Source organism: Emydura macquarii, unplaced genomic scaffold (assembly GCF_026122565.2).
Source record: "Emydura macquarii macquarii isolate MOO-44397 ecotype Brisbane River unplaced genomic scaffold, CSIRO-AGI_Emac_v2 contig_2680, whole genome shotgun sequence".
In the NCBI taxonomy this organism is placed as follows: domain Eukaryota; kingdom Metazoa; phylum Chordata; order Testudines; family Chelidae; genus Emydura; species Emydura macquarii.
This window is the reverse complement of record NW_027132817.1, coordinates 4,284,823-4,429,001: the sequence shown is the minus strand read 5'-3', so window position 1 is coordinate 4,429,001 and position 144,179 is coordinate 4,284,823. Positions and strand designations below refer to the sequence as shown.

The 144,179-nt window shown below is 42.2% G+C and overlaps 1 long non-coding RNA gene across 1 annotated transcript; it reads right to left on the bottom strand.

The window, feature by feature from the left end:
- Nucleotides 1–120,021: 120,021 nt before the first annotated feature.
- Nucleotides 120,022–123,656, bottom strand: LOC137164586 (uncharacterized). The gene is made up of 3 exons (XR_010923133.1): nt 123,531–123,656; nt 121,552–121,643; nt 120,022–120,257 (listed from the first exon to the last, which is right to left on the bottom strand). It is a non-coding gene; the product is annotated as an uncharacterized lncRNA (long non-coding RNA).
- Nucleotides 123,657–144,179: the final 20,523 nt, after the last annotated feature.

Sequence of the window (144,179 nt, the reverse complement as noted above, 5' to 3'; positions counted from 1 at the left end):
CTTGCAAGAGTTTGAGGGGGATGAACGTCCAATATTACGTATTAGTAGGAAACTATTCCCAGAAAGAAAGCACGATCAGTCATAGAAAAAGAGGCAATAGCTGTGTGATGGGCTGTGGACTCCTTACGCTACTACCTATTAAAAAACCTCTTTTAATTAATTATGAACCACACACGTTCTGATGGCTGAACACAATGAAGACCACCAACACTCAGCTAATGCGTTGGCATTTGTCACTACAATTATATAGGTTCCAAGTCCACCACCAAGTTAGAAAAGTTCACTGGAATGCTTTTTTCACCCTGTGACGAGGTAACTCCCACACCCCAAGGTTAACACCATGCCTCAATCCTGATTCCTGGCTCCTACCTCACTCCTGCCTTTGCTCTTGTTTCCACCATGCTCCTTCTCTGTGCCTGATCCTTGCCTCTCCTACAGTTCCTGCCCCCCATGTCTTCCAACCATTAGTTGCCAGTCCTGGCTGTGACCCCAACCTCTGATTTCTGACTCTGACTCTCCTCTGGTTCCTCAGCTTCAATCGCTGGCTCTGACTTTGGCAATCAGCATTTGACTTTGGTACTGACCCTTGACTTCATTCCCCAGCCTGGATGCCTGCTCTGCCCACTAGACTTGACTCCTGCTCTGACTACTAGGTCAGGCTGCCTACATCCCAGTCCATAACAGTAGGCCCTGCTGCCACACACATGAAAAGTGTACATAAAATCACACTACAGAACTTTCACTGCAGGGTCCACCCAGAGACTTAGTGCATAGCAGGCTTGTGGCTTGCCACACATTAAGTCACCATGTAGACAAACTCTGAATCTCTCCTATTGAAGCTGTTCCATTTTGTACAAATACTTAAATACCTATTGATGCAGGACCTGGAACCCAAGTGTCCTCCCCACCCCACAGAATGAGGGTCCTACTACCCTCTATACATTCATTTTCATGTGCTGTCTATGGCCCAATGACTAAAATCAAAATGAGATATTTTGGAAGTGTTAAAATGGTTCATTTGGACATTTCTGAAATGTTTTCTTTTTTCATTTTTATCAAAGCAGTATGCTAAAATCAGCATGAATGTGAAAGGGTTTCAGTCAACTTGAATCTGCATTTTTTGGCAAAAGAAGCTTCATCCAAAAAAGATTTCACCCAACTCTCACCATGCCATACCTACGGTTATGCTCACTGTGGTTTAGCATAGGTAATTCACCTACCTAATCTTTAAGGGCAGACATAGCAATGTCATACTACAGATAACCAACATTCATTGTTCAGCCATAGCTTCAGCTGTGAGTCCAATCTGCAGGTAACATATTAGTCAAGTTGCAGAAGTTCAGTTATGGTGTTATTGGTGAAAGTCCCTTAATCTATTTTATGCCTTTATACTAACACCTTTAATTCCAAATGCTCCTCAAATCATTCACGAATTTAGATTTACAAAGTATGGGGCAAATCTCGCTGTCTTCACTCAATCTGTAGTATGGTTTAATTCCCATTGACTCCCTCAGACTCTCAGCCCCTCAGTGGAAGATTTATCAAACTAAAGACTGAGCAATTTGACTGCAGAATTTGTCCCTATACATAGGAATCTCCATCAATCTCCATATAAATTAAGTCACTTCTGGTGTAGATCATCACCATTACTTAGTGCAAAAAACAACTTTACACACAGCTATGGACAGGAAATGAAAATACCAGGCTAGCTCTTCAGCTCCTCTGCAGGCTGATGGCACAAAGAGGCCATTAAACTGGATTAAATAAAATAGAAGCAATCCCTGGGTGGCAAGAGGAGGACAGACAGACATACTCTGTGAAATTGGAAATTTGGGCAGAAAACAGGGACTTACAGCCCATCTCTCACAAAAGATATCATGGGGTAGTTAACGGTCGAAAGTGGTCACAATCTTAATTTTATTTCTCATTCAAAAGATGGCTGCTCTGACAGCACTATGCTTCTTACCACCAGGCTACAATACTAGTCCAGTATGATTCAGAGTGAAGAATGCTATCTACTGAATCATCAGTATCTCTTTCTTCAGCAACAAATGCTTCTTTAGAGCTCCCAAGCCATTATTACTTAGTTTCTGAGATCTGATTGGATCAGAGTGGAAGGCAATAAGGCTGCTGCTTTTATGGGCCTAGTTTCCATAAACTAGTCTTCTGCTACACATGCATTATTGTTTTCATATTTGTATCCTATTTTTGTGCATGCAGTTACTGCAACCAGGCACTCAAATCAGGCATTTGTGGTACATGCTTTTGAGGCTAACTACCAAATTATGTACACAAATAACTGCAGTCATAGTGACTGTACATACAAAATAGTTGTGCAGTTGCATGTGTACAACCATGCACTCCCCCCAGGCTTCAACTTTCTGTCCATCAGGCCTTATGAGTTACTAATCCATCAAAGAATAGATAGAAAAACTAAAAGCCTATTTTGTAAAGGTTGCTGAGTTATGGAACAAATTAGTCTAAAGTTTAACTTCAAAAGCATTTCTTGCTGACTTGCAAAAGTATCACTAATAACGATAGGCATTTGAGTAGAAATACAAAATTATTCACGTTAGTATGTTCAGGAGAGAACCATAATATATATATATATATATATTTTTTTTTTTTACTACAGCAATGATAAGAGTGGAGATGAGAACATGAAGAAATGGACGATTAAGCAATGGAGTGCCAAGCCTAAAACAATCATAAAACTTAATAGCCACCAACTAAGGAAGAAAATAATTTTGACTTAATTTTTATACTCACTTATTTCCCTTCGGTTGGATGGGTCCTTGTCTTAGAAAGAAGAAAAACATTTTCCTACTGTAGTCTTGGCTGCAATTCATTGTGATTAAGAATAACCATAAGGCCAAAGTGCCACTGAAAATGGGCTTTTGTGGTTTGCCGTAGTCATATGACTACAATACACAGTACCTTGGAGTTAACAATAGCTCAGGATCTGATCAAGGATAACACCTTGACAACACCAAAAAGAAGATAATGACAAAGGTTAACATCATCAAGAAGCTTGCTGGCACATCCTGAGGAGGTGATGCATGCACATTTCAAACATCAGAACAAGTCCTGGTCTTCCCAACAGTGGATTATTACACGCCAGTTTGGTGCAACACCTCCCTCACCAATCTTGTTGACACTGAAATTAATGCCACTTCCAGAATTGTTAGCAGCTCTCTCAAATCAATGCCAGTACTGTGGCTTCCAGTTTTGGTGGGCATTCTGCCAGCCATATCAGATGAGATGCTGTGGTCCAGGAGTACAAGATCCTGTTCATTCTGAACCTGCCAATACACCAAGACCTCAAGTCACAGCCACTCTTCCAGTGGAAAGGATGACACCACTTGCTGGCTCAAATTGTGGGCCACTAAAGACATCCCAAATAAAGACTTGATTGAAAATCCAATGAAAGAACTCCTGGGATTATGCCTTCCCCATAGGCAGTGGATAGCACTCAACTATATTCAGACAACACACGGAAGATGTGGCTATCTCCTCCACAAATGGAAAATCAAAGAAAAACCAAAGCATTAAAATGGCTTTCTTATCTCAAAATTCAGTTATAATCCTAGCCCGTTGTTTTCTAATGTCACATGAAAGAAGAAAAGCTTAAGAAGGCAATTTTCCTTTCAGGAATGTGACTTTTTGTTTTTTTTAGTGTCTGCTATGATACTAATAAAAAAAAGCTGTAGCTTTTAACATCATCATAATCAATTATACCTGTTACAATTTATTTATGTAAAAATAGCTTTAAAAATCCTTTTTAGACTTCATCGTGCTGTCTTGGACTTTCTTCTTTTGAGTCTTGTTCTCCCAACTCTGCACTTAATGAGTGAGTACACTTTTATCATGATTCAGGGTTTTAGATAAATTAATTGCTAGTCATTCCTCACTCTAGTAGATGTATTATGGATGGTGACTGAGATGGATACTGCTTTATTTTTAAAAAGTCCTTGCATTCATTTGTTATTGTGCAGATGCAAATCTTATGAATTTCTCTATATACAGTTTAAAAGAAAACCATGGCTGAACTGACATTATGGCTGAGAACTTATTCATATATCCTAAGGCAAGAAGGGACCATTGTGCTCATATGCTAACCTTCTGTATAACAAAGACTATATAGAATTTACCTTTTAGAAAAAAAATCAAATCTTGATTAAAAATTTGTCAGTGATGGAAAATCCACTATGGCTCTTGGTAAATTGTTCCAAAGGCTAATTACTCTCACCATTGAGAGTACACCTTACTTCCAGTCTGAATTTGTCTAGCTTCAACTTTCAGCCACTTTTTTTCTTTTAGAGTGAAGATCCAATTATTAAATATTTGTTCCCTATGTAGGTACTTGCAGACTGTAATTAAGACACCCCTTCACCCTCTTTTTTAAAACTCTAAAATTCAAGTTAGCTGGACCTGCTGATTTAAAAATGTCTACCTTTAGTAGCTGATGTTTAACATCCTCCTCAGACACTATTGGAATAGAAAGAGTGTTATCGCTATATGATGAGACTATATCATCTTCTTTTTCCCCAGATACAGAGCAGAAATATTTATTGAACACCTCAGCCTTTTATGCATTATTATTGCTAATTCCATCCTTTTCATTTATTAATAGACTAGTACCATTGTCAGGATTATTTATGTTCCTAATATATTTAAAATAATCCTTATTGACCTTAGCTCTGTTGACCATTTCTCCTTGTGTCCCTTTGCTTCTTTTATCAATTTTCTTCAATACCTAACTTCTAATTTATATTCATCATCAACAATTTCCCCTTTCTTCCATTTGTTATATATATATATTATAGCTGCCTGTACTTCCCCTCTAAACCACATTGGTTTTTAGCCAGTATGGCCTTCTTTCTCGATTTTGACTTTTTGACCATCTAGTAAGGTGTTCCCAATGATTCCCAATTACCATTCACATTTTTCTGATTAAATTCTTCCTCCCGCCAGATGATATAAATGATAAGACTCAGGAAATGCAAAAGTAAGGTCTTCACAGTAACCATAACTCAGCCCCATTGTGTATATGTTGTATTATGTGTATGCAATGAGGCTGTTACCTTAACTTTAATTTTCTTAATTTTGTGCATAAAAATTCTGAGCCATATCATTGCACTGTAGGTTTTTTTTAATGATTTTCATTTAAAGATACAAGTTAAAGGAAAAAACAATGAATCCTGTTCCATTTGACTAAACACACTGCATTTATTTTGTTATGTGAATAATAAAATCATAGAAATTAGAGTCGGAAAGACTTTAGATCATCTAATGGGACTGATGCCTAAAGCATAATTTCTAGTATAGTGCATTTTGCTCTCAGCTTTCTGCCTTCTTTCATGTCACCTATCATGTCTGGAAAAGCCTCTGTCATCTGTGCCAGAAGCACTGCCCATTTCAAACTCCTTCTACAATACCTTAAGTGTTTGCAATATTTCCTCTACATTGATTTCCTTACTATCAGGATTTGACTATGGTCTCCCTTGTGTCCATTTTATATGCAGGCCCACATCACCACAGGAGTAGTACTTAAAAAAAAAAAAAGTGCATTAGGCCAGGTCTACAGTATAAACTTTCGTTGGCCTACCTATGTCAGGGTCAAGGCATGATTTGTTACTGACATAGCTGTGCTAGCAAAAGCCTCTAGTGTAGACATAGTTATACCGGCCACACTGCAATTTTGTTGGTATAGCTTTTTCCATGCAGGGGGAGAGGAGGGGTTTGGAATAAGGTATGCTGGCAAAAGCGAAGCTTTGGCAGTATAAATTATAACTGCTATGGGTTGGGGGTGAGGAAGTGCAGGGGATTCCCAGACACTATTCTGTATAACTATTACGGTCACTGTGCTCGCTGCACTTCAGCTTAACTCTTTGCTGAAGCACAGGCCAGAGTTCTGTCTTCCCAGGACTTTTCAGAAAGTGTTTCAGAGTTAAAACCTCAGGACTACTGTATATAAACCCCTAATAAATGGATGTTAATTGTTCTCAGTCAACTTCAAAAGAGAAAGTACCATACACTTTCTTGGTAAAACAAACATTTAATGCATACAAACATTGTAAATAGTATTTAGAATATTATGAATGATTTTTAAACAAGAACTATTAGACAGGAAGTCTATGGGTGTTCCTCATACAGATTTCCCCCCTTTTGTTTCTGTTATAAACATTCAAGTATCAGGTTTCAACATAATCTTTTCTATACTTTAGCACACACACCAAAACACATTCTTCTCTAATTTTCTTTCAGGGATGCAACAAGAGTCCTGTGGCACCTTAAAGACTAACAAATTTATTTGGGCGTAAGCTTTCATGCGGAGAAACCCACTTTGTCAGAGCAGGGAGCATCTTATGGTTAAGTGTTTGTAAACACCATCTGCTTACGAATCTCCCTGAAAAAGCACAGGAACAAATCTACACAGATACACCCCTAGAGCCCCAACCAGGGATATTCTATCTGCTACCCAAAATCCACAAATCCGGGAATCCTAGACGCCCCATCATCTTGGGCATTGACACTCTTACAGCAGGGTTATCAGGCTATGTGGACTCTCTCCTCAGGCCCTACACTACTAGTACTCCTAGCTATCTTTGGGATACCACCAACTTCCTGAGAAAACTACAATCCATTGGTGATCTTCCAGAAAACACCATCCTGGCCACTATGGATGTAGAAGCTCTCTACGCCAACATTCCACACACAGACGGACTACTAGATCAGGAACAGTATCCCTGATAATGCTATGGCACACCTGATAGCTGAACTTTGTGTCTTTGTCCTCACCCACAACCATTTCAGATATGGAAATGATTTTTACCTTCAAGTCAGCGGCATGACTATTATTACCCGCATGGCCCCACGGTATGCTAACAGTTTCATGGCTGACTTAGAACAACGCTTCCTCAACTCTCGTCCCAAAGTGCCCCTCCTCTACCTACGCTACATTGATGACATTTTCATCATCTGGACCCACGGACAAGAGACCCTTGAAGAATTCCACCGGGATTTCAACAATTTTCACCCCATCATCAACCTTAGCCTGCACCAGTCCCCATAAGAAATCCTGGACACTACAGTGTAAATAAGTAATGGCCACATAAAACCACCTTATACCAAAAACCCACTGACTGCTATACATACCTACATGCCTCCAGTTTCCACCCAGGACACATCACACAATCCATTGTCTACAGCCAAGCCCTAAGATACAACCGCATTTGCTCCAATCTCTTAGACAGGATCTCTATCAAGCGTTCCTAAAACTACAATACCCACCTAGGGAAGTGAAGAAACAGATTGACAGAGCCAGACGTGTACCCAGAAGTCACCTACTACAGGACAGACCCAACAAAGAAAACAACAGAATGCCACTGGCCATCACCTACAGCCCCCAGATAATCCTCTCCAACACATCATCAAGGATCTACAACTTATCCTGGAAGACGATCCCTCATTCTCACAAATCCTGGGAGGCAGGCCAGTCCTCACTTACAGACAACCCCACAACCTGAAATATTCTCCAGCAACTGAACACCATACAACAGAAACACTAACCCAGGAACGTATGCTTGCAACAAACCCCGTTGTCAACCCTGCCTGAATATCTATTCAAGCGACACCATCATAGGTCCTAACCACATCAGCCACACAATCAGGAGCTCATTCACCTGCACATCTACTAATTTGATATATGCCATCATGTGCCAACAATGCCCCTCTGCCATGTAAATTGGCCAAACCGGACTGTCTTTACGCAAAAGAATAAATGGACACAAATCAGACATCAAGAATGATAACATTCAAAAACCTGTAGGAGAGCACTTCACTCTCCCTGGACACTCAGTAACAGACTTGAAAGTTGCCAGACTTCAACAAAAAAACTTCAAAAACAAACTCCAGTGTGAAACTGCAGAGCTGGAACTCATATGCAAACTTGATACTATCAGACTAGGTCTGAATAGAGACTGGGAGTGGCTAACCTACTGTAAAAAACAATATTCCCTCTTTTGGCATTCACACTTTCTCATCAACTGTTGTGAATAGTTTCATCCACCCTCACTGGATTAACTTCATTAACACTTGCCTCCTCGTTAACACAATGTAACTCACCCATCCTTGCATGTGTACATATAGCTACCAAACTGTAGTTTCCACTTCATGCATCTGACAAAGTGGGTTTCTGCCCACGAAAGCTTATGCTCAAATAAATTTGTTAGTCTTTAAGGTGCCACAGGACTCTCGTTGTTTTGCTAAAAACAGACTAACACGGCTACCCCTCTGGAACTCATCAACTTTCAGGGATGATTTCTCAGACATTAGAGTGTCAGTACAGTATGCAGTTTGTGTTGCCTGCACTGTTCAGAGATTGAGAAATGACAAATATTTTGGTTCTTTCAAACACTTTGGAATCCTGTCAGCAAACAAACAGTCTGGGGATCTCTACAGCTAGCAACATTCAGCCCTTGGGTTACTAGCTAATTGGTCCTCTTCGCTGCTAGTGAAACTGAAATCGCCAGCCTGTATCCAAAGTTGTTCAGGGATTGGGATCAGCATATAAAATACCCATTTTTCTGGATCCCCACAAGGCTCTCAGTCAGTAGGGTGCCACCTTCTCCTCATAAGCCCACCTAGGTCAGGAGAAAATTTACAAACTCTCCCCCTCACTAATTGCTGCCCCACTCTCTCTTTAAAAGAAGCAGAATTCCAGTTTAGAGCAGCTAGTTGATCTCTCAATGTAAGTTTCATAGACTCTGCAGCCTCGAGGGCTCACAAATGTTTTTCCCCAGCTCTCTCTCTAGGGCTATAAACTACACAAGAGTGGAGCAAGCATTATCCTAATCGAGGGCCTCCCTAGTAAGTAAAGCTGGAGGAACACTGACCTGTATTCAAGGTGGTACATTGGGACCCAGCCCTCACAGAAGACATCTCCTGATCCTGCATAAATCTACCACTGAGACCAAGCTTTGGACTCCAAAAGGCTGTTTTTAACTCCTCTACCTATTCATCTTGCTCTCTGAATTACTCAGTTCTCAGAGCGTGACTAGGAATGACCCACCAGGTGGGTTGCAATTAAATTTTCCTATATAGCTTCAGAAACAACTACTGAACATGCCTTGGAACTACCACATCCTGTTCTGGAAGTTTCTGGGTCTTTTTAACTAAGTTACGGAGTCCTGCTCTCTGCATGCGTACAAAGAATCCAACTAAGACCCATGTCTCCTCTCCTGAAGAACAATGTCCAATGCTATAATATAAAGTTTGTGGGTACACATCCACACTAGGAGCTATTTGCTGGTGTAGCATACTGGTATAGCTACACAAAGAACGTATAGTGTAGATTTTGCCTTAGAGATAGATATGCTCTTCTTGTCCTTTTCTATGTTAATATGGAAGTGTAATCTGCTCCATCCATTAGGGTTGTTCCTATCATCATTGACCCTGCTGCATTAGCCAGTTTAGAGAGGTGAGGGGCCTCCTCTCTGCCCCCCTTTTTGGAATTTTGCTCCCCAGTGACTTTCAGAAGTGAACTGTCACTGAGTTCTCTAAACTGCAAAGACTGCTAACGTGAGCTGCACATTCCTCAGCTGCAGCCTGCTTAAGGTGTCTCCCTCCAATTTCCCTTGGGATGGTCCTCAGTGTGGAGCCCATCTCCTGCACATTGCAAGAGGGCTACAGGAAAGAGCAACTCTCTTGCAAACTCTCAGAGCACCATACCTGCCAAGGTGCTTTGCAGCTACCTCAGCTGCTGGAGATCTTAAGATACATCAGACCTGGATCTCCCTCTGGCATATCACAAGTACAGAGGAGCCCTCAGCTTCTTTGTACTTTTCAAGGTCTGCAGGAGCCCTACCCTCTCCTTGTACCCACCTCAGCGAAGTACACAAGGAGCCCCATTTGGCACTTTATATGGCTTTTCATTTTTTGTATTTCAGTATCATCCAGGGGCCCTCATTATGGTTCAGGGCCCCATTGTGCTTGGCTGTTTACAAACACATAACCATAAGATGTTCCCTGCTCCGAAGTACCTTACAATCTAAGTAAAATCTTTTTGTAAAGAAAAGGATTGAAATTCAATCCCTGAGCCAAAATCTGAATATTCATAAGTCTTCAAGGAATCATTTGCCACTTTCCTGGAGAAATTTGTTTTGACTGCAACATGTCTCCTCAGCAACACAGGTCAACGTGAGCATATCCTATCCTCTGTTCTCTACACTGGCTCTGCATAGAATATCAAAGCAAGTTTAAGGGCTTGGGCTTTTGTCTAAGAGTAACCCTTCTGCCAGGAGGAGTTGGCAGCAACAGGAACCAGGTTCAATATCTAGAGTTTCCTTTTAACACCACAACACAGAAGCAGCTCGAGCACCCATCTAATAACCTGGGAAAACTTAACACCATCCCTGGACACCACTAAGAGACAATAAGCAAGCACTGAATCTCTATATATATAAAAAAAGAGAACTTTTATTAAAAGGGACAGGTAACCCAGCATTCATTTAGGAAACACCACAACTACATTCAAAAGCATGTGACCATAAGCAAACTTGACCTCACAAAGCATTCGGCAATGTCCTTTGCCTCAGTTTCCCAGCTGGCTGTGGGAAAGTCTGAAGAATAACTATCCCTTTAACACATCACTCCCCTCTCCCTCTGTTGCACCCCACTCACAGTTGGCTGTCCTTGGTTAGCGAAAACCCAGAGTTCAGAAGTGTGTTCATGGGGTTTACCTTCCACCCTGGGGGGAGGGGATTGAGCAATGCTTCTGCTGCCACCTCTGCAACTGGCTCATACCTGCTACTCGCTCTCTGCTCCCACTGCCGCGACATCACATTCTGAGGCATCACCACTTTTCCCAGCTCTCACTGATTTCATCAGGCAATGAGGAACATCTCTGGCAACTGGGTTCCCTTTCACTGTTCCCACACAAGGTCTAATAAGACTTAGCCCCTAGACTGGCTCAGCAGCGAGGACAGCTCTAGGAATCACCTGGAGAAACAAGGATTCTGGAGAGGGGCAGGTCAAATGGTTTCTAGCACTCTTTAGGCACAGTCCACACCACCAGGTAGGCACACCGGTCCGCACCCACTCTCATCTTCACTGGGATTTGGCATCCCTACCCCCTGCTCGAAGGAGAGGTTCTGTTTAGGGTGACTAATTCGATCAGGGCATGCTTAGCACAGTTCTGCAGCCCTCTACTCCATCATTCTGCACACCTAGGCTAAGCAGGCACGTCTATGCGAACACTGTCTGCTCCTGAAATCTTTTTTCCCCAGTGCTTTACTAGATGTCAGGGGAAAGCTAATTCAGACCCTGCTTACATAAGCACTCCAGGGCCTGGGCCTAGGTTATATAAAAGACCATCCAAAGCTCCTGGAGTAAGACCATGGTTGACAGCTATGCTCCTCTGGCACCACCGAAGTCTCACCAATTAGGGTAAAGCTTGCCTGTGTGGGAGACAGAATGGTCTCTGAGGATGGTACAAGCTGTGGAATGAACTCCCACAGGACCTAAGGGCCATCACAAACCTCACCAGTTCCTCCTTGAAGTGCAAGGCACAGTTCTTTGATGTTACCTGCTTTAACAAACAAACATACATATTTAAAACAACCCCCCTTCCCCGGCCCTTACCAAAACAAGACTCTCCAGTGCATGCGCTTCTCCCCCTCAGGAGAGGATGAGAGAACAAATGTGACAGATGTGTAGCTGTGCTGCTTAATGTACTACTGGAAGGCCTGGGAGTGCACAATGGGGGACAAGCAGGGGCACAGGCCCCCCCCAATTATCATCAGGGGCAGAGAAGAGCAAGCTCCTGCTGGGACTGGGCTGGGGTAGGAGGGAAAAGCGAGTTCCTTCCAGGGCTGGGACAAAGAGAAAAATGAGCTCTTGTCAGGGCTGGGCTGGAGGGATGGGAGAGAAGAGCAAACTCCTCCTGCGGGGTGGGAGTGTGTGTGTGTGTCTCAGAACATGCCCCTCCAAAAGGGGTCAAATTTAAATTCCTGCACTTGCCCCTGCTGGAAGGTGTTCAGACAATGAGAAGTGGGGTAGAAGCTACATAGAACAGAACTGTGAAATTTATATTTCTGCCTCCTATGATTTTTTTTTTTTTTGGTAATTTTTCATAACAAAAGGAAAGCATTTAACTTTGTGAGTTCACTATGGGGAAAAGTTTTATTTTCTAGCAGATGTACATTTTGGCCCTTGCACTCAGTTCAGGTAGCTGACACATTGCAAGGTGTTTAGCTGCAGTGTTTTACCATCTCTAATAAACTTCTAATCAGTCCTATCCATTATGCACAACTACTTGGTGCAGTCAGCAAAAGGATTCAGCATTTCAGAATTTTTAAAGAGCTCTCACCTTCTTTTTTTCCTAATCAAGAAGAAATAATCTGAAGCATTCTTTTCTCATTTTCAAAGGCTCCGGAGGGTGTAGTCGCAACAACTATGCTAGTTACAATTCAATTAAATGACAATCTCTGCAGAATAAATTACTGACATGCACATACATTTAGAGTTTTCAAATTATCCGTAAAACCTCACTAAAGGGTGAAAACCCCTTATGAATTTTGCAAGTATTCATCAAAGAAAATTCCAAATGTTTCTGGCTTGATAACCCTTCCTTGTGTTGCACATTTCTTGAAAGGACTGTAAAATCATTGAATTGCAAAGCTCTGATAGAACCTTGTTTTTTCATTCTAATTAATATTAATTTGCTTATATAATCTCCTCAACCACATATATATTTATTTTTTGATTTAGGGTTTGCCCATGCAAACATTTAATGTACAACAAGCTGGAGTGTAAATCTACCCCACTCTAACCTGCTGTGCAATAACAGTCCATGGGACTCTGCTGGCATGCACTAACTATTCCATAGTGTTCTTTGATCTAGTCCTATGTCAAAAAGGGGGTAGATCAAAGCTTACAAAGGAACTGTTAGCATGCTTCAGCAGGGTCCACACACACTAAATGCTCATGCAGACAAACCCTTTGAAAATGAGTTGGGCCAACAATCTTTAAGAGCATGTGCAAAATTTAAATCACACAACTCACTAACATTAACTAAATAGCCTCCCTCCAGAAGACAGAGTAAGCATGGGGAGAAGGTAGAGCTAATACTCACTCCCTTTGCCCCCAGAGAGAAGCATGAATGAATAGGTAAGATTTACATGGTGGGTTACTGGACTGGGGAGTCTATTCTCTGCTCTGCTACTGACTTGCAGTTTGACCTTCAACAAGTTCTGGGTTTGATGTAGGAACCACTGGGTAAAATTCTATGGTCTGCAACATACAGGAAGTGAGACTAGATGATAAAGGTCTCTTCTAGCCTTAAAACTGACAAATCAATAGTCAGTTCTATACTGGAACTTCTGTTAGCATTATCATGTGGGTTAGGAGTGCAGTTTTCTATGACAGAAAAAGGCCTCGTGTAGATGCAGTTACACAGGCAAAAAAGTGATTCTGCCAGTACTTTTGTTTGGGGAACCAGGATAAGCTACAGAAACAAAAGCACTCTTCTGATCATATAAACTGCATCACAGATCTTAGCAAGTGCTGCTTTCCAACCAGTGACTAGGACTGCTGTCAGGGTAACCCAAGCCTTGACTTCTCCCAATTCCTGAGGCGTTTTAAAGTTACAGCCACTGCCCCAATCTTGGAGTCCTAAAGCATACTCTGTGTGCAGACTGCTGTCTATCATTTCTTCCTGAGAGCCGGCACCTGCTGTCCAGCTGCCTCGCCCCTCTGAGTGACCCTTCTGACCCCCAAGTACTTAGGATGACCAGATAACAAATGTGAAAAATCAGGACAGGGGTTGGGGTGTGATAGGTGCCTATATTATCTGGACTGTCCCTATAAAATCGGAACATCTGGTCACCCTACTTGTACTTAAACACACCTTCTCCGTGAACTCCACCCCAAAAATGTGAAGCTTATGGTTACCGTTTAACTCTGAGGGACACACAGCAGCTGTGAAGCAGTTAATACACACTTTGCACAGAATCTAAGATCTGGCTTATACCAAAATATTAGGTTAGCATAAATAAGTCGCTCAGGGGTGTGAAAAATCCACACCCCAAATAGTGTAGTTAAGCTGATATAAGTCTCCATGTACAGGGCCCAAGCATAATTTTTTCAGGCCCAATACAAACTTGTAACACTGGCCCCCTCCCACACACATACCACAATCCCTCATCCCGTACTTACAATCTCATGAGCCATGAACAATTTTTTCCTCATGGTAATAGGGTTGTAGCCTGAGCTGGCCTCCACATGACCTCTGGGCCCCAGTAAAGTGTACCCTTTCCCCCCTGCCCATGTGGGGGCCCTGCCCATGTAGACAGCACTAGGTCTACAGACGAATTCTTCTGTTGACCTAACTACTGCCTCTCAGGGAGGTGGATTACCTATACCAGCGGGATAACCCCTCCTATTGGCATAGGTAGTGTCTATGCTGAAGTACTACAGTGCCACTGTAGCATTTTAAGTATAGAAAAGGCATAACACATTAATGCTCTTTTATATTTAGATACAGAAAGCACAACAAACAACACTAAATGTTTATCCCTGCCTCAGTATCCTCACCATTCCAGGGTGTTCTGGGGTTGGGATCAAAGTCCCTTCGGTTGCTTCGAGTTCTTCTGCTTCATTGCACGACTCATGGGCTGCAACATGCTGGATTGCTTCTGTCTCAAAGACTGGAGGAAAATGATCCCTGGGCAGATCAACTTCTGTCCTTTTAAAATCTTCAGCCCCCTGAGTCAGGTGACACCCCTGCTAGCTTCCCCACATGAGCACAAACCTCTACCAGGTATCTTTGTTGCCAAGGTAACAGTCTTCCTCTCCCTCCAGTGAACCAGTTCTGGGAGAGGCCCCAGACTTTTGTCTAGGTTGACTACATTTCCAAGTATTGGGTACGTAGGGTCAACTATCCTTTATTGTCAGCCATGTATCTCTAAGTTGAGACTTCAGCTCAACATGGAGGCAAACACAACAGAGAAGGCAAAAAGCTACACATTCAACTTTGAGTTTGCAGCCTGACAGATACATAGAATCATAGAATCATAGAATATTAGAGTTGGAAGGGACCTCAGGAGGTCATCTAGTCCAACCCACTGCTCAAAGCAGGACTAACCTCAGCTATATCATCCCAACCAGGGCTTTGTCAAGCCTCAGCTTAAAAACCTCTAAGGATGGAGATTCCACCACCTCCCTAGGTAACCCATTCCAGTGCTTCACCACCCTCCTAGTAAAAAACTTTTTCCTAATGTCCAATCTAGACCTCCCGCCCTGCAACTTGAGACCGTTGCTCCTTGTTCTGTCATCTGCCACCACCGAGAACAGCCTAGCCCCATCCTCCCTGGAACCCCCTTTCAGGTAGTTAAAGGCCGCTATCAAATCCCCCTCACCCTTCTCTTTTGCAGACTAAACAAGCCCAGTTCCCTCAGCCTCTCCTCATAAGTCCTGTGCTCCAGCCCCCTAATCATTTTGGTTGCCCTCCGCTGCACTCTCTCCAACTTGTCCACATCCTTTTTGTAGTGGGGGGCCCAAAACTGGACACAATATTCTAAATGCGGCCTCACCAATGCTGAATAGAGGGGAATAATCACTTCCCGTGACCTGCTGGCAATGCCCCTCCTAATGCAGCCCAATATGCTATTAGCCTTCTTGACAACCAGGGCACACTGCTGACTCATATCCAGCTTTTTATCCACCGTTACCCCCAGGTCCTTTTCTGCAGAGCTGCTGCCCAGCTCGTCGGTCCCCAGTCTATAGCTGTGCATGGGATTCTTCCTTCCTAAGTGGAGGACTCTGCACTTGTCCTTGTTGAACCTCATTAGATTTCTTTTGGCCCAATCCTCCAGTTTGTTTAGGTCACTCTGTATCCTATCCCTACCCTCCAGGGTATCTACCACTCCCCCCAGCTTAGTGTCGTCCGCAAACTTGCTGAGGGTACAATCTACCCCATCCTCCAGATCATTAATAAAGATGTTGAACAAAACCGGCCCCAGGACCGACCCCTAGAGTTTCAATTCATAAGTTGTACAGACAGATTCCAAATTGTCACAAGCTATACCGGCAAATAATTTCTACTGTAAACTAGGCCTATGAAAGTCACTTCACCTCGCTCCTCCACTTTCTCCCTCTCAGGTTTGTCTGTCTTGTATATTTAATCTAATCTAAACAGACTAATTTCTTTGGGACAGGATGTGTGACTGTGTTTGTACAGTGCCTAAAACACAATGAATCTGTAAGAGCAATCAGAACAAACAACCTCCACAACAGCAGGCCCTCCCTTTGAATGTTAGCTACAGCAATCCAGCTGATCAGCTGCTGAGGCAGTGCACAAGAAAAGAGGTATGTTCCAAGCCATCTAAGGATTGTCACAGGTGCTCCTTCTCACTACCCGATGTGCTGCACTGCCTGGCCCCTTTTGGGTACACTCTTACTCACAATATATACAGAGACTGTTTCTTTTCCCCATGTCTATCTTTAATCTTTAGATTCCCAGCATTGCAGAATATAGTACAGGCATGTGTTAAGAGGAGCCTTTCACTGCCACATTCAGCTTATTTATTCTCAGAGGTCCTCACTTACTTCCTGGTCCTGGCAATTATATATCTTCCCTTACGAGTTAGTTACCTCATTAGCCCAGTCACTGCCCACCAGTTTCAACAATCTCCACCATAACAGGTTAATTGCTTTCAGTTAAATCTGTAATCTTCTCTGTTACAGAATTACTTAAGTAACCATAATGCTACAACGAGCACTCTGTCACTGGGATTTAGAGATCTAAACAAACACCCAAAATATAATTGTGGAAGGAACATGAGCCCAATAGAGAATGGGTGTTAAATTCCCTCTGACTGACCTCACTAAGCTAGCATTAGCTGAAGCTTCTTCATGGGCTACATTTGAAGACCATGTGGCAAGCATGACATTAATTCATTTGGGAGGGCCCAAATTTGCAGATAACTGTAGCAAGGTTAAAATTGGCAAAAGAAACGATGCAGTCATTCAAAAAATAGTGAGCACCTCCCATCCCCTAGCCCTTTTACCAGCTTTAGGTTAAGAAAAAGGAAATGTATTTGGTTGTGTGTGTGAAGTGATCTCAATTGTGCTCTTTAAAGAGAGGGTTGTTTTTTTTAATGTGATGCAGCTATCATGTCTTCTTGTTAATTTTCTTGCCAACAACTCAGAGATATACACATTTCTTCTGCAAGTTTGATTATATTTTCTGATGAAATTTTGCACATTCCCCAGCTATTTGCTCAGTACATTAGCGGCCAAAGACTGTCTTTGTTTTAGAAACACCAAAAAGCTAAGCACCCAGATGAAAAGTCAGCCAGTCTATTCCGTTCACTCTCCCTTTTCTTCTGGCAATGTCACCCAGTGCACATGAAAAATCTCAGTGCCTTGCTGGCTCATCAGAGAAATGAGCTTGTCATACTTAACATGTCTATGCTTAGGTAAGTCTGGTAAAAATATATCGTTATGTCAATTGAAGGTAGGAAATATGGATGCTGAGGTCACATGAAGAAAATGCTGCTGAGAAAGCTTTTACCTGATTTTCTGAGAAATAGCCCTGAGCTGCAAAGGGTTCAGATCCAGATGTCCACACCCAAAGTTCAGGGTATTTGGGATTGGGTTCAGCTTTGTGCCCATCTCTAGTGATTACCCAAAATAAAAGCAAACAAACAAACCACGGAGTTCAGTGCTACTCTTGCATAAGAAAGGAATACGTTCCTCTGTACTAACAGCTACGTAGTATGTACAAAAGAGGGGATGGAAGAAGAAAGATAGAAAACATGTTTTTCACTATATAGTGTTATAACCAATAGCTGTGCCATAAGAATAGCCATAATGGGTCAGACCAATGCTCCATCTAGCCCAGTATTCTGTCTTCCACAGTGGCCAATGCTAGGTGCTTCAGAAGGAATGAACAAAATAGGTAATTGTCAAGTGATCCATCTCGTCACTGATTCCCAACTTCTGGCAAACAGAAATTCCTGCCTATCCTGGCTAACAGACACCGATGGACCTATTCTCCATGAGTTTATCTAGATCTTTTTAGATCCCATGATAGTCTTGGCCTTCACAACATCCTCTGGCAAGACATTCCACAGATTGACTGTGCATTGTGTGAAGAAATACATATGCCTCATAATATACATTATTTTATATATACATTTGCTTCTGTATAATGTTACATTAAAAACAAACTCAAGGTTTTTTTTTGTGTATAGGCTTTTTTCTCTAAAGGGGAATCAGATTTGGTTAGAGTTCCAGAGGGGTAGCCGTGTTAGTCTGTTTTAGATTTGGTTACATCATCAGAAATGTGCATTCAAGGGGCACATAGAAAGAATAAAACCTAGGCTTCACTGTATAAGAGACAATCTCTACCAGGGAGAGAGCAAGAAATATTTAGGCATCAATACAGCAAGGCCATCAACTGCAAAGGAAAAATACAACCTCAGAGATGCAGGGATGTCAACACTCATTATTTTATCAGGAGTCTCATGAAATTGACTATTTTTTCTTAAAGCCTGAGAGTAGTACAAGAGCCCTACCATCAATTAAACATTGGCCCTGCCACCTGACCCCTCAGGCTTATGGGTAGGGGTCCCCGCAATAGGGTTAGGGTTCTTATGGGTAGGGGACTTGGGGCTAGGGTTAGGTTTCTTATGGATAGGGGTCACAACCCTAAGATTAAGGTTCCTATGGGTAGGGGACTTGTGGTAAGGGTTTAGGTTCCTATATGTAGAGGACTTGGGACCAGGGTAAGGGTTCCTATGGGTAGAGGACATGGGGTTACGGTTCATATGGGTAGGGATCTGCACCCTAGAGGACTTCGGTCTAGGTTCAGGGTTGCTATGGGTAGGGGAGACTTGTGGCTAGGGTTAGGGTTCCAAGTCCCAAGTTCCCTACCCATAGGAACCCTAACCCTAGGGTAGGGACACCTATCCATAGGAATCCCAACACTACCCTAAATCCCCTACCCATAGGAAACAAAACTCTAGGGCGGGGACTTCTACCCATAAGAACCCTAACCCAAGTCCCAGGATCCCTACCCCTAAGAATCCTAATCGTAGCCCCAAGTGCCCTGCCAATAGAAACCCAAATTGTAGGGACGGGACCAGAAACCCATAGGAACCCTAACCCTAGCCACAAGTTCCCTATCCATAGAAAGCCTAACCCTAGCCAAAAGCCCCTACCCATAGGAACCCTAATGCTAGCTCAGGGACTCCTAGCTATAGGAACCCTAATCCTTGCCCAAGTCCCCTACTCAAAGGAACCCTAACCCTAGAGCAGGGACCCCTACCCATTGAAACCCTAATCCTTGCCCAAGTCCACTACTCAAAGGAACCCTAACCCTAGAGCGGGGACCCCTACCCATAGAAACGCTAACCCTAAGTCCAAGTCCCCAACACTTAGGAACCCTGACCGTAGCCCCAAGTCCCTACCCATAGGAACCCTATTCCTAGGGCAGGGACCCCTACCTATAGAAACACTGACCCTAGCCCAAAGTCCCCTACACATAGGACCCCTAACCCTAGGCAGGGACCCCTAGCCATTTGAACCCTAATCCTTGCCCAAGTGCTCTGCCTATAGTAACCCTAACCCTAGCCCCAAGTCCCGTACCCATAGGAACCCTAATCCTTGCCCCAAGTCCCCTACTCATAGGAATCCTAACCGTAGCCCTTCACCATCTCTGTGAGAACTTCAGAATTTGTTTTAGGTCTGAGGACCTTGGCCCCGCTGTGTAGAAATCGTTACATCAGCGACAATTCTGAGGAGGAGAGAGTGGCCTAGGTGAGCCCTTTGGCCCAGCTTTTGTAGGAGATGCCGGAATCCGAAACCCAATCGATTGTAAGGCAGCCTGACAAGCCTGATGGCTTCTCACTAGTATGGATGACAAGGTGAACAGAGAAGTTGCCGTGCAGGGAAAGGAACTATGAGGAGTGACGGTCGAGCATGGGGGCATGATGGGTTAGGCACAAACCAAGCGGCGGAGGTCTTACAGCTATTTCTTTTCTGAAAATCTCTTGACAGCTTGCCAGTGCCTTCCAAGAGGCCCCGAACAACGTTGCATCAGATGGTGTAGATGAATCTGGCCCGTCTTGTTTTTGCTCAATGCCTATACAAATTGAGGAAGAGGATGACACCGAGGATGACGTGAACGTTAAAAAGTCATGTAGAAAATTGTACGTGTTGCTTTTTATGCTGCCCCTAATCATTGTTTTAGGGAAAAGCTTTTCATAGATACTCCAGCCCAATGGCACCATGACTGCATGAATTGGACTTCAGAGGATATAAACTGCAAGCTTTGGGACCTCTGTGCTGAGCTATGTTTTGAAAGCTTATTAAACTCTGTTATTACCATAAGTTATGTTATGCAATGTCTCTGCTTAACTCAAGAACATTTAGCACAAGGGGTGACCTTGGTAAATGCTGTGCAATTTGGTCAAGACCCTGGCAGTGTTTTAAAGAAAATAACCAAACTGGAGGATGCCTGCTTAAAGCATTATATGGACCATCTGGTCCGCACAAAAAGTTACAGAACCCTACTTAGGAAGCAGACTATTTGTAAGTATTCCAAAAGGATTAAATTAGAGAATGACGAGGGGACATACATATGATATAAAACTTGTTAGCTGTAAATAAAAGTATCTATTGAAAAGAGGCTTTGTGACTATCTGTGTTTCTGCTAGAAGGTCTGTGTGGGCATTAAATATGATAAATATTTTGATGGAGCATCTTGGTTTGTTTCAAGGTAGCTGCATGTCTTTTAAATAAAAAATGTTTTCATGGGAACCCAGGTACTGTGTCTTTGTGTATTTACAGCAAAAAGCTGAAATGTGTCTAGTAGAAACCTGTGGGAAAAACAAACCAAGAAAATGTTTAAAATAAAGCAAAAAAAAAAAAAAACTGTATAAAACAGGAATGTTTGAGACGTGTCTCAGTACAATAGCACTAACTCACCCTGTTGAGCTGATGGTTTAATCACACCACCCCAGTGAACTACAAGGGTGACTCTATTGACTTAACGAGTCTGCAGGTCTAGATGTGATCATCCACCTTTGTTTCCACCAGGGTTAGTTAGTGATCGGTAATTAGGTTGGATGGGTGTTCACTCACAGTAAGGGAGGTAGGTGAGTGGGGCTGCTGAGCTCTGATTAATAGTAAATTAAATAAAACCTCAGGAGTGCGGAGCTGCTGTTAGAGAGTTTAAATATAACCTCAGGAGTTTTCTGAATGAGATTAGATAGTTTAAATATAACCCTGGGAGTTTATAGAATGGGATTGGACAGTTTAAAAATAAAACCTCAGGAGTTTACTGAATGCTGTGGGTCAGTTTTTCTAGCAACTCAAAGTCATGACAAGTTTAAAATAATATATTTACAAAAATAAACAGGGGCCTATCCCGCCCGCCCCCCATACACACTCTCCCTTCCCAAAAAAACAAACAAACCAAGCCTGAAATGTTTCAAGGATTCAGGAGCCTCCACCATACTTTCATTTTAAAAAGCATTTGTTGTAAGGACAATCAAACATTGAAAAGCTAGGGGTATTTATAGGGTGTTTACTATGGTGGTGGCACATTCATTTTATTTCAAAACTTTAAGCATGAAAGAAACATATTTAAAATGGAAAAAAAAAACCCACCCTAACACATTCATTGACATCTGCAAGTCCTGCAGTCAGGAGAGGGTACAGTAACATTAAGGATTGTTATTTATGGTGATTTACTGTATAAAACTGTAACAAGGCCCTACACTGCTCTGTTTTTTCATTCAAACAGAAAAATTTATTTTAACCTAAAAAAAAAAAAAATAGCCAAAAGCATCCCAGTTGTGCAATCACAGAAGGGAACCTTTTGTGTGGGGAGCAGGTTATCTAAATTCCTTAAGTATCCATTAATTAACTGTTGTAGTGATCAAAACAACCCGCTAACTAGACCTTGAAGTTTGATTGAAGCAAAGACTTAGAGTGATATATAAACCTCAGCTTTTTTGAAGACTGTCCTCTCTCATAACAGGGACTATCTTAAACAGCAGCTCGACTACAAGAGGAGGTATGTTGGTTATTCTTAACTCTGAAAAATATATTATGTGATGTTACTCTTTGTTCATGCTGTCCATACTAATGATGATACATGTCTTTATCTGTTTAGCATGGAAACAGCAACTTCAAGTTGTGTTTCATCAGGGCAAGGTAAAACCCTCTTTTTAACTATAGTTGGGCTTAATGCTGTCTAATTTTTTTTTTTTTTTTTTTTTTTTTTTTTTGAGAAAACCAGGTATTGAACAAGTTGTATGGGGGTTTGATGTATTTGGGAAATTATACTAACTAAAATTATGCTTGTTCTTTAATCTAAAGACTCTGATATATGAGGGAAAACAGAATAACCATGTGCCAGTGTCCCTTTATCCTGTGGTAGAAGGTAAAATATTTGCAATTGGCTTTTAAATGCATGTGTGTTTTAAAATGGTTTTTAAAAGTTTGAATTGTTGTTGGTGAGGTAGTGGCTTGTGCTAGAGATAATTGGTGAGTTTTACTGAAAGGTATTTTTTTGCAAACTGTTGGTTTGGTGTGCTTAAAAAAGACTGGGGTTTTTTACTCTGTGCAAAACGTGGTGTTTTTAAAAGTTGGTTTTAATTTTTAATGGTTTTAATTGTTATTGGTGATTTTTGGGATCTGTGCAAGACATAGTTATGGTGAGGGATTTAAGAAGTATTTTATTGCACACTTTGCTTTTGGGTACCTGGTGGAAAGGTGCTTGTATTAAAAATGTTTTGCCTCGCAGTGTACCGTCATGACCACTCTTGCAGGTACCATTGCCTGACGTGCTTGGACAGTATGGGCGTGCAACTGAGGGGTCCTAGCTGCAGACGGTATTGTTGGTCCAAAGAGTGTTTAAATGGCCATGTAGACGCTGCATCAAAAAAACAAGTTGAATGCCTGTCTAAAACTTTGTGTGATAAGTGTCAGTCTTACATGGACAAGGGGCACAGGTTCAAAGGGAGGCATTGTAAGCAGCGTCAAGGTTTGATCACTAGTGGTGTAGACAGTCACCTGTGTTTTAGGGACAGCATTAGAAAGCCTGAATCATCAGAAAAGTATACTTTTTAAGATTTTGAATGCATGCAGAAGACGGGGTTGTATGTGTCCAATTACATCGTTGCTATGTCCCTTAAGCCAGAAAAATCCTGGGAATTTAAGGGCGGTAAGTGTCTTTCTACCTTTAAGACCCTCATCAACAAAAAGTTTCAGGACTACACATTCATAGCACACAATTCCAAAGGTTACAATGTGTACTTCATCTTTAGACAGTTACTGAAGGAAAAGATATGCATAGAGGTGATAACTCAGGGCAGTAGACGTTAAGGCCCTGGGCATCCATTTTATAGACTCTTTAAACTTCCTGCCCATGAAACTTAGTAAGCTCCCACAGGCTATGGGGTTTGAAGATTGCAAAGTGTATTTCCCACACTTTTTTTAACACTTTAGAAAACCAAAATTATGTGGGGCCTGTGCCCGGGGTGGAGCACTATGGAATCAACAGCATGATGCCCTGGGAGAAAGCAGAATTTCTCAATTGGTACCGGAACAACTGAAATGAGACATTTGACTTGCAGAAAGAGCTCATGTATTATTGTCAGCAGGATGTCAAAATTTTGAGATGGGCCTGTAACCTGAATAGAGAAGAGATCATGAAAATGACAGAGACGGTAGATATTATTGAGAGAGACCCTGATAAATTCGTGGAGGTGAAATTGTGTATCGATCCTTTCCAGTATATAATGCTTGTGTCTGTCTGCATGGCCATTTACAGATTTATGTTTTTACTGTCTAACGTGGTAGCCCTTCTCCCTCCCGACAACTATCACAGGCAGAAAAAGAGATATTTGACCCCGTCTATTTAGTGGCTATTGTATATCGCTCACAAAGAAAATATAGATATATGTTATGTGTTACAGGGTGGGGAGTTACAGGTAGGCCCCTACTTTCTAGACAGCTATGCCATCGTTGATGGGCTATGCACAGACTTTCAGTTTAACGGATATTTTTTCCATGGCTGCATCACCTGTTACCGTGAAAAAGCACTGAACCTTATGACGGGGACGACTTTTCAGTTTCTTTATTACAAGCCACAGCTCAACACCAACCATCTGAAAAGACTAGGGTATGTAGTCAGGATTCTCAGGGGACATGAGTGGGAGGTGATGATAGAAACAGATAGGGCGCGTGCAGATTTTTTAAACAAAGTGCAATTGCCTCAGCCTCTGGTCTCTAGGGATGCTCTTTTTGGGGGCAGGACTAACACCATCTGTCTATATTACAAACCTAACCCCGGTGAAGAAATCAACTATTGCGATTTTATCAACCTGTACCCTTTTGTAAACAAAACCAAAGAATACCCTATTGGACACTCTTCTATCGTTTATGACAAATTTGGACCTCTCACACTTTAACTTTTGCTATTTTGAAATAATTTGCATCCCCCATGAGGTCTCTTTTTCCCATTGTTACCTGTCAGAGCGGGGGCAAACTTATGTTCCCAATATGCCGAACTTTTGTAGAAACCAAGCAGCGGGAGACATGTGCCCACACTGATGAGGAGCGGGCCCTCCTGGAGACTTGATGCATGGTGGAACTGAACACAGCCATAGCGAAGGGGTACATGGTGGCAAAAATCTATGAAATCGGGCATTCTGAAGAAAAATCTGACACTCTTTTCAGAGTACATAAAATTACACCTGTGTCAGAAACAAGAGGCTTCGGGGTATCCCAGCTGGTGCACGGATGAAGAAAACAAAATAAGTACGTTAATGATTTCTATCAGAATTAAGGCATGCGTTTACACCAACACGAGATCACGTTGAACCTCGCTAAGCATCAAATCGTGAAACTATTTTAAAATTCTCTGTGGGGTAAATTTGGCCAAAGAACAAGCCTGCCTAAGACTAGCAGGGTGAGAGACCCAGACCAATTCTTTCAATACCTCTTTCCCTCCCAATTTCGTGGTTTCATCCTGCAACTTTATCGATGATGAAACAGCGTGCGTGTCTTAGAAGCACGCAAAAGACCACTATTCGGTCTCTGGCAATACTAACGTCTTCATTGCCTGTTTCACCACCACTTATGCCTGCTAGGAACTATACAACCTGATAGACAGGCTGCAAGAGCGGTGTCTGTACCATGACATGGACTCAGTGATATTTATGAAAAGGGAGGGTGACTGGAGCCCCCCTCTGGGGGATTATTTAGGGGACCTCACAAGCGAGATCCCGCCAGATCAGCACATCACAGAGTTTGTGTCAGCCGTTCCAAAAACGTACGGGTACAAGCTGTCGGGAGGAAAGGCCTTTATGAAAGTCAAAGGGATTACCCTGAATGTAGCAAACTGTGAAAAGATCACCTTTGACAATTTGAAAGATCTGGTCCTGGACTATAGCATGGACCTGGGACAAAACACCCCCAAAAAGATAGAGGTGCAGTAGTCCTCTATCATAAGGAACAAAAATCAGTGGCAAATAGAGACAAAGACCATTAAGAAAACGCAGAAAGTCGTTTACAAGACGGTCCTCAGAGAAGGGTTTAAAACACTGTCCTACAGTTTTTGAAAAATGGATATACAGTGGAAACACCCATTTTCTGTAATTCTCACAGGGCCTAGCCACTGCTGGTAAAGTTACTTTATAAAAAATATGCTGGATAATGCCTAGTGAACATTGTCTGTTATGCCTGAGAACATCATATGGTGTTACAGTTGCTGGCAGCCTCTGTATAAAGAACTGTTTGGTAAATATCCCTTTATCAATTTCATGGAGGGACTGCCCAATGCTTTTGACGATGACTGGTTGTTTCCTACCAATAAAGTAAATATGATTATCGTAGATGATCTGATGAACTCTGCTTGTGAAAGCGATGAAATTGAGAAAGCCTTTACCAAGTATGTGCATCACAGGAACACATTATGTATATAGTTCAGAATGTATTTTGTCAGGGAAAAAAGAGTTGCATGGTTAACCTAAACGCCAAGTACATGGTTCTGTTCAAAAACCCCAGGAACAAATTACAAACCGCTATGCTCGCTTGGCAAAGATGCAATTCTTTCTAGAAGCTTTTGAGGAGGCTACCAAAAGACCTTATGGCTACCCGGTGGTGGATTTAAATCCTTCTACACCAGAGGCTTATAGACTAAGAACTGGTCTTTTCCCTTCAGACTGGTCGGCGGTTTATACTTTGAAAAGAACAACAGCCAGGTATAAAAAGAGATGAATATCCGGTTGGTCCTTTTTAACAGGAGGGGTTGCTGACCGAAAACATGTCTAACTGTCTGAAAAGAAACCTGATCCTTTTAAAATTACTTAGCAAATCATCCCTGCAGCAAAGGAAGACTATACTGTGTTCAGCCTCTGACGATTTAATAGCGGCCATCTCAGAAATAGCACTGAATACCTTAAAAAGAAATGCACTTTTGACACAGAGGCAAGTGCCCGTTCTGAAAAAGAGACTCACATTTATAAAAACACTGAAATAAAAGGGTCTCGTTTAAAAGAAAGATGCATCGGGTGAAGCAGTCGGGGGGATTTATCGGACCTCTGTTAAGTTTTGCTATCCCTCTGATAATGGGGCTTTTGAATGATCGATAATGGAGTATGCAGAAAAAATGTGCCTGGTGCCCAGCCTCCAGTTGGGGCAATTAAGGGCTCCCCCTCTACCAGAGGAAAATATCAGAATGATGCGACTTGCATGCTGGATGCTGAAATGAAGTCTGTTCTTCTAAGGATTGACTTAGCTGAATACGAAAAGGCTAAACTATACACTGCCGTGCTTCAAAGGTACCTAACATACATGAAGCAGAGCAATTCGGATCAAGGGAAAATAAGTCACTACCAGAACAGGAACAGTGTGACTGCCAAGGCCCCAAAAACACCGAAGACCTCTGACTCTGTTGCTCAGGAGGTATTGGATAACGTGAATAGATGGTATAAGAAAAATGCATTAGTTTTGTAAATAAGCTGGGCCAGGATAAAAATATCTCTTCGTGGAATGATAAAGGGCTTTTGTGTACAAAGGCTCGGTGGTTAATGGCTCTAACATGCTCGACTTAGTCAGAGCCATCACGCAGACGCGCTCTATTCCTAGCAGACATTTACCTAAAGGATGGGATGTATTTATGAGCACCATCGCAGAGCTAAATGTGCCATCTTCCATCATGGGCAACACAGCCAGCAGAGATCTTTTGGAGCGCCTGAAGGCCTTGACCGCTGATACCGGAGTTGATCGAGAAACAACACTGATTCCCTTTTTTGCCTTCTAAAAAATGAAAACTTGAAAAAAAATCCAAATAGCTGAATGTGTAATGTTGTATTTTTTTATGCTCTAAAAATGGTAAAGTTTTGCTTAAAATAAAAAATTTCTATACTTTTAAAAAGAAATTAACATCTATGTATACTTTCTCTGACTTGCTCATTTAAAAAAAAAACAAAACAAAAAAACTCACCAGACATCAATTGTCTTTAAACCCCTTGGCTGGGAAACATAGCTATGAAAAGATACAAGATGCAAGATACACACGTTTGGGCTTGTTGAAACATGTTTTGAGCAAGCCTAGGCACACCCGAGAATTTACTTTTTATATTTTTTCCAAAATTCATCACCCTGCGGTCATTTTGCACTAAGTTGTTATAATACAATTTTAAAATCTGGTCCAAAGGTAAACCCTTGCTATGGTGATGTAAGAAAAACATGGAGTGATAGCCACAGGCGACGGAACGGAGTCTTGTAATTTTCCAGTGTGAAACGCAATGTCGGTGACATTTTTGTTTAAAAATTTCATAATGCTTCTAGGAAACAACACGCTGTTCGAGAGGTGCCCATATGAGTCAAAAAACTCTCTGCGGTTATGCTCTGCCAGGTATAATGCAAGCCAGTGTTCACCCAATTGGTTGTGCGGATGTGTGTTGACCACCAAACCAGGAGGTCTCCAAGACAGCCTGCCACCGGGGAGCCACTCACAAGGGAACACATCTAAAAAATTCTCTTTCGTGTAAGGGTCCGCTGATAGGACACGCAAGAGCTGGATGGTGTCCATATTCACATGTTGTCAAACAGTACGCTTCTCCTCTGATTTATCTCTATGATGTTGTCAAAAACTCCATACACGATCATATTGACGGTGACCGTCAAAGCCTTCGCAAAATGTATTTCCGCTCTCAGGTTCCCTGTTTTAATCAGGGAATACTGGTCACCGCATTCCTGGTTGGGAGAAAGGTCAAAGGCAAACAAGGTGTAATCCTGTGCAAATTCCACACAGTCGATTAGCAGCGCATGATCTTTCATGTGTTTACCAACCGTCTGTACCAGATTCATATACTCCCTCACGCAGTGCCTGGCCTCGAAGTCCAGTTGCAGAGGCTTGGTTGGTATCTGTTCACCATCCACGTACAAGGCCACAAAATTAATATCGTAATGTTTAAAGTGAAAGAGGTTTTTAGCGTAAGCTGAAGACGTCATTATCCACAAATCCTAGGACAAACATTTTGGGTAACTGTCCCAAGAACAGGTTCTCCTGATTACTGACCCTGCTGCCTGAGGGGATGCTAAACACTTTCATTCCCACACGGTCCACCAGGTATTTAGCATTAGCGGTAAGCTTGGCCTCTGCATGCCCCAGACGGACCCCCGGAGCCACCCATGCTTTCTTCACAAAAAAGGATGCTGATACAATGCACAGTTTATAGCCTTCGGCTGCATCACCCATTAAGCAGAAGGCATCTTTACTGCACGTCAGTGTAATTTTCACATCCACGCCATTCAACAAAAGTTTTTCTCGAAAAAACAGTTCGCTATGTAGATGGCCCAGTAACTCTATCGTCCTGCTCAGGGTCATCAGATTTGCCCACCTCACAAACCCTAGATTCTCCTTATCCAGCTCTGTTGCTTCGTGTTGACCGGGGGCATGTCTTTTATAAAAGAGGCTGGTGGAAAATTGTGTGGCGAGAATGTCATCGCTGTAATTGAGCACCGATTCTATAAAAGCCCTGTAAGGGTAACAGTTGTTGCTTTGGCTTATGAGGCGGTCTCCCAGAGTGACATCCAACTGACTGAAAATAGACGGCATGGGGTAATTCACCAGCACCACCCTGGAGTCCCTGGCGAGTGCAGTTCCGTCTCCTTTTACGATCTTGCATCACAGGTACAGAAGCGTTCTGTTCAAATCCATGTAATCTATGCCATTCCCTGCTATAAAAAAGTTGTGAGGGGCAGCATCCGTAATGGTTGATAGAGGCGGCACCTCGATGTAGATGCTTTTTCTCAAAGCTGGTCTGCGTAGGGGCTATTTGGAACAAGTCTAGTTCAGATTTGGTGCACTCTTCAGACCCGCAGTGAACAAAAGCTATGTTGATTAAAACATATCTCTTTACCAGGTGGAGAGCATCTCCTATTTCTCCTATGCTTCCATTTGGTCTTTCGCTTACGGCCAGCCCTGCGCATCAAGGCCCTTCTTTTAAAGGGTTTTGGGGGACCCGTGTGTTGTGGGTATGATGCTTTTCTCTTTCTCATCCTCCTTTTAATGTACAGCAGCCCCGATCCCTCCTGTGCAGGCGGTTCCCTCACCTTCTCCAAAACAGCACTAGCTATGTTTTGAGCAGCAGTTTTCACGTGGGGTTTAATAATCTCTAGCCCCCTCCTCAAAAGCGGTACGGCTTTTCGAAAGAGGCTACGGAATATTCCGCCCAAGCCAGCCCCGTAAATCATGGGGGCCCCATGATAACCAGGAAGGGCATATCCAGCCTGGGCTTTGTAATAGTTGCTGTAGACGGTGGGGTTACTGTAATTTTTTAGAGTCACCATAGCGTTTTGCTTTTTAGAAGCCTTGCTCTCTCCGGGAACACAAGTGCAGCTTGACGATCACCTTCCCGAAGTGAAATCAGACATGTCTGTTCTGGGCTGTCTTTATTTCAATGGTGATGGTGTTGAGGTGGTGCTTACTGATAGGGATGTAATGCGGTTTATCGTAGATGATGGTGATAAACTCGTTCATTCCTCAGACGGGAACGCAGCGTAACAGGGGAACCGAAAAGTCCCCCACAAACTGGTGTTCCACGATGTCCATGCACAGATACAAGGAGTTGAAACCCCCTGTGATGTCTGCCAAGAAGGGGATTTTTTTGGATGCTGCTCTTGGAGTACAAACCCAGAATATTAGCCAGCTCCCCACCGGCAGGATTTAAGTCTAACTTTTCTACCCATAGTTCATGACCACCTCAGGTTCTCCAGGGTGACGAGCCACAGTGCTATTCATGTGATCCAGTAATTCGGGTATGGATGAGTAATCTCATCATAGGATGAAGCTCCATTTCTTATCTCCAAAGGTGATTTTGAAAGGGGTTTCTTCATTGATATTGTTCCAGCTGTGTGGGTATTCTATTTCCACTAACTGGTCTTCCCAGGCACCTGGGAGATCCATGGGTTTAATTAGTTGTATGGTAAAGTTCGAGCTGGTGTTTTGAGGAAAAGCCCCAGAGATGGCATTGCTGGGCAAAGTGATGTAAAAGCCATCGTTACTCATTTTCTTTCCCCTCACTTTTCAGGAGTAATCTGCGTCTAAATGTCACATAGTTGAGAAGCTTCCACCCAGCTGTTAAACTTCTTGGGCCACCCCAACCATTTCCCCAGTAGCTGCTTTTTTCTCCCTTTCTCCTAGAAAGCTCTAGGACTCTAGCTAGAACTTTTTCAATCCTGTAAATCCTGTCCTTTTTGGGGTTTACTTTTTGTAATTCTTTGGGGTAAAAAGATCCAGCAACTGTCTCACCCTCGTAATCTTTTAATCGGTATACAGGTCTCTGGCCCTTGGTTAAGGCTTCATCCACTATGAATATCTCATCGGTAAACGTTTGCTCATAACCTTTTTCAAAGCTCCTTTGGTCTCATGTGGTCGCCTTTTCTAAAAGGGACAATGCCTGGTTTTATTTTAAAACCTTCTCCATAAACCGTTTTCCACACCTTCAGAGAATTTGAGGGGTTAACATCAATGGGTCTAGTATGTAAAGTTCTGTGAAAGCTCTGGTTGAAACTCTTTATAAATGCGGGTAACACGTTGATGTCGTGAAAGGTGTTGCGGGACATAAAATATCTCCACATTCTAGATTTTAAAGTTCTGTTAAATCGCTCCACAACCTCCGCTTTGACTTCGTTATTAGTAACAAAGTGGTGGACGCCATGCCGCTTTAACAATCTGCTTAAAGGTTTGTTTAAAAATTCTTTTCCCTGATCGGTTTGTAATTTTTGAGGTCTGCGACCTTCGCTGAAAATAGCTTTGAAGGCCTTGGATACTTCACTGCCCATCTTGTCTTTGAGGCCTAAGGCCCAGGCATATTTGGATAGAATCATAGAATCATAGAATATTAGAGTTGGAAGGGACCTCAGGAGGTCATCTAGTCCAACCCCCTGCTCAAAGCAGGACTAACCTCAGCTATATCATCCCAACCAGGGCTTTGTCAAGCCTCAGCTTAAAAACCTCTAATGATGGAGATTCCACCACCTCCCTAGGTAACCTATTCCAGTGCTTCACCACCCTCCTAGTAAAAAACTTTTTCCTAATGTCTAACCTAGACCTCCCGCCCTGCAACTTGAGACCGTTGCTCCTTGTTCTGTCATCTGCCACCACCGAGAACAACCTAGCCCCCTCCTCCCTGGAACCCCCTTTCAGGTAGTTAAAGGCCGCTGTCAAATCCCCCCCTCACTCTTCTCTCTTGCAGACTAAACAAGCCCAGTTCCCTCAGCCTCTCCTCATAAGTCCTGTGCTCCAGCCCCCTAATCATTTTGGTTGCCCTCCGCTGCACTCTCTCCAACTTGTCCACATCCTTTTTGTAGTGGGGGGCCCAAAACTGGACACAATATTCTAAATGCGGCCTCACCAATGCCGAATAGAGGGGAATAATCACTTCCCTTGACCTGCTGGCAATGCCCCTCCTAATGTAGCCCAATATCCCATTAGCCTTCTTGACAACCAGGGCACACTGCTGACTCATATCCAGCCTTTTATCCACCGTTACCCCCAGGTCCATTTCTGCAGAGCTGCTGCCCAGTTCGTTGGTCCCCAGTCTATAGCTGTGCATGGGATTCTTCCTTCCTAAGTGGAGGACTCTGCACTTATCTTTGTTGAACCTCATTAGATTTCTTTTGGCCCAATCCTCCAGTTTGTTTAGGTCACTCTGTATCCTATCCCTACCCTCCAGGGTATCTACCACTCCCCCCAGCTTAGTGTCATCCGCAAACTTGCTGTGGGTGCAATCTACCCCATCCTCCAGAACATTAATAAAGATGTTGAACAAAACCGGCCCCAGGACCGACCCCTGGGGCACTCCGCTTGTGACCGGTTGCCAGCTAGACATGGAGCCATTGATCACTACTCGTTGAGCCCTATGCTTTAGCCAGTTCTCTATCCATTTTATAGTCCATTCATCCAACCCATACTTCTTTAACTTGCTGATAAAATACTGTGAGAGACAGTATCAAAAGCCTTGCTAAAGTCAAGGTATATCACGTCCACCGCCTTCCCTACATCCACAGAGCCAGTCACCTCATCCTAGAAAGCAATCAGGTTGGTCAGGCATGACTTTCCCTTAGTGAATCCGTGTTGACTGTTCCTGATCACCTTCCTCTCTTCCAAGTGCCTTAAAATGGATTCCTTAAGGACCTGCTCCATGATTTTTCCAGGGATTGAGGTGAGGGTGACTGGTCTGTAGTTCTCTGGATCCTCTTTCCTCCCTTTTTTGAAGATGGGCACTATATTTGCTTTTTTCCAGTCGTCAGGGACCTCCCCTGTTGCCACGAGCTTTCAAAGATAATAGCCAATGGCTCTGAAATCACCTCAGCCAACTCCCTCAGCACCCTCGGGTGCATTGCATCCGGCCCCATGGACTTGTGAATGTCCAATCCTTCTAAATAGTCTTGAACCCGTTCCTTCAGCACTGCGGGATGTTCGCCTCCTTCCCATTCTGTGCCTCCCAGTATGGCAGTCTGGGAGCTGATCTTGTCTGTGAAGACAGAGGCAAAAAAGGCATTTAGTACCTCAGCTTTCTCCACATCCTCCGTCAGTAGGTCGCCTCCCTCATTCTCTAAGGGGCCCACACTTTCCCTAATCTTCCTCTTGTTGGCAACATGCCTGTAGAAACCCTTCTTGTTCCCCTTCACTTCCCTTGCTAGCTGCAACTCCAATTGCGCTTTGGCCTTCCTGATTTCATTCCTGCATGTTCGAGCAGTGTTTATGTACTCCTCCCTATTCATCTGACCAAGCTTCCACTTCTTGTAAGCTTCTTTTTTGCGTTTAAGTTCACCAAGGACATCTTTGTTAAGCCAAGCTGGACGCCTACCATATTTGCTATTCTTTCTGCACATCGGGATGGTTTGCTCTTGTGCCCTCAATAAGGTCTTTTTAAAATACAGCCAGCTCTCTTGGGTTCCTTTCCCCCTCATATTAGCCTCCCAAGGAATCCTGCCCATCAGTTCCCTGAGGGAGTCAAAGTCCGCTTTTCTGAAGTCCATGGTCCGTATCCTGCTGTTCTCCTTTCTTCCTTTCGTCAGGATCCTGAACTCGACCATCTCATGGTCTATCGATGTTAAGATGTATTTAAAATCGCTGTTGTGTTTGGAGAAGCATTGCATATCTACCAAATCTGCCTGCCATTGCGCATCCATATCTGAAACAACGGTTTTGTTTCTTTTAAAACGTATTCGAGCTGGTTTGTGTAAAGCATAAGCGTCCTGGTCTGAAAGCCAAGCTCTTACCTGTCTTCTGTTCAAAGTTTTACTATGCTTTTTGGCTGCTTGAAAAAGAGAGTTCACCCCTCCCAAGCTCCCAACACTCCCAGGGGTGTAATATATTTTCTTTAAAAGAGCCATCTGCGTAGACATGACTGTTACTTGTAACGTCTTTTACCAACATAAGTATGGAGGAGACATGTTCACAATGACAAATTTAAATGAGTTTTTATTAATTGCCTGATTGAACGTGCTCTTTTACAATCTCCTGTGAAAATGGACGCCATGACCCCTACCATTAGGGAGTCTGAGCTGGTTCATTCTTCCATTTTGTTCTTTTCCAGATTTTCCTCTTGAGATCTGTGTTTCAGACATGAGCAAAAACAGCTGATGCATGAAAGATTTACTCCCACAGGGCTATCCATGTGTAAGTTCTCAAAGACCTGTAGAAAGGCATTGTCGAGCTGTCGAGAGATTTTCAGAAAAGAAATAGCTGTAAGCCCCCTGCTGCTTCGTTTTCACCTAACCCCATCAGGCTTGACCATCACTTCTCAACATTTCTTTACCTGTGCCACGTCTTCTCCATTCTCCTTGTCTGCTGACGACTCCTGTGAGCCATGGCTGCGTTCCTCCATGGGGACGGAGAATGTGAGGCCGTCACGCTCATCGGGATGTCTCATGACCACTCGGGTTTCGGGTTCCAGCGTATCCATCAACATCTGGGCCAAAGGGCTCACCTCAACCACTCTCTCCTCCTCAGAACTGATGCCAATATAGTGTTTTCTCCACAGGGGTCACATGGCCCTCTTCCGGTGTGGGTCGCTCCGCCCCCGCCACGTGCCCTTTTTGGACAAATCCTCTCTTGGGGTGGTCCTGCAGGTGTGAAACCCACTCCTATTGGTAGAGGGTAGTGGGAGGAGTGCTCAGAGGGGTCATGCGACCCACTTCCAGGGGGTTATCCCGCCCCAGAATTTTTCCCGATTGGTTGATCCCGCTCTCGGGGTGGTCCTGCAGGGGGCAAAACCCGCTCCTATTGGTGGAGGGCAGTGGGAGGAGCTCTCAGAGGGATCACATGACCCACTTCCGCTCAGGTGTCCATCTTGACCTGGAAGTAATACCCCAGGGGGCAGGTAATAAGGTGACGGGGGTGGGCCATAAGGTGATGGGGGTGGGGCTTGAGGGGTCGGGGGCAGTGCAGTAACGTGACAGGTGGGCAGGGCCTGAGGGGTCAGGGCCATAAGTGATATGTGGGCGGGACTTGAGGGGTCAAGGGGCGAGTTCAATGTTTGATTGATGATAGGGCCCTTTTAGTACTCCTGAGCTCTTGGAGTCATGTGATTATGGGAAAATCTCAGCTTTCATTTTCAAAAACGTTTCTGGCCCTTATGGTTACAGAGAAAAGCTTGAAAACATGAACCCTAAAGGCATAAATGTGAAAAGGCAAATAATAAGAAACACAACTTTATTATTAATAATATTATATTTTTTTAAAGGTGGTCTCATGATTTTTGGGATGCTGACTAATGACTTTTGAATGTGCGGATTGGGCAATACTGTATTGGTAACAGCATGTAAGAATAGCAGTCTTTGACCTTTGTCACTTAAGTTATCCTGACCCATAGTTGTGCAATGTCAACCAAAGATGTATCTACACAAGAACAAGTATTTATTTATTGTTTTGCCTCTGTTTCTCAAACTATTGTTTAAACAGAAATGTAACTGGAATTTGTCTGTTGATTTGGGCATTATAGCTGCTGCCTGGGAATGAAAGCTCTTCTACCTCCCCAGGAGCAAGAGAAATCAATGGAGTTAACAGGCATACAACGTTAGTAGAAAAGGAAATTGGAGGGGCTGCAGTACCTACCCATAAAGGTGCCAAAGCAAGTGGATAGAGATCTATGTTGGCATTTAGAGCCAAATTTTCAGTGATCATTTACTTTGGTTGTCAAAGTCAAAATACTGTGAGCCTAATTTTCACAGGTACTGTGTACCTGCAGTTCTCATTGACTTCAGCTGAAATTGTGGGTGAACAGTGTCTCAATTTGAGCACCCAAAACTGGAGGTACCCAAAAATCAGCGCTTACCTGTGAAAATGTTGGTCCTGGGGCACAATAAATAAGGACTAGTGCATCAAAATCTAAAACCCTTCACCTACAAGTACTGTTTGTTGAGAGAGTTAATTTACCAGTTATTCTTTTAAAGTATGAAGCACTGCTCTCAGCTTTTATATATTTTAAAATATTTTTCCTCTGCTGAATTTTATTTGTATACGTGCTAACTGTATGTACCAATATCTAATACAGTAGAATACATAGTATGATTCAGTGCCTGAGAAGTTTGGTAAAAAATGAGCAAAAATACATGCTTATGATCATATGGCATAAATATTAATTTTTATGTATTGAGCACAAACATTGCTGGCATTGCACAACACAAGAAAAACCCAAGCACTACACTAAATGAAATAGTCAGTTGTGGGTTCACTTGATTTCTTTACAGTCATAAACTACATACACAGTAGGAAGAGAGAAGAATTTAGCTCTGAATCATAATTATATCATAAACCAGCTATTCAGTGGAAAACAGTATATTCCTTTTCAGCCACTAGATAGAGCTAGGGGACTTCGTGCATCATGTGCAACTTCTGGCATGACCTGTTTCCTTCTTGTATCACAGTTATAGCCAGAGACCTGATGCTCTTTTTGTGCTACCATAGAAGTTTAAACAGATAAGCTGTTATGGGGTCAGGTAGACCCCCTTGTGTTTAGAAATAACTTAGGGTGAAAATGTATACCTTATGTGTTTGATCTTATATTAAAGTGAAATAAAAGATATTGTGTTACCTTAAGTATTTTTTCCTACCCATCTCTTTTTTTTTTTTGTTTGCACTGGTTAGAATATGGTCAAACCTTTCCATTACAAATATTTTCCTAAGCAACTTTCTTCAGTGTTAATATCTGCATTTCAACATGCAAAACGTTCTGTCATGGTTACTTCTTTTTACACTTTACCTTGCAGAAAGAGTCAAGAGATAGACAACAACTAACTTTTTTTTAAAAAAAAGGTAGGCTTGTAAATTTTGTATTTTGTAAGTTAGGTTCAACTTTTGTAGTTATCTATTATTTCACAAAAAATGTGAAACTGACCATTTTCCACTGAGATTTAAGGTTTTCATGGTAAAATATGAAATTCAGACTTTGACAAGTTTTGTTGTTGGTTTTTGTTTTAGGGTTGGTCGTGGATTTTTTGTTTGTTTGTTTTGGATTCCTTTATAGAAGAGACCTAAACAATTAAATTGCGATGAAACTAATAGCATGCCATAGAAATTACTCCAAAAATTATAGCCTTTCCAACCGCTAGATAGGCCTAGGGAAACAGATTTTGTAAGCCATTTTCATGAAGTCTAGTGAAGGGCTATAGTTCTCTAATAAATTCTATACAATGGTTCAAAAAACTCTATATTAAAAATGTTATAATCTGTTACATTCTACAGCGCTGTCCCATAAAATTACTGCACATGCAGAGAAAAGCCTGAGAGATGTAGATGTGATTAAACAATCTATCTCTCTGCGCCAGGAAGCAGCTGGAGGTGGGACTTTGTCTAGCGCCACCTGGCTTCGTTTTTGACTCTGTCAGACTGGCCTGCAGGCAAGGCCATGAGAACAGGAAGGGGCAGATGGAACAAAGAAAGAGCAGATTGGGGGAAAAGAAGACCTCTTTTCTAAGGAAAGAATGCTTGGGCAAGTGAGACGGCTCCATTTCTCCTATATTCCTGAGTCTGCTTCTCTTTTTTCCTTTGATACATTCAGTGGTCTAATCTGCAAGGTCAGCTATTTATTTCACATGCCTGTGGGGGCTAAACCATTCAGAAGTGTGTGGGGAGAGGAAGAGCCCCTACATTCCCATCTCTCCTGACCCCAATTCCCAGCAAATAGTACTGTTAATAAATACAAGCACTGTTCACTCTCTGCATCTGCATCTAACATTTGAGATTTTTCCTTGCCCCAGCCTATGCAGTGATTAGCTCTAGCTACCTTGCTTGCCTTGCCCTAGGGGAGATGCTTCTGTAGACAAGACAAAAAGCAAGAGTTATAGCTAATGGAGCGTAAAGTGTTGAAGACGACAAAACCAGATTCTAAATCAGGAAATATTTCTATCTCGGTGCAATCTCTGCTGCATGGAAGGTGGCTATGTCTAAACTGTGGGTGAAATTATACATAACTTGCATATCTCCCAACTTCTACTGACCGAGGCGTCCCCACCATGCTGCGCCGATGGAAAATGCCCTCCCATTGACACAGCGTTACTCTTTTTGGCAGGGGTGGATTAGCGGCGTCAACTTCCGGATTGATTGAGCAGATCTCCAATGCCACTGAATCGATCCCAAAGAATCGATCTGGCAGAGCCAACAGTGCCAATGTCAGTGTAGACAAAGGCAGGGGATGTAAGGGAGGTGGCCATCCTTCTTCTCAGGCCCAGAGGGAGGCCATGCCCCCTCACTGCTGCACCAGTGTGGGCAAGTTTTTGGTAGGGATTTAGCTATTTATGGGGCTTTGGTCGTAGGCATCACAGGACTGGTAGCAGTCTACGGGCCTGGCTCTCAGACTGGATTGGAAAATAAGCAGTCTACAGGTCTTGGGCCTTCTGGCTGGGAGTTGTGAGCGCCACCACAGTCTGGGGGGCCTCCACAGTGGGGCGGGGGTTGAGCACATCCGAGGGTTTACAGCCAGGGGTGAGGTGGCAAGAGGAGTGGGGGATGAGGGACGTCCCAACCCAGGGCCCTACCAGTGGAAAAGTGCTCCAGCTGAAATGCACTGACAGGTGCTTGAGCTTGAGCACAGCCAGAATAAGGTCAGCTGCCCCATGGCTACTTACTCCACCCATGTGCCTGTGTACCTGTGGCCAGTGGTTGCCATCTGTGTCCTCGAGGTATGGCACGGCACCAGCAGCAGTCCAAGCAAGTCCTTGCTGTCTGGGTTATTGAACTGCTGAGGTGGGTTGGGCGAATCCTCAAAGCAACTGGAGTCTTCGCCGGGTTCCCCATCCAGCAACGGATAGGAGATGTCTTTCTCCCCCAGTGGTTGCTTCCCAACTGAGCTGTAGGATCCGCCCTTTATACTTTCTGTTCCTGTCCCACCCCTCTGCTTCCGGCATGGTGGATGTGACTTCCCTGGCTCTGCCTACCAAGGATTGAGTGGCAGTCCCTCCTTGTCAGTCTCGGAGGGAGGCTCCCCTTGCTACAGGGAATTTTCTGTATTTCTGATGGCATGTTCTGCACGATGTTCAATATTCCAGGTAATCATAAAAAAAAAAAAAAAAAAAGCTCGATGTGGTTGCCATCCAGAAGTCTAATCACAAATTGACAAGAGAAAGCTAAATGCTGCTGCCCAACTGAAAAAAATATAATTGACTGAACACTTGGTTTTAGCAGATACTGTATGATAATCTTCACTCTTTGAATCAGATCGGACAATATGCTGTAGTATAAAGATGGGATAAAACATCTGTCTAGCAATAAATCACGATTAGTCATGTCAATCTCTCGTTGACTTAAATAAGTGCAAGAATCAAGCCAATGAAATCTGCAGTAAAGTTATGTATCAGAATCCAATGCTTCCACTGAAATCTATGTGAATCTTGTCAATGACATCAAAGGGCCAGGGCCAGGATACATGTTTGCATAATAAATAATAAACTAAATAGATAGCTATTGTTATTTTAAAACTATGAATTGTTTACTAAATATATTGTGTGTATCCTATATAGCATTTTTAGGACCCAGTCCTGCAGACATTTACTCACATGAGTAATCATTATTCACAGGAGATATACCAACTACTTAACTGTAAAGATTTCCAGGATCTGGCCCTTAGCTGTTTAAAAAATGGAACTAAGCATTCAGATATCCCCACACTCCTTAAAGGTGGACCTTCTATCAGTTAAACATTTGTTAATTGAGGAGATCATCACAGGCTCTGAAAATGAATTGTAGAACACTGTCATGTAGCTCCAGGCACACCACTTGTAGCTGTGAAGAACTGTCATGGAACATGACATGCTGTGTGAGCAAAAATGCACAGTGCTTTGTATCTCAGTTGCTAACAGTTGTAGTGTGCATATAGAAAGGTGAATCAGTATTGCTTCCTAAAAGAAAGAGAATCTGAAATAACTATCAAGGTAATTCATTTATCTTGAATGAAGAACACTGATTTTTTAAAAACTTGATTTACAGATGGAACATAACATCCTACTGTACCAAGTGTTGCTGAGCCAAATTTATATTTATCCAAGTCAATGGGCCTCCAATAATATTTCATGAATGTCCTCACTCCAGACCAAGTTGTTGCTGCCAAGACTGCTGACAGATTCACTCGCCTGTTTATTGCTTGAGATGAAGATGCTCTTCTGAGTGAATGAGTCCCCTATTTCGTCATATAATTTCCAACTAGCCTTATCATGGATTTAATCCAGGACCTGATGTTACCAATTCAATTCAAGCTGAAGTGGTCCTACTGGCCATACAAATAAACTATCTATGTTGATCCTTTTATCTCTTTGCCTAGTCAGATATCTTTCCAGACATCTGGCAAGACACGAAGAAATATCCTGATCAATCCTTGTTATTAAATATATATTAAGAGTGGTGTTGAAGGAGGAGATGACTTCAGTCCACTGGAGCTGTACTGCTTTATACCATCTGTAAATCTGGCCTTCATTTCTTCAAGCTCAAATTCTGTAGGTTTGTCTTTCTTACAAGGTTCAGATACCTGATTCAAATGAGCTTCAAACATGATTTATCCAGGTTGGTGTCAGTAGACTCACTGTTTAGAAGCAGGGGGTATTCTCATTATCTATCCAACTTTAAAAAATTAGTAAAATAGAAATTCAAAACTCAGCATATATTGTCTTCAAAGGTTCAAGGCTATTTGGCAGAGTTGAGGGTTGTTACTTTTAAGTCACCTGTTCCCCCACCTATTTGCTTCTTTTCTCATTGTTTGCTACTTTCCATAGTGGTTCTTTCAGTCTTTGGATGAATTTTTGGGTTATCCTTGGATACTGAGACTCAGGAAACCTCAAATTCTAGTCCCAGCTACTTTAGTTGATAGCCTTGGGCATACCACCTCCCCTCTTTGTAGGACTGATCCTGCAAGATACTGAGTGTGTCTTGCAAAGTGCTGAGCCCCATGAGCTTCACTGAAGTCAGTGGAAACTGAAGACACCTGGCAGGATTGGGCTCTGCCTCTAACCCCCCTCTTCCCATGTATAAAGTGGAGCTAAATAATATTTACTTACCTACCTTACAAGAGTGTTGTGAGGGTAATGCTTGTAAAGTGAACTGATGATGTAAAGCACTATGTAAAAACTTCATCATTATTATTTCAATTCTAGCCAACTCTATCAAGCTCCTGTCCACCTCCATTTCCAGGTCTGGAAGTCCTTGAATTATCAAGGACATATATATAATGCTATAACTTCATTTAAAAAAACCCAAAATATATTCAGATTGGACACTGGATATTTGGATCCAGATTAGTAATTCAAAGAAAATGCCTGTTTTTAAACTGTCCCAGTCTAATTGAATTACATTATTTAATCCAATGTCAACAAAATGCCACAGAAGGCATTAACCAGACATGACAGCTAGAGGAAAATCTACTTATTTTCAAATTGTATACCTAAGTTTTAATTTGGGTAAGGAATATCCAATGCACTCTTTTTTCATAATAGTCAAAAAGGGCTTGACCAACAAATTATTCTTAAAGTTTATCATGGCTCACAGCATCACACAATTCATTGATCACCAACATACAGTAGTTTGGTTTGCTTGGCTATCTATGTGTATGTCTTTTTGACTCTTCTTCATAAGAGTTAAGTGAGTCCAGGATATTATGAAAAGTCATACCGACAATGCTAATAAGTACAGTAGAAATATGCTAGAAAGAAAACTGTTTTAACCTTTACTATCTCTTCTTTCAATGTCTGAATACCCCAAACACTGGGAAACCCCCATATCTTTAGTTGGATTTACTAGAACATGAAATAAACTGACAAAACCTAATGCAAAATCTAATTTCTTTTCTTTAAAGCAAAAGCTGACAAAAGGATCTTAATAATCATAATATGCACGTTGTTGTTCCTTAATTAAAGTCTGGGTTCTCAGAACATCACTGTAACTTAGTTATTGAATTCTCTATTAAAATTATCACAGATTTCATGTGTGGCATGTTTCATCTCTGTTTTCTCATGCGCTTGGAAAAAAATCCCGTTACCTCTGCCATTCCAGAATGCTTGAGTGTAGTTCAATGAGTCATTATAAATATAGGATATTTCAACATGAAGGGTGACTATAATGTTTCTTTCCCAAGTATGGAAAGATACATTACAAGTTTTGAAGGTCTTATTCTAAGGTGACTGAAATGTACGCATTGCACAGGTGACCCGTTCTATTTGTTCTGTCAGGATGCATTACAACTTGTTAATTCAAACAAGTAAATAAACGTTCAGAGCTTGGCATTAGGTTACGCTAAGGGAAATGAAAAGGAGCTAGGTAGATTATGCAAAGTGTGTTCTGAGGACAGTTTTTATTATGATTTATGTTTTCCAAGCATTTAAATGTCATTATCATTAGGTGGGCAGTGAAATTACTATCCAAATTTAGCAAGAGAGAATGGCAGTAGAGTTGTTTTAATAATAAATTTAAAGTTACTTTCTTGACATAGGAAAAACATACATCACTTATTTCAGTGAATCCTAGGCAAGCATTGATCTAAAGACTTTTGAAAATGAAATCTTACAGTACATGTATAATATTTTGCTCTCAAATGTTCCCATAAAGCATACCATGATGTGCCAAAATGTTACATGGGAATGTTATTGCACTTCATTCTCCCTGTATCTTTTTCTTCTCAGCAGTTGCAGAATGAGATATAAATCATATAATTCTATGGGCAAACCATCTATGCTGAACATATGAGTAACACTGCAATGTTAGCAAATGAATCAGGGATCTGAGAAAGAGGCATATACATAGAACATTTGCAGGCCTCATTTTAGGGGTGAAATGGATGTGGGTGTGTGGAGAGATAGAAAGAGGAATAATGTCCAGGACCATAATTACAAAGCCTTTTCCTGACCCCAAGACTCTCCTCTGTTTCCCATTCATACATTTAAACCTTTTAGAATTGACTAATTCTAATACACCCTTAACCAGCTACCTCAGGGACTAACTCTCTGGGATCAGGCCATGTCAGTGACAAACTCCACATTTGCTATGCTCTGGGACTGCTAAACATATCAGGGATATGGGAACCAGAATCATTCAGGATGTAGATTTTGGGTGCTAGAAGCTGGGACTTTTCAATGCTGGGTCCTAGGCTGTGGCAAACCCTATTGAGAGAGATCAGATTGCCCTCTAGTCTAATCACCTTCAGAGCCAAGTGCAAAGACCACTGTCTCAGGACACACTGTCTTGGAGGACATCATCGTGGCAAAAGGCACCATTGCAGCACTTCCACCTCAGTTTCCCCACAACGATATACACCCTACTCTGGCTGTAGAGGCAACTTGTGGCAGCAATTTGGCCTCTGGCTATGTTATTAACCAAAATCCACTCCTTCTGGGGTATGCACATCCAAAATAAACAAAACAAGCCCAGTTTCAAGCCAGGCTCAGCCCTCCAATCCCAAGGGGTCTATCTTCTCTCTTCTGACTCAAGAGCTCTTCTGCAAACATTCTGGGATCAGATTTCACCCTTCCCAGTCTCCTTTCCCTCTTATCTCTCCTGAGCTCCTTTGGATTCCTCCCTGTTCTTTTCTAAGCAGCCACTCCCAGGCCTTCCTACCTGGAATCTTCTACAGTCCTCTGTCTACCGTATGCTTTCCTCATAGCATTCTGCCCCCTGTTAATGGGCTCCTTTCCTCTTCAGATCAACAGCCAGGGCAGGTGTAGTGGTGTAAGGCTCATTGAATAGGTCCGACTTTCCTAGGACCTCCTGGCCCTTAAAGGGGCAGGCTGTCCTGTTACAATGACTCTCTAGCCTACTCACAACAACAAACTAATGTGACAAAAGAACAAAAATCCAAGTCCAAGCAATCAGACTCCAGTGTACTGTATTGGATTTCAGCATCCAGATACTATAGGAAGGGCGTTCTGTAGGTTGGATTAGCTACTCTATGGGAATGAATGAAGAGACCCCCAGTAGCTTTTCTAGGTAAAGTTACAGCATGCTCTTGTGCAATATTCTTCCTGAGCCTAGTTTACACTACAGAGTTAGCTGCCTTTCATTGACCTGTGTAAGTGTCTACACAACAATGTTCTTCTCGCCAATTTAACTCACCCATTATACTGACCTAACAACTCCACCTCTGCAAAAGGCGTAGTGCTTAGCTCAATATAGTTAGGTTGATGCAGTGTCCATGTAGACTCTGTGTTGCTTACATTGCCTGTTTCTGCCTTTGACAACCCAAGCCATATTGCACTGGGCTGACATCTGGAGCTCCGCCGCCAGGGGCTGACAGCTGGAGTCTGGGCGGTGGAGCTCCAGCTGTCAGTGACCCACAATGCCTTATTTAAGTTGGTGCAAGCATTTCTGGTGAGGAGCACCAGCAACAGGAGCACAGTGTGGACAAGAAAAGCCGATTTAATTATTGCGGTGGCTGTAGGTCGACCTGACTTAAGTTGACTTAATTTTGTAATGTAGACATGCTGTGGCATATCTCCAGATGTCAGCCCCGAGTTGGCAGGGCTCTGGCTGTCAGTGCCCCACAATGCCCCACTTAAATCAGTGTTGGATCTGGTTTAGGGCCAAAATAAATGCAGTCAGGATCACCACATGGGTAAATAACTTTAAATTCACTATTACGTTCCAGTATTTTTAAACCATGTTAGTTTACTGTGAGAATGTTTACATTCCTGTGAGAGAGTGCTGAGAACCATATCTACTGAATTCCACCCACTTGTATCTGAGGGCTCCTTGCCCAGCCTAAGGGGAGGTGCTACTGAACCTCAATTCAAATGAGATCAGGGGGCAACAAATCAAAAACACAGGAATGGGCCTGAGGGTCAAAAGTAGGGAACTGGAGGGGGACACCAAGCAGAGAACCTCGACCAGCGCCCACTGGTCCTCAAATATGTCTAGGGTGCCAATGGACACAGCACAGGGGAACACGTGATCAAATGGAGGAAAGGAAATAGGCCCCTCAGTCGCAAAGCACCTCCCCATCCAATCTCCTCCTTCTGGTGTTATAGATGGCCACCTTGTCCAGTTCCAGGAGTAGTTTGACAAGGACATCTCATGACTTCTTGGGCCATGGGTAGGGTGTGCCTAAATCAGGAGGTGTAAGGAAAAGTGCAGCCAGAACCTAAGAAGAAGGTTCTAGAGGCAGGGTCCAAGCATAATTTTTTTGGGCCCAGTACAAATTTGTAACTTGGGCCCCCTCCAAGACACATAATGGCGGTTACAGCCTGGGCCAGGTCCCCCAGGACCTTCAGGCCCCAGTAAAGTGTACCCTTCCCCCCATGTGGGGGTGCTGTCTAGAGGAGCCAGAAAAGGGGCTGCAACCTGGCGCACTCCATATAGACATGCGCCATGGTCTCCCTTACACTGCAGAAGGGGCAGGCATCAGGGAAGAGTGTGAACCACTTCAGGTACATGCCCATGCTCATAGCTCCATGAAGGAACTGCCATCTGATATCTCTGGTGGGCTATGGAACCAGGGTACAATAGAGGCTGGCCCACTAGTGTTCCTCACCCTCAATAGGTGGAAGGAAATCCATTACCCCATTAGCTGAGAGGGTAGATGAAAAGAAGTGCAATTGAAAGCTGGCAGAGTCTGGAGAAAGTCAGAGCTTAGGGTGTTGATAGATCTTCCCCTCCTTGGAGAAATGGTTGAGGACTAGAGAAAGCTGAAGATAGAGCTGCTGCAGGGACTGTGATTGAGATTTTGTGGAGGTAATATAAATAAAACTCACATAGGTCCTAACAACAGAAAGCATCTAAGGCTGTTTGTGTGGGCTCTCAGGATGGGGTGGAGCCAGTCCTGTTACAATTCCCTTAAAATTGGGATCTAAGAAGGGAAAGACTTCTCATGATGGCAAAAGGAATGCTTTGGAGGAGAAGGAGCAAAGGTTAAAATGATGTGCTAGGCCAGAGAAACAGGAAAGAAAAAACTAAAATACTTTTGGAAAATTTTACATAATGAGAATATTTTTTTAAAAATCCATTATTTAGCTAAAAGTTCATTATTCAGCTAAAATTCTTGGGCCAGATTCTCTGAATGTTCTTACTCTGTGGATAGAATGGTCAACAGAGACAATTAAAGATGTATAATCTGAGCTGATGTTCTGGCTAAGAAACATAACATTGTTTCTTTGTGATTGGACAAGCATGTAACCATTCTTGCACAAATTCATAATTCAGTTTCTACAGATAATCAAACATGAATTAAAGAAGTTGTTCTATAAATATGTATGCTAGGATAACTTGATCTCTCTAAATATTTATGGAAAGCAAATATAAAAGGAGCATAAGAATGTCAAATAATAAATTCATTACAAAATTCAAGCAAATATTATGAAGTACTTACCAAGGTCCAATTGTGAAAATCAGAAGTTCTAATGAAAACTGTTTTGCAAACTTGATTCGTTTGTTTTTCCAGCAAGCTTTCCAACTTTTTTTTTTTTAAAGAACGAAGAGAAGTTTAGGGGGGAAAATTTGTTACATATGAGACTATACAGTGCATTATTGATAATCCATGTATCACATATTCAAATTATTTTAATATTTAACATTTTAACATTTTTTGTGGCCTATGTTCATTTAATTTTTGGAACATGGGAAAGGATTGGGTATTTTGATTAAAGCCTAGACCACGTTTGCCTGATTAAATTAAATAACTAATTAAATCCTTTAGTATTTCACACGTGTTAAACTTTGATAAAGCCATACTAACTTGTGATTTCCAGTAAAGGCTGCTTCACACTTCTATGATTTTTCAGAGACTATCAGTCAATAACTGAATTATTCAAACCAGCAAATTTGTGCCTGCTTAGGAGGAAAAATAGTTCTCTGTGAAAATGTTTATGCAAACTTACATTTGCAAAACTACTGGTGAATGTCAAGGCAATATCACTGATCTCATTGTGCAAGGAAGCTCTTCAGGTCTGGGAACTTGTCTCCTTGCTCCTCTGTTGTGTGCACACTCCTCTTGCTCCTCCACCGTGCACACCAAGAGTCTAATCCTGCTCCTATTGAAGCCAGTGTTAAAACTACCATTGACTTAATGGTGCAGAATCATGCTCCAATAGTGCTTTATAAATAATAAAAGTACAACAAATCTGGTGAGAATCTTTATATTGAAGTTATTTTTTTTAAACAGAACAATTTCAATGTAAGCAGTGTTAGTATAGCCTGTATCGTTTCTGAGAACAGCTTTTTCTAGAGCACACAAGATGACAGGGAAAGAGAGAAAGAACATAAGGAAATAATAATAACTCACCACCACCACCACCACCACCACCAAAAAAAACCACTAAGCTGCACACACAATTCTCCCCCTGCAGAGAAGATGAGACAGAGAGAGAGAGAGAGAGAGATGAAACACATGTAATAGCTGTTAGTCGCATTAATGAATGCACTATTGGGCAGTGTTCAGGTACTATGGTGATGAGCATGGTATAACAGCCTATATAGAATAGAACAGAAGACATTCTTAATTTAATTTTACATACAGACAGGAGTTGGCTCCAGTAGTATTTGTGACTCAACCATGGATATACAGTGACCACAGAATAAGTAAATTCAACAATCTCAGGTAATGTTCATATAACAGAAAACTAGGGAATGTTCTGCACTTAAAAGTTAGGTTGACATAGCAACTTTGAAAAATCCCCATCCCTGACTGACATGGCTATGCCAACCTAATCTCCAGTGTAGCTGCAACTATGTTGACAGAAGAGTGCTTCCATTGACCTACAGTATAATTTGGGGAGGTGGTGTTCCTACACTGACGGAGAAAACTTTCCGTTGGGATAGGCTGCATCTATCCTATAGGATTATGCCAGCATAGCTATGTCAGTATAGTCTCCATAGTGGAGACATACCCTAGCACTGTGATAAATTTCTTTCAAGGAAAATCATGCCTCTCCAGTCTTTTGGAATTCTTTGAGCATGTCAGCAAAATAAAAGATAAAGGAAAAGGAACTCACATAATTTATTTTTTATTTGGACTTTCAAAATCCTATAACTAGAAATGAGGAACATTCAGGATTTCTGTCCTACAGAAAATTCCAAAATTTCAAAACTTGTTTTCATCCCAAATTGGAATTAAGTTGAAATTTTGAAAAGTTTTGTGGAATGGAAATTCAAAAAAAACCAAAACCCCAAAAACCTCAGAAATGTCTAAATGTATCATTTTGCTTCAGTTTGTTGAACTGACCCAAAATGCTGCTTTTTCAATCAGTTCCCCATTAAACTTCATTTTCTCATTCTGGCACATTGCCTTATGGGAGTGATAGTATGAGACTCTGATGCGTCCTTACTGTCATATGAACCAGGCTTTGTGGATGGAATACATCTCTCACGATGCACCACTTAAAGCTTGGTTAGAGGTTAACTTTCATTGCATTATGGGACATGTAGTTCTCCAGGTAACTCAGCTCACAGAAGAGAATGGTGTCCAAATGACAACTCCAATAAGGCAATACTCATACAAAAATCCAGTTTAAGGTTTTATTGACAGGTTTCAAAACTAAACAATTTTGCTCATAAAAAAAATTAACTATTTCAGGCTGAATAAACCCTAACAAATTATATTATTTAGCTTTTTCCTGACAGAAAATTGAATTTTTTCAACAAAACTGAGGTTTTCCATGGAAAATCTCAATTTTGCAGAAACTGCATTTTCTATTGGAAAATCATTCAAATGGAAAATTCCTGACCAGCTCTATGTTTGAGATAATCCCTCAAATGAACCTATAAGGAAACAGAAACTAAGCAGTCATAGGATGGGAGATAAAATTCTGTCATGGCTGAGAAACTGGATGAGAGAATATAGAGTAGAAATAAATGGTCAGATTTCAGCATTGCAAAAATTACCAACTGGGTACCCTAAAGAGCCTCACTAAAACTGGGGTTTAATCTATTTATTAATTACATGGAATAGGAGTTCAACACCAAGGTGTGAAAAGATGGATTTGTGTCATTCGGTCAAGATTAGAGAACTCTGGAGAGATCTAAGAAAGCTAAGTAAATGCTTAGTATGATAGCTGATGAAATTCACTGCAGACCAATACAAAGTAATGCACTTTGGAATAAACAATTTAAATCGCTTACACACAGTTCTGGGTTCTAAATTGACTCTAACCACCTAGGAGAAAGATCTGGGTGTCAGTGTGAACAGCCTAATGCAAACATTTCCTCAATGCTGATTAAGTAACCCAAAGAAAATACTATGATGTATAAACAATGCAATAGAAAATAAGGCAGACAATATTTTTATATTATAATAAAGTCAATAGTATGTGCTTATCTTGAATAAATGGCTTCAATTTTGGCCACCTCATCTCAAATGATATGGAATAGCAAAACTGAAAAAGGTCTAGAAGTAGGCAATGAAAATAATAAGAAGTACGAAAAGTTTTCCATATGATGAGAGACTGGAAATTTTTAGTTTAGGCAGAAGGTATATGAGTGGACAAGATAGAAGTGTATAAAATAATCAGTAGTATAGAGAATACTATTTACATGCCTATATAAAGCAGAAACAAGGGGACCACTGATGAAAGTGAAAGGCAACATATTAAAAATAGATAAGATTTGTTTTCCTAAACATATACTTTCATAGCTCGTGGAACTCACTGCCACAAAACATTAAGTCCAGAAATCTAGCAGGATTTTCAAAATAAGTATTAGACATATATAGGAATAATGAGAACATCTAGAGTTACAGTAAATAAAGATAAAAATAAGGATTACAAATCTCTGATGACTCAAGACATAAATCAAACTGTTGATTTTAGGAAGAAACCTTTCCTATAGGAATTAGAAGGTGCCTTGCTTCTTTTGCCATAGAATTGAATACGGATCTGATAATCATAAGAGACAGGACACTAGACTACATGTGGTCTGGCAGTTCCCAAATCCCTGCAACCACAATTGCAAATTATATATTGCACTGTAATTAAGCAAAACAGTTTGGGAATTTAATTTTACTTTGCTATCAGAGGACTTTCACTATACATACGTTCAATTTATTGGAAATTTACACTTTTTATTTGCTGTGCAGAATACAGTTTGGTATTTGGCATTCTGCTCTTCCCTCTGCAGATCTGTTTCATGGGAACAAACTCCAAGCTACATACAACTATATGGGAAAATCCTTCTTTCTATATCTATGGATTCACAAAACTTACACCAACCAGTGAGAAATTTGTTCTTTCTTTTCATTCAGATTTGTTTCTCTCATCCCAGTCTAGAATTTTCTTTGCACCATCCTCTTGTTATCTAGGTTCTGATATGTTCCCTATCACTTTAGTATCCAAACATACCAATGTATCAATCTCTGCCCTCCTTTTATGGTCCACAGGGGATGGAGTCCAACATGATAATGAAGACATTAGTTACACAGATCTCATTTAAAGGTACACTTAAAAACAATTTCCACAGGCTGTACAAACAACATTACAATGTAGCCTTGTAAAGAAAATGTTGATTTCCTTGTTTTACTTATTTTCCCTCCTAAAATTGATGCAAATACTCGAATGAGTTGGAGACGGAAACTTTATTACTACCTTATGCTGATAACCAGCAGCCCCATTCAACAACTCTTATTTTGTTGCCTAACACTTATTCTTGCAAGGAGTCCCATCAAAATGAGGTGCCAAAATACCACAAAGAAAGCTATTCTCACAGTATTTCTAGCTCAGCTAGAAGCTGAAAGTACTGGAAGTTTCATGAAGTGCCCATTTATAGAAGATTTCTTATCCAACTGGACAGATCCCAGAAGTTTGGATATTGAACGTAAGAACTAATTCAGCAACTAAACTTCCAAACTTTTCTGTGCTTATCTGAACCTCACTGTATCTCCAAACTATTTGATCTTCCTCTTTCACTAATTAATTATAATTTCCCAAGATTGTAAGGAAGGATGGAATACAAAACTGTGATGGTCAGGCTAAGGTTTTGGAATACATTAAGCAACAAATAGATCTTTTATCTATGGATGAACAGCAGCGGGCCTAAAATGACAGAAAACAAAAATTTGAATTGCAGAATATATTTCTTCTCTGTGATTGACAGTAGGAAATTGTGTACAAAATAAAAGCGGACATTTTTGTTAATTACTTTGTAGAAAGGTTTGACATTAATGTTTTTAAAAACCTTCACTTTTGTGCATTCTGTTGCATTTATTGAAATCAAATTTTATGAAAGACGTGAAGTGATTTCTAATATGAATTCTTTATGTCCCTGTCATGGGTCTCATAATATACTTTGTCACATGATTGGCAACAGATAGCTTCACTCTTTATGACTATAAATCACATCTGATTCTGGCACAGATAGATTAAAAATGTTACTTTGGCTGCAGAGACAGTCTCATTTCAAGTTACAGCAACATGTGTGTGATAAGGTAATCACACAACACTTTCTTTCTCATTATATGAACCTCTGAACAATTCCCACTTCCTCTAAGCATCCTCCTGATGAATGGTTGTTATTGAAGAAGGTGTTTTTTTAAGGACCAATTTTACCATGGTTATTCATATCAAGTATCTCTTTAATCACATGAATAGTTCTACATTTCTCACTCTAAGGGTTGCAGAATCTGGATATCATCTAGGCTATCAGTGGCCCTGTGAAATAGTTTAGGATCAATTGGAGATGTCATCTGTTTCCGTGAAACTTTGTTTTGTTTTCATTAAGAATGGCTATGGACAGAACTTTTTCAGAAAGCAGCTGAGGTCTTCCATTTCTCCTCCATCTTCTCCTCCTTCACTGGAAGCCTAACTCAGTCTATAAAACCCAGTAAGCTTTACTTGGTTTCTTGGTCCTTCCACCTGATAATTCAGCAGTCAGGCCATTTATCTTCTAAATTCTCTTTCAGAGTGAAAAGTGTGGTTTGGGTTTCACTTCACATTAATATTTGTGCTGGGCTAACTCCATGGACTGCCATAGGAGCAGTTCTGCCTTAGAGCTAGCAGTAAATCTTCCTGGTGTAATAACTTCTTTTCAAGTTAAACTGCTTGTTCCACTTGGCAGTTACCTTGGACTGGGTAATGAGGACTCACAGTTATATGCTTGAAATCAGACTCTGCAGAAAAATACTGAAATTCAAAACTAATACACCTAAGTCCATTGTCTCTTCAGGGAAGCACAATGACTCAAACACCTTTTAGCTTCTCAGTACGCCGACAGTGGATAGAAAATGGTATATGTACTTCTTTGTAAATCTATAAAAGAATAATAAGTAGGTAGATGGGTCCTTACTGTTTGCAAACCTCCATTGCAATTTTCTGTGAATGGCCTTCCCAGCAATTGACTATAAGGAGCGTTTCCATTTTCTGGGACCTTTATAAGCCTCCATTGTCTGTTTTTACCCATGCCTGACCACTGCTGAACTACTGAGGGTGCTTTGCCATTCCTTCATTACTGTTTGTATCCAAACATGAATGCTCCTATATGCCTTTTCTGGTTTCTAGGCCTGTGAATCTGTGCAATAGTGGATCCATTGGACACTCCTCTGCTATTCCCCTCACTTTGTCCAACCCATTTCACCCCCCTCCGCACATATAGAGGGGGAAATTTCAGCAAGTTCTTCACGTGGAGATTTATCCTAATCATTCTGTCAGAGGCAAGGGTTTCTTTATGCATGTGAACTGTCATGGGACTCACCCACAAATCCCTAGAACCTTCTGTGTCCCTAATTTTTCTGGCCTGTCCACTCCTCCCCTCTCCTTACCATTCCCAACTATGGATCACTGACCCTCAAAGCACCCTTTCCAGAGTGCAGGGCAAGCAAAGGAAGGCTGCTCTGAAGGTGGTCAATTCCCTGTTTCTTCTCTGAAGGGGGAGAGGGACCTTCCACATGCCAAGAGTCTCTTCTGTATTGGGGGGGAGGGTGTTTGTGCATGGGGGAGGGGGGAATCAAGGGGACACCGCTGGGTCCTGAGTAAATAAAGGCACTTGTTTAAAATTCAACAGCAGCACTGGATGCATTTTACCCTCTCACTTTCTGCATCTCGTTTTGTAATACAAATTCTATTTAAATTAAAAAAAAAAAAAGTGAATTTCATCCCTGGGTTCTGCCTTTATCATTGCAGCTTTCTTTTATTCTCACAGAGCAAAACCATCTGTGTGTGAGGTGGAATTTTGTTTCTCTGATTGTACTGTATCATCTTTTCCCAACTGCTGGTAAAAGGCATATGGTATCCTTGCCTTCATATCAGTAAATGCAAAAGTGATCCTAAAATCCTATATATGAATATTTCACTGAATTAGAAGTAGTAGGATACAAACCACAATAGGCACTTTTTTAGCCATTGGAAAATGATGTTCCACAATTAAAATGGTCAGGGATATTTTGGCTCTGATGGCACAGGAGCAGGCTGGAATGATAAAACTAACTGTTTAATTGCACCATCTGTATTGCTGTATTGCTGTATTGCTAAAGCAAACGTAAGAGAAAATATTGTACAGCTCTACTGATCTGTAAACAGACATGTTGTTTACCTGATTGGGTTGTCACTTAGCATTTTGCAGAGACAGTGGTGGGACTGATTCTGCAGTCCAAATTCTGGGAAAACTCACACTGAAATCCTATGACTTTGTATAATCACAACTGTGGGATTAGGTCAGTATTGAAGCTTTTAGAATCTGAAGAGTTGAGAAGTGAATATGCACAGTGCTCACGGGGTCTGTCTTGTACCTTGTCTATGGTCACTGTCTTTTCTTAACACTTACTATGGGGCAAACTAAACAAGCTCCTGGAGTATATAGTAATGGTGGCTTTACAGCATTAGAAAAAGGCTAGAGCTGGTTTTGTATATGTGCAATAATTTCAGGTCTCACTTTTTTGTTTAGAATAATAATTCAGGGCCAGTTTGTTGGTGCAGTAGTGGATACTTTGCCTCTTTGTGCTGGGATGGCTCCTGGTGCTTCTCCTAAGATAGAAATGTTGGCTTTGGCTCTGCTAGTAGAGATGATCTGACCCTAAGGGCTGAGAATGTGTTTTTTAGTTATGAGGCCAAATTAAAACTCTGGCCCTGAACACCCAAGAGCTGTTGGGAGACATTCTAAATTTGAACATGGGTCCAGTTATGATAATCCAAAATGGCCTCTCTCTTTATAGTGGCCCAAGCAAAAAGTCTAGGTCTGACCATCTCCAAACTGGGTTATTTCAAATCTGGATCAGGACACCATGGGTCCAGTTCTAGTATTTATCAAAACCACACAGAGAAGACGACCAGGTGCTATATTACAGGAGGACTTGAACTTATATCACAAAACTTCATCTATTTGATCCATGAGCCTATACAGAAAGTTTAGTAGGGAGGGGAATAAAAAAAATATTCACTGGAGGAGCTTATAAAGTCCCATGACTATAACGAACATGGAGATAGTAGAATAAAAAACAAAGTATATTCCACACAATATTTCTTCATATCAGGCTGTATATATCTGAAAAACTCAGTGAAAATCAAACAATGGGTCCAATCCTGCAGGCCTCCAACATTCAAAACTCCCAGTAAAGTTAATGAGAATATTTTGTGTACATAAGGATTGCCAGCTCAGACCTAGAACTTACCCCTCTATTGCTCTACTTTAACTAATATAGGAAAAGTATGAATTTTTTCCCCCTTGACCATATAGTTCTCCAGAACTATAACGTAATTAAGGCATAACAATTAAAGGATAAAATGTCCAAAGTCAGACTCTTCCCTGGTGTGACTCCACTGGTTTCAACTGAGGTGAATTTAGCCCGGGGTTTTTAGACTTGTCATCACACAGGATTTTAATATATTAGAGAAAGAAAGAAAGAAAGTTGATGTGTCTGCCGGGATACACAAGATCAATTTACTATAGGAGGTGTGGAGAATTTTGATGAAAGTGGCTATGAGATGGAGTGCTCAGATGAAAAGAGGAAACAGCTTCTTTTTTGTTTTTGTTTTTGTTTTTTAAATGATAGCTTCGGATTTTGAAATTAAGCACAGCAGGTAGGACGTTCCTGCACAGATTTAGAAAGCAGCATGTTTCTAAATCTTGTGTCATTAGCAAGCCTCCTGCATTGAACAATACGTTTGACTATATACAGACAGTACTAATAAATAATAATACCTAGCAGTTGTAGAGCACTTAACATGCTCATAACATTATACAAACATCACTAATTATGTTACGGACTGAGAAAGAGTTAGTACAAAGGGTTCTAGCCTGTTGCCATATTGCCACTGGCAATATTCCAGATGACTTCAATAAGAGCAGGATCGGGTCCCAAGACTTTTAATATAACGATCTCTTATGACTGACTTGAATTTAACTGAAAATGGAAAAACAATCAATAACAAACCCCTGCATTCACATAATATTACATTTCTAAGTTTCAAGTATGAAAATTCAGACTTTCCAAAACTCATCTCACTGTGCCTTAGCATTACAGTACAGCTGGTGTTATCACACTGTTCTGAGCCCAAAGCCACACCTAGTAAAACAGGTGACTGACAGATGGCCTGACAGCCATAACTTTGAATTTCCTTATTATAGCTTTTCTAAATTCTTACAGAACCCAGCTTTCTGCATTCCCAAATCCTTCCTTTCAATAATATGATCAATTGAATTCAATTTAGTTTTATATAGCACCTTTTGTACAAGCCACCTCAAAGCACTTTACAGGAGGTAATAAAATAATGAGATGAAGCTTTCCTGAACTGAAGAGAGCGGTTCTCATACTGGCAAGTAAGACAGAAGAGTTTACTGAGATGGATAGGGCTAAAAAGAAAAGAAACCTGCAATAAATCACTCAGATATATCATCATTATCAGGAATGAAGCAGGACAGCTGGTGACCCTTGTAGAAAATCTACAAGTTCATAGTAGGCTTTAGAAGCACCATTTGATGCAACATTAGACAACTGTATTTGATCCTTGCAGACACTTACTGTTTTATAGTAAAGGACTGTTTATGAAATTTTAAAAGTTTGTGTATTAAATAGAATTACAACCTAAACATTTGTATTTTAGTTTGAACTATTTGTCATATGGCCAGAGGATGCAGTAGCATGAGTTGAAAAGCTCCTAAACCTTTGGGTTTAATTTTAATAGTAATGAAGACAGCATGAAGATTCCAAGTGAAACCTGAATGATGTTGTTTATAATGCCTAGTGTAGGAAGAGAAAAACTGATATGGGGAGGAGAGAAATGATACCAGTAACAGAGCGAGTCAGAAGAAAAAGAGAAACATGAGCAGCAGAAATAAATGAAACATAATATTATAATTAGCCAAATCTACAAAGCTCTTTACTGACAGTACAGCATCATAATTAGCCATAATGAGTCTCTTGTTCTATACACACAGTCTCAGGTCAATTTGCAAGATTTCCCAGCATCTCTTTCAGGCTACCCAGCCTGGCCTCCTCTCTTGAAAGCTCTCTCTCCAAAGATTCATCATACTGCAAAGAGAAAAGTTGAGAGAGGAGTCTTGGGATTTTTCTTTAAATAAATCAGACGCTCCCTCCACCACCAAAATAAATATGCAATTACATTTTTACTCACCTCTGATTCAAACAAGAATCCCAAGTATTGCAGTTAAATAGTGTTTCCCGAATGTGAAAGAGGCACATCTTTAATCTTCCAGAGAAACTGCAAACATTTGTGGCACAATGATAGACCAGAGCAAATAAAGGATGGCATGTCAACTGGCATTTACTGGTCATAGTCGTACCACACTATAAAGTATCACTTCTTGGCGGTATCTCCGGTGCTATTAGAATTGAAAGCAACCGAAGTGTAGAACTGCACTAGTTTAACCGAAGGTAGAATTTGGCCATATGTTTACATTTTAGATTAGACTGCAATGGTGTAGTTAGTCAGCTTTCAAAAAGCATCCTTGATTGCCAACATCATTGTTCTCATAGAGGTATTACATCAGTTATGGCCAGCTTCTATGACTAGGTGTGTAGAGCAGTGTGACTCTTTATTCTGCCCTATTCAGGGGACAGTTGCCAGTGTTCATATTTCAAATTTCATTCTAACAGTCTGAAAAAAGAGTTGGCTCCTGAAACAAGCTCTATGGTTGACAAGTTTTGAGAGTGGAAGCTGCATGTCGTTCTATGCAGAACCCCATTTTAGCAATGAGACAAAAGATCAGCTGTTGGAATGAATTCAATTAAAAGTTTTAAATTTATTTTAATCTCCCAGTCATGATGTCTCTTGCTGGCAAGACTATGGAACTGTTAGGAAGCTGCACTGTTAAATACTTTTCAAGAGAACAAAGTCCTCCAACTTTATGTAGGAACAAGTATAGATATGGATTGAAACCAACCCCCTACTCTAAGCACCCCGAGAGCATTGGGGACATTTAAAATCTGAACCTGGGTCCAGATCTGAATTTTGCAAATAAATGTTAGTGCTCAGTTTGAGCACTAGGCTAGGAACAAATAGGCAAACAGATACCCTTAGAAGATGGATATTCTAATACTTTTTGTTATATCAAGAAAATGTATCCCCACTCAATAGATTTGAAAAGTCTTGTTTATAAAGGATGGTGCAAAGGAACTGGCACAAGGCCCTCTGATAAGGTGACTACATTTTCATAGTAAAAAATACGGACCTTTTTCTGGCAATATATTTAGGGGCCTTAAGCACTCATTCAAAATACTCTCATAAATAAGTGTTCTGCTGTCACTACAGCCAGCTTCTGACTCAACATTGATACATGCATATTTATCAGACTGTAGCACTTTCCCCTTAACTCAATGTTCTGAATGAGTTTATCATGAAACATTGAGCAAGTGTCATTAACAATCACTTTGAACTACACAACAACTTTGATGGTGTCTGAATACATTTGATTTCTCTCTTCCTTCCAAACATTGTTCACTGCACTGAACTTTTACTCAACGCACTGTCTGTACCTGGTAAACACAGAGCAGATCCTACTCAGTTTGTCTTATAAAAGGAATGTTTTTAAAAAAATGAAAAAGTGGGACATTTCAAGCCTCTCAAAAGTTCCTGGGAGAACACATGAAAAAGCAGGACTGTCCTAGTACAGTCAGGAGGCATGCTCTCTTTACTCTTCTCACCACTTCAGCCTCATGCAAGGGCTTTTAGGGAATGGTGAGCTTGAGTTGTCTGTTTAGCTCCTGTGTGTCATGAAACTGGTCACCACATCAGCCTGTGTTCATGTGAACTGTCAATTAGCCTAGAGGTGAGCTATTTGAGGAGCTGTAGATGCAATCCTTTCCTTTTTCTACAGCCAATTGATGATGGTTAGCAGCTGGTGCCTTGAGACTACTTCCTGTCACGCTGATCAGTTTTGTCCGCTATTTCCTGTGCTCCTCTATCTGCCTGTATGTATTCACCTGTTGTCTCTTGTCTTATACTTCAACTTTAAGCTCTTTGAGGCAGGGGCTGTCTTTTTGTTGTATATTTGTGTGGCATCTAGCACAATGGTGTGCTGGTTTATGACTGGGGCTCCTAATGCTTCAGCTTTTACAAATAATAATAATAAGAAAATCATGATGCACTAATCCCAGCATCATGTGCAGTTAGCACAGAGGGATCACAGGTGGTGCTATAGTCCCATTCTACTGTAACAGAAGCGGGGGTGGAGTGGGGGGTGGAGTACCTCTGCACCCTCACCCTGAGTTGGGGGGTTCAATTTCAATTTTCCATCCTCCTTTTATTCCCCATGAATAAATCTCAAATACTCGGACTGGTGAAGGGAATTTTAACCAAAAACAGTCTGGATCAACATGGTAAAAGAAATGAGAAGTAGAGAGCATTATAGAAATATAAATACTTGTCCCCTGCTCCAAGTAATGATTAAATGATAAAAACCAATTCACCAATAAATCCTGGAGCATTACATAACATGCCTGACTTCACTGGTCAACCACCTGCTATTGTTCATTCCCTTCCCCATATCTCATCACATATCATCTCTTTAGAAAGTAAGATCTTCTGGTTCAGAGGATTGTGTCTTCTTTCTTTTTTATAAAAGCACCTAACACACATTTGATGCTATCTAAAAAGTAATGGCTAATCTCATCCCACACAGCAAGGCCTTGAATTTGGAGATGGGAAAGATTTTAATTCAGTTTCAGTACACTACCTGACTATAACTCAGATTAGCCAACTTTAGTGAAATTGGTTTCATTATTGTTATTCATTAGGGCTAGTTGATTTTTTTTAACAAAAGATTTGCATGGGAAAATATGTTTCCATTGAAAGTGAAATTATTTGCAAAAAAATTCACGCTGACAAAGTTTTTTCCTGTTTAAAAAAATATGAGAAATGGAAGATTTTCTAAAAAAAATTAAAAATATTTTGTTTTGAAATTGTGGGAAAATTCTACTTTGTTCTAGGCCTAACACAATGGCGCCCGATATCAGCTGGCGCCTTCTGGGGGCTACTGTAACACAAATAATAAATAACAAAGCTTGTCAATGTGTGTGCGAGGTGGGGGAAGGGTTCATGAAACAAATTGTAAAAGCTTTGTTATTTATTATTTGTGTTACAGTAGCACCTGAAGGCACCAACTGAGATTGGGACCCCATTGTGTTAGGACCAGTACAAACACTTACATTTATCCTGGCAACTATACATGCCTCCATGGAGGTTGTTGTGCCATAAGTCCTCCTATTTTCCACATCTGAACCCCTTAAACACATGTTTGAAGGGGAGCACAAAGCGAAAAAGCTAGCATGCATGTGAGGGTATGTACACAAATTTGATGTGGCATGGCCTCATATCATGTGGATAGGGGAAAGTGGTGTGTACTAAGTCCTGAGTTTCAATAGTCCTCCAGGCCCATTGTCACACTGTATTGAACCCTTTTCTGCCTGACCCTCACCCAATATATAAATGTCCCTCCCCCCGCCATTGTCAGTGGTAATAACAAGCTGTGCTGACCATCAGAACTGTTTTCTGCTACATCCTTGAACAGAACAGGTTAATGTGGAACATGTTCTGAGAGCAGCCACCTGGTCTGCTGAGTGCTCAGCAATGTTTGGTTGGAGTACACCATCTTCCATAACTTTGCCTGGAGCAGAAGGAACATTCACCAGTACCAGGGAATTTTGCTGAGGCTGAAGGAGGCAGGCATTGGATTCTGGCCCAATGCCAAGAATGCATCAAACACCCAAGGCTCCCCTACCAGAAGGTAAATGACTTAAACAGTTGCTCTGATGCAGGAGGTAGCTGGGGGTAGTGGGTGCTCTTAGCGGTTCACTTTTCCCCTTCCATGGGAACTCTGTCTGCTAGTTAGAATACAGTCAATTTCCTTTCTAATTACCTTCCAGTTCTGTGAGCATATCTCAGCACATTTTTGTTTTGTAGCAAAAATTAAATCTGGTTCTTCAGGTTCAATGCCAGTGCAAATGTGCTTGGTCTACCTTCATAGGTGACCAAACCCCTCTATTCAGCAATATGTATGGGGGTGACCATAAGCAGAAATGTCTCTCTGGCACAGATTGCCATATCTCCTCCACAGGACTGGAAAGCCACTTCTCTTTTTCCATTCTGGTACCTTGAAAACTGCTATGTGCTCCACATGATGGTCAACCTTTAAAGAGGAAATTGAAAATTGGTGACATAGCCCATGGAAGGAACAGCACCTTGCCCCTTTGAGACATTGTAAACATTTTAGTTTTTTAAAAACACTACTACAAATATCTTACTATTGTTAGTTTTTGCTCTTTCCTCTGGGGCTGCAAAAGTTGTCTGAGCATGAAGGTTAACAGTCACATCCCTGAAACACTAAAAAGCATCAATATATTGTTGCCCTTGGCAGCACAGTTATGATATTGGGGGGGGGGGGAGGGATTTCTTAGCTTCCTTCAAAGGAAAAAAATATAACAGGACCCTTGTGTTTGAATTGGCAAAACCTTCCACTGCAGGGAGGGAAAACATTCTGCTGATAGGGCAGGAGCAGCATTTCAGAGACAGCCAAGGCAGACAGAGAAGGATCCTGAGGATCTGGTTATTAGCACAGACAGAAGGAACCAAGAGCAGTTTGAGTTCCTCAGAGCACAGGGGGGTTGGGCTCTTAGGCAGGAGGAAGCACTGATGAGCCAGTTCCTGAAGCAGGATTCACACTATGGGGACTAGGAACATGCCCACAGGGAAAGGGAGTGTGCCCACAAGGAGTGGGAGATTGCACAAAGGAAACAGAATCATGCCCTGTTGCAGTCACTTATTCAACTGGTGACGGAATGCATTCAGGGCCTACCAGTTGCCATTACCGCTGCTCCTCTCTGGGACCTGGCACCACCATCTCCTCATGCTATTCCTCTTCCAGCTGCTGCTCAGGGTGCTGCTGAGGTAGAGGATTACCCCCAAATGACAAGTAGGAGCCTGTTGGGCTCTTGGCACAATATCATCCATTGGCACTCAAACCTGCCACATGGGAACCCCCCCGAGCATGCAGGAAGGGGAATAATGAGTCCCAGGCTGTCCCTGAAGCCCAGCATGTGTCCAGCCTGCAAACCTTACACAGACATCCCCATTTGTCCGCCCTGGACAGTTTTCCAAAGCCACTTCTCTCTTTATCAGAGGTAGGGGAAGGGTAACAGAAAGGAGACAGGTTCATAGACAACGTGTGCACATTGCTCAGAGATTCTGATCCATTGTGTGGCCATTTGCATGTCCTTTTAAAAAAATTACCATTACATTCCTTGTATCACTTTCTATAAACGTTACTGTTCAATTTATTTATGTCTCGCCCCTCCTTCCTGACTATGATGAATGGGGTATTTTCTTCTGGTTTGGGATAGGTCCCCATGATTCACAGCATATGAATTTGATTTTTGTGAGTTTCTGGTGCCATAACATTGCAAAGAATTCTCTGACTCTCCCATATCCACCTTCTTCTTTTCCTACCTGGACAAGACCCTGATGTCAAAGGAAACAGCAGAGGGATAAGGACAGTGAACTATGCTCAGAACTAATTGCTTCTGTCACCAGCTGCAGAACTAAAAACACAAGAAAAGATTACACCAGTGTCTTTATGGCTTTTAAAATAAATTAACTGACTATCCAGTGAAAAGAAACAAAATCAAATTAACAGTAAAGACACCAAACAATGAACAGATTTTAAATGACACCTTTCTTCCCTACCCCCACCAAACCTTGACCACTTTCAACCGTGATTGTAGTCATGTGTAACAGCTGGTAAGTGCTATAATCACCACTAGCAGGGAGCAGTGTAAAGAAAGATGTTCTGAAGCACCTTCCCAACTCCTGACAGAACTGTTTTAACAGTCATTTACAACTGATTGAGTACCCCTGATAAGGAACCCTTTCACGGGTGTGAACATAAGCCACAGACATTGCACAGTGCTGGTGATACAACTGCATGGACACTAGGGATGTAAAAGGCTAACCCTTGAAATGGTAATCAGCTGTTTACACGTTTTAAACAGCTGATTACCATTTAAACTGGGAGGAGAGGGGAGTGGCAGTTGGGCTGGCTCCCTGCCAGTGAGAGCAGCAGGGCAGCTCTTGTGGGTGGGGAAGCACAGAGCCCAGCGAGGGGGTAGCTGCGGCTGGGCTCTGTGCCTCTTGCTGGCGGGCAAGTGTGAAGCCCATGGGGGAGCTGAACCCAGCGAGCAGGGGAGGAGGCACGGAGCCCAGCGCCCAGAGAGGTAAACGCAGCTGGGCTGGGCTCAGCTCTCCACAGGTGAGAGCTGCCCAGCTACCACAGCGGGGGGGAGGGTAGGAAGGAGGGAACGCAGTTGGGCAGCTCTCACTTGGCAGTGAGAAGCCAAGCCCATCATGGCTCCCCCCCCCCACCCCCCAGCGTTTAACCATTTAACCATTCTGTTTTTAGAATGTTTTAATGGATTTTAAATTAAACTAATTTTTACACCCCCAATGGACACCCTCCACAGCACAAACCCACTCCCAAAGGTGCCACCCTTTGAGGAGGCATCCTTCCCTAATTGTCTGTGGTCAATAGGTGCATAAATGTCAGCTGCAGGGGATCAAAACCCACATAGGTATGTGAACACACAACTATGTGCCAAGGTTGTCTTGTGCTTTTCCTGCAACAACACAGGGTAAGTTAGTATTCCTTGGCACAGTAACGGAAGTTATCTTCTGGCCCCGTGCTGTTCCGGGTGTTTGAGTATATGGCATCCCAGATTTCCCTTGCTTGCTGAGAACCAGAACCTCACCAGGATGGGTGGGATCCAACTACCTGCAAAAGCTTTGCAAACCTTTTCTGTTCTGTGTCCACGCCTCATGGAAGCATTCTCCTTTATGTTCACATACCTTTCAGTTGCCCAAACGCACACTCAGCAACCATTCTGCAGCTACTCAATCTGTAGTTGAATTCCCTTTTTAATGGGTCATTGATGTCAGAGTATGGCCTCATGAACCAAGTTAGCAGCAGATATGAGGAGTCCTCCAAACTAACTGGTAGCACAGAAATACCATGAAAAACCACATCATTTCTGGGGAGTAAAGTCCCTCCTTTTCCCCCTCAAGTACAATACCCATTTCTAAATAGACAAGAAGGACAAATGGAAGGAAGGGAAACAGAGCAGAGAGAGGTTATCTATGGTTAGGGCACTAACCTAGGAGTTGGGAAACCTAGACTGAAATCCCTGTGCTTTCACAGACTTTCTGTGTGACAATAGGCAAGTGACTTAGCCTCTCTGTGCCTCAGTTTCCCATCTGTAAATTGGAATAGATGCTCTTCTATACCTCACAGAGGATACATATGTTACAGATTGTGAGATACTCAAATACCATGCTAATGGCAGCCATATAAATAGCTAAGATAGAGAGTGAGACAGGTCAGGAATAACCAGATATATTGACTTCCTATATGCTGCCCTCCCTTTTTTGTTTGTTTATGGCTGGAATATCATCAGAGTCACCTGCTCATCAGAGTTTTGATTTAAAGGAGACCACATACTCCGTAATGTTGTTCAGGGAAGACAGTGAACCTTTTGCTTAGTTTGAGAGTGCACTAAAAATACATGTAAAAAATGAAACAGACCCTTCCATTTTAAGGTTAACATCTTTTACCTTTCTATTCTTACAAAAGGATGAAAGTAACAAGTGTATCAACCATGTCCTGCAGGGTGTTCTGCACATCACCGTCCGGTTTTTCAAACAGTATTCAAATTAGTTTCAACCCTTGCAATTACATTTTCCTCTGAAGTAAGGTAATGGAATTTTTATCTTAATTTTATTTTCCTATCTATAAATGTAATATTACTTCTTGATATATCCTTCACGTTAGACCTTGGGATGTGAGAGCATTATAAGTCCAGGTTTACCACTGAGGAAATATACTTTGCTGCATCGCACAGTTCAATTTAGATTAGGAGAGGGAAAATAGTATTTGAGAAGAAGGAAGGGACGATTCTCATATTAAAAGTTCCAATCTAAATGACAATACTGTGGAGATACAGATGGACAGTTTTAAAATATGTTCAGGTAGACCACAAACAAGGTTCCCATATGTTCTGCCTACCTAAGCACTGCTCCAATTTCTGCTCTGATTTGCACAGCTGGGTGCCTACAGTTAGACTTGAAAGACCAGATTTGGACTCCTAAATAAGCGGCATGATTTTCAAAAAAGTGCTCAGCCATTCCCACTGATTGCACTGCGAATTAAGTGCTCAGCACTTTTTGAGAAACAGGCCATTACTTCCAGACTCCTGCATCATGATCCACATGGGAAGACTGTGGGGATCTGCCTAGGCTTCCATGTAGATTACAAAGCAAGATTGAGCCTTTATTTAGGTGTCTATAGATTTAGGAGCTGAACCTCAATCACCCATTTTTGAAAACCTCATCCTGTGGGTTTATTCCACTTTTGAAGAAATGAGACAGAGAAGCTGCATTGTGCCATTTTATATCGATATATATTCATCAGAGGATGAAATTTTATGACATCAGTACTTTCCTGTCCCTTTGCCCCCAAGATTTCTTGTGGAAATTATTTTCCAACACTGTTTCTCTTCTGCAGAGAGTTGTTTTCCCTTTGTATTCCTGATGGTTTGTATAGTCTTCTTTCTGAAAAACCCCCCCCAAAACACAGTATTTTGACCTTTTAAAAATGTATCAGCCAGGAAAAGCTTCTCTTCGCAGAATAAAATTTGAGTGTCATGTGCAAAATATCAGCTGTTATCCTATTCCTTTAAAACAAAAACAACAATATTAGCTCTAAAAGTACTGTTATCAGGATACCTGCAATATATCTTTTTTGAATGTCTATTTTCACAATGGCACTAAAGCACCACTATAGCTAAGGTTTTGCCAGTATTTCTATGTTAAGTTTTTATTTGCAACTTTTAGGCCTGATCCTGTAAACTCACATTCACATAAGTAGTCCTGTCACCTGAGGCAAGACTATTTGCCAGAATAAAGGTTTGCAACAGTATAGCTAAGGGCAGGGATGGGACCTTATTTTGATTAATACTTTTCAGATAAACTGTCTTGAGAATCAAGGGATACGACACTAAATAATGCACTTGGAAATTTAAATTAAAAGACAGTAGCAAAGGTAGAAGAAATTAATTGTAATAGACAAAGGAGAAGTGACAGGGCAGGTCTAGGATGCAAAAAGGCAGGGAAACTGTTATAATTGGGCAGCTGAGGATTCCGCTAGCCGGGGGGAGTCCCTGGTTGATGTAGGACTGGTATAGCTTAGAATAGGGTATTAAAGGGTGGTGCAACTGCTACCCATGCACTCTTCCAGAACCATTCAGGGTACTTGGTATTGTCAGTTGGTGTGGGTATGTGTGCTCTCTCCAAATCCTGTACCAGCCCTGCCAATAACTGGCTTAGCAGACCTCGACAGTAATATACAGAAAGACTACAGACTCGGTTTGGTGGTGAAGGCCTCGTCCAGGTTTATTGATGACAAAGCATGGTATTAGCACCCCATAGATTCTACAGGTACACTAACACATGTATGCCTGAGACAATGGACCAGCTCAGTCAGCAGCAGGACTTTCTGCTGCCACTTCGGCTGGACAAAGGGGCCCCTCCTATGATCTCTTTTATACGTTGATAAAACAAGTCACATATTACATTCCTGACGGGGGTTAGCGACCAACCCTACACCTTGTCTGTTCTGATTCAAACAAAACATCCCCATTCATTTTTCTGTCCTCCCATCCATGTTTTACTCTGGGTTGATGTGTTCCTGCACCATCTCCCAGGCATGAGTTTACATGAATATCCAGTACCTAGTACTTAGTAGTGCCTGTGCTTTAGCAACACTTGCTGAACCTTTGCCAAGTTCATGTACTGGACTGGAAACTTGTAAGCACGCGTCAGCTTTATGACAGGGTCTGACTTTGGCTTATTGCTGACTGTGGTTCAGGTCTCAGGTTTTGCAACAGGCTCCGTGCTCCAGACTCTCTCTTTCTACTACACTTGGATCCTCCTCAACCTCTCCCCACAATGTGTGTGGATTAAAAATGAGAATATAATCCATTATATATTACAGCATCCACAGTAGCTGAAGCTACCATTACTCTATTTCAATTCAGAAAACTAGTCAGTGCTACCTTCCGACCCCACAGAACTACCACCTGAAAACATAGGTCTAAATGACCAAGTGCATCCAAAACAATACATGAGCAGGAAGGCACTCATCAGAGTCAGAGGTTGGATTGCAGACTCTCCAGAGAGGATGTTGAATTTGGAGTCTTCTGATGTGTCATTTCATCTGGAAGCAGACAAGCTTAGCCATGAGTGAGGACAGTGAATAGCAGCAGTAGTGCACTAATGAGGAGATGTACTGGTTGAAGAACCTGATATATTGGACAGTGTTATGGGGAGGAAACTTGGAAGTGGTGAAGAGGGTCTGTACTACCAGAATGCACCATGACACTGATGAATTGGGGCTATATCCATACAGAACTTATGACTTCTGATAGTTATCATGAAGTTGTACTATGAAAAACTGCTGTATTATGAATGCTATATGTATGTGGATCCACCATGGATGACAGACCCTGTTGCATGTACACCTCTGACAGATACCAAGGAAAATACTTATGCTTAACGATGATATTTACACTCACAAAGGTTATGCAAAGTAACCTTGCTGCATTCTTAGAAAACCAATTTAATTGATTCCTCTAGAGGAATGGAGAAGGTAGGAGCAGTGAAAATGTACCAGGATAACAAAAGAGGTCAGGTGACTGATGAGCTGAAAATAAAAAAATACAAAGGAATAGGGGCCAGACAGGAAGAGGAAACATGGGGAAGAAGAGAGCAAGGTCACAGAAGCTAGTTGAGGGGCTCCAGGAGGGAATGGTCACCTAGCATGACCTAGCATGAAGCAGCATCATGGGGAAGGGGGCCCTATCTGCTTTCCTGAGCTCAGATGGTCCCAAAGACATCGGACAACCCAAGGGTTTCAGACCCCAACCCAAATAATGTCCTGGAGTGGTGAGGACATGCATTCAGTTTATTGTTCTGTTTAATCTGTATTCCTCTGTGCTTTATTTGATTAAGCACAGTACAACCTCAGAGTTACGAACACCACGGGAATTAAGGTTGTTCATAACTCTGAAATGTTCAGAACTCGGAACAAAATGTTATGTTTGTTCTTTCAAAAGTTTCCAACTAAACATTGACATAATTCTTTGAAACTTTACTATGCAAAAGAAAAATGCTTCTTTCCCTTTATTTTTTTCAGTAGTTTAACGCGGTACTGTATTGCCTTTTTTTTTTTTTTTTTTTTTTTCTCTGCTGCTGCCTGATTGTGTACTCCCAGTTCCAAATGAGGTGTGTGGTTGACCAGTCAGTTTGTAATTCTGGTGTGTGTTACTCTGAGGTTCTACTGTACAAAAGAGTATAAAGTTGTTAGACTGTACAAAAATGTATGTGTGTTGACTGCTTCACAACTACTACATACCTGTGAGAAAGTTAAACTGCAAACCGGAAGCTTCACACCTTCGGGGTGGAGTTCTGGGAATGGGTGTGTTTAAATAACTGGGGTATCTTGGGGTCAGTGCTGGTCCTGGGACCTAGGGCAGGTGGTTCTGAGAAGCTCCTTTTCTGAGAAGGGGTTATGGGCTGAGAGTCAATGACCAGGAAATGTGCTGGAAAGACCAAGGGAGGATCCAGTGGTATAGCCTGCTGAGGTTCTGGAGACTTGCATTCCCCTTACAGCAGTTGTAGTGGGAGATCCGGAGGGGGCGCTCCCTAAGATCTGTGACACTACAGATTTCACTTCCATAAAGACACACTGCATGCAATCACAGTTGCACAAGATGAAGGAAGTGATAGATGAATGGGTGACCAGTTCCCTGCTATTCCCTGGTTCATCGCCTCAGACAATGGAGTGTGACCTGCATATACCCAGTTTTACACACACATGACAAATTAGGAGGAATTTCATAAAAAGAAAGAAAAAGAAAATGAAAATGGATCCCTACCACTTCAGCTTAACATTTCACAGCAGCATGTCATTTTGAGTGAAACTGAATTTTCACTTCCTTCACTGACAAAAATAATCAATTTCCCCCAAATTCACAGTACAATAAAATTCAGACAGGTGAAAAAGTCACCCAGTATGGAATGACATGTTCAAAAATTTTTCATTTAAAGCTGTTTTTTGTTGTTTTTATATTTTGCCACAGCTGTGGTTACTATTGATGTATAAATATATGGATATATTGGTACATTAAATATTATTAAGTATAAGACAATCATCCTTATTTTTACTGCAAGTAAACTAATGTGAACTGAGACTTTGCAGTTACACTGTCTCTGTTTTATGCAGGTCATTAAAATAGTTTACCCAAGAGATTTGTTATATTAAAGAGTACTGAAATAACTTATATCAATAAACTATTTAAACTCCTACATTCAACATTTGTGCTATTACTGTTGGGGAGTATAAATAAAAAAATAACATAAAAGTTATGTACTTGTTTGCACAGCACATCATTTAAATGTGAATCAGAACAAGAACAACACTTGGAAACTTTAAACATAACTTTGTCACATGCTGTCAGATTATAGCAACTTCTTTGTTGTTCTCAGCTCAATGAACAAGAATTTATTGGCAAACCACCAGATCACTAGCTATTTCGTTTGTTTAGAAATATTTATAATGTTAATTATTTACATGCACTATATTTCAACTGCCAGAGGTATTTAGACTTCTAAATGGGGCCCAGAAGGATCATTTTGATAACAGTCAGATAATTAGCTGAACAAAGGCCTTTTTCCCCTTAATTGGCTGCAGGCACAGAGTGTGATAAAGTCCCTTTACAAGCTTGTCACTCAATTAGGTACAAGTGATGTAATAATATTGCACAAATTAACAGAAAAAATACTGTACAAGGGTTTTCTTTTTCTTTTCTTTAATTACAGAGTGTGATAAATAGCATATGATTAAAATACTTTACCTAGGAATAAATCAAAGGCAGTGAAAAAATTACAACTGCTCAAGAAGCCACAGCCCATCTATTAAATAGACCTGGTTGGACAGAGCAATATAGTGCTCCAAATCCTTGTTGCATTCCAGGTCTGTTTAAAGATACATCTTCTAAAATTCTCAATGAGATTGACTAGGTGTCTCAAAGATGACCTCTCCCAGAACAATTCACCTCAGCAAATAGAACACTGCAGCTGATAGATGCCATGGTGAAACTTATGGAAGTTCCAGGCTTTCTTGACAGAAGACTATAGGAAGAGTATCCATCACCAGAGATCAGCCTAAGCCTTAGTGTTGCCATATTCAGAACATGCTGCAAGACCCATCTCTTTATGCAGATTTTCTTATACAAAGGAGGGGAAGTAAGGTTCCAACAACATCTTCTTGGATTAAAAATAAAGACTAAAATAAGTAACACCTGAACTCACTGCTTTCCTTCCACATATAGATTTTGTGTGATTTTTAGTTTTGCAATTGAATATGTAGTTTTTACAGTTGGTGTAATCACAATGATAGTGATGTGACACTGTCAATTACCCACATGATTATTGTCTGTTTGTTACCTTGTGTTCTTCCATCTGTTTATTGTATCCACTTGTTCTCTCATCTTATGCTTACACAGATTGTAAACTCTTTTTAGCAAAGGGGCTATATTTTTGTTGTGTTTGCATAAGTGGGCTCTGATCCCCAGTTGGGGCTTTATGAGATTGTCGCAGTACAAATAAATAATAATAATAATAATAAAATAAAATAAATAATTACAGAGATTGGAATGTTATAAATGCTGATTAGATAGACTAATTAGATGGAACCTTTTTGAGTTAGTAGGGAAGAACAGCCAACAGTCATTGTTTCTCTTTGGGGATATTTAAAAACTCATATGAAAAGGAACATTACGGGATGGACAGAAAAATCAACCTATGTTTCCCTTTATTCCAGAGTTCTCAGGATAGTGGTTGAAAGTACATATCTGTAGTAGTATTTTAATTTGTGGGGAAAAATAATTATATCATACTTAAAGCTGGTTGGATGCATCATTCCTCAGCAGAGATTGGCTGAGAGAAAGTAAATAATTTAATGGAAGTATGAGCCCAGATCCTTTTGTGCTAAATTAAGGATAGTTATTTTCTTTTCAAAGTCAGCCTCTTAGATTCAGCACAAGATCTTCCAGCTGTAACAGGTACGATGGTAAAATCAGTGAGATGTCACTGAATGATGCAGGGCCAGAGCTCTTGTGGAATAAAGAGGTTATTTAATTCTTTGTCACCACAGGACATGGTGATACTTTTTGATATGATCCATTTGATATGAAAGGAGCAACAAGTAGAGTTTGGAGGTTTATACAGCTAAATGGATCATCCCAGTAGTCCTAACATTCGCATGCAAGGAAGGAGATTTGGTGCTATTTTTTCACAATGTATCATTCAAATAATATTATTTTTCAGTTTTTCATGCTGTCATCTTTTCAAGAGTGATTGGCTGTAGTCTTTTCAAATTCAACATCAAAATCCTCTGTTGGATTTATTTCCCACTTGTTCTTGTACAATAAGAATTTGGTTGCTCTTGTGGAAGAATGAAAAAAAGAAAAGCACTTTCAGTCACAGACTCATGAATAATGCTCTGGGTTTGAACAACAATAATTTATTCTCCTCTTTGAATATCTGACTCTAATCCTCATGAGATTCTGGAGCATTTCCTGTATGATAGTGGGCATTTTAAAATAGCATAATACTGTAGTATCACCGGACAATTTCCAGGCGATTAAAGAGAGCTAATATTGTGCCAATATTTAAATGAGATGACCTGGGTAATTATAGGTCTGTCAGCCTGACATTGATCTTTGAAAAATAAATGAATGTCTGATATGGGACTCAATAAATAAATAAATAAATAAAGTAGGGTAATATAATTAATGCCAATCAACATGGATTTATGGAAAATAAATCCTGTCAAACTAACTTGATATTTTTTAGAGAGATTACAAGTTTGATTGATAAAGGTAGTTAGCATTGATGCATTTAGACTTCTATAAGGCAGTTGAATTGGTATCACAAGACATTTCATTAAAAAACTATAATGATACAAACAACACAGCACACATTAAATGGAATAAAAGTTGGGTGACAGATCTCAAAATATAAATGTGAAATTGTCATTGAGTGGGTCTCTTTCTAGTGGCATCCTGTAGGGATTGGTTCTTGACTCTGAGGTAGTTAACATTTTGACCTAGAAGAAAACGTAACAATCACTGACAAAATTTGCAGAGGGCACAAAGATTGGGGGAGTGGTAAATAATGAAGAGGACAGGTCACTGATACAGAGATATCTGAATCACTTTGTAAGCTGAGCACAAATAAACAATATGTGCTTCAATACAAACAAACGTAAAACCATGAATCTAGGAACAATAAATACAAGCCAGATGTACAAGATGGGTGGACTCCATACGAGGAATCAGGGATTGTAAAAAAGACTTGGGTTTGTGGTGGATAATGAGCTGAACAGGAGCTTCCATTGCAAAGGTCTGGCCAAAAGGGCTAATAAAATCCTTGGATGTGTAAACAGGGGAATGTCAAGTAGGAATAGAGAAGTTATATTAATCTGCATATAGGACTGGTGTGACCACTACTGGAATACTGTGTCCAGTTCTGGAACCCACAATTATAAATTGATGTTGATAAATTGCAGAGAGTTCAATGACAAGCCACAAGAACAATTAAGGGTTTAGAAAACGTCTTATAATAATAGACTCAAGGAGCTCAATTTTTTCATCTGAACATAGAGAAATAACGGGGTGACTTGAACACAGTTTATAAGTACCTATGTGGGGAACAAAAATTTATTAAACTCTTCAATCTAGCAGATAAAGCTATGAAAAGATCCAATGACTGGAAGTTCAAGCTACACAAATTCAGACTGGAAATAAGCTGCAAATTTTTAATAGTGAGGGTAATAAACCATTAGAACAACCTACCGAGGCTTGTGGTGGATTCATCCATCAATGACAATCGTTTGAATTTTTTTCTAAAAAGATGTGATCTAGTATATTAACTAACTGGGGAATGAGGAGGAACTGAGATCCTAGATCAGTTTGATCACTTTCTAACCACACAATGACATCTTTCTTATCACAGAAAAAATGACTTTCATATTGCCAGCTTCACTTTCAAGAGATGCACTTGGATGAGATGAAGCATTGTCTAACAGGAGCAAAACTTTCCCTTCATTGTCTGTCTTAGTTTGGTGTTTCTTTACAGATGGGATGAACACAGAAGAGAATCACTGTTTGAAAACATCAGAAGCTAATCATGCATTTCTTTTGTTCATGTAGGTAACAGATAAAGCATTCATGTTATATGTTTAAAGCAATGTGGCTTTTTAGATCTCCCTATGAGAAGAATTGGCAGTCTACAAATGCCAGTTATGTTAATTCATTGCTGTGATATGCTACTTGCTAACTGTAGTGAGAGGATATAAACACAAAATGCAATGGCTTAAACAGCAACTAGAAAACTCCCTGACCAAGAAATTCTGACCTTTATTATGCGTTCCACTGCAACACATCCTATTCCTCTTTGGTAACTGTGGAGGACCAGGAATTCTGTAACCACTCCACATCTTCCTGTCTTTATATTGAATGATTAAAACTTATATAACAAAGCAATGTATGTACACACAATAATTCAAAATAAACTTAAAACGCCTTAAAATTGTTTATACAATTGTCACCTTATCAATTCCATTTACATAGTCCTGAGCAGTATTCTAAAGATCAAATCTTTGAGGAGGTCCGATCAGTCTCCCAGACTGTGTTCTCACTTCTGTTGAGTATGAATGTGGAGTGCCCATGAAAGTGGCTTTCTTCCTGACAGAGTACCCATGTGTCCCAGAGCATCTCTTTGTTGTGTTGAGAAATACAGAAGATTAATCTGATTTCTTCTGATAAATCCTTTTGGATTTACCATTAGGTAGAATCTGAGTGTGTCTGCTGAGTTCCAAAGAGTTCCTAATGTCTGGGAGCTTCTGAGCCAAACTTTGTTCCCTAATCTCAGGTCAGGTTTGCTTTTGTTCTGTGCCAAGCACTGAAGTTCTTTTGCTGCTGAATTTTTATTTCAGCATCCTATTTTCAAAATTCCTTCAGATTGGGTCACTTTGTCTTAAGTTGTATCGGTTCCATAAGTAAACCTGGCTTTAGTCTTCTTCCCTTCAGAAAATCTGCTGTAGGTCTCCATCATGGGATTGAGTATAACCTTTTTTTGAAATTGCAGTGAACTGCGGCAACAGTATCAATTTTAAATTCAAGGTTTTGATTGTTTATATTCCTGGCTGTGTGTGTATGTTTGTTCTATTGTTGATAGAGTCCCTAGAAGCATAGACTCATTGCCAATTGACGATAACACTCCCTCTTGTATTGTTTCCACTGCTCTTGATGACCTGCATGCTATTGCAGAATGTCCCATTTAGTGGCAACTCCTACATTCTGCATCTTTTGCTGAATGCTGTTGCCAGCTGTGCACTGGTATCTTGGCACAGCTTTTGCAACATTCCCTCTTATTAGGGTTCTTTGGTCTCCCACTTTCTAGCTGTGCACTGTTCTTATTCGCTAAGTTTGATCTGAGTGCTCCTTTCAGATTTGTGTCTTTTCTCTTTACTGTGTCAATATTGCCTGATGTAGTTTCCCCTTAGCCGCTAGCATGTAAATCACAGTGCTGTTTCTTCATGGTTTATTGCATTCTCAAGTTTGCCATACCTTCTGCTAGTGTGAGTTTTGGCTGTCACTGAAGCTGTGCTGACAAATCTGTGTCTATTATACCAACAACTATCCAGTCTCTTATTAGTTCTTCTTTTAATAATCCATATATGCAATGTTCAGCAAAACTATGTACTACAGTGATAAAAGCTCAGCTGTTTCCCTATGTTTCTGGCACTGTCTATTGTATTTGCCCTTTTCAAATAAAATATTCTGACTGCCTATGCTATGGGCATCAAAAGCCTCCTTTTCTCTAGCATAGTCTTTCTTTTCCTTATCAGTGAGGGGTTGGGCATATAGGATATCAGCAGCAGCCTCCCCAATGGTAAAGTGATATGAGAGCATTTACCTGGTATTCTTATGCTTTGTCTTTTAATCTAGAAGCTATCCAGGATTACTCAGATTCTGGATCCAGCAGATCAGCTGCCTCAGTTGCCAAAATCAAATTTCTCTAACAGAGCCATTTGCTCTCTGGGCTCCATTTGTGCCATGAGACGGAGGTGTGCCTCCTTCCTGCTGCTGCTGCTTTCTCGGGTCTCCTTCCTGTTTTTCCACTTTCACCTCTCTGGAAATCTGGGGTTCTCTTTTTATCCCCTTACTCCTTTAGAGAGAGGGATTCGCTCACTGAGGACATAAACACAAGGAGCCACGCCTTAAGCAGCAACTAGAGACTTCCCTGACCAGAAGGCTCCTACTTTTATTAAACTCTCTACTGCAACATATCCTGGAACTCCATCACTGCTCCACATTAACTTTCTTTGATGAGAAACGAATGTTTTGCTTGGCAAGGTGTGGTCCGGAGGATGGAATACAACAGGCAAGACTTATGTGAAGAAAACCTTTATTGGGAAAAGGGCAACAACAACCTCGTCTAGCGACGACTCACCCAATCACCGTGCACTAGCACACAGCATTAGCTAGGTCTAACAGGCTCCGGTGGGCTAGCAGGGACAGTCAATGTCTGGGTCATCTGAAGCCCCGTTCACTCGTGCTGCGGGAGTTTTATTAGATCCCAAGGGACATGCCTTGACTGCCCCCTTCTGGTCCCACTAGTAATGATGTGATATGAGAGAATTATACCCTATAGGACATAACGGACACAGCATATTACCCCGGTCTATTTCCTGGTACGTGACTTCCTGCTATCAGCCCAATGGTGGATAGTAGGTTGTTTGATACGTGACTGCTTATTTCCTGCCTTTGGCAATCAACATGGCACCCCATGTCCCAACAGTATGCCGTGGCTCACAAGGCTTTCCAATTCAGACCAGTTTCATCTGTGTTATAAATATTATCAGCATTGTAGCCTTCCTTTTGTATACAATCTGCAAATTTCTTCTTGATGGAGTAAGCCATTCAAGCAACCATATCATACAATTGCACCGATAAATTTGTCCAGCTCAATCTTAAAACTAATTAATTGTTGGCCCCCACAATGCCTATTAGAAGACTGCTCCAGAACCTCACCTCTCTGATGAGTAGAAACCTTCTAATTTCCAACCTGAATTTTTCACAGACAGTTTATGTCCATTTGTTTGTGTGCCCACATTGTCCTTTACTTTAAATAGCTCTTGATCCTTCCTGATTTTTATCCTCCATTCATTTATAAAGAGCAATCATATCCTATCTCAGCCTTCATTTTGTTAGGTTAAGCTTGCTAAACTCTTCCAGTCTCCTCTTGTAAGATAGGCCCTGTTTTATCCTGATCGCCTTCTTTGCATCTGTTCCATTTTGAATTAATCTTTTTTGAATATGGGTGACCAGAATTGTACACTGTATTCCAGATGAGGTCTTACCTGTGCCGAAAACAATTACATTATTCTCTATCTGTACTGGAAATGCCTCAGCTGATGCATCCTGGGAGGGCATTTACCTCTTTTGCACCTGCCTCCCATTGGTAGCCCACAGACATTCTGTAATCAATCAGGACACCAGGTTTCTTGCCTCTTCTGTAATTTCCAACTGATGAGTTCCCATCTAATAGCAGGAATTCTTATTATTAGACCCTAAGAGCATTATCTTGCACTTTCTACAACTGAATTTCATTCCATTTCTGTTACCCCTGTCTTTAAGGTCATTCAGATCAACCTGTATCAGTGATCAACATTGCTATTATAGTATCTCTTTTGCGCTAAGTGATCTCCAGGTATTGTTAGAAAGTTTTATTCATGTGTTAGACCATCTTCATGATAAATGGTGTGTTGCATGCTAGCTAACAAAATATTTCTATCACTGCCCCTAAATCATTAGCTATTTCCAGTAGAGAAGATCTGAAGTTCCACTACAAGCAATTTATCTTATTTAGCTTGTGGAGGACAGGATGTGAGTTTGAAAAATATTATTAATTTAATATTTGTATTGTGGTAGCACCTAAAGGCCCCAGTCAGGAACTCTGCACACAGCTAATGAGAAGAAAGACCACGCCTTAAAGAGTTTACAGTCTAAGTTAATGAAATCTACAGACTGTTTCTTCCATAATCAGGTGTACATCTGGTGGGCAATTTTGTTATGTACTAGACATGGGCTGGAATCTAAACCCCCAAACATGAGGGAAGATCCAAATTTTGCACCTGGACTCCTTCTTATAGCTGACTAAAGTAGACCCAACCCTGCACACTGTTGTGAAGGAGGAGATGAGGGGTATTTAAAACTGAACTTGTATCCAGATCAGAATTCCTTAGTGTGGGGACAAAGGATGTCAGTGCTGGGCCACATTCCTGGGAGGATGGGGATTGGGCCCAGGCTTTGGACACAAATTGTCCTCTGTGGAACCCCTGACTTGGGCTGAAAAGGCCATGTACTACACAAGCAATAATCATGTGCAAACCACAGCAACTTTCTAGCCTTGAAGTTAGGGATGGATCGAGCATATCAGGGCAACTTTCTAGCAGTGTCTGGAGCTGGGCAGACCTACCTGATAGGTACCATGGTAACAAGGTCGTAATAGGAGTAGGCTATGTTCCCCCTTTCATTCTTCCCCCCACCACCTGGACAAAGAATGTAGTAAGAAGAGTTATCTCTTCTTTCCCAGACCTTTCCCCCTGGTTCTTCCCTTGTTGTTAGTTTGTTAAATTCACAGTAAAAAGGGATATGCCACGCAAGTTCCATGGTAAATAACGAAGAGGGGCAGGTATAATTATATGCCTCCCATAGCCATGAATATTCATTTTATAATCATTTATATCACCAAATAGGGATTTTATGGGGCATTGTAAAAGTGTGTGTATTTACATATTATTTTAAATAAAAAAAAGTTATAAAGTAGTGAACTCGGGGCTCGCTTCATTGGTCTCAAGACGAAGGGAACAAATAGACTAAAGGCTGTAACTGAATAAATGCTCCTTATCACTCCACCCGGCTCAATCTTTCCTCAGGAGACCCTGCAACACTTAGCTCAAAACCCTCTACATTCCGTCAATAAGTCAAATCTTCAGGTAAATGGGTTCCACCCTCACTGGGTGCCTTCACCCATGGGAGATTTCCTCTCCATTTGAGTTACTGCTGCATTTTGATGTATTTTCATTCATTTATATATATATATTAGTTCTAGTTAGAGGATGGACACCCAGCTTCTGTCCCCTGTTACTCAGTATGGGGATAAAAAAGTTAAATAGGCTGCAGATCCAATCCAACCAAAGACAACCAATCCAATCCAACCTGAAAAGCAGTCCACGGTGCTTGTGGCTCTCTGCCCTGCTAATGCAACCTCTTTATTCCCAGCCCCTCATCATGAACTCCAGTTCTCTCTGGTGGTGGATTCCTCCTTAGCTCTAAACTCTGAGTTAATAGGCCTCCTTCCAGCTAAGGGACTGGTTTTGAGGATCCATATATCATGCCTTAATCCACAACTATTTACTCAACTTGAGGTATAATTTGTTCTGTTTCCTCGCTCATCTCTCAGACGTTGGCTTTACAAACAATTACCTTTCACCCTTTGCTTTTCATCATAGTGCCCAGGTACTACAGAGATGAGCATTATAGATCAATATTCAATTTCTCTTCCTTACTGCAACGCATAGTGAAAGACAGCAGGGAGGCAGAGGGTGAGGGGCTGTTCAGTTTAGAAAAAAAACACTTAATCTTCTGCATGTCTGTTTCTGAAAAGCTGTCCTACTAATTTTAGCCAAATGGCATGGAACAAAAATCACTACTGCTGTTAAAATGGTGTACAGCAAAATTCAGTAGTTTTTGCCCAGGATTATTAGGCACCCTTGAACACTTAATTACATATCTTTGGATAATAAGAGTAATCTATGGTCTCAACTCAACAGCTCTCAATATTTTAACATGAAGGAACACTGCATGGTTCTGTTCACAAATGAGTGCTATATCTGTAAATTGTTTAAGTCTGAACTGCTATGAGCATTATGGTAACAAAATACAAAATGCTATTTGGACATTGCAGCAATTTAGATTAGAATTCTTTTGATAATATTTCACACTTCCCACAGCCATCTATATGCTAATATTTCCAACAAATTATCAGATGTTACTTCTCCACAACCTTTTTAAGTAAATGACCTGTCATATGCATAATGGCCTCTGTGTTTGGTGACAGTTTTTTATTTTATCTAGCAAAAATTGCAGGTCCATAAAGAAACTAATTATAGTTTCACAGCTGATAATATAGTTTCTAGTTTTATAACTAGTATAAGTAAACTGATTCAGTAGAAATACTATTCCTAAACTCAGGAGACTTTTAGGGTTCTGAACCATTTTTAGAAACACTCTAAAAATGCACTTTTCACACTTTTGAGTTTAATGCACTTTTGAGTTTAATGCACTTTTGAGTTTTGAGTTTTTGTTGCTTGTTTATCTTCTCTGGGCCATCTCTAGGATAAACTTTGATCTTGCATTACAGAATTTTATCCAAGTCAAATTTCTATTTCACACCACATAATGCTCATTAAGCCTGCACTGTCACAATAATAAAAAAACAGGTCACAGCTTCCAAAATGCAACCAAGTATTACACTTTGGAAAATTCACATGGACTGTCCTAATATGCAAAGAGGTAACTGGAGGGCAATGGGGAAAAAATTACATAAAACCCCAGGTCACCAGCAATCAGGGCTCTTGATCATCAGCTCAAATCCTTGATCGAGTAGCCCTGGACTAATACTGTTTGCACAAGCCTGGATCCTCTGGCATCCTTCTAGACAGCTTGCCTCCCCCCAGGACCCAACCTGACTTTTGCTGTCTTTTAGAAGGAGTGTGATGGCCTTCCCTCTCTGTTGTGCACTTCTGGGGTACTGGGATATCAGACCAACTTTATTTATGTGCCTAAATATGAATTTAGGAGCTTAACTTTAGAATCCCACATTTAAAAATATTGATGTATATGTACATATCACCACATGACATACTTGATCCCTTCAAATTAAAACCTCAGATGGTATATCATTTAGAGCAGGGATTATTATCACATGTGTATCTAGCCCCAAACATAATTGGACCTGATCCCTAATAGGGATAGAGTAGATACTGACCCTGTAAACACAATCAGGGGATCATTCTGTTTCCTGGCTGAGGAATACATTTTAACCAGGCTAACTATTCCTCAGGACATTTTTTGTGGGAACTTGGTACATCTTCCAATCAGTGAACTCATGCCCTATTCTAGATTCTGTTCTGAGTAAAATTCTGACTTTAAGACTTATGCAGAAAGACTGGCACTACCTTCCTGTGTTGGAGGCTCAATACAATTTGAGTTGCTTGACCACTGTCCTACAGGCCTAGCATAGCTTTAGTTACTTGCTTGGCTATTCTGACTCCGGTAGCATGACATCTTCCAGATGGCAGAGATGAACAGGGCTACTGAGTTACCTTATAGATGTCTCAGTGTCTGCATAGCACGGCACATAATAAGACAAAATACAGATACTGTATGCTTGCAGCTGCACATAAATAACGGTGATGGGAACAACAAGTTATCCTTGAAAGTCTGGGGGTACACTGTTTTATTACCAAGGGACATACTTTTACTCCGCTCCTCCTATCATCAGTTGTTGTTTTGACGACCCCAATTATTATGATGAGAATGAAATCTAGTTAAGGGTGGAAACCCAATATAGGTAATTAGCATATATGATAATGAGAGAGATATAATTAGGTGAAGGTTGTTTATGGAAGGGTATAAGTAGTCACCACTAAGACAAAGGGGGGCGCTCCATCAACACCTGACTCTGCGGGTGGTGCTGCTGGTCAGAGGCCACTGACTCCCTGGTGGGGCCCCTGAAGAAAGCCGTTCCTGTATACAGCCTTCTGAATGATTGCTTAGCTCTCCAGGCTTAGTGAATATGATATATTGTAGTTAACTATAGGCTTTGTATCTAGCTAGTATATTTATAGAAAACCTTGCACATTAAACCTTATTGATCTGCAAATTGGGTGTACTGTGTCTCACTGGTATCTACACTGATCACAAAGTGTCCAGTATCAACACCTGGATGGTGAAACATAGTCCACAGATTGACAAATACATTTCCTTTGTTGCTACCAGCTGTTCTGTGGTAGGGGAAACTGGAATTTCCATATGGTTAAAGTATGGAAACCATTAATTGTCCGTTCTCATTCTTTAGTCCTGGTGAATTTTTCTCCAGAGATTGCAATGAATTGTCATATTCTAAAGCCATTCTGAACCAAGAACAGTAACAGACCCAACCTCTTCAATGGTTTTAAAATTCCATTCCTTTCCTGAAATGATTACACTCTGAAACCTAACAGTGATATTGTGTTCATGAAGTTTATCATGAGCTTTTTCATGCTAGATATTTTGTTTCTACTGTATTTAGTAGATCAGGTTTGAGAAAAGTAGACCTGTTTTTGAATTATTGCTTTCACCATCAGTTGAATGTTCAGCTACTAGTAATATAATTCACCAGGTCAATGTTCAGCAATATTTAGCTACCTGTAATATAGTTCATAACCCTAAACTGTCTATTTGAAGACAACTGGTTTGCTGAACATATGGTTTATTACAAATTACTTGCCTACCTCTAATCTACAGATGCTATATTTTCCCTCAGATCTATAAAATAGAATTTTAGCTGACTTTCTGTTTTGCTTTTCTCTCTACACAGTTTTTTTCTCATTGACACTGGATGTGTCTAATTCAGCTCCATCATTAATTCACTATTGTATCACTTTACTAGGAAAAGCCAGAATCTCCACAGAACTTCCAAAATCCGGCCTGAAATGCTGCAGAAACATTCACCTTGCATCAGATCATTCAGAGATTGTTTCCTTTCTACTCCTTCTTTTCTGCTCCTCTGCTACTCCTTCTAATGCAGTATAACATGACATGAACATTGCTCCCAATTAACTGTAATAGACAGAAAGGGTGGTTTGGTGATCAGGGCACTAGCGTGGTACTTTGAAGCCCTGAATTCAAATCTCTGTTGCACCAGAGACTTTGGGCTGGTCTACACTGGCAGCAGCAGTTGATGGGAGATACACAAGTTATCTCCCATCAACATACTTATGTCATGTACCGTGGCATCTTCACGGTGCTGCGTTGATGGGAGATGCCCTCCTCTTGACTCTGCCTTCTACCTTTCGGGGAGGTAGACTAATTGAGTTGACCAGAGAGCGCTTGCCAATCGACTGAGCAGGTCTACACAGCATCGCTGCATCGATGCCTGCTGCTGTGACAGTGTAGACATACACTTTGTGTGACCTTGGGGAGTCACTCTCTTTGTGTCTCAGATCCCCATGTGTATAATTGATAAAACAGGGATGCTGTGAGGATAAAAAATTCACTAAAGATTGTGAGAAGCTCAGATACCATGGTAATGGGTGAGGGAGGGGAGGAGATAGACATTTCAAAGAAAGCTATCTATTTACGATAATATTTTCAAAAGCTCTCAGCATTGGCCTAACTTTATTCCCATTGAACTCAACAGGAATATTACCACTCAGTTGAATGGGAACAAAGTTAGGACAATGCTTAGTGCTTTTGAAAATCCTACCCTTAGAGCAGTGTTTCTCAAATGGTGTTCCGCGGAACCCCAGGGTTCCGTGGGCTGAGTTGAAGGGTTCTGCGAAGAAGCGGAACCGCGCCGCCGAAAGTAAGAAAAATCGGGTGCCGCCGAACAGCTGTTCGCGTGCCGCCAAACAGCTGATGGGGCTGCTGAAAAGCTGTTCGCATGCCGCCAAACAGCTGATGGGGCCGCCGAAAACAGCTCAGAGAGCGCGCCGCCGAAACAAGCCTACACCGCGCCGCTGAAAAGAGGAAGATTTCCTCGACTTTTCGGCGGAAGGTATGGCATGGGCGCGCAAGGGTTCCGGGGGGAAATAAAATTAAGAAACACTGCCTTAGAGTGTTTAAACTTAAAACAGTTGTATGCTGTACAATCTGTATGGTAACCCCTTCCCTTGTCCATTTGAACAATAGCTAATTAGCAGTGGAAAGTGAATTAGCAGGACAGAAATCACAGCAGACATCTCCAGGTTTTTCTCCAGTTGAATATTAGTGAAGAAAAAAAGACAGCTGACTAATGATAGAAAGGTGACCACACATATGTAAGTTGATTTAGAAATGAATATTTAACACCACATATTAAAATGCAGTCATGCTTGATGCCAACATTTGACTAGATGAACAAAGGAACCAGTATATTTAAATGAGGAAAGAAAAAGAAACTTCATGATGAGAAGATAAGACAAAGGGACATGAACATGAAGTGAAAGATCTGAAAGATAAAAGATATGATAGCACAAGAAAACCAGAGGGAAAAAAAATTACAGATGATGATGCAACAAAAGAGTATAAAGGCTGAAGTGGTATGTACATGACACTTATTAGAAAGTCTCTAGTCAGACACAGATAGCTGATTGAGCAGACCTCAATCAAACTGCCCAATAAGATCAGAGATCTGAAGGCACCCAGTCAAGTTTATTGTCATTGAATCATAGTGCTAATATCCTGGCTCAATGGTTAGAGGTACACATGTATGCACATGACAATGGACCAGCTCAGTGAATGGTGGGACTTTCTATTCCCTCCTAGGCCAGACAAAGACATTCCTTCTGAGACCCTCTTTTATACACTGATACAAACAAGCTATGTATTACCCCTATAAAGTGATTAGTTACCACGCTTTATCTTGTACATGTTGACCTAATCAAACCATCTCTATCCATCACACTGTCATCCTGACCCTTTTTTTGGGAGGGGTCAGCATGTTCCTGTTATTTGTGGGAAGTGTGTTTGTACCATACTTGACATTAGGGTGTTTTGGTACCACCCTTCTGGAATGTGTTTGCGTAAGTGTCCTCAGCCTAGCACTTAGGAATGTTTGTCTTTTTACAATATCAGTCCTGTTCTTGCCAGATTCTGTGAACTTGCAAGCAGGCATGTTTTGTAACAGGGCCTGACTTCTGCTCACTTTGCTTTATATCAGCAGGACTTGTCTACTATTTTAGTTCAGGCCTCAGGCCTTGTACCGGGCCTCGTGTCTCAGGCTCTCATTTTCTACTACAAGACTTATCAAAGCTAATTGAATGGGTATATTAAAAAACTAGGGTTCCTTAACTTTCATTCTTATTCTGCCTGGTTGATGTTCCAATTATGAACTCCAACTAGGTTCAGTAAAACAATGTCAGTGACCCTACTTAAATGACATAATAATTCAACTGTCTTTGGATTGTCCTGAAACACTGAACTTACCTAGGGGGACATTAACATCCCAAATTATGAAATACAATCTCTCTTGGAAACAGGGTATAATCTGATTGGCTGCTAGAAGTGGATTCTATATGCAGTATGGTTTAGAACATTGTCTGTATGAAATTTTAGTTTGTACTGACTTCGCTGTTGAAAACTAGGCAAATATCTAGATGAGTTGATGTATTTCCTTGAAAATCTCTGCGTACCCCCAGTGGTACACGTACCGCTGGTTGAGAACCACCGGCTTAGAAGACTGGCTGTCCAAAGCCACAGCCTGAGTGGTCAGTTTACTCTGGGTTGACGGTGAGAATCTGGGACACTATTACACAATGATACTTGCCTTGATAGGTTAGATATAAGCCTGGGAAATCTGAAGCTCAATTTCCCAGAAATTTTCCTTTCCTAGAAAGGGTGACCACATTTCTAAATACCAATCCTCTTTTTCAGACTTTGTTTGTGTATTTACTTGGTATGACAGCTTTTCCATTTCCAGGACAGTCCATATTTGCCTGAACCACAATTCCATAAAAGGATGGGCCACATATTTCCAATAACATGCAAGACAGAATCTAGCTGCTAGCAATTTCTGTAAAAGAATAGGTTTTATAAACACAGTAAAATAATCCACTATATGTGGTGTCTGATAATAATTTGTAATGTAGTTAACTAATGTAATGATACCTCCAGGCTCATATCTACCAATGCAAGTATCATTGTGCAATATTGTCAACATTGTTATCATTGTGCTATATTTAATTTAAGAAATTAAAACATACTGATATTATCATTATAATTTCTCTTTATTCTCCTTCCTTGGAATTTACCTCAAGACAATTTTAAGACTAATTTCACTCTATTGATGTCAGAGGAGTCACTCCACTGAGGCCTAAATTTATCCTTGAACATCTGTTGTGATAGGTTTTTCCTGGGTTTCTTTGATGCTTGAAGCTGTTGTGGAAATCCAGAACATTCTGTTGGGTGACAAATGAGATCCACTCTACTTTAGGCTCAAATAGTTTCATGTAGCCTTTATTTTGTACATTTTAAAGAAAATGCTAATACCACCTGTGAATTACATATACATGCAAAATATATATAAAGCAAGAAAAGTAATTGATTAAGTTACCTTTCCTGGGGATAGGGTGACCTTTTTTCAAATCGCTGATCTCTATGTTCTTCTATTGTGTCTTCTCCACTTTCCTATGGTCAGTCACGGATCTTTGATATCCTGTTCTGTAACTTTATGCAGACTCAGTACTCAGTTACCTCATGTGTGTAACTATCCATTCTAAACCCCTGACTAAATAGTTTTATGCGTAAATCACAGTAACAAACCTAAACCAATATATTTTTGATTACCCCTACTAAACGTTAGTTTTATTTATCTACTTTTATCATTCATTCTCTGCTGTTAATCCCAGTTGGTTTTATCTTACTGGTTTGTTTTGGCCTTGGGTTTTTGCTTGTTAGCTTGTCTTGGGGAACACCTGACATTAACAATTTCCTCATGACATTCTGTTTCACCTGGCTATTTATGCAGACCAAGGTTTTACAAAGTAAGACACACAAGCAGGCTTCATAGTTTATGTAACAATGACGTTTTTTTCAGCTAAACTCTGTACTGCTACATCATCAGAGGCATATACAAAAGCAAAACTCCTTTATAATTTGCTATAATATTCATTTCTCTAACATTGTTTAATATATATACAATTTGACTAACACAATTCATTATACAGTTCACCAACCAACACAAACGCCTGATCTTACAGTCTTGTGCAAGCAAAACTCCCATTAAAGTCAATTGGCATTTGCCCTGCATAGGGCAGATGATCAGATGCACAGCTGTAAAGGGTCTGCAGATTCTGTCCATGCATACACCAAGATCATGAGAGAGTTGTTCCTTTTGTTTAAATTCCATTCTGATTTTCACAGTTTAGTTGCTGTATTAAATATTTATGTTTAAGATAACTTAAATCTGGTCAATGTACATATTACACTTGCAAAAAGACACAACTCAAAGCATTGTGCTTAAATGTAAACATGTGCTTAAGAGCATCCTTGTTTAAAGCACTTAAGTCATTTGGTAAACCAATCCCAAAGAATGCTTTGAGATCCTCAGAAGGTGCTAAAGAAAAGGAATGTATATTCACATATGCATACCCTATAATGAAATACATTGACACTTATTTCCCTTACTCCCCGTAGTTTGGAAGGAAATTATTTTATAGTTAGTTTCTGAATATCAACCCTTTATTTTTTTTCTTGATGGGACTTTCATTATTTGTGTTTATTCATGAGAGACAGAGTGAGTTAAAAGTGTATAACATAAAGTCAATCTAATTCCCTTAGGAAAAGTATATTATCAGATTACATTTTTCTTTACATTTCATTTATCAGACGTGCAGTTTGTCTGCAGGTGTCTCTTGATTGTGACCAACACATCTAAAGCAAAACAAAAAAACCAAAGCACACCGCTAAGAACATCCATTAAAAAAACTGCAGGATCATTATAACAAACAACTCTGTGAAAACTATAAATACAATCAAATTGCCACAGAAATTTGGATTCTGTCCTTTTCTACATTAGCCACAGACTCAATGAACTACATCATAAACATGGAGTTTTGACGAAAATTCCAAATAAATAAGACCTTTTAAAAACCTGCCATCAGGCTTCTGAAGCCTTTCAAGCAGCAGATTAATATTTATTTTTATGATAAGGAAATAAAGAAAAACACATTTCTGTTAAGATGAATTCTTGCTGAAAAGCTTGACTGAAATACTAGTTCCACTTGGGGAGAAATCACAGCTCAGAAATTATAACTAGCTAGGTTATAAAAGAAATCATAACATTCAAAGTAGACACAACTGTCTCCTATAGATGCCAGTAATTAAATTTCTTTTATCTGGTGGAAAAAGCCCTGCCAGCTTCCTATAATGAACTCAACATCACCTCAAGGCTTTTTAATCTTAGCATTTCTACTGCTATGCATCAAAGCTGAAATTATAGATCTCATGTATTTTATGATAGAAGAGAACACTATGCATACATGATAGGACTTCAGTGATGTCCAATCTGTGGAGCATCCCCAGAAGAAAACATTCTTGAAAGAGAATTTATATTGTGTATTAACCATTGTGAACTGAAATTGCAGCAAAAATAAGACATGACAATTCCATAGCAAAAATAGGACATGCAAAAATTCTTAATGGACACATAACAAAAAAGGTACTGCAGATGCAATTGCATTAGATTTTGAAAAAAAAATTAACTAGAGAAAAGTTCTAGTTTATGATAATCTTGCAGCCCTTTTGTTGATTTGTCAAACCGTGTTTTGTGAATAAAAATAATTTTTCATGAATATTTTCTTTGCATAATGGCAACAGTTTGTTAAACACTAGCACAGTAGAAGTGTCAGTTAAGAAACATATTTACTAAGGGTTTGATACACTTTAAGTAACCTTTATATTGCTGGAACAATGTAAAGTGGGTTTAGGGTTTATCTAAATATGAAAATTAATCCAGATTATTGTAGGATGTGATTTTAAAGCATTTATAACAGTTCCTGATTAATTCTACATATGGACACTCTCATTCCCGAATAGGAATGCCTTATTTGGAATTTGATTAATCCACTTCCAAAATGGAATTAATCAATCAGCAATAGATATTCCAGAATAACTTCCCATGTAGACAAGCCCTTAGTGTATTTAGAATCAGTTCTTCAGGGCCTTTCTTGTACTTGGGAAATACTGATTCTGTAGTGCAATATATTGCCTGTAGTTTATTACAGTTATGTGGGTTTTAGCTTGTAGCAAAATAGTTGATTATCAGACACATTTGTTTTGCATTAAATGTCACTATATCCGCTCAGTGTTCTGTCCCCTGCCTGATAATATTCTGTTTATGTTGATGATTGAGTACCAGAGTGTATTGTAAGAGTTTCCAAAATTAGTTGGAAGAAACCACACCACAGCTGAATAGTTCAAGAAAGATGAACCATTGAACAGAAGTTGAAGAATTCCTTTATGTGTAGGATCCAAAGTTTCAGATTATTGCTTCAATGAGCTGCATCAAATCACTCTCAAAGAGGTAGTACAGAAAAGTTCAGAGGGCCCCACAGTATGTCAAAAAGGGTACTTCATCACTGTGAAAAGCTAACATCTGACAGCTTTTTAAACCATGCCAGTAGCTTAAATTTGTGCATGCAGTAGGTATTATAGAATGTATAATTTTAATTGTATGAATGCAGTATGTGTTGAAATCAGTTTGATTAAAAAGGAAGAAGCCATGTGGAATTTAGACTCATGATCAAGCTTCCATCTAAAGAAAAAAATATCTGATTCTGAAATGAAGAAAAATGACCAGGGACAGATTAAAAAAAATATGTATTGATGCTATACACAACATGAAGCTTAACCACCTGGCCCAGATAATATCCTGGCCCAGAGCCCATAAGTAGCTAAAGCTAAACTAGTCTAATTTCTGCATCATGTATGCTTGACAGTTGCGTTACATCCCCTGTGAAAACATTTGTCATGTGATTACAGTGGCTGTCGACATACCTCAAGGTGTACCTTGCACAGATCTTCCTCCCACACTACAACATGGCTATTTTAAACATTGCAGCAGCAACATCTTGCAATACATATTCATCTTCCTTTCCTCTGCTGACAGTACTTTACAAAAATAGCAGATTGTTGCCATCTTTTTAATTGAAGTAGATAAACATTGCACCCAGAGAGAATCATTGCCTTTCAAAATATTTGGAAACTGTACGTGGTGTGACAGGGTCAGACTAAATGATACCGGAGAGTGCTACTATTTGAACACCCGCCCACTGCTAAAGGCCGCTCTCCCAGCTTAAGGGAGGAGCCACTGGACCTGGGACTCAACTGATTTTGGAAGACAACTAATTAGAACACAGGAAAGGGCATAAAGGTCAAAGGCTCAATGCTATGGACCTGGAGGTGCAACAGGTGACCCGGCACGACCTTGGCAACCCCCAGCACCTTGGGCTATAGGTCTGGGGTGAACAGGGTGGCCAGTCCCACTGCACAGGTGGAGAGATGGCTAAAATCCTCTCACTCCAGCCGCCAGCCGGCTTCGGTGGCTAGATCCATATGGGTCTCCTGCAGGAATACCACAGAGTAACCGCCTTCCCAAAGGAAGGAGAGCACCTGGCACCTGCGGAGACCCATGCTACAGCCCCAGGCGATTAAAGTGGCAAAGATGGTTGGGCCATGATGAGGGCTGGGAAGGATTCTCATGTGCAGGAGCACCGGCGGCCCCTGTCAGGCCCTGCAGTAATCCATGACTGACCCCGAAGGTCATCAGGGAGTCACAGAGGCTGTGGTCCTGCTGGTAGGCCACAGCGTCCTGCCTCCCGGTTCCTTTGCCCTCCCTCAGTATAGCCCTCATGGTCCAGAGGAGGAGGTGGAAGTCCCTTCAGTGCTGCAGGATGAGTTGCACCCTCTCCCTGGCCCCTCAGGAGTCAGCCAGGAAAGCGCACAGCTCATCGTGCAGTGCAAGGGGGTTGAAGGATCCCGGATGTCCTCTGGCCGGGTCCCCGTAATGGCCCCATGGCTGACAGAGACGGGCAAACAAGGGGCAGACCCTTGACGCAAAGTACATGTTGTGTGCACTGCCCAGCTTGACCCCTGGCACAACGGATGGTGGTGGAGGAAAAAAAGCAGCCCCGGGTGGAAGGGGGAACTTGAAAACCACCTCCTGGGAGCTGGCAGATGTAAGGGGGAATGACTCAACCCTAAGGAATATGGGAAATGGACAGGGAAGGAACAGGAGTGGTATCAAAGGCGGGGTTTGAGTCAGGGACAGTGATGGGAACAGAGGCAGGGGAGGGGATCAGGGGCCCTGGTGGCCAAGCTATTGAGGTGTGGCTCTGCTTGACTGGGCATGAGGGTCAAGTATGTATGTTCGGGGGGAGGGCCCTCACCAATGCCAGCAATGGTCAGGAGGTTATTAGAGTCAGGGCCCTCGGGAGGGGAAGGGGGCAGCGATCTCACCGAAGACGTGGCCCCAGGACCCAGCTGCTTAGCACTGGCCATCACCTCAAGAGGCTCTGTGGCCGCAGGTAGAATGCCGTCCGCAGTCGGGCAGATGGAAGGGTCCATGGGCGACTCAAAGGCAAAGGCAGGGACAGTTGTTTGGGGAAGGGGGGAGAGGGGAGGAGGAGGGTGTGGTGTGAGGCTGCCAAGATCGAGATTCACCGGCTAGGGGTCATCCTCTCCCTTGGTGACCAGGGTCAGACCCAGGGACTCAATCTCTGCAAAAATGGAGCCAAAATCCCCCTCTGCCCTGGAAGCCAAGGCAGCCATTGTCTCACCGCCGACGGTGGGCACAGATGACAAGGCAGTGGAGGTGGCCCCCTCTGAGTCCTCCCAAGGGAGGGAATCTAAAAGGGCCTCCAAGAGGGAGCTGTGCCGCCCCTCTTCGCTGATGCAGCTTCCTCCTCTACTGGCACCGCCCACTGGACCTTGTCGGGGTGGTGCGGCAGAAGGCTCATCGATGGTAACCTCCCTCAAAGATTTTCATGGGGCTTCCTCCCCGTCCAATTTGGCAGGGAGGTTCTGGGCCTTTTTCCATTTGCTGCACTTCCCCTTGATGTGCACTCAGCCCTCCAAGTGTTAGCAGAGGGCTGGCCAGTGGAGGCAGGGTCAGGTGGCAAGGGCGATGGTGTCAGGTATTGAGGGGGGCAGGGGCAGGGTGGCAAGGGTCAGGAAAGCTTCCTCTGGGACAAGCTGTCTCCCAAACCCCAGAGCAACTCAGCTCCCCTTTCCTCCATGGGCCCCGCCTTGGAACATGCTGTGGTGGTGACTGGGCCTGGCCACTCAACTGGGCATGATGGGCAGGGCCACCCCCACATCCTGAGCGGAGATGGAGACAGGCACAGGAGGAGGAGGAGGGGTGACCATGGGGGCTGGGTGGTTAGGGTCACCGGTGATGGCAGGGCCGGCGCCCACTGGGACCTCGGAGGGCCCAGGCTCTTCTGAATGCCGGGCAAGGGGGCAGTCCCTCCAGATATGCCCTGTCGCCGGGCAGAGGAAGCTCTGGCTCTCCCCCGAGGAATAATGAATATAATATTGAGCCCCTTGATGAGGCACCAGGAAGCACCCCTCGAAGGCCTCTCTGTCACACTCTGCCACCAGTGGCAGCTGGATCTGGACCTGCTGGTGGAAGGACAAAATGTGACAGAGGGCGGGGTCCTTGCATCCCAATGGGAGAGGGCTGACAATGGAAATGGGTTTCCTTAGGGTGGAGAGGAAAGGAAGCAGGGCAGCATTAGGGAGGAAGGGCGGGATGGAGGTGAGGACCACCCGTACGCCCAGGTACTCCAGGGCTTTTAAGGGGGACATAGACGCCTCCCACCACCAGGCCCTTCTCCACCTCTTCCTGGGCGGCAGCCTCTGATGCCAAGAATAAGACGACTTTGCTGTACATCTTGGAGGCTGCCCCACCACTTGTGCCAAAACCTGCACATAGGTCTTAACGTGGGGCGAGGTGGACACCAGGAGGAACAGACGCCGTGCCTCATGGTCAGGGTGGGGAAGGGGCCCCCGCCACTTAAGATGGTATTAGAGGAGGAGGCAGGGGCAGCTGAAAGGGTGGTGGCTGAAGGGATGGCAGCTACCTGGGCGTACCTGGTCAAGGCAGGAGCACCCCCAGAGCTTGCAGAGGGAACGGCAGAGGACGGGGGGCCATGGCCATGGTGGGGCCATGGCGGGGACAGCGGTCCCCACCCCAGGAGGCTTTGCCTTCTGGGTGGGGTTATTGCCTTTCTGTGTCCCATGGCCCTTTCTGCTGGTCGAGGCGGTCGTAGCAGCAGCGGTGGAGGACCCTCTCATGCCTGCCATTGCCGACACCCCAATGGGGGTGGTGGTGGCAGTCGATCCTGCAATGGTGGTCAAAGCAGTAGCCACAAGGTAGATGGGGGAGCAGCTGAGGGTGGGGGACAGGGTCAACCAAGGGGGCCTCCTCATCCATTTGGGGGGATAGAGAGGAGCAGACAGTGGGGGATGGCAATGGCAAAGGGGTGGGTCAGGGCTGACCACTTCTCCCTGCTAGACTGCAGGAAGGCGATGAGGGTGCTAGCAGGGAGGGGTCGCAGGGGAGAACACTGAGGGAAAGAGGGGGCTGGGAAAGGGAGGGGGTGGGATGATTAACCTCTCCTCCCCGCTAGGCTGCAGACAGGGGAGAAGGGTGCAGACAAGAAAGGGTGACAGGGGCTTTATAAGGGATATGGGGGGTAATGGTTCCTCCAGCTGCACTGGGGTGGAAGCGGGGTTACAAGAACTTCAAGGGGTGCAATGTGAAGGAGGGACAATGAAAAACGAGTGGTTTTGGGGGCTCACAGGCACTGAAAAAGACTTGGGTGCACTGAGGAGGTGGGGCAGGGCGGGGCAGGTCGGGGGCAAGCAGCAAGAGGGGATGAAGGGTCTAGCACAAATGAAGGGTGGGGCAGGGAAAGACAGAGGACTCCCAGGGACTTGGGCAGGGCAGGGAAACCAACAAAAGCTGGAAGGCTGGGGCAGGGCAGAGAGACAAACAAAATGCTGAAGGGCTGGGGCGGGGCAGGGAAATCAAGAAACACTCAGGGGCTGGGATGGGGCAGGAAAAGTAAACAAACTCTAAAGGAACCCCAGGGGAAAATGGGGTGGGGGGAACAAAATGGGCAGCAAGGAGTGAGCGTGGCAGTCTGCGAGGGGAAGGCAGAGGGATAAAAGGCTTCGGGACAGCCGGAGGGCAAAGCAGAGGGTGGGGGGAGTCCTCCGTCCAAATGTAGTTGGGGAAGGGAGGGAAGGTCGGGGGGGGCAGAGAGGAGAGAAACACATGCACCCAAGTGTGCCTGGGTGATGTCAAAAGTCCCTGCTGCTGCAGCAGTCCCAAGAGACAAGCAACTGAGCTGAAGGCAAGAAGGCTATGCAGGCAGTGGCTGGGAGTGGTGGAGGGGGTGATGCTTGGGGTGGTGGTGGTGGGGTGGGGAGCAGATGGATCAGGGAGGGGCTCCATGCCGCTCCCACCTCTCCCCACAGTAACAACAGTAGCTTCCCCCACCACCACAAGGGCAGAAATGACCCAGTCACTCAGTCCAGCAACACACAAACCCCCTCCACATTGTCCTGGAGTGGACCGACACACTCCCCCAGCAGCAGTGGTCTTCCTTCTTCTCTTCACAGCCAGCAAAAGCAGCAACAGGCTACAAGCTGGTGGTAGAAGCAGCAGCAAGCCAGCTGGCCAGGAAGGGCCCCCACAGGTGGTAGTAGCAACAGGGGTGGGGGCCACTCACTTCCCACAGGGATCTATTTGTAGTCTGGGAAGTGGGCAGCTGCAAGCCTAAGAGAAGGAGTGACTGGACCCAGGACACAAGTAATTTCGTAGCACAACTAATGAAAAAAGGGAGCGGACATGGGGGTCACAGGGTCAAATGAAGGGAACCGGAAGGGGACACTAAGCAGAGAACTCCAAACAGCACCCACTGCTCCTGGAAGCTATCTAGGGAGCCAGCGGATGCTGCTCAGAGGAATTCTGCCTGGATACGTGAATGGATAGAGGAACAGAAGTAGGCCTCACAGTCGCAAAGCGCCCCCACCCCCAGACAACCTCCTCTCCCTGGTGTTGTAGATAGCCACTTTGGCCAGGGCTAGGAGGAGGTTGATGAGGAGGACCTGCAACTTTGTGGGACTATGGATGACGTGTGCATATAAAAATAGGTGTGGAGAAAAGTGCAGCAAAAAATTCACCAGGAGGTTCTGGAGGAGCTGGAACAGGGGCTAGAGCTTGAAGTAAAAGTGTGCCAGAGTCTTCCTCATGCTGCAAAAGGGACAGGTGTCAGGGAGAGGAGTGAACCATGCCAAGTACATGCCTGTGCTCACGGCTCCATGAAGGAGCCACCAACCAAAGTCCCCAGTGGACCGTGAGGTCAAGGTGGAGTAGAGACTGGCCCACCGGGGGTCTTTGCCCTCCACAGGTGGCAGCAGGTCCTGCTATTTGGTGTCAAGGCGGGACACAAGGGCGAGGAAATGAAGGGTGTGCAGCACGAACGTGTAGAGATGATCCCTCGACGAGGTTCTAAAAGAGACCGGCTGCAAGTTGTGAAGCCGGCTCGGTGCATGTGGAGAGAGCGGCTGGGGGAGCATGCGGGCTGGGGCCCAATGAAAAGGTCCGGCGGATGAGGACTGAAGGCGGGGCGGGGAGCACCCTCTCACAGGACCCACTCAAGGTAAACCTGAGCAGCGGGGGACAAGGCTGCCCTCACCTTCTGGAGTACGTGCCGGAGAGTTCGAAGAGTGGAGAGCCCCATGCGCCAAGCCAGCGCCTGGTGATCCACCCAGTCCCCCCGGTTGTAGGCCAGGAGATCTCCAATCTTGGTGACTTCTGCCAGGACCAACCTCCGTCGCACCGAGGAGTCTCCGCCACCTGCACACGGAGTTGGGGATTGTATAGCAGGGGCTCCATGAGGAAATCCTCCCCCTCGGTGGCCGCAAGGGGCCTGGAGGCCGAGATCAGCCTCCAGGCCCAGAGGAGGTTCTGGTAGAAGACCAGCAGCTCAGAGAGGTCAAACAGAAGACCTCTCGGTTGGAGATAAAGGAGCAGCTGGTCATATCGGAGCCCTTGGAGGTGGCGGAGGAAGGTGTGCGCCAAGTGGCTCCACACCAGACTACCTGCATTATAAAGGAGTCTCTGCAGGGCCTGGAAGTGGAAGGTGTGGACCTGGCAGCGGAGGCAGCACAGGCCCTACCATCCCTCCTCCAGGGGAAGACTCAGGATCCCTGCAGAGACCCAGTGCAGTCCTGGCCAAAAGAACTCCATAACTGTCTTCTAGAGGTGGGCCAGGAGGCTTGGGGTCAGGACCAGGGTGTTGAGCCAGTGCCAGAGCCTGGACAGGACTAGCTGGTTGAGCACCAGTGCCTTCCCCCCGAAGGGAGAGGCACTGGAGCAGTCCCGTCCATCTCTACAGCTGCTCAGAAATCCTGCCCACCAAATCTTGCCAGTTCTCTGGCGGGGAGGGATGGTTGGCGGAGAGGTAAACGCCCAGATAAAGCAGCGGACCCGCCAGGGTCCTCGACTGTGAGGAGTATGTCATTGGCGTACGCTGACAGGATCAGAAGGTGCAGCTGGCCTGACAGTGAACAGCCTTGACGCACTCCTCGCCTGAAGCTGACCGGTTTGGTCAGGTCCAGTTGAGCTTGACCAGACACTCTATGGAGGTGTACAGCACCTGGAGAAAGCCCGTGAAAGGGTCCTGAAGCCAAACACCTGTAGGGTGCCCAGGAGATACCCGTGGTCCATCTAGTTGAACGCCTTCTCCTGGTCCAGGGACAGGAGGGCGAATGACAGACCATCCCTACACCAGAGCTCCAGGACTAGATAAAGGTTATCAAAGATGGTGCGGCCCGGGATGGTGTAGGTCTGGTTGAGATGGACCACGTCCTGCAGCACGGAGCCCAACCTCAGAAAGATGGCCTTGGCCACGATTTTATAGTCTCTGCTGAGGAGTGAGATGGGAAGCCAATTCTGAAGGTCGCAGAGGTCACCCTTCTTGGGCAGCAAGGCGAGTACGGCCTGCCTGCACGAGAGGGGGATCATTCCGCTGCCTTCAGATTCAGCCCGGATGGTGGCCAGGTCTGGGCCGAGGACATCCCAGAACACGTGGTAGAACTCCACGGTCAGCCCATCCATGCCCAGGGATTTATTCATGGGCATGAGACGGAGGGCTTCTGACAACTTGGGCAGAGTGAAAGGTAGCTCTAGCAAGTCCCAGTCGCCCACGCTGACCATGGGAAGTTCATGGGGAGAAGAGGTTAGCATAGAGGGCCCTGGCCCTTCCGCGCATCTCTGCGGGATCTGTGAGGAGGGCGCCGTCCTCTGCCAAAAGGTAGGTGATATGCTTCTTGGCCCCCCTCCATTTCTCCAGGGCATAGAAGAAGCGGGAGCCGCGATCCATCTCCTGAAGGAGGTGGATGTGGTATTGAACAAAGGTGCCCCGAGCTCGAAGATCTTTGAGGGCCCGGAGCTCCTCCCGCTTCTCCCATCCTGCTCCGCAGAGGGATGGATCCTTGGGGCTGGTGGCCAGACCCCTCTCCAGCTCTAAGACCTCCCGCTCCAGCTCCTCTATCCCCGTATCCATCTGTTGACTGGCCCTCCAAGTGTAATCAGCACAGAAGAGCTGGGCACACACCTTCCCCACGTCTCACGAGTGCCGTGCTGAGGAAAAAGCGTGCCTCTGCTCCCGTCAGACCTGCCAGACCTCCCGGAAGGATTCCACGAAGCCCATGTCCTCCATCAGGCTATTGTTAAAGTGCCAGTAGGCTGGCCCCAGCCTCTCCACAATAAGAGATGCCGGCATGGGCACCAGGTGGTGATCCAAGAAAGGGGCCTGCCGGACGCTAAAGGAGTGGGCCTGCAAAAGGTGGTGATGGGAAAAATAAATGCAGTCCAATCGGGAGTGGCGCAACCAATCTTCCTTCACCTGGATAAAAGTGAAGGTGACGACGTCATCCGGGTGGTGGTCGTGCCATCAGGGAGTGAAGGTCTATAAACTCTCAGAGGACATCCGCGGCAGCCTGGCACTGCTTGGTCCCTGTGTGGTCCCATTCCTTGAGAATGGTGTTGAAGTCTCTGCCCAGGACTAGATACTCATGAGGATCCAAGGTGCCAAGGAAGGTTGACGTCTACTGGAAAAAACACCCCCTCTCCAGGCCTGATGTTGGGGCACAGTTGTTGATGAGGTTCAATGCTAGCCCCTTCATGCAGACCCAGAGGTGCAGCAGGCGACCCGGCATGACCTCAGCGACTCCCAGCACCTTGGGCTGTAGGTCGGGGGAGAACAGGGTGGCCACGGAGAGGTGACTAAGAAACACCCTGTCCTCTACTCCAGCCGCCAACTGGCCTCAGCAGCTGGATCCATATGGGTCCTCTGCAGGAATGCCACAGAGTACCCTCTTTCCTAAAGGAAGGAGAGAACCTGGCTCCTGCGGTGACCATTCCTACAGCCTCTGGTGTTCAAGGTTGCGAAGATGGTTGGGACCATGGGGAGGGCTGGGGAGGATCTTCATGGGCAGGAACTCTGGTGACTCCTGTCAGACCCCGCAGAAATCCGTAACCGACCCTGAAGGCCAGGAGGGAGCCACGGAAGCTGAGGACCCATCGGTAGGCTGCAGCATCCTGTCTCCCGGTCCCTTTTGCCCTCCTTCAGGATAGCCCTCACGGCCCAAAGGGTGAGGTGGAAATCCCCCCAGCGCTGCAGGGTGAGCTGCACTCTGTTCCTAGCCCCACGACAGTCATCCAGGAAAGCACGCATCTCTGCCACAGTGTCTCGAGGGCTAGGGTGGAAGACCCCAGGCCGTCCTCCTACCGGGACCCCACAGCAGCCCCGTGGCCAACAAAGACGGGCAGACAGGGGGCAGCCCCTTACACAGCACTGATGTTGTGGGTGCCGTGCTGCCCGCCTTGACCCCCGGCACAAGGGATGGCGGCAGAGGGAGGATGGGGGGCAGGCCAGCAGAGTCCCGCAGCAGTGGCAGCAAAGGGTGCAGGGGAACTGGCCCCCACAAGAGAGTGCTAGTCCAGGGGCCAATGTATCAACCCCAGAAGGAGCAGCAAGTCCCTTTTCCCCTTGTAGCTGAGCAGGGCTTACTCCAGGTTAATTAACATACCTGGAGCCAATCAAGGCCCACCCAGGACTTGTTAAAAGCCTCCCCTCCAGAAAAAGGGTGTGGCTGGTGTTGTGAGAGTGAGGTGAGCTACCAGAGTGGATAAGCAGGCAAGATGTTGTCAGAAACCAGAAGGGTTTAGGAGAAGGAGCAGAATGCTGGCAGAAGAGAACCCAGCCGGTACAAAGACAGGGGGAGGGAAAAACCCTGCCCAAAAAGAGCAAAGGACCTTTCCCAGGTCTGGAGGCCTGAGAGAAAAGACCCTGCCACAAGGGAAGATAGAACTGGACATTTGGTTTGTCACTGCCACGCCCAGTGGGGTTGTCAGGGATCAAGAGCCTTCCCTTGCAAGGAGGCCAGGAAGGGCCCCTGTCTGAGCAGGGTCCAGACATTAAGTCAAGTGACATGGGGAAGTCAACCAGGGAAACTAGCAGCTTTCCTGGAGCCACAGTGCAAGACTGCTACTCGTAGGGTCCCTGGGTTGGGGCCCTGACCTGATCGCCCTCTCACCCTCTATCAGCCATTCACTGGAGGGCAAGAGCCTCAGTGAAGAGGCAAGGGCCTGTGAGAACCAGAGACAGGACTGGGACCCAGCAGGGAGCCGTCATCTCAGAGAGGCTGTATTACCCTCCCTGTAGCCGGGAGGGATGGCTCCCCTCTGAGAGAGACCCAGAGGGAGAGCCAAACCCACCCTGGCTGCTAGAGCCCAAGAGAAGATCACCTGACTGGAAGCAGGGAGGCGGGGCCGGGCCGTTAGAAGTGAGGCGGACACCACCTGACCGGCAGCTGGGAGGCGGGGCCAGGCCTTTAAAACACCGGCCTGGGATCTCAGTCAGGCGGGGACGGCTGAAGGAGAAGGATGTCTCTCCCTGGAGGCTCCGCGCTAGAGCTGGGCCCGAAACCCCTGCTGAAAGGGAAAGGCCGGTCTCCACCCCAGACTGGGGGCTGACGGAGAGCCTGCCTGAGTCTCCCGTTGCCGGGGAATCGGACGAGAACCCACCGGAGTCACCCGCTGCCCGGGAGCCAGATGAGGACCCGCCCAGGCCGTCTGCTGCCAGGGAACCCGTTGAGGATCGACCCGAGCAGCACCGAGCCTGGGACTCGGAGACCCTACTGGCCCTACCGGCGGCCTGGGGGCCGCAGGACCTGGAGGAACTCCCATCCGAGGAGGAGCCAATGGAGTTGCCCGAGCTGCCACCAGTGGACGAAGAGGGCCTGATCGGACTACCAGCGGCCTGGAGGAATCAGGTACCTGTGGGTATGGGGAGGAAGAAGCCCAGGGACAGCCCTAAACAGAGGCTGAGTACAGGACCTGGTTGGCGTGTTGCGGCCGGAGCCCCGCCAACGCAGTGACAGGCACCCCTGCCACTGCTAGGGCCCTGGGCTGGGACACAGTGGAGATGGGTGGGCCTGCATCCCCCTCCCCGCTTCCCGAGCCACCCCGGGAGACCCTTACCCTCCGCACCGTCCTAAACGCTAGAGTGTGTGTTGCCTCGCCCGCCCTGCCTAGGGGCCGGGGCGACGGACTATTGGCTCGCCCGCCCTGCCTAGGGCTGGAAGAAGGACTAGACTCCCACACCGGAGAAAGTCAGGGAGAGTGGTTCCCCTCCAGGAAGGACTCGGAGGGGAGACCCCGACGCTGCCCCCAGAAGGGCACGTTTACACTCCCCCACCTCAAGAGGGTGGAAGAACACTAACGGGTGAAGCAGTTCCCTGACTCTTCACTAGAAGGAAGTACTGGACCCACCAAGGTAGAGGAAGAGCTTTGTCACAGTGGGTAGGAACCTTGCTATCAAAGGCCCTTCCCTATCTCAGTGGGTGAGTGGTGATGGTCAGCTTCTGGGAGGGAGAGGAGAGTGCATATATCCAGACATGCCCCTTCTCCTGCCTCAAAGTACACATGGGAGTGTGCCTGGAGGAAGGGACTTCTCCACCTCATATTGAATGAGAGGAACTGATTGGCTTTCTCAGCTCCCATTTTCTCAATTTAAAGCCTTCTCGGGTGTCCAGCGGTCATTTTGCCATCTTGCTGCCCCAACCTCCTACTTGTAGCTGAGGTATGCTGAGTTCTGTTTCCAGGATGTTTTAGGTCTGGCTAATTGCCTGTTTTGGGAATCAGGAAGAAATTTTTCCCCTTAGGTAGGGCCAGATTTCCAGTTAGGCACTGTAGGCACATGCCTAGAGGTGCCAGTGTTCTAGGGACACTTAAACAGTGGAAGATTACAGCATGGGCCAATGGGGACCCGTGCACTTCCCCCTGGCCTCCATGTGGAGCTAGCCCAGCCAGCCCTTCTCTTCCCCGTTGCCCCTCACCCCTTTGTGGTGAATGGGAATCAGCTGTAGGCAGGGGGAGAGCTGAAGATGCTGTTCCTAGGGGTGCCTAAAGTGTAAATCCAGCCCTGCCCTTAAGTCAAATTAGGTTGTGTTTTCAGCAAGATTTAGGTTTTGATCCTCTAGTGCCTTCTGGAGCAGGGAATGTTGATCAGCAGGAGAAATCCATCCAGCTCTGCTCTGCTCTGCAGACATTGTAGAATCAAGCCTCTGATGTCTCCTGTTTTGCTTTCAGGTACCTAATATTTTATAGTTTTAGTTTTTTTTCACCCCCAAAATTTCTTTCCCTCCTATTGACTTTAACTTGAATTTGAATAAGTTTACTAGTCTGAATTTTTCAAGCTGAATTTCCAGGACTATATAATAGCCCTGACACACATTTGTGGTTCCTATTGACATTAACAGAGAATACCTTCTGCGGTCTGATGGCAAGTTTACACCCTCAAGCATTCTCAGTTCTGTAGTTACCACCAGTATTTAGATGTAATGTAGGATTCCTTCAGAGGCCAAACACTTTGTCTGTCAGATTAATTGTTTCACCAGTTTTCAAACACTTATTCTCTTTGTCCATCTCATTCTGTTATATTACAGTGTTTTTACCTCTTGGATTCTTTGTCTGCTCTTTTTTTCTGCATGCCACTTACCATTATAGCTACTAAAAGAAGTACACAAAATTGGTGTAATTACTGTTTGCAGTTTGAGCTAGTTAACCCTAATTGGCCTTTAATTCTCTTCCATGATTCTGGTTTATGAGACATTTCCTAGCAATGAGTTGTGTTGCATATATAGAAATTAAAGAGGCCTTTTCTTTGTACCATGAATCATTCTAGACACATGGAATGTAATATACCATTTGAACAGGAAATTACACTTTTTAAAAAAGAATATACAGAATGTGAATGATATATACAAAATTTTAATGGATGCTCTGACTTCTCTTGACTAATCAGGCTTTACCTCCTATATGCTCAAGGTGATCTAACTACCTAGCTCTACATTGTGATTCTCTCACCCCAAGAACCCTGTTGTGTGCTAGATTCTCATTGCCAAGAAGGAGTTATGGTGGAGCATTCTGAATCACAAGCACAGAAGGCTTTTCACAGCCATGTGCACAGGGAGAGGATACATGCTGCTATGTCCCATAAAGACATGAAAGGTGTGCTTTCTAATTTAGGGTTTTATAGTACTCTCCCATTACTGTTGTATCTGTGTTCAATATCTTAAACAAAAAGTTTGCAGAACCTGCAAGCAGCTATCTAATGTATGTACTTTTTATATTGACCTCATTACAGTTATGTCTGAGTGCTTCACAATCATTTACATATTTGTCCTCACAACGTCCCTGTTAAGGAAGGGCTATTATCTCCATTTTACAGATGGGGAACTGAGGCATAGAGAGAATAAGTTAATTGCAGAAGGTCACGCAACAGTTCTGGGAAAGAGTAGGGAAGTAAACCCCTGTATCACACGGCTCTGCCTAGCAGCCCTACCCTCGAAACATCCTTCCACTCTCCAGCCCTACAAGCCACTGTGGGAAGTAGGACTGTACTCCTGTCTCCTTTCTGCCTCTTTTGAGGTGGCTGGTACTGTTAGAGGAACAAGTCCAGAGAAGTCATTGTGGTGTTCCTTGAAGGAAGGAGTGCAAGAACCAGAACTGTGCCCTGCTCTCTGATTAGTTGCTGCCCTCCTTCCTTGCAATGGTTAGTCAATGCCAGGCCTTTGATTATTCAATTTCATATATTTAAGGCATTCCTTGCCCAAGCAACCTGCTTTCTCTCATCTTATGCTAACACTGGCAAAAATGATATTATGAAGCATCTTCAGGAATTGCACCAAGGTCTAACTTTCAGGACCCAAGCCTTCATAATAGGAATATATTACACTAGCAGCATGAAGCTGTTTTAATGATGGTTATTCTTTTAACATTCTCATTATACATGATTTAATTCTCAGCATTGGTTAAATAATCCTGAATCAGACTAACCGCTTCCTTCTCATTTTCCTGAAGTACAAGTACTGAAGCATCCTGCAAGCTTAATAGCACTTTCCGCGAGGTGTTGATTACTCCTCTGGACCTGAATGGGTGTTCCTTGGGAACGAACAGGAGGTGCTTAACACTTTTCAAAACTAGCATTACTGCTGTACTTTAAGCACAAATTACATTATGATGTTATTTTTTTTTCATGGGACCCTTTTACGTCTGGTCAGTCTGCCTGGCTGCAGGGGAAGCCCCATGTTACATAGCAGACACACATTGTGCTCTTGTTTGGACTTTACATGTTTTGTCTCATTTTGTCATTTTCTTTAATCTAAAAATTTAGTCATACAAATGGAAAGCACATGTTTGCTTTGGACATGTGAAAAGTCACTTCATTCAGTGAAGCAAACAGTGGAGTTCTATTTCTTCCGCTCTGTATAAGTGCTTATACTGTGTTCATCACTTTAGTATCTGAGCGCCTTCTAGTAGTGCATTGAGCAACATGACTAACATCTGGCACATATTGTTCATTCTCTCATCTGCTCCCCAGGGGGAGAAGTGTGTGCAGTGGAGTGTTTTGTTTTTGTAATGTTTTAGGGCTTTGTTTTTTTAAATATTCATGTTATATTAGAGAAGGCAACACCAAAGAAATGTGTCTTACACTTGGAGTGGACGGTGGTGAGATTTGTGATGGTACTTTGCTTATAGAGGAGTTCATTCCACAATCTTGGACCTGCCCATGAGGAAGTTCTGTCTTCCTACAGACAAGCTTCAGCCTTAGCTTATATCTACACTCCAAAGTTAAGTTGACTTAAATTAGATCAATGTACAGACACTGATATAATTAAACCACTGTTGTATGTCCACACTATGCTCCTTGTGTTGGCGGAGTGCATTCACAGTAGCAGCTCTTGCATTGACACAAAGAGCAGTGCACCATGGGTAGCTATCCTGTTCAACTGGTCGCAGGGTGTTTGGGAAGGGTTTGCAATGCCTCATTGGGGGCAGGTTCAGTGTCACATGACACAGTTTCTCAATCCCATCATTCCATGGGCATCCTACTAGATTTCCAGCCACTTTTCAACTGCCTTGGTAACCTGTAAGACATCCATTTGTGTCAGAAAGCATGGATTCTGTACTACTCTTCAGTACTGTGCTATACATTATGAACACAGGGATATAAGAGGAGCTCAAAGGGGTGAGGGGGTTATTCACCAGCATCCTCGTCCCAGTCCCTTCCTTGCAGAAGCGGCATGTCTGTGGCTCTGCACCAGAGGCGAATATTTGCCTCCCTTGCCTTCTGCTGTGTCTGCAGCAGCTCTTACATGGCACTGATGTGTGTCTCCATCATAGCCCTTTCCCTTCCTGCCCAGAGGAAGTTCCTGCAGCTGGATTGGAGCTGTGACTGCACAGCCCCCTCTCTCCATGGACCCAGGAGATCCACCACCACCTATGAACTCCAGACAGGAGCACATTTGCTGCATGGAGACGGCCTGCTCCGCTGGGCAATTGCTATGTGAGCTCTCCATCCCAAGCATGCAGGAAGAGCAGGTCCAGAATTTCTTAGGGCTTTAAGCTAGGAGGGGTATTCATCTGTGTGCCTGGCTGCAGGGCAGTGGAGTTCAAAATGGTGACCAGAGCAGTCATGGTGGGCATTGTGGGATACCTCTTGGAGGCCACTTAGGGCAATGTAAGCAACACAGTGTTTACAATGATACTGCATCGCTTTAAGTACGTTGCCCTAAGCTGTACACCTGCCATCAAGGTGGTTTTATTATGTTGGCATAGCAGGAGAGTTAAAGCAGTGGAAGGAGCATTGCAGTGTGTACACTTTCAAAGTTAGGTCAGCATAAGCTGCATTTTATGTTGACAAAACTGTGTAGTGTAGACATAGCCTTAGTGTAGAGTTTCAGTATGCCAGAGGAGTAGAGTTATCATCTATCTATGTTTTCATCCTGGAGCTTTATTTGATCTTTTTAATTTTGGTTTCAGTTCTAATTCCAGGTCTGAATCCAGATTGTGCCAGATCAAGAGCATTAGCTTCAGTTAAATGACCCTGTAGTGGACTTTGTGCTGCTTCTTTATGAGCTTGCTCATGAATGGGAAGTTTGACATTGGAAGGTAGTTGTTAGAATAGATGTAGCCAAGGTGAGTTTCTTCAGTGTTGGTCAGGCTATTGCATGTTTGAAGGAGGAAGGTGAGATTCCTTCTCTGAATGAGGTATTGACTATTTTGGTCAGGAGTGATCCCCAGTTCATTTGCATCAGATTAGAGAAGAGAACATGGATATATACATAGACAAAGGTCATTGGAATTTAATGTGAAAGTCAAAAAGGATGTTTCATTTCTTCATATAGCCCACATTCAAACAGTGTTGTAGTGTCAGCAAAGGTCTTTACCAGTACTAATGTGTACATTATTAACAGTGCAGTATGGAGGATGAACTTGAAAATAGATATCAATACCATGTTACATTTCTTGTTAACTTTGAAGCTGTATGTTATTATGTCATTCACAGATGCCTCTGACTATAAAGTCTTTGTATCTTCAGCTGTACTTCAAATTTTTATTTCTCCATAGAGGATCTCAACATTCCTCTAAGGTAGTACCTGTCACTCATACTTTCTTTACATTCCACCTAATCCTTAACCTTCACACTAGGTATGGCTTTGCCCTTTCTTCTAATCAATTTTGCTGTTGGGCAATGAACATTGTATCCAGATTCGTGACAGTCAGCTTGGGCTCAGCCTGTTCTCAGAAAATGGATATATAGAAGTGTTCTTTAAGTGATACTACCACACTCTCTGATTGAGAAGTCTAACAGCTTTATATAATACCCAAAAACAAAATGGACCATTGACATCAAGTGTTATTGCAGGATTTGATCCATTCTTATTTGGAGAATGTTTTCTATTAACAGCAAACAGAGAAAGTAGAACTAAAAATAAAGGACTATATCATCCTGTGGCACTCTGTAACTTAAAGCAGCACCCTGGAACTCACCCCTGTCATACAATTCACCACTGTAAAATAGTTATGATATGTTCTGTACAGAGTATGCCTTGTGATGAATTTTAAGTCGCGAGCTGATGAACATTAATATCCTGTTGACCTGTATGTGCTATAACTGTATGTGAAGTTATGAAATTTTGTTATGTGTGTTATTGAAACATGTTGTGAGGTTGAGAACACCCACTACCAGCCTTTCAGGTATAAAAATGGAGTAGCCAGCCAGCATTAATGGCTCACCAACACCCATCAAGGAAAGAATCCACTATCTTAGGAACTGTATACAATGAAGACTTCTCAGAGAGGGCATGTGGATGTCTGCGTAAGTGCAGTACCTGCCAGTGGTTTGTGGCTTGACACAGCATCACCGTGTGAGAGGGAGCCCAGGTTGGTGAGACAGAGGGCTCAGCAGTCCCACAGTCCAGGCTGCCCCTGGGAAAACCCATCACACATCCCCTGCCACCTCTGAGAGCACAAAAATCCAACACATCACTTTGGTGGGTGGAGGGTGGCAGGGGAGAGGAGGTAATGGAAGGGTGAAGTTCACACTGCGCATCACTATTTTACATTTCAAATATTTTACCAGTGTATTAATTATTTTAGAGCTATGTGGTTTGCCTACTGTAGGTACAATTGATCATTATATTTTGCCAAGTAAATGGCCATATATGCTTTCCATGTTCCATATAGTATTATAAGATGATAGTTTAATAATAATTAATATATTGTCAAATTGGAAAGGTATTTTGCAAATACAGCATCCTGACCCTGCTAATATTTAAACATTTGTGTAGTCAGTAGTGAATCAACTGGTCTTATTGAAAGTAGTGGGGGGAAGTAATGAAACCAGTTTCATGAGTATGGGTTACTTGCAAGGTTGAGGGTTTCAGGACTGGGTCCATATGTTTCTACCCTATGATCTTTGGGAGAAGACAATCAAAAAAAGCCAATTAACAGTGAACTGCATCACTGTATCTGTACACACATGATTAGATGTACATGCCTGATTTGCTTATTAGGTACAGCCATGCTGCTCTGAAAGCAGTGGTGTGCACATATCTACTGTGATCTGCTGTAGCATGCCTATAATTTAGCACAGGTACAGTAAGTAGTGTGCATCATTCTCAGCATGCCTAAGCAGCCTGGTGCAAAAATGTTATGTATTAAGCCTTATTTTAAGCAGGAAAGTGGTTCACATTCTGTTGGCCCTATGCATAGTGATAATCTATTTAAGTGGTAGCAGTGTTGAATGAATGCATCTTCAGTGTTCCACCAAACCCACTATAGACTGACGATACAACATATTTATGATTTTATTAAACTACAATTTCTCACAAATATTTCAAACTGTGATATACATTTTTTTCCAACGGAGTTGTGAGAGTTGAATGCATTCAGCAAGCTATGACTCTTCTCAGAGTGATTCCATAACCTCAAAATCAGATATTAGGATGCGATTTACACAACTCCTGAATTAATAACACTCCTGAATTGAATCATCTCTAGTTAGCATTACCTCCCCTCCTTATTTAAACCATATTGTATGTGCTAAAGGACTAACCCTGACCCCACCCATTGGTACAGGCTATTATGGATGTGTCTTGATGTCATAAAACACAGAAGTTTAAAACACTTTATAGTGTGTGCTACTATCTCAGAAGACAGGCTTTGTTATAACAATGACAGCTTAAAATATACTGAAAGCAAAAGGTGTATTTGTGGAATATGAACACGGCTGCATGCAATAGTCAATACATATTTTAAAATGCTTTTAATATATATATTTCAAGTCACATTGTGAGAACTATAATAGCTGATGACAAATAGCTTTGAAAACATTTCAAACATTCATCATCAGTGATGTTAGATAGTGCAACACAGTACTTTCATGTATTCATTTACTATCTTCCCTCTTTACTTTCAACTACTGCAGATGCTTTTCTAATCATACACCATTTAGTATTTTATCACTTGGATTCAGAAGTTCCTGTTGATTCAGGCACTGACATGAAACACTTTCCCATTTAAACAAAGGCAAGGTAGCACCATTTCAGGAAATGTGTTTCTTGTAAGCTGCGGGTTACATTAATTTCTTAATTCTTTTCATTTAATGAAAGAGGTGTTTTAATATCTTGTAAAGGTCATTAGTATAAATAATCTCTCCAAGGGCTTTTTTAAAGATTCCTTTTTAAATGTGTGTTCCTCGTTGTTCTTTCCCCTTTTACAGCAGGGAAAGTCTCACATTATAAACCTGTCTCTAGTTTTACTGAGCTATAAAAATCTTTGCACACATATCACAGAAACACAAAACCATCAGTGGCTTTATCAGACTGGTTAATCTATAACCTTGTAGTTTATTATACAATAAAGAGGAAATAGGAAATGTTACACTCTTGACATTTACATTGGAAAAGTGGGCAAGTGCAGTAATGTGTATAGGCCAAGCTAATAGGTACAATCTGTAGGGTAACATTTATAGTTTACACTGTTGCATGTAAAAATTAAGAAATATTAGGAGTTTTAAAGTGAAATTTTGATCCTACTGAAGGCAATGGGAGTTTTGCCTTTTACTTTAATGGGGCAGGATTTCCCTTGTGTCAGAAGTTCTTGGATGCTGTAGCCCTATGTTAGTAATGGCAGGTTCAAACACATTGATGATTAATTGTTGGTTACTTTGGGTATCTTACTACACTCCTTGTGCACCTAAAGTGCCTACTTTAAGGAATGTAAGATTAGATCCTTATGTGGTAACTCGAGAAAAATCTTACAGAATTTTAGAGAACTCAAACATATCTCTAGATTTTTAAAACCAATTTAGAGATTAGCATCCATGCTACAGTATTCAACATGAAGTTTTACAGGGTAGCTTAAAGTGTCCATTGAAAGGATGTCATTTTTTTAGCATCTATATGTTTTCAGAGTAATTTTGATAGAACCTGGCTGAGTTCATCCCTAGTAAATTAAAGGGAACTTTTCCATAAAGGAATATGAAACATATGTGAACTGAACATGTAAGTGAACTGAATTCAGCACAGGGATAAATTTGTAGAAAATTATTTTTTAAAACAGCATTAATAGACATTATTTACTTTCAAATTTTAATTAACAATGCCATTGAAGAAACTACTGGGTTTTTCTGGCACAAAAAGGAAGGTTCTATGGAACTATTATAAGAGGGTCCCACACCCTGGAGTGCTGACAAGACTTGGGTCATGTTTCTGTCAGACACTCACTCCAGCAGTTATTGTCAGTAATTATGTTTTTAATTTTAACTGTTACATGGGCCAACATAAACAATACTGAGGGTAGTAAAACTGGCTCTACCCTGTATTTACAAGCCAACCACTAATATTAAAATACAATGACATAACTAGAGCACACACACACACACACTTTGTTTCTTTCCAGGCTGGTGTATAGTGGAGTTCAGTGTAGAGAAGTAATGGAAAGGGAAATAAAGGACAAGATAAAACATCCTTTTCTTCAGTTTTGACATATCATACAACATAGGCTTCATCTTACATTTTTTGCACTCCCAAGACCCATTGATTTCTGTAGAATGCAGAATCAAGCTGCATGTGCATATGTAAAATATAAACATTCCTTAAATAATCGGCACTAGCTACAATAACTGAAGAATGTCATGTACAAATAAATAGAACTAAGTGATTTTATGCCTAAACAGTCCAAAAATGTATTTTCAATATTTCCCTAATGAACAGCTCTGCCAGTCAATTAATGCACGAATACATCTGCCAAACTCTATTGGTCTTGATAAACAATTTATGTCTAGGCACTTTGTTGAAAAGAAAAAGAAATAGAAAAATCAGTAGAAGAGGGGTACTATGACTTCAGTGTTTCCCTTGTACTGTGGGGTTTCAAAACTGTAGATGAAGACTTATTGGACTGCACATTTCCAGCTAATAGTAAAATCTTTTTTGCAGAGTATTGTGTACTGAAAAATTCAATAGCATGCCAATGTCATTTTAGGTAGCAGGGAAAATAAGTGAAAGCTCTTACCTTCTCTTTCTTCAAGAGGTAGATGTGAGATGGCTCCCTTCCAGCATATACTTGTACATTGTTTAATGTCTACAATACCTACTGTACTCCACTAAATGGTAGTTGCTGACATTAAATATAGTTGAATGGTTTCAAGAAACCTAAGGTATATGATTTGCAATGAAATAGAAATCAGCAGTGATAGGTGCATATTGACTTTGGCAGTCAGTTGTCAGTTTAGCAGGGTGATGGCATGGGAAGACTTTCACCTCCTGCTCATGAGATTGAGCTGGGATCCAAGCATGGTTACTATCATTTAAAGATATGTTCAAGAGCAGCTTCCCCAAAAGATGAGCATTTGAGGGTGCTAGAACCCCAGCCAGCCACACGAAGGTTGTGGGTATATTCTGGTGATTTTCAGACCATACTGCTAAATAGCACTATACAAACATTAGCTAATTGTCACAACCTCACTGTAGGAGCTAAATATCATTATCACCATTGTACAGAATGGACATTTAAGACAGGGTTAGGTGACATGACCGAGGCCATGGAGAGAATCATGATGGGAACACAAGAGTTCCTTGTTTACATGAGGGCTTGTCTACACTGAGCATACAAGATTTAATCCATGCTGGTGTGACATGTACTAACTAGCTCATGGGGACCCTGAAGGTGTGCACATGGGCCTTGCTAGAGCAAACTAAAACACTGTAGACAAGCCCTCAATTAAGTGGACTACACATTCTTCCTCCCACACTATTGAGATGCCCATCTTTATTGTCACAGCAAGCACTGCATATTCAGCAATGATGACTCAGCTGTTGGCAGCCAATTGCGAGTGAGTTTGCAGCAGCCTTAGTGCTAGGCCCGGTGATGCTATCCCTTCATCTGCAGACAAATCTGGAGCCCTTCCAAAAATGGAGGGTCTTGTAGCCTTGTTTTCCTCTCCTCTCCAAAGGCTAGCCCAGCAAGAATGTAGAGGGGCTTGGCAGACCCAAAAAGCCATATCTATTTGCTTAAAGGTAGGAGGGTGTCAATCATGCTGCCATCAACCGTGCCAGTAAGCAGTAGTGCCAGCCAGAGGGAAAAAGGGTGAGCCATTGTTGCTGTGGCTTTTGCTAAGTGATGTTCTAAAATTTCTGAGTATCTCCTTTACTCTCCTAAAAGTTCTCTCTACCCTCTCTCTGAGTCAAACACTCCTTAGGCTTACAAAACTTAGGATCAACAAATTACAGAATCAAAGAATGAGAACGGGTGACTTAGATGATCAATTATACAGACTGAATCCCTAAGTTTAGGTAGTCACTATGAGCAGTTCACAGAAAACAATAGGCCTAAATATGTACATTAAAAAGCAATTAATCCAACAAAGATGAATAAAAATGAATTCACAGATACGTATTAACAGAAAACTGACCTGAATCCAACAAAGAGTTTACGATTTTTTCATCCATTCTACTTAGAAAGTTCCAACAGAATATAATTTAAAAAAAAGTTTTGATTCTCACATTCTATTATGCTACATCTAAAAAAGAAATAAGAATATATCTTGTAATTGTAAGGGTAGTCAGCAGATGGCAATAGTATAAATGTGTTTATAAATCTTGTTTAACTGAATAAATAGGCAGTTAGATTTTGGTGAGTACTTTTAACATTTTATTTAATTAAGTAATACTGTATCAGCAAAGATTTTAATATATATATTACTGTCAGAGGATTATGGCAATTGTCATTACCTAGTGCCAGAAACATTACACATATATTATAATAGCAATAAGCTTCCAGTGGTGGAGTTTGAACAAATAGGTATCTCAGAACAGAAGCTTTATGACAGGTACTTGTTTGCTCTTTTGTTTAGGGTCCAAAATATTGGTGTATTTTCTTTTTCTGCTTGTTATTAGCTAATAGTATTCTTTAGGAAATGCACTGAGTGCTAGAAGGAAAAGTTGATCTTGCTACTGCATTCGAACCAGAAATTAAAGACTCTATGTCAGGTACAGAAATTCTATAACACTATCTCTTGGTTGGATGTGTTAATCAATGTAGACTGAGCACAATTAAGAAAAATTATGACTTCCAGGGATAATAGGTCAAATCTAGTCTAAAGGGTGTCAGATTTATGCAATTTAATCTGTTTTAGCACAAAAAAATGGACTTCAAATTAAACCTAAATTTCAGACTAAAATTACAGTACTTCTACAAATCTAACAAAAGCAAAAGCAATGAATACACCATTTGCTCAACCTAGGACACTGGTCATTTAATATAGAGACATAAGCATAGAATTTGTGATTGAGCACAAGCAGTCAGTCATTGAATTATAATGTCAGTTAATATCAAACCACAGTTAATATCAGTTAACACACGATACAGTTGATATCAAAACATAGGAATTCTGTTCAAGTAGCAATGTAATTTTTAATCCAGCCACCACAGAACTATGGAGGAAGAAAGAGAAGGAAGAGTTCCTGTGGGGGTGTTTCTCTCTCTGCATCATGGTATGATTAATTTATTTAACCCTACACAAACCCTAATGGATGAGTGTGTTTTCTAGACTTGAATATCTGCAAGGATAGTGAAGCCACATCTTCCTCTGGCAGCCTTCTGCATTGCCAAATTTGTTAGTCTTATTTAATCAATTTTTTCCCAGCTGAAGATCAAGTGTATTACTATTTGTTCTTTTCTCTCTGATTGTAAAGATAATTGATCCTAGTTCATTTTATTACATCACTTAATGTATTTGTAGACATTTATCACACCTCCATTCATTTTGTCAGACTGAAAATTACAAGTTCTATTAACCTTTCCTCATAGGTCTTAGTTTTCAAGCATTTAATGATTTCTATTGTTCTTTTCTGAATTCTCTTCAGTTTGTCAGTGCCTGATTAACACCGTGGTGGTCAAATCTGAATGTGCGACTCCAAATGAGACCTAAATAATGGCAAGTAGAGTGGAATTCACTTACTTGTTTTACATATGACAACAACTGTGAATTAAGTGAATTTAACACTTTTTTCTGTTTAATAAATTATCCACTAACAACTTTTATTACACATTGTTCTCACTCTCAGTTCATTTCCCTTTTGATGATGAATAATAATATCCAGGACATCTTCTATTCTAGTTGGTGTCTAATTTGAGTCATGCATTGTTTTATGAACTCCCTTCACAATACTCCTTTAGCTGTTTATCCATCAGGAAACTGGGCAGTTAAAACACCCTGAGTACAGTAAATCCCACAAACTGGTGCCTCTGGTCCAAATTTAGGCGTGCAGTTGCTAAAAACTCAGGCTTCTGTTTTATTTATGCCTGTGATTTTTCCACCTTCTTTCTATGCATTGTATACCTATCAACTTTTACACTTCTGATTTTACTTCATTTACTGATTTTTACTTCATTGGGAGAGTTGTCTGCTGTCAGACCCCTCTCAAGTGGACTCTAATAGGCAAATTTTCAGTCTGGTCTTATTCAGGCTTCCAATTTTGTGGGTGCTGGATTCTAAGTGCAAATTATTTTGGGTGCAAAACCGAGTCAACAATTCGATCAGTAACTGAAAATGTAGCTGTATTTCCTTGTGCTTCTTGGCAATATCCTCCTTATCTTATATTCTAATTGACTAGAGTTCTCCTCTTTTGAATTCCCACAAGATACTCAGCTGTGTTTACCTCTCTTCTCTGTGGAGGAAGCTATTAAGGAGACTATAATCTTACATCAAACAAATACATCTAATACAATAAAGAGCAGCAATAATTCTATTTACATAAATGCCAGGTTGATTCCATTACCTCAGTTTCCTCTCTGGATATCTAAATGCCCATATCTGTGAGCAGATCAGGCATTTGTGCATGCACCAAATCAGTAATTTCACATACAAATGAGGACACTGGACATCTACCTTTTAAGAGATTGGCTTTTAGCATCCAGTGATTCCAAAATAAGATTAAACACATCTTTAGGTACAAGGTCAACAATAGACAGTCATTTTGAAAGTTAGGTGGTCAACATAAACATCAAATCAACCTTTCAGTTGACTCTGTTAAATGTACTAATGTATTCTAATAAAAGTGACAGTAGATAATATGGTTGTCCAGGAGAGTGGATCCTCTGAATTGTTGCCTTTTTTTCTTCTCAAGGGTCAGTACCAAGTTTCTTTAAGTCTGTGTAATAATCCACAAGATTTTCTTGAAGTTGGGGTTTTGCCCCTAGCCTTTCGTTCTTGGATCTGTAGTGGCTTCTAAACTTACATCATATTACATATATCCATGGCAGACACAGTCTCAGTGAAAACAGTTCAAGAAATCTGTACAAGTCTTAATGGGAAGGGTAATTCATTGAGGAATTAATACATGACAAGCATTAATTAAAAGGTCAGAAGCAGCCAATGTTGGTGAATTGCATTTGTGCCTCAGATCCCTGCTCTTTTGTCAGCATTTATGGTAGCCATTTCTTACCTCTATTCAGAATTATGTGTTTATCAAAAATCACTGTGTTGATCCCGAGGTCTAGTAATATATTTCACAGAAAGCTGTTCAATGTAATGACATCATTAGCATTCAAACAAAATAAAGGAGAATAAATTTCCGTTCTTGTTCAACAAAGAAATGCAAACAAATTCTGTAGTACTGAATAATTGTACAGTTAGGTTCAATAGACCATCTCCTGGGATGTTTATGTGACAAGCTCTCTCTATGGGCTACGTTCTGCCTTTAGGTATCCATACAACAACCTTTGAAATTAATATGAGCAACAGATGAACAAATGATAGTCTTTTGCACCATATCACAATTTACCCAAGCAATGATTCGAGGTACTAAATAATATGTTGTTAAGGACTACAGTATAGTTTTATCAGTAGTTTCTTAGTCTGAGCTAGTCCCAATAGAAGATGAAATGCTCAGAAGCTTGAATCAGAGAGAGAAGTGGAAGAGATTTACAGTTTCAGAATGGTTTTTACTCTTGATTAACAAGCTGATTCTGTTCTTGCAGTAAAGGGGCATGCACCTGCGGAACTCTGACTTTGTACCACAGGTCGCTGAGAGAATGAATAAACCACCACCATGCAGACTAAGAATCTTCTCTACAAAAACATATCAATAATCAGGTCCTGATTTTGGCAAATGGTGTTCCCCAAGGCCAGTGAGCCTGATTCTCCACTCCCTTTCACTACTTTTACACTGGGGTAACTCAGTCACTTCAGCTGCACACTGAAGTAAAGAGGAAAATTAGCCCTTGCTTTATTTCAGTCAATTTAAGAAAACAGATTCAGGAAGCAGCAGAATAGGAATCTGCAGCTAAATTAAATGACAAAATAATTAATGAAAATGTGTCTACAAGATATCCAATCAGACAGAGTGAAAGCCATTTCAGGACTTATTGGTCAAAGAGTTTGTGATGCTGCCAGACCAGGTGCCAGCTCATGCCAAGGACCCTAGGCCTCAACTGAACACTGACACCTGTGTGTTAGTATTGTTTAAATAGGTATTAGATTTATAAAAAATGTGTTTAGACTTTATTAAGTGCTTGTGAGTTGCTGCATGCATTAAATACTATCTTATAACATGGGATTGTAGGAAGGTGCTGCAGCCTCCTACCGAGAAAGAACCCGAGGAAGGGCCGTAGCGACTGGGCTGGACAGAAGATGGCCCCACAGAGCAGCCTGGCCGACAACCAAACGGCCGGACTGTGAAGGGGCCGGCAGGCCAATCTGCCCGGTAACCCAAAAGCTGGGCCGGGATAGGGCCGCCCAATCAGCCAAAGCGGGACGGAGCCTCTCAAGGCACCCGCAGTATAAGAGACAGGCCCCAGAGCTCAGTCTGGGGCAGACCGCCGCCGGAGGCAGACGTGCTGCCCCGCCGGCTGAGACCTAGGACGGAGCTGAGACTCAGACCAACCCTGGACCAAACCAGGCCTAGAGACTGGGTAGGGCCATCTCATAGCTGGACCATACAACCTGGCCAGAGAGACTGGGCTGAGACCTCTGAACCATGGGACCGGACCAAAGCCCCTGAACCACAGGACTGGACTGAGCCCCCAGCACACCTCGGGTGGGTAACACCCCCTGAGGCCGGACAGGACCTGGAGGAGCTGCTGGCCGCCGAGCCCCCCGAGTTGGGACCAGACCTGGATGAGCTGCCTGAGGCTGCACCCTTCCCAGAGCCCTGTGACCTAGAGGAACTACCCCTTGCAGATGAGCTTCCCACATTGCTGACACTGGATGAGGAGGAACTGGCAGGCCTACCCCAGACGGCAGACCCCAGCGGCCCTGGGGAAGCAGGTACAGGGGAATACGGAGATGAAGTAGCCCAGGGGCAGCCATAGACGGTGGCTGAGTTGGGGCAACCCTGTCGGCGTGTTGCAGCAGGAGCCCCACCGGCTCAGTGGCAATGCCTTTGCTACTGTTAGGTTCCTGGGCTGGGACGCAGTGGAGTCGGGTGGGCCTGCGTCCCCCTTCCCCCCCCCTTTTTCCTAGCCACCCTGGGAGAGCCTGATCCTCCCTACTGCTGCCAGAGCAGCACCACTGCTGGCTCGCCCTGCCTAAGGGCCAGAGCAATTAACTGCTTGTGTACTCGCCCTGCCTAAGGGCCAGAGCCACTACCTGGCTGTTTACCCGCCCTGTGGAGGCTGGGGCGATAGACTGTTTGCTCGCCCACCCTGCTAGGGCCAGGGCGATAGACTACTGGAGAGCGAACTTTTCCCCCTGCAGGAAAGCGCTGCAGCCTCCTCTGGAGAAGGGACCCGAGGAAGGGCTGCAGCAACCTGGCCGGTTTGAGGAGGCCCGACGACAGGGATACATGTTAAATGTTTTCTCTGAGACTGTAAACTCCAACAATCAGGAGAGAAGCATTTCCAAGTGTCTGTTACTGCCCGAAGCATTACCAAAATTGGTCAGATGACTGGATGATGGAAATATTTCTGCCCTTACCAAAGAAAGGAGACAGAATATAGTAACAATCATATCATCTCCCTGATATTGCACACAAGCAAAGTTCGGTTCTACATAATTCAGGATTGCATGAAGCAAATGGCACAAGTAAAACTACCAGCACAAAAATGTGGTTTCAGAGAGGGATTACGCACACATGATCAAATTGCGAACATCTGTCACATCATTGATAAAGCAGGGAGTATAATCATTCATTGATCATGTGTTTCATTGACTACTCAAGAAAGTTCAATACTATCCAACAAGACAGTCTTTGAAGGATACTGCGAGACATGGGGTTTCCAAAGCATCTCATAGAACTCATTGCAAATCTCTACCATCAATAACAGACTATGGTGCGAATAGCAGCAGGCAATACCCAACTGGTTTTCCACTGGGCAAGGTATGAGAAGAGTGTATTCTGACCCAATCCTTTTTCAAGGTGTACACAGAATTAATTATGAGACAAGCCCTGAAAGGTTTTAATAAAGTGGAAAGAGCTGGGATTTCCATTAGAGGACACCTCTCAACTGACTTCAGATAGACTGATGACACAATGCTCTTTGCTATAGCCATGATGCAATGCAATGAATGTTGGAGTCTGTTAAAACAGTTAGCAAAGAATATGGACTCTTTCTGCATGAAACAAAAACAAAATGCATGCATGTTGACATCGACTAAAAACAAGCTGCAAGTGGACATCATGATTAACCATCATATTGTAAAGGCAGCAGATGAATTTGTTTACCTGGGTGCTATATATTCAGCCATGGAGGTTGTTCCAAAGAAATCAGAAGACTAGGAATGGCTTGCTCAATCATGACATCTTTTATTAAAGTTTGGAAAAACCATGACATCTCAAAACAGTTGATTGGTGAGAAGCTTACTTTTTCCATAGCAACTTACAGATGGGAATTGTAGGAAATCAATGCTGCTCACAAGAAGCAAGTTGAAGCCTTTGGATGTTGTGCTTGAGGAGAGTTTTGCCTATCTCCTGAATGGAAAAGACAAGTGCTTATGTTAGAAATAGGACTGGAGAGAAGAGGATCATGCTGTCGGAAATGAAATGGTGCAAATCTATGTACTTTGGTCGCATCAGGCAAAGAGAGAGAAATAATCTTGAGGAAAGTTATTATGTAGGGAATGATGGTAGGTCATCATGGCAGGGTACAGTCAGAAAGGAAATGGATAGATGGTGTGTGGCAAATCACTGGGAGGTTCGCTGCTGAGACCCCAGGGCTAACAATGGATTAAACATTCTTTTGAAAATGCTTCTGTGATGTCATCAATATTCAGACATGAATAAAATGGATTTTACTTGCTTACTTATTGAGGACTTCTGTTGGAATTGTATCATATCACTTTAATAGTATGTGTGGGAGGGCAGATTAGTGAGCTCCGTAGAGAAGCATCTGGGAGCAGCAACCTGTCTGCAGACTGACAGATGATATTAAGATGGAGTGAGCTGTACCTGTCTCTTTTTGGGAGCAGTCTGTTTTCTCTCTGTTTTGGGGTTCTTGTGCGTTATTCTGAAATCCTTAGAAAGAGTAGAGTTATGTGGCAACCATCCAGCAAGAGTATTTATGTTTTTAGCTAACTTCTATGCGTATGCTGTGAACATAAAAACAACATGTTAGACTTCTGTGCAAAGTGTCTGTATGTTATGTGCTTTAAAACAACCACGTGCCTCCTGAGGGGTAGTCTACATTAAAAGCGTTATATCGGCGCGGCTGCACCTATGCAGCTGCACTGCTGTAGTGCTGCAAGTGAAGACACGCTATGCTGATGGGAGAGAGCTCTCCCACCAGCAGAATTACTCCATCTCCCCGAGCAGCAGTAGCTATGTCAGCAGGATCTGTCCACACTGGCACTTAGGCTTTTCCACACCCCTGAATGACATAAGTTACTGAAGTAAGTGGTAGTGTGCACAAGCCCTAAGAAAATTAAACTGTAAATCAGAAGGCTCACACCCCAGGGTAGAGTTCTGGGAAAGGGCATGTTTAAGCAACAGTTTGAAGGCTCAGCAAATGGACAGCAGGGTTCAGTTCAGAGCAGGTGTAGACAGCATGTCTGTGCCCTGAGAGTATGCGTAGGACCCCATGAGTGAGGAAATGGCTGGTCTCCAAGCAGGCTTCGGGAGGCTGGAAACACTAGAGACCCCGCTGGTCCTTCACAGCAACATGGTGGGTGAAATGGCGAGGTGGGGCAACTGGATCTGTGAAAAGTGGGTCATCATCAGGCTCTGGCTCTTTAGATCTACATCGCAGATCACTAGCACATGACTAAGGGAGTCAACAGACACAGTAGCTGGCTATTACCCTATGTGAAATAGTCACAAGTGGGAGATCAGACACTTTACCAATAGGTTTTATAGCTATTTGCAGACAGCAGAGGAATGTAGAGAAGAGGACTCATGGGTTCAATTCCATATTCCAGAGGGGGAATGTGCTGTGGTGTTTATAGACCCTTCTCCCCTGTTTTCCCATCCTGCCCCCTCTTCTCCTGTCCAGTTCTCCACCCTTAGCTCCTGTGCCCTCTTCCCCTCTGCTGTTATCCAATGCCTTAACTCATGCCTTTTCCCCTCTGCACTTTTATCCCATTTCCTCCCCCACTTCTATCCACACCCATAGCCAGCTGGCAAAAAATTATTCTATAGGGGGCTGAGCCTGTCCTGCCCTCACCCTGCAGCATTGGCTCCTGTCTGATGGGGCTGAGCCTGGCTCCTTGTTCCAGCCCACTGGCTCTTGCCACTCACAGGTTCAGAGGAGCCCGCCATTGCATTACTTGATGCATGTGGCCATGAACAGGCAGGGTCCTTCCCCCATGACACCTCACCCTGTGCCCTTCCTGCCTCGGCACCACCAGATGTGGGGATTCACCTGCTGAAGTGGGTATAAATATGAGGGGCCAAGTGGCTTAGAAAATGACACGGCAGAAATAAATTTGGGAGAAGCCTTAGCCACCTACCATCTATACCCACACTACCTCTTGTCCTTCTCCTACTCTGACTCCTACAACCCCATCTGCCCATATTCTCCACTGCATTCAACTCAGACTGCATCCTCCCCTTCTCCATGCTGCCTGGGCATCAGCAGAGCAGGGATTGAGAGCTCAGGAGAAAGTCTCCCTGCTCTCAGTTTTGATGCCACAGCAGCATGGAGGACCAATCGTAGGGAAAGTACTGTTCAGCTCATGCATCCCTGGGCTGGAGAATGCACAGTACAGATAAATCTTCAGAAAATTTAGCTTCTAAACTTTAGCTAGCCTCTGTTTTGCATGTGAAAATTGGGATTTCAGAGGTTTACAATTTGGCCAAATTTGGATCAATTTTTCACCGGTATGGCAAAAAGCATTTCCCTGACATCAGGGCAACCTACCTGCCAAATGTCAAGTCCCTGCTCCAAAGCCTGGACGTGCCAGAGCTTCCCAACAAACTAACTTATTTTTTAAAAAGAGATGGGCAACATATTTTTTCCTAATCTTATTCTTAGAAACGTGGGAACCATTTCAACTGATAATTTTCAGACAAATTCAGTTTAAGGCCAACATGCATCATGGAAAATTTCAGCTTGATAGTTTATGATTGCCAACCACTTCCAAATTATAAGACCCTATTTTCAGTTGCTCACAAATTTGCCAATCTAAATTATAGGCAGAACTACGCTCAGAATATAATATTCAGAATGCATGATAGGATTGATGGGGAGGGGTAATACAGGTTTAATCATTTTTAAACTTAGAAACTATTTAGTACAGAAAACCTCCCCTACAATAATTAAGTAAGTTCCAGTGAGAAGCAATGTTTTCTTCTTGGAATCCAGAAATACTGCGATAGAAACCAAACACTGACAAAAATCTTTAAGATCTTGCCTAGGTCATATGCAGAAGATGCTTGAGGGACTAAAATATTTTTTAAGCAAAGGTTTTAGAAAAGATATTTGAAACTGTAAGAGGGATTTTAATAGTCATATTAATAAAAATGCACCAAATTAGAGCTGTGTTTAGCTACCAGCTTTGTAGATATAATTAGAACAGAAAAGGTCATGTTTTGCAATGGCCAGAAATGTCTGTACAGAGAGAGAGAGACAGTTCTACTAGATAGTTAGGTTAAAATGATTAATTAAAAATGCTGTTTTATGGGTAATATTCAATTTTTTGTTACAGTTTCTTTCAAGTCAAATCACAAAACTAATTTCAGAGAGAAGCTAGTGTGGCTGAATAAAAGGGCTTTTATTAAATGCTCCGTTGGCAGTGGCATATTTTTCAAGCAATCTTTAATAAATTACCATACTTTCTGTAGGACATTGAGTTCTACAGCCAGTATTGGTGGCAAATTCTTCATCTGCTGAAGTATTGTGCTCTTGAGGATTCCTAACTTGTGAAGGAAATTTCAAGAAATAATGTGGTAGAGTCTTCAGAGGAGGGCCTGGATCAATCACCTTAATGCTGAAACATTGTTTCCAGATGATTACAGAATGTTGGCAACTGTATTGCTCTATGCAGAGAAAAAGTAATCTGTTAATGAATGAATGATCGATTAAATTATTCTTTATAAAAAATCCTTAACAATTGTTAATAGTTTTAATAATAAACCTCTAAACTTTTTGTGACTCTTTTCTTTCAACCTTGCACCTAATCCAAAAAAGTCATTTCTTCAACTTTAATTGTATTTTCTCACATTGAACAATTCTCTTGGAATTTGAAGATCACAATATGACACTGCAAGGGGTTTGTACCTTGGAGGTTAGTTGCACAGTTTGTTAATGTTTAGATTGACTATTTCAGGCAATCATAAGGTACATTTCAGACAAGAGTAATACCTAAAAAGGCAGGAAATATCCGGTAAAGGTTGTCTTTGGATCCAATAAACAGTTTGCAGAAATGCCAGTTCTTTGCTTTCACTTAATAAAGTATGAACAAAAGCTCTGATCCTGCAGAGACTTATACATGTGCTTAACTTTAGGCATGTTATATTGTCTCATTGTGGAATGCCTCGTTGACTTCAGTAGACTTAAGGCCACTAGGACTTAAAGTTAAACATATGCATAAGTGTTTGTGTGATCAAGGCCTTGGACACCATGGGTCAGTTTCTCACTGGTGTCAATGGATATAGCTTTATTGAAGTCAAAAGAGCTATCCCAGTTTATACCCACTGAGGGTCTGTCCCCAGTCCTGCAAGCTGATCCACATAGCTGGATTCTTAAGCCTGCATGGAGTCCAAATGAAGTTAATGGGGATCTGCACAAGATCAGGTGTCCACATGGATAGATCAGCCTAAAATGCTATAGCCTTCTGACTTGATCCAAAACCTATTGGTAAGATAGCTGGAAAGTTGTCATGTGATTTAGATTTGTCCATTGATGTTGTAGAAAAGTATTCTTGAAACTAGAGGGGAAGCAGATAATTATAAATATCAAACCCTTTCCTAAGAGAGGATGTCTATACACTTACGGTTAGTTTCATAAAGAGATATAGGCACCTAACTTCCACTTGAAGTGCCTAAATCCAAAATGCAGAACTTCAAAACTCCTGTTCAGTTATTGTCTACCCCTGTAGTCACTTACATTCCCTCTCAGTATTCACTTGTCTAGAGAAAGACTCTCTAGACCAGTAGTTAGGGTGCTCATCTGGGAGGTGAGGAGGCCTGTGTCTGTGTTGTAATGAACATGTAAGTATTTACATGAAATGGAACAGTTTCAACAAAAGAGAGTGAGAGGGCCCTGCCCCGACCATCCCACACATGTCCAGTTCCATTGGATCAAGAAAGACGACATCATGTTAGAGATTACCTTTCTACTGTTCCTGCTTTGTCCATTCCAGTCTCAAGTCCTAGTCCCACGTTCATCTGCTCGATCCCTGTGTCCATTCTTATCTGTGTATGCTTAGAGGGCGGAAGTGAAGAGTCTTCAGTTTGTTTACCCCTATTACCGCATATCCAGTAACCCTGGGTTCCTGGGCTTTAGGGTCTTGGTCTCTGGACTTGTGTTGTTATATTAATAAATCATTTTATTTGTTTCTTTAATCTATGTTTATTGGTGTTCCTTGGTGATTCCTGGATGATAGCGGCTGAAGAGTTGCTCTGAAGGGGTCCTTTGACAGTTATCTGGATTCAATTATCAGACTGGTTTGGGAGAGGCAATAAGGTCCATTGACTCTGGGTGTTCAAGCCTAACCCATTTTTAGTAACAGTATCCCACACTCACTGTGTGCGCTCTAGCCATTCGGCTACAAGTTATAAGAGGGAAGGTACCATCTTCAGTTTTTGTGAGAAAAGGTGTAGGCACCTAATTCCAGGAGAGGAGTCATGGCTGTGAATCTCAAGCAGAGATAGGCACCTCCCTCTGACCTAGATTTAGGATCTTAAAACCCTTTGAGAGGTGGGGTTTAGACTCCATCTGTATCCTCAACATTTCCTATTGGCTGCATTAAACAGTTGCCTACTTATTTTGCTGGCTTTTGTAGATCCCATTCTTGGGCACCCAACTCAGACCATGCATTGTATAAGAATCTGGGCACCTAACTCAGGACCATGGAATCCATTACATGGCAGTGTACATAAACATTAAATACTGCAGTGCTGAGTCTGTCTCTTCTGTGATTCTAGCCATTTTCTAGCAACCATACTGATCAGTGTAAATCAGAAGCTGATTCAATCTTATATTAAGGGAGCATGATAAAGAAAAATAAGCTAAAAAACAAACAAAATTACTTAACACTGCTAACAATGAGGACTTCTCCAACACAACTCATAAGAAAATTCAATTAGTTATAAAGCAAACTTTTTTCTGAAACCCAAAGAGCAGCTTATATGTATGCTTATATATATATATATATATATATATATATATATATATATATATATATAAGTATGCTTATATAAAGAGTACACTTCTGTCCTTTATACAACCCTTTTACATTGGCATTAAGAGGTCCATAAAGCAACTGAAACTGGGCTCATGAAATTTAGCTTCTATTGCTTTCAAATCTTACCTTTTTATCATACTTCTCATTTTAAGAGAACTAATTTTAAAGTTATCAATTTTATCCTACGTATGTCTTAAATAAAGAGTTAAACATAAGCGAAATTCAGAAATATCTTTAAAATGTTATAGGAAAAAAGCCACTAGTTATTGGTCTATCATGTGATTATTTGGGTATGTTCAGATAACAAAGGTGAGAAGTGGAGTTTTGTATCCAAAGTTTTATTATTCTTTTAAGCATTTTACACTATATTTTAATTCTCGGATTGGGGGTCATTTTGTAACTATTATGTATCTAAATGAGAATATGTTCTCCAAGCTTCTTTGTATTCCTAGAGCGGCCATTCAGGCAGACTTTTCCCCTTTCTGATCTGTTGAGATTAGAGCAACATCTGTAATTGACAGCAGAGAGAGTGCATCCCTATCCAGAAGAAGTGGGGGTTTTAGAGTAGGCGAAGGACCCAATAATTGCTTATGTCTAAGGCTAGCTTGGCTGTTTCTGATCAGAAAAATCAGAGTCTGTACAAGGGTAGAGTTCTGAATCTTTCTTGCAGTCAACTTCCCAGAGTTCTGAGAGAGGGGAAGGCTTTCAGATGTTTGAAATTAAGTGTGTTTGAGGAAATAAGACATCTGTATAATATCAAGATCTTAAATGACCAGAACAGATAAAGGATGTCAGCTAACTCCTCTTAGTACCGCAGATGACATTTCTTATTAAACCGGTATTTTTGAAAGGTTACAACCACTCCCAGTAGCAAAAAAGAGCACACTAAAGAGAAGCAACTCACCACTTTTCTAGTGATTACTTGAATGCAGTCTCTTCAAAGACTTAACTCAAAAGTACAAAGCCATGAAAGACAGCACTTCAAAACACTACAACTTGGATTGGCCCATGCCTAAGATGTTTATTTCTTTACAGGGCTAACTTCTCCCTTGAGATAAAATGCTGTATATGTACCTCTGCTGATTGATAGCTAATACATTACAGTTGGTCTGTCTGCCTGGGTGACTTCCTGCACACAACTGTTGATGTTTCTTCCACTTTAGAAGATGGGTCACGATGTTGCAGGCTTGAGTCTCTTTCCAGCACTTAAACCTAATGGTCAATTTCTGCATTTGACGATTATAGAAATGCATGGGATTTGTTAGATCCACCCATTAAAAGCTTTGTGCCCAATGTGCGTGTGTGTGGAAGTGCTCTGAGGCATCTTGTATCCAAGAGATTTTAAAAAATGGGCTGAGGTGCTTTCTGGACTGTTCATGTTGATGCCAATATTTTACATGGGTAATTGGTTAATTATAGGTCTGCGTGCCTGACATCAATCCTGGGAAAAATAATGGAGCAGCTGATATGGGACTTGATTAATCAAGAATTGAAGGGTACTTTGATGCCAATGAACAATAGATATTTATGAACAATAGATATTGTCAAAATAAAAAAAAATCAAGTTTAGATTACAAGTGTGGTTGATAAATGAAATAATGTTGCTATAATATACTTGGACTTTCATAAGGCAATTGACTTAATACACCATGGTATCTTGATTAGAAACTAGAGTAATACAAATTCATCATAGCACACATTAAATGGATTAAAAAACTGACAAGTTTTTAGGTCTCAAAATGTAATTATAAATGGGGAATCATCATCGAGTGAGTGTGTTTCTGGTGGGGTCCTGCACAGATTTGTTCTTGGCTCTAAACTATTTGACATATTGATAAATGACCTGGGAGAAAACAAAATCATCACTGAAAGTCTGCAAATGACAACGATTGGGAGAGTGGTTAATAATGAACAGGACAGGTCAATCAGAGACAGATCTAGATTGGACACAAACAAACAAACAATATGTGGCTCAATACAAAAAAATGCAGTCACACCTCTAGAAACAATGAACACAAGCCATACTTATGGGATGGGGGACTCCATTCTGGGAAAAAGTGATTCCGAAAAAGACTTGGGTTCATGGTGGATAATCAGCTGAACATGAGCTCCTAATGTAATGCTGTGGGCAAAAGGGCTAATACAATCCTTGGATGTATAAACAGGGGAACATCAGGTAGGACTAGAGAAGTTATTTTACCTCTATATATGTCACTAATGTGGCCATTCCTGGAATACTATGTGCATTTCTGATGGCAATAATTCAAGAAGGATGTTGATAAACTGGAGTGGATTCAGAGAAGAGCCATGAGAATTATTAAAAGATTGGAAAACATGTCTAATAGTGATAGATTCAAGGAACTCAAATTATTTAACTTATCAAAGAGAAAGTTAAGGGGTGATCTGACTACATTCTATAAATACCTGAGAGCACTGTGATAATAGAGCCCTCTTCTATCTAGCAGAGAAAGCCATAACAAGATCTACAGGCTGGAGTTTGAAGTTAGACAAATGTAGACTAGAAATAAGGCTCAGTATTTAACCAGGAGAATACTTAACCACTGGAAAACCTGCCAAGAGCTGTGGTGGATTCTACATAACTGGAAATTTAAAAATCAATATTAGATATTTTTCTAAAAGATTTGTCTAGTTCAAACAGGAATTAATTCAGGGAAATACTATGACCTGTGTTATAGAGAAGACCAGCCTAGATTATTACAATGGCCTTATAAGCTATGAATTTAAATGTTATTCTTGACAGCTTAGAGTCAAAGATATCGATGTGTCTCCATATGAATGCAAGGACCTGCCGTTGTATTGTACATTGGTGCCCAAATGTTATTTGCCTTGATAATATTTTCTTGTATTTTGGTCTAAATGGCAATACTTGTAAAAGTATATTTTGTCTCTTCTATGTTGTAGTGGCTAGTGCTGGAGAAGCCTGAGTAATCATTCTCTTTCAACTCATCTGGCTCCTGGTTTGTTGAATGAATAAAGAGACTTTGCTGTCATCAGTCAGAGCAGTAAATCAGACAAAGGCCAAAACACAACATAATTTTACAGAGACTGAGCACTACATGGTTCATGTGACAGATTATGACCAGCTTTACCTTTTCTCTAATAGGCGGCTGTAACGCAGTGCATTCTACTCACTACCAGACTGGCACCTCCTGCAGGTCATCTGGGGAGTAGCTCCAGGCCAACACCCACATCAACAGTTTGCACACAGTCAATCTCTCCCTGCAGTTGGCCTGTAGCCCTACCCACAGCTATCTGGAACCACATCTTCTTCATGGCTTGGCCTTCAAACTGAATCACAATCTGTGTTTCCCCTTCTGGGGGACATTTGGCTCCTCAGTAATCCAACCATTTTCCCAGTGGCAACTGGAGTATCTTGTCCTGCTACTTCCTCAGTGGCACCTGCAGTCACTTATCTTACCATTTCCCAGTGGTGAGTAGGGGAAGGGAGAGGGACTTAGGTCCACCCACTACTATGGGTCCCAGCCCGGGGATCGCAGGCTTTTGCTGCACCCCAAGTTCCTCTCCTTGCTGCTGTCTCTCTAGGCCACTCCCCTCCGAGCCCTAGCACCTTCTTCACCCATTCTCAGGGCCCCCCACTACCCGCTTTCAGAAGCCCACCAGAAGCTTCTCTTGCTCCCCCAGTCCCTGCCAGCAGTAGCTCTGCTTCAGGTACTAAAGGCTTCTCAGGCTTCCCTTCTCAGACTTCAGGCCACATCTGGGCTGCTCTGCCCTGAAGCATGTCTTATACGGGCCTGCTGAATTCTGATTTGCCTTCGCTCACAGCCCCTCTCCTATTGGCTGTTTCCCATGCAGCATCCCAAGGACTCTCTTACCCCTTCTCTGCCAGTGTGGAGCAGTTGCCCCATCACAGTGGCACTGTAAATTTTGACCTTTGTTACAATATGAATTAATTAGATCTCAGAAAGTAGCTCTTGCAATAGTAAAACCTCTGAATGGAACTATTATTAATAGAATGGTAAAGAAAATGATAATTTCTGAACCATTACAATTATCTCCTCTTAGTGAGTAGTGACCTATCTAACAAACATTAGAAAAAGGGTTTGTCTACACAGGGACATTCAGGAAAATTAATCCAGTTTAACTAAAGGTGTGAATTAAAAGTGGATTAGTTAAAATGCATTATATCCCTGACTGGATACTCTCATTCAGAATTAAAGTAGCCTTAATTTGGTTCAGTTTAATTCACTTCATTTAAGACCATTTTAGTTCTGAATGAGAATGTCAGCGTAGGGATTTAATGTAGTTTAACTAATCCACTTTTAATTCACACTTTAGTTAATTCAGATTACCTTTCCTGAGTGTCCCTGTGTAGACAAGCTGAAAGTTGTTCCAATATTATTGAAGATGCTGTTACCTCAACAAGGAATTAACAAACTCCATGTTAATGTAAACTCCATTTGTAATATGTGGGAAAGTATGCTAAATAGAAAACAGAAAACACTGTGAGGGAAAGAAATTTCATTTTCAAGCATTTACCAAGAAAATAAGAATAACATTTAAAAGATATATTGTCCTTTCAAAATTAAAAATATTCAGCATTTTCGTACACAACTTTGAACACTATCATGGATGTTTGCAAACTTCACTTTGGCATGTATAACTACCAATGCTATTATTGGTTATAAACTTAAACAGCTCCTATCCACATCCAGTTGTGGTGTGGGATTTGATCCCATGGCCATCCCTCACAATGAATTCCACTTAGGGAATACATGGATGTGAAGAATCTAAGTCTGGGTGACAAAATTTTTTAAAAAGTAACAGTGAAATCCCATTTATGATCTGTGTCTCTATCATATTTACTGTCTAGCTAAGACCTCAATCCTGGCTCAGGACCTACCAGCGCGTTGGACACTTCTGTCCCTTTGGAGGACTCATTGACGTGAAAGGAGCTACACATAAGTGGGAAAGTCTATTCACATAGATGGCAGGATTAGGACCTTCATTTGACTGAAATTCTGGATATATACATGTAAACTAAAAGTCACATATGTAGTCTGGAGGTACTTGTTTACCTTATGTACTTTTTTGCTCTAAATGTCTTGAAAATAACCTGTGTTTACTTTACTTGTTGTGTCATTTAAATGAATTCCTTTTAGGCACCAAAGAATTATGTACTGGAAGTCAGCATTAAGAGGTCATCATTGATTCTGGATCATGTTCTTACAGGGAATCAATAGTCCCCAACACAGAGATGTTAATTGCCTTTCAAAATGCTGGATTTACTCCATAATAGTTTTTTTTTTCATTTCTACAAAAAATAATCCTGTATAAAAGATGGATTTAATAAATACATTTTTTCAACATCATATGCGAAAGATATTTCCCTCTTTTCTTATTATATATAAACATTGTTATTTGGTGGACAGATTTATAGTTTCATTTCTATTTTTAAGGAAATTCACTGTCTCTCTTCTATATTTAAATTGCTTTGTTATGGGAGAGAACATGATGATTAATCCATTCACACATTTTATTTCAACACAACTCCTGCCCCATTTGCTAAAAGAAATCTTCACCCTATGTGCAGTCCAAACAATGCTAGGAGAATGTTGTCTGTCCACTTTAGACCTTTGACACTCAGTCTCAGAGAGCTGGACATGCACTTCATGAACAAACAACACTGAGAATAGAATGAGCCCCAAATTATCATGGTGCATTGTCTGAAAATTTCAGTGAGACATTTGCTTCATGTTGCAGCCATAGGTCATGATGCTGCATCATGGTGATTCACGGCTCGATTCACAAAGGGATTTAGGTACCTGAAATGGCAGTTTAGGCACCTAAATCCAAAATCCAGATCCTCAGAACTGCTACTCAGCCACTGTGTGACCCTATAGGCACCTAAATTCTCTATGCACCTGAGATGCTGCCGTGTGCTTCTGTTGGTGGTCATGCACAGAGCTGCCAAGTCCTACCACCACGGAGCAGTTTGGTGCCTAAGCCCTAGCAGAATCCTGCAAGTAGGAATTCTCCCACCCAGCTCCCCTGTGGGCCCCAATCCTGTAGGTGGGCTCAGATGTCAGGTACTGGATCAGGGCCTGAAGAAAAGATATCTGTGGCCAAGTGGGTAGCGCTCTGCCCTGCCTTGCCCTAGGAGGTCAAAGGCACCGGTTCAAATCTATGCTTTGCCTGCTGTGGAGCAAGGGCTTGATCCTCAGTCTCTTACCATAGAACTGCCCTAGCCACTGCTCTGGGTAGATCTTTTGTAATCTCTCCTGTTGGAGCTGTTCTACTTTTTATGAAATATTTAAATATTAATGGGCATCAGTACTGGACCCGGGGTCTCGCAGCTGAGTGGCCCAAGCATCAGGCTGTAGAGTCATTCTCACTCTCTCCGGCCCAATGATTTTTTAAAGTATTTTATACAAAGTTTAATGGCTTCAACAGGAGACATGAAGATCCCTGCCCCACTCCAGAATACCCTATAGCCCAGTGGTTAGTGCAATCACCTGGGTGGTGGGAAACCTGACTTCCACTCTGTGCTCTGAATCAGGCAGAGCAGAGATTTGAACCCATACTCCCACACTGGGCTATAGGATATAAGAAGGAACCCCACCTCTTCCCTGTTTTTTATGAGAAAAGGATGAGCCAGCTTAGGTCCCTAACCCCAGCAGAGTGCTCATGGCTGAGAATCCTGAGTGGAGAGAGGCGCTTCCCTTCAGCTCAGAGGGAGATGCCTAACTCCCTTTGGGGGGTAGGGCTTAGGCCCCCACTCCTCTCTTTGGTATTTTCTGCTGGCAAGCTTAGGTAGCTCCCTGTTCCATGTGCAGGTTTCTTTCAATGCCATTTTTAGGTGCCTAACTCTTCCCATGCATTTTACAGGAAGCCTGGGCCCCTAACTTGGGGCTAAGGATTGCACTAGATGGCAGGCTGCCTAAGCGTTAGGCATAGCTACATAGCGTCTAAGGCCTGGTCTAAACCAGAAAATTAAGTCGACTTAATTACTTCACTCAGAGGTGTGAAAAATTCACACCCCTGAGCAGCATAGTTAAATCATAGAATCATAGAATATTAGAGTTGGAAGGGACCTCAGGAGGTCATCTAGTCCAACCCACTGCTCAAAGCAGGACTAACCTCAGCTATATCATCCCAGCCAGGGCTTTGTCAAGCCTCAGCTTAAAAACCTCTAAGGATGGAGACTCCACCACCTCCCTAGGTAACCCATTCCAGTGCTTCACCACCCTCCTAGTGAAAAACTTTTTCCTAATGTCCAACCTAGACCTCCCGCCCTGCAACTTGAGACCGTTGCTCCTTGTTCTGTCATCTGCCACCCCCGAGAACAGCCTAGCCCCATCCTCCCTAGAACCCCCTTTCAGGTAGTTAAAGGCCGCTATCAAATCCCCCCTCATTTTTTTCTTTTGCAGACTAAACAAGCCCAAGACTAAATTGACCTAACCTCCCGTGTAGACAGCGCTGGGCTGATGGGAGAATTCTTCCATCAACCTAGCTACCACCTCTCAAGGAGGCAGATTACCTACCCTGATGGGACACCCCTCCCCGCAGCATATGTAGCATCTATACTGAAGTGCTGTAGCATTTCCAGTACAGACAAGCCCTAAATCCCTTTTGTGGATCTAGTGTCATCTCATGCAGTCATAGCACAAGCATGTATTGAGTACCCCCTGGACTGTTTTACTGACAATAAGTTTGGATGGGAGTTACCTAACAAGCCAAGACATCTGATTTAACTGAGGGAATAACTTGGCTATTCAATTTCAGTGCGAGTTGTGTATGTGTTTTATGGTGAGATGGATGGGCGGAGTGATTCAGAGATTTAAAAAAGTACTTTGCATTGCTCAGCTAAATGGATTGAGACTGGAAAATGTGCTGCTGCATTCACTGTACAAAGCATTAAGTCACACACATAGGTACAAATCAAAGAGCTCATTTGTCTTCCCAGATTTCTTCTGTAATAGTCTAGACTTTGGAATAACTTTTGCATTAGAGCAATGTTTATCAAGCTATAGGAACAAAACCAGTTCAGGCAGGTATACAGTGCAGAAGAGAGGATTTGTGTAGGTGGAAAAAGCCACAGGACCCAAACTGCTTGCCACTTACTGCAAATGTACTGTTGGGTCTGAAGATGACACTGCTGGTACATCCTTGGAAGAAGCCTTCTCCCTGGACTCCTGTTGTGGCCAAAAATGTAGCTGGCTACAGAAGCAACTTCCATGCATAGTGCTGCAGACTCTGGGAGCAGCCTGCCAGCCCAAATTTCCCTCCTAAGCACTCAACTCAGTCTTGAGGGGCATGCAGCATTCTGAGGCTGGAGATTGGAGCTACTAGAGCTGAGGAGCCAATAAAAGACACACCGGAAAAAAACATAATCAGAAAAGAAAAAAGACATTCAGGAAAGAAAGACAAAAGCGATAAAATGAACAGAAAAATGAGATGTCAGAACATAGTGCAAAAAGGAAAATGGGGAGGATCTGTCTGCCAATCCATCCCAAAGTGACTTTTCACTAATCAAAATTTGTGAGCTAGTGAATTTGAGTGTCTGCAATCAATTTCTGTTGATTCTTCCATGCTCAAGCCAGGGTGCTAGATGATCCGTGTGTTCATCACAGACCGTACATGAGTGAAAACCTATAAAAGAAAACCCCGAACCCAAAGTAGGTGCATTTATCCAGCTAGATGGCTTTTTGTATCTTTCTGTCTGAAGCAGATAGATCTTGCTCTAGTAGAACAAATAGAAGATACCACTGACCTAATCTGGAATAATTTGTGGCTATAATTCAGCAATCTTATGCCCTTTGTTGTCCATCCATGCTAAATGTTTGTATATGTGATGACTGAAATTCACAACTGGTTTTCAGCATGTTTCTGTGACATTGCTGGAAGGTGCATTAGATCATGGCTCATTTCTGTTAACCTCAAAAGGAGGGATCTGCAGTTACTCTCCCACCATGCATTATGGTGTCCCTTTCGAGCAGTCAGAAATACAGTCAGAGATATATTCTTCGAAAACAAATAGTAAATTTATTGAGGGATTAAACGAGGTCACAACAAAAGGTAAGTAGGGGTAAACCCAAGGTTCCCGGTGTGATATCCCAGGGCCCAAGTGTTCTGATTTTATACACTCTCACAGATCTTTCTTCACTCGAGGGTGCTGTCGTGTACTTCTCCTCCTAGCAGCGTCTACTTCTCCTCCTAGCCACGTCTGTTTCTCGTCCTGGTCTTCGACGAGCCTACCCCACTGCCTACAACCAATACGATCTACACACCCTTCTCGCGCAACAACTGCAAAATGGCAGCCACCAACTGCCACAGTCAAGATTTTACATAGACTGTGATTGGTCCTCGGGGACCAATCCGGTGCTTGGGATTTCCCGCGCATGAGGGGGCTTTGCGCACGGCCCTCTAAAGTGCACACGGCACTAACTAGTATTGCACACGGTCCTTAAGGGAGCGTGGTGCCTCTCTATTGGCTATCTACTTCATGCATATTTAAATGACTTGTCAACTGACATGAACTTTTGACCTGTTGTTGGTGATTGACAGAGACAGTAGAGTCTCTGATGGCAACTATATACAAGGTCACATATAACTATATACACAGGAGGGGGAGGAACCGTATAGGGGGCCTGAACCACACCTTACATTTCCATTGCAAAATCTTCCGCTGTTGAAAACTTTTCCCTAGCTGTCAGTATTCTACATGCCATCCCAGCTACATTGTGTAAGATGATGTTTAAATCGCTGATACAGTGCAACAGAATATGGCTCACATCTAAACCCAATCAGTGTAGAGAGAGATCATTCTCCCTAAATGACAAATATTGGTGAGCTTCTGATACTGCAACTCTCTACTCATATACTATTTTATATTATGCCCAGTGAAAAATTACTGAGTGTCCTGATGGAAGTTACAATACATTGTAAGTTACAATACTTTGCTGGTTTAAAGAAAAACTTTTAATGTAGATCCATATACAGTAAATGTGCCTTCTGTGATTAAAATCCAAATTAAAATCTAAGAAGACGGCAGAAATATGGATTTAACAACAGACCGAGCCAGACAAAGATTATGAAAATCATGGAACAAAATCCATATATGTTTTGAGTTTGTGTAGGCAAGTCTTCAAAACAGCAGAGTGAAACCCTAAGAAAGCAGACTTTTGCATCATCACTAAACATATGGTTTGGGCTTATTTTTCCAGTATAGTGGTGAGGCAACTACATAATGTGAAAATGGTAGAGAGCTGTAAAAATATAAAGCACCTACAATCCAAAGCGGCAGAAGATAGGAAAAAAGAATGATTACAGTTTAAATCTTTGAAACCACAGACCCTCTGGAAATCTTTATTTTTCAATAACACATTTATACGTTAGTGACATTTCATGTGCTCAAGCAAGCACTTCTTAATGATATTTAATCTGTGTGCAGTTAGCATTCTGATGATTAGGTTTACAAACAGTTCTCCCAGTTTCCTATCTTTGTATTGTGACAGCATTAGTCTTTGCACCTCTGGTGCAGGTCTAGAAAATGAAGAAACAAGGTACAGTCTCCAAGTAATGCATTTTGACAGCTCCGCTAAATTACACATGTACCTGGATGCACTGAAACAAGGTGGATCACTGACCCTTTTTTCCCTTAAAAAAGAAAGTGCAGTGAAAATTGACTGATATTTTTTATTAGTAAAAAGAGATAATCTTGTTACTCGTGGGAGATTACAGTTCAACAGAGGTAGGTTTTACAGACATATCAAACAATAATACCTATTCATACAAAATGTATGTGGTCTGATAATTCACCTAATTTCTTTGCTTAGCATCTCAGTGCTGTTAAGAGTATCTTGGATATGAATTTAAGGAAGCAAGGCAGCTGTATTTGCAATATACAGATTCAATTCTGCCCTCAATTACACCCATGCAACCAAAAGGGGCTGCATGAATATAAATAAATGTAGAATTTTGCTCAATATCTTTAAATAAAGAGTCAAAAGTATGAGCCAAATTCTGTCTCAGTTATATCAAAGCAACTAGTGAGATTATAGAAGCATAACTGAAAGCATGGAGGGATGACAGATTTAACTGAAGGAATAACTTGGCTATTTGATTTCACTGGGAGTTGTGTATGTGTATCTAAGTGCATAATTTGGCCCTTCATGTTTGTAGTCAAGGAAACAGGTGGAGTGCAGTTATTGAATCTTCTTTGCATTCCAATTAACTAGACACTCCAAATCATGCTCCATGTGTTAGAATGAAACCCTATTTTGCTAGATTTGTTGAAACACTACCAAAATAATTAAACATTTTTAGCCATCATTTTACAAATTAAATAAAGGACTGGCCTTTCCATTTTGCTGGCTTGCTGAGAGAGTAACAAAACTCTGAGTCTTACTATGGTTTTTACTGCATATTTATGTTCAAAAGTGCAAGAGGAAAAGGTGAGACAAGCAGGTTTTAAAATGATCAGCTTTTGCTTTCTGGTTGAGTTGGAAATATATATGTTTTAACATCATATCTCATGTGTTAGCTTACATGGTTCAGTAATCACTTCCAAGGTCACAAAGATCCACCTAATTTACTAAGTGTTACTTCACTTTGGATGCTCTTAGTGGAGCCTACACGCTTATTTATGTTCTCATACGTATACAGTTATAGCCATTTGTTTTCGAATACATGTCTGAAGTAACAGAGAAATTAAAAACATCACTCATGCAGTATACAAAGTGGTCATTTTGGCCACTGAGGGAAAGGTTTTCATTTAGAAAGCCAGAGAGAAATGCAAGGATCAGCAGAAGGCAGAATAGATTTGTTGCAACTATGAGAGAATCACGTTGGTACAAAAAGTAACCCTGAATTATTGTTTATACATCCCCACAGTTTGTAAGATCAATGTAGTATAAACAACAGTTCTCTTCTCAAAGCACTTAGAAGTTCTTTCAACATGAATCTAGAGCCTTTTCTGTATCACAGAAAGAAAATGCAGCCATTTTCTCTAGACACTGATTGTAACAAGATGCTACCGATCTGAGTTTTTGTGAATTTTTCCTTATTTGCAGTGTACAGATGGTCTTTTGGATTGTAAGGAAATGCAAGGTGCAAAGCTGTTAGGAAACCAGAAATAGAAAAAATATTTCTGTTGTACTGTATTTTAATATAGCTAGCCATCAAAAAGTGTATGCACTGCTAGCTCAAGTTGTCAGCTGGTTTCAGTCTGCAGTTCTATTGAATTCACATATATAAATACAGGTTTTTTGTGTGTAATATATGTGTGAAAAGAACATGATTTAGATTGCAAATTGAAACATTCAAAAATTAAGAAATGCCAGGATTAAGATTACCTTAATTTGGCTCATTTGTGTGTTTGCACCAAAGCTTGATATTTTCTGTCCCATCCCCTCCACCCTGTCCTTGTCCCAGTCCTGTCTCTTCTCTACACCTGAGTGCTTGTCCCATTTCCACTTTCCTTGTCTCCAGTCCCAGTCTCTATACTTCAGGCTTCTAATCCCCATCTCCACCTTCAGGCTTGCTATCTGAGCTCCAATCTCCCTCCCAATGTCCAGTCTCTTCCCCTCCCCAATATCAGTCCCCTTATCCAGCCAATCTCAGATCCCCTGTCCTGCCCCAGTGCCTTGTCCCCAGGCTCCTTGACCAGTCAGGCCTAGATCCCCCACTTCTGGCTCCTTGTCTGATCAGTCTCTCCCCTCTCAGGCTTCTCATCAATCTCAGTTTCCCCCTCACCACTTACTTAGCTTCTTTTCCCACTCTCTTTTCCCAGCCAGTTTACATGCTATCCCCACATCTCCCCTCCCACCCTGACTCCCTCTCCTTTCTCCACCAATTTCTAGTCTTAATCTCTTTGTCCAAAAGTCTCCCAGTCCCAGCGTCCATTGTCCAATGGTTCCCAGTTTCAGGCTCCTTGCCCAACCAGTCCTTATCTCACCAGACTTTAGTTCTAATCACTCCCATCCCTCCCATAGTCTGGCGTTTGTACTCTCTGCATTTGAATCGGACCCTTTCCTCCTCTACGTTGTCTGAGGGCCAGCAGGGGGTAGAGGTAGAAGTGTCATTGAGAACACAGGAGTGCCAGGCACTCTGGTCTCAGTTCCAAAGCCCTGTCTCAGTCCATCTTGGTACAGATGGGAGCAGCCATTAAAGGGAAAGTCTTTCTGAACCCCTGTACAGCTGTGCAGGAGCAAGTTCAGTCATTCCATGGGATTGGTACACGTGTTCTATGGTCAACAGTAGGAACTGAGGGAGGCTTGAGCATGCTCAGTGATGACAGAATCTTCATATATTTTAGCTGCTTAAATCAAAGAAGTTTTTACTGAGCATGTTCAAACTGATTTTTAAAAATCTTATAACTCGACCAGATTTGGGCAGATTTTTATAAGAATAGCAACAGGCACATCCCTGACACAAAGGGCAACCTTCTGCCATATTTCAAGTTCCCACTCCAACTCATGAGGAAAGCTAGGGCATTTGAAAGAAAATATTTTAAAAAACTTTTAACGTGGGCAAAATGATGTATTTTTCCCTTGTCTCGTTCTTGGAAATGGCTGAACTGTTTCCAATAAAATCTATTCTGAGGCAGACACCCAACATGGAAAAAATGTCAGGCCAGAAAATCAATGTTTTTCCAAAGTTATAAGCATTTGAAGATAGAGTCTTATAATGGGAAGTGTCACGCAACCTAATAGCTGGTCCTTATAACATATATCAGATATATCTGAGCCTGTATTTAATCTGATGCTGAGGAGAAGAATGCCATTAAAGTGAACTTTCCCCACCTTTTCTTTCCCAGTGGTGCCTCTCCAAAGTTTGGGATGTTGCCCGACTCTTGCACTGAAATCACCATGAGGATAAGCTTGTCTTCCTTGACTGTGGCAGTGAGAACTGCATCAGGGGCACACTAGAACTGCTCTTAATTGTCTTTGTCATCATCAAGTGTGGGAGCGTACACACTAATGACCATGGCATGCTAGTTGTTACTAATGTTAAGATGAAGAGGCATGAGATGTTTGTCAATACCCATTGGGAGTTCAAAAAACTGGCTAGCTAGCTTGTTCTTGATGGCAAAACCAACCCCTTGAATACACCTTTCTTCAGATGGTTTTCCTTTCCAAAATAGCCACATCTGTCTTCTTTCAGGTGGCCTTCATCTGCCTGACAGGTCTTATTTAGCGCAGCAATATTGATGTCATATCTTGTCATATCTTCTTCTTTCAGGACAGTCATTGCTTGTGGAATCCATGAAAGTGCAAACATTCCAAGTGGAGAACTTCATTATTTTGCTTGGTATGTTTTGACTGCAGGTACAGTGATTCTGCTGGACACAACCATCCAGCCAGGGGGGAAGAGGTTTGAGACAGCCTATGTTTAAGACAGCTTTTCTAGCCCTTCCCCATTCAGGGTGAGCAGAGGGGATCCTGAAAAGAACTGCTCAGTTGCAGCTGCCGAATTGCACTTCTGTCTCACAAGTCCAAGTGCAAGACGATCGCTGCCTGTGTGCATATTTATGACTAGGAACTCTCAGAGATCACTGCTCCTGTCTGTGGGCACGGGGACAAAGGATGTCAGTGCTGGGGCACATTCCTGGAGGGCTGGGAGTTGGGCCCAGGCTTTGGACACAAATTGTCCTCCACGGGGCCCCTGAGTTGGGCTAAAAATATACTAAAAAGTATACCATATACTACACAAGCAATAATCATGTGCAAACCACAGCACTTTTCTAGCCTTGAAGTTGGAGGGTGGGGAGAAGCAAACCACAGCAACTTTCTAGCCTTGAAGTTAGGGAAGGAGGGAGCATATCAGAGCAACTTTCTAGCAGTGTCCAGAACAGGGCAAACTTGCCCAATAGGCAGCACGGTAAGAAGGGCGTAATATGAGTAGGCTATGTTCTCCGTTTCATTCCTCCCCCCACCACCTGGACAAAGAATGTAGTAAGAAGAGTGTTATCTCTTCTTTCCAAGACCTCTAGTTCTTCCCTTGTTGCTAGTTTGTTAAGGGACTTCATGGTCATCCCTGCTGTTAAGATAAATGTATATGCCACGCAAGTTTTGTGGGAAATAACAAACAGGGGCAGGTATAATTATATGCCTCCCATAGCCATTAATATTCATTTTATAATCATTTATATAACCAAATAGGGATTTTATGGGGCTTTGTAGAAGTGTGTGTGTTTACATATTATTTTAAATAAAAAGTTGTAAAGTAGTGAACTCAGGACTCACTTTGTTGGTCACGAGGCAAAGGGGAACAAGTGGACTAGAAGCTGAAACTGAATAAATGCTCCTTATCACTCCACTCAGCTCAATCTCTCTCTCTCTCCAACCGACCCTGCAACACTGTCCCCACCACCACTCATCCATTGCCGCAGGACTTTGTTAGTGGAAGATATTTACATTCTTGGCAGAGGCCTATGCATGAAATCTTTTAATGTGGGGGAGCCGGTGTGTAGGCAGCAACCTCACAATATTTGACAGGAAGCAGCCTTGGACCTGGTGGCAGGGAACTCCAAGACAATCAGAGGTCTCTGTCCTGCGTCAACCCTCATCTGTCTTCTCAGCCTCAGAGACTTGCCAAATCCTTGAATATGTCTTTTCCGCCATTAGGATCTTGAGAAGTTTGGATTACACTTTGTCTGGAACTTCACCTCTGAATTGTTCTCCAAGGGTGACCTTCCCAGGAGTACAAAGCTCTGGACCACATAGTTCTGAGGGTCATTGGGAGACACAAGCCTCTCCACCACAATAAGGGAGCAGAAGGGAGTATGATATTCTTATCACAAATACCATCTTTAAACAGAAGGACAAATATAAGACCTCTTAGAAACATCCACATTCTGAATACTGGCATCTTCATTATTATGTCATTGTCAGAGCCCATGATAGTACTGATGTCCATATTACATGAGCCATGAGAGATACAGATGACTGTTGGAGGAGACCATTCTTTAGTCAGATCAATCATGAACATGTGGCTCACACCACAACACCGTAAATAACTAAAAGGAATGCGGAAGAGATTAACAACAAGGCACTTCAAAATCACTTTAGTCACGAGAAGCTTAAGCAATGCCTCAGTGAGAGGCTCTCTGACCTACCTGACCACATCAATGACATCCAAACACATTGGGAGGAGTTCAATACCATTATTCACAAAATGTGTGCTGAATCAATTGGATATTCCACTCATCGCCAACAGGATTGTTTGATAAGATCAATGAGGAATCCTCGCACTTATTCATGAAAGGAGAAACATATTTTGAACTTGGCAAAATGAACCCTCTAATCAGCAAAAATGAGAGAATTATCATCTGCTTAAAGCTGATATTCAAAGAAGGATGAATGACATCAAGAATAAGTGGTGGCAAGCAAAGACCATGAAATTCTACAGTTTCACTGAACAACATGACATGAGAAGCTTTTTTCAAGCAACAAAAGTGGCACAACCCTTCTATAATCCAAAGACAACCCCACTCTTCTTAAAGATAATGTAGCACTCACGCAATGTTGGAAGGAGTATTTTGAGACTCTATTGAACATGAATCTGAAGTCTCATCTGCCACCATTGAGTCAATTCCTCAGCATCAAATAATAGAACCTCTTGCTGACCTCCCATCTTCTAAGGAAGTTTGGCAAGCCATCACTCAGACTAGAAACAACAAGCACCAGACCCAGATAGCATTACTGTGGAGGTCTTCAAAGTTTATAGAATATCACTCATGCAAAAACTTCATCAATGACTTGTTAGAATTTGGGTTAATGAGGAAATTTCACTCAACCTAAAGAATGTGAATTTTGTGAACATTTTTAAGAAAGGGGACAAGCCAATGTGCAGAAATTACTGAGGTATTAGCCTCCTCTCCATGGCTGGTGAAATCCTTGCTCGCATCCTTCTGAGCAATCTCTTCTCTCTTACCAAAGATGTCCTTCCAGAATCCCAGTGTGGTTTCAGATCATTTTGGGACATCACCAATTGATTTTTGTTGCATGACAGATCCAAGAGAAGTATAGAGAACAACACCAGCCATTGTTTATGGCATTTATTGACCTAACTAAGGCCTTTGATTCCATCAATTGTGAAAGTGCTCTCTAGGTTTGTTTGTCCATTGAAGTTCATTCGTATTCTCAGGCTACTTCATGATAGGATGACTGCCACCATTCTCTGTAATGGGTTGGAGATGAACCCATTCATCATCCGTACTGGTGTTAAGCAGGGTTGTGTTATTGCCCCAACCTTTTTTTTCTATCTATCTTGCTATAATCTTGATTCTTATTTGTGACTGCTTTTCTTCTAGATTGAGTATTGCATGGACAGCCAGCTCTTCCATCTGTGGTGTCTTCATTCTAAAACTAAAGTCACCAGGACTGTAATTACCAACCTTCAATATGCTGATGACAGTGCTATCCTCACACACACTGAGGCTAACTTACAATCCACCCTAGATCTCTTCTCAGGTGCCTGTCATAGCCTGGGACTTTCTCTCAGGATTGGGAAGACTAAGTTGCTCCACCAACCTGTCCCAGCACAAGTTTCCCCCCTTCTCCCACAAATTGTCATTGGTGGTGAACCCCTGGAAAATGTTGAGCATTTCCCTTACCTTGGTAGCCAAGTCTCCCAGACAGTTAATATTGTTATGGAGATTGAACATAGGATCCATTGTGCCAGCGTATCCTTCAGAAAGTTGATCTATGATCTGATGGAAACTAAGATCTAAGATCTTGATCTACAATGAAGTGGTTATCCCCACTCTTCTTTATAGGTGTGAGACATGGGTGACATATCAAAGCCATCTTCAGCATCTGCAGTTGTACCAACAGTGCTGCCTTTGGAAGGAAGGAGGATTCTCTGTGTCAGATGGAAAGACCATTGTACCAATGCCAGCATTCTCTCTGCAGCTAACAACATCAGTGTTGAAGTGAAGATTATGAAACATCAACTTTGCTGGGCTGGTCATTGTGTGCAAATGGCTGATACTTGTCTTCCAAAGCAAGTTCTCTTTTCTCAACTTAGTCATGGTAAGAGGTCCCACAGGGGACAGAGGAAACACTGCAAGGACACATTGAAAGTATATCTTAAGAAGGGAGGCACTGACCTCATGAACTGGGAAGAGCTGTCTGGCAATAGACTGCAATGGCATCACATCATATATCAAGCCTCAGTCTGTTTTGAAGAGAATCATCTTGCTCAAGAGGCTGAAAAACAGAGGAGGAAGGAAGGGTACAGCATCCAGCAATTGTGCTCTCTCCAAGTAACCATTTGTCATATTTGTGGAAAAACCTGTAGAGCACAAATTGGACTCCTCAGCCATCTTAAGTTCTTTTGAATTTTCCCCTAGCAGACATCATCCTTTTATTGAGGTATAGCCGACAACAAAATTTAATTTAACATGACATTTGATCAATGAGTTGAAGGCCAGCAAAATACCTATACATCATCAATGTCCTGCTTATGCCCTCAAAAGAGAAGTTAACAAAACTTCGTGGTGCATGAGCCTTGGGTTAAACTTCTGCATGGGGTGAACTATACGCACAGTGAAACAAATATTTCACCTTAACTTGACTGTTATGTTGTGGCATGAACCAATTTAGCTTCAATCAGCTCCTGGTCTTGGCTTTCCTATCCAAGTTAGCAGGCTGAAAAACAAGTTGCAAGACAAAGAAGGCAGCATAAGTTTCAGACCTTCAACTATTCCCAACACTGCCATGCTGTTACTTCTGCCCTTTCAGAAAGATCTATGAAGGACTCCAAAATGAAAAACAGTCAGTCCATGGGGGACAATAAAAAAAAGTCTCATTTCTTTTCAGCTTGGCTGAATAAGTAGCTCAGGCTGAACTACAGTACCTGAGAGCTGTTCTGACACTCCACTGGAACGCTTCATTTGGACATCTGAAAATGACAGTAAGGGGAGCTGAATTTTAAACAGAGTGACAAATTTATTTCTTTTTTATTGTTAGCAGCTTGACTTTGTAATGCACATAATTGGAAATGTGTGACCCCTCCTCCTATGGAATTGTGGTATATTAAAATATGGCCTTTCCTTGTGATGGAAAAAGCTTTCACATCACATATGTATACAAAAGAAGTGCCAGAAAGAGGAGAGGTATTAGAAATTTGGTCACCCTTTTAGCATACTTAGAGGAGGGCAGCTCCCCAGCCTGAATCTTTAGTCAGATTCCTTGACTATTAACCTGATACTGAATAAGTAATATATGATATAGTATGTTGACATTTTATTGTAAATTTCCAATAATAAAAAGTTTCAAAACAAAGTAATAGTCAGTAGCAAATGTGTATCAATAATATTCCTTGTGGATCAATATCTGTTTCAATAAAAGATAATAAATTGATAGTAAGGAACAAGAACAAAAAAATGACAGTACATTCCCAAGTTATATTTGCATTATATTGCTGCATCTAGAGTGCTGCCATCATCCCAAGGTGCCCTCCATTCACCCTGCCATAGTTTCAGGCTCAGGATGAGAACATGAGGAAAAAAAAAAACCCCAGTCAGCCATGAAAATCTCTAATGGTCAGTGGGTATCCTAGAAGTAGAGACAGAGACTATCATGGCCTTAGGTGCCCCTCTACTTCTGACCATTTAAACTGTTTAGGTTATCTATGATATACCACATTGGAATCACCAACTCTTAAATGAAATTCCTTTGCTCATCTATGACACCACAAAACAGGACTCACTACCGATTTGGGGAATAATATACTTTGGTCTTAATTTACCTAGAGAAGAGTGACCCCATCAAGATGGACCCACTCTTTAAACTGTAATCTGTTGAAATCTCTCATCATCGACAGACAGAAGAGATTGTAAATGAAGTGAGTTTATTGCTTGCTTTTTTTCTTTTTCTTTAAATAAACATTCATAATTAATAATTGTGAGTATTTTGCTCATCTTTAATCATGGTGTCTCACTAAGGCATAGGAAGAACCTCATGTGACTAAAATAGTGGTTTCATATCCAGGAACTGGCATTAAAAGAGACAATTAAGATTTGGCTCTTATCATTTCTTGTTGGTTTTAGAGATAAAGTTACTGGGTGGTCAACAGCTTAAGACACCCCTTGCTCCCCTGCCCAGGCATTGGTATTTTTATTAAACTGATGTAAAATGTAGACTAAGATAAAGCATGGACAACAATTTACATCACAGAATCAGACAAATTAGCCTGAAGCTAAATTGGGAATTCAGCATTTTCACAAGATTGGTTTAACCCTATGTAACTCTGTCAGTGGTAGCTAGGGCAGATCAACCTGAGGTGTTTTTATCATCATGTCATATAGACCTATATAGAGCAGCCTCAACAAAATGGTAAAAACATCTGTACACAGTCTAGGCTAGCACTTTCGCCTTTGGTACCTGTTATGCCAGGCACCGCTGCTCACAGCTGCCTGCAGGTTCTGAATACCAGGCGAGGAATAAAAACACGCCCACACCAGTTATGTACACTTAATCATGGCATACGCTCCAAACAGCAGAGGGAGACTCTAACAAGCAACTCTGCAAAGAGGGCTGCGGGGGATCGGTGCCACGCAATCCAAGTGGATTCATGGCCGAGTCTCGTTGCACAGTTTGCATTTCAAGCTTTTATACAGCATTCTCTAGGGAACAGCAAGCATTGGCTAATTTACAGCACATGACCTTCTTTCCTCACTTTCTCCTCCTTTTGGCACCCAAACAAGCTACACAGCGGGTTGCAAAATCGGCTCTGCACCTTGTTTACCGTGCTGTGCCAGCAATTCTGATCAAACTGGCTCAGACTAGCCCCGCTGCGTCACTATCTCCAGCGCATTACAAAATCTTCCGGGCCCTGCCACTACAGTACCATAGGAGGATCTGTATGCTAGACTAATAAAGAGGAAAGTTCCAATGTGGAGCACAAAAGCTCACATAACACATTTAGAAGTATGATAACTAGCTAAAAATAAAGCCTTTTAAAAAAATTTCTTCTCAATTTTTAATCAACATTATCAAAATGTGATTGAAATATTTATCAGTATTTTGCATTGTTTTTGATAAATAAAATTGATAACTGTTTCAATAGTTTTATAATATTTTCAATAAACAATTTTAAATGTCACAATTTTTCACAAAAATAAACAAAACCCACACATACTTGCATTGTTGATTTATTATGAAAGATTTTTCATTTTTCAAATTAAAGACTTTTTCATTTAAATATTTTTATCAGTACTAATGATTCTCATTAGAAGCTAAATTAGCCTAGTCTGCTTTTCTTTGCTTTTTTGAGGCCCAGTGGCTCTCAAATCCAGGCCAAGAGAGTTGCCAGGCAGAAAAAGCTTTCACTCCGCCACCCAGCAGTAACAAGCTTGCAGTCCCCTACCCACCACTACCTGTGGGCACAGACCACAGGAAGTCCCACCTCAAGGGGGTTGACAGACAGGAATTTCATGGACCTGACTGGCTCCCTGCCCTATATAAACTCAAGGGGCATTTCAGGAAGCATCCAGGTAACTATGTGATCACTTACTTGCTGCCATGATCACCCTGCATTCTCTGTTGCTGAACTCTCTATATTG